The sequence below is a fragment of the Pinus tabuliformis genome, chromosome 9 (assembly GCF_031772625.1).
Source record: "Pinus tabuliformis cultivar Carrire ecotype Pingquan chromosome 9, CPIR1, whole genome shotgun sequence".
Classification (NCBI taxonomy): Eukaryota; Viridiplantae; Streptophyta; class Pinopsida; order Pinales; family Pinaceae; genus Pinus; species Pinus tabuliformis.
Genome location: NC_142307.1, coordinates 106,793,681 through 106,937,859, shown reverse-complemented (window position 1 = coordinate 106,937,859; position 144,179 = coordinate 106,793,681). Strand labels below are relative to the sequence as shown.

Below are 144,179 nucleotides of genomic sequence, written 5' to 3'. Positions count from 1 at the left end.
GCAGCAGCAATCCCTCCTATCATCCCAGCATCGACAACAGGTACATCAGCCACAGATGCTTCAGCAACAGCAGCAATAACAGCGCCAGACTCTAGCATGAGCATGGAAGAACTCATGAAAGCAGTAAAAAAGCTAGAAGTCCAAATGTCAAAGCTGAAGGAGGCCAAAGAAAAGTTGGCCAAGCTAGAGGTAAGCTATGACAAATCCAAGATAACAATGGCAGAGAAAACCAGAGAGATAAAGGCATTGGAGAATAAGGTGAAATCCTTGAAGAAAGATCTCACTCTTCATAAACCTCTAGCAGACATTAAAACAATTTTGTGGACCAAAATTGGCCAGTCTATCACTGACCAATGGCAATCAATTCAGATGATACATGAGCAATTAGAATTGATAGAAATAGCCCAAGCAGAGATTCAAAATGCCAGGGCATCATTGGGAAACATGCCTGAGCAGGCCAATAGACTCATTCAATTTTTGAATACTCATACCAAAGAACAACTAGCAACTCTTGATATCAGAGATAGAACAGGTACCATTTTGATAGTTAAAAAGGTACTAACCCAGAGGAATTTTGTTCAAAATCTGGAAAGAAAATGTCAAGAAATGCAGGTAGAAATAAATGCTTTTACAGAAAAGTTTACAGCCTTGCAGCAAATGGGTTTACCCAGTTTGTTAACTAGAAATCAGAGGCAATTAACACATGAACAGTATGCTCACAGGGTGAATACATATGTTGCCAACCAGATCACTGCATCATCAAGCACTTCAGAAGACATAGGACCTCCCACTGGACAAAGCTTATATGACAAATTGGAAAATCTGTTCTATATTGAACATGAAATAAATCATCTTTTTGAAGTCCAGCCCAACTTCTACAGGTATACTGAAGCTGATGAAACACTAATAAAAATACAAAGACATCAGTTGCCAACAGACCAATGGTGGCAGGAAATGTTAGAGGTTTTACCAAGGTAATTTTGGTTCTTTTTCTTTTTTGATCATCTACATATCAGCAAATTCAAATGCACGGGCCACCTGTCAGAAAATGAAAACAATATAAGGAGGAAATCAGGTTGGGACCGCAGCTCATTAATGTGAGACCATGCACAGATAAAGGGCCGGGACAGCAACACAGGAACGCAGAATGAAGAGACAGCTACCAGCCGACTCACTCAGTTCAAAAAGTCAAATATATCTGACAAACTAAACAGCCAGCACACCAACATTTACTTCTGCTTTCATTTCTCTCATTTACTTTTCCTATAGAGTAGGTGGAGGAAGTTATTGCTTGATATATTATCTACACGATATTTTGTATCTCCTTTTTGTATAAATACCTCCCCATGAGATGTATTCATGGTTGGTGATTTCTTCTCTGGACTGCACTATAACTCTGAGAAATTTTAATACAAAGGTTGTTGAAGTTTAATGCTACTGGACCATCTGAATGTGGATTTGATGTTCTGGGACCTGCTACAGAATTCATGTGTCTTTCTATGGATCAATAAGTTGTTCTAAACCGTGTTTTATGTTTTCTGTATTTGCAAATTTCATATATGTTTCACAATCTTAGTAACAGGGAAAAAGAATAGCCCGGGATTTGTTTAAATATACTCTGTGTTCAATCTCTGTTGTTAATTATGTTTTCTTCAGAATTAGCATAAACAGGAATTCTTAGCTGCTCCTGTTTCCACTGATTCTTTCACTTTGGATATTGCCAAGGAATTCTTTACTGCTCCTTGATAATATTCATGCACTTTCCCTCTGCCAACATGATGAAGGATTCTTAACTACCCTTCACCCACTGGCTTACATTCCATCAATTTCCAGATTTTAAAATTGTTCCAAGATCGATTATCTTGCTCTGTGGTATTTCCCTTTATCAAAGAAAACACACTCAGCAGTTCATCCTCATAGACTCCATTTTCCCAATGGAATAAACTATTTTAGACTTACATCCCAGCTCCGTTTAAGATCACCATCCAACAAACTTAAACAAAACTCTGTACATCATAACTAGCCTAAAATACCTCAAAACAAAGCTAAACTATAAAGAGAGAGCCCTCTCTGGTTGCAGATTGGGTAGAATCTACAGCTAAAAGACTGGTTAGTGGTTACCTCGGTCATATTCCCTCCTTAGAGTTTTCCTGGGGAACAACCTGAGTGATAACTGTCTTCACATCCATGTGTTCTACCTCAAAATCAAAAGCAGCAGCAACAAATAAAAGTAATCTAATAGAAGTTACCTTGGCAACAAGAGAAAAATATCACCAAAATCAATTCCTGACACCTGGGAATAACCTTTTGCTACCAACCGAGCTTTGTATTTCTCCACCTTTCCTTCTGCATTTGTCTTCTTCTTGAACACCCATTTGATGTCAATGGGTTTCCTTCCAGCCGGCAACTCCACCAGATCCCAAGCCTCATTTTTGTGCAAAGATGCCATTTCATCAACCATGGCCTCTTTCTAGAGTTTGCCATCCTCTGAATCTACTACTTCCTTCACATTTCTGGGATCATCGTCAGTAATAGATAAAGCAAAATTTGAACAGAAAGAAAATGGACTATACCTTTCTGGCTACCTTCTTTCTCGAATTGATCTTCTCACACCCGGACTTTGTGGCTCTTCATCTTTTGATTCCTCCTCTACTCTAGAGTCTGATTCTTCCTCCTTAAGCTCAAACTCTATCTTCTCAGGTTCCTTTGGTTGGACTTCATGTTTAATAACATCTTTTACCTCTCTGAACACCACATCTCGGTTGTACACAACCTTCCGTGTGACTGGGTTCCAAAGCTTATAACCCTTTAAACCATCTGTCACACAGAATAAGTCGATCTTGCGGACAAGATAGACCTTCCTAGAATCTAAAGAAGACCTAATGACAAGCAAACCAACCAGACACTATCTTTCTCTAAATATGCTTTAATAAACAATAGCAAACAAGTGTTTTTAGGGCCTACCTTAGGTCCAATGCAATTTTGTGGATGCCCTCGCTCCTTTGATCCAAATGAGCTCCTTTTCGCAAATCTGCAAACACAAACAAGGCAAACAAATTAAATAGCACCTGAAAAGCCAATTGCATAAAACATATTTAACATGAAAGTCAAGGAGTCCATGAAACAAATAACATAAGATACTTGTTGAGAAAAATGAGTTTGATTGTATTAATTCAAAAGAAGAAGAACTTTACAACCTTTGCCTTGATGCTGTACAAGCTCCTCCCAGGGTCCAGCAAGAAGTCTCCTCTACTTTGACAAGTTTCACTCACTACCCAATGAAGCCAAAAAGATGTGTGATCTCTCCTCTTAAGCTTCAACTAGGAAGTCTTGATTTCACCAGCATTTACCCTCAAAAATGTTCAGCCTCTAACCTCCCCAGCAACCAGCCCAATGCCTGTATTTATAGTGCAATGGAGGGAGGTTACTAGGTCCTCCTTCAAAGGGATAAAGTCCTACTTCAAAGGGATAGCTCCTCTCATCAAGGGATTAGCTCCTTCTCTTTTGGGATGCATGAACCACCTCAGAGCGAACAATCCACGTCAAAATTCCTTCTAGAAACCTCTAGAATTAACCCAAAGTGAGTTTTTTAAGATAAAACTTGCGCCTTTTGACTTTCACAGGGGTCCGCACCTACACCGTTAGGGACAGAGCGGGAAGGTCCACAGTTTTTGTACACAGAAGGTACGGGACCGTACGTGACCATGAGAGAAAGTGTGGAACCAGAGTTACATTGATTTTTAATGTCTTTCTCTCATTTACAAAGCTTGATTTGAAGAACTGAGGTCTGAGACTTGCTTAGGAGGACAGTACAAGTGATGATAGACCCATACTGACTGCAAATAATCATGGTGACGATATTTTTGTGTAACAGATTGCCCCCTAAAGTGCGAACTCTGTAGTAGATGAGGATTTCTTATCATTTAAGAAGAGTGAAGTACTTTATCATTTCGAGGATCATCTTGTGGAGAACCCGGTTGGAACCTATAAAAACATTCAATGAAAGATATATATATGAGATCATATCATGGATGAGGTAGGCATTCCGATGCTCATATCAAAACTGACTAGAAAAACTAACTACTGCTCTGATACAGGAATGATCTTGTAAAACATCACAAGTATAGACTCATGTGGACACATTATGGACGCAGCCATCTGTTTATAAATAGTCCATTATATAATGAATACAAAATTCCTCGCAACCTGGATTGTGGAAACTAGATCAGGGTCTTCATTTCTACTTTCCCGAAATAGTACGATTCTATCCATGCGAATGAATGTGTTGATGTCGAACATGGTAGAAACCACTGGATTACCAGTCAATGATGTAAACTGTTAACAAGTGTGAGAGAAACCACCAATGATGTCAATGGCTCTCAAAGTACCCAGTACAATCCATGAGATGCGAATAAATGTGTTGATGTCGAACATGTCACGGAATCCTTTGATCGAAAGTCAATGATGTAAACTGTCGTCAAAGGCGAGAAACCTGCCATTGAGGCATGCAGACTTCAAGGTACTGACGATTCCTAGATCATCTTTCTAGATAATGAGTTGATGTCGATAGAAAGCGATCCGTCGTGGGCAAGCCCACAACGCGAAATCATAGATCAAGTTGAAGAAATTTAGTTTCAAGGACTGACTCAGGGATGGTCAAGATGGATGACAGATATTTTGTAGATGAATGGCTTATTGGCAGTGACCTCTTGAACACATAACGACACGACAGATGGCTTGGTGACGATTGACCCAAAATTAATACCCAGAAACCGGCTGAAGACTTTCAATGTGGTTTGATCAACTGTTAGGCAAAGGATTTCCCAACCCAGGTGAATGAAAGTGTCATGTTCAAGAGTGGTTACAAAGTATGACAAACAGGCTCGTTTTTCTCTCTTTCCCCCACCATTTCTGGCAAGTACCTCTTTATTTTTGACAAGCTTGGGGAGGATAACATTTGCTTGATTATAAGCTCATCCTTCGGATGACTCCAACTTAGTTTAAATTCGAACCCTAAGAAGGAGTGGTTCATTCCTGTTTGTAATTGAACAGGTCCTTTACTGTGAAATTTTAACGAGTCCAGTATAGGAGAAACTCGGCATTTTTCAATTTTATAGAGTCTGAAAAAACTTAAGAAGATTCCAGGGTTGACCTTTTTCGTAAATTTGTGTCTCCCAAGACCGAAAAAGTATAAAATAATACTTGAAAGAACCGCTTGATCTTTTACAACCAAGGAGTACTTTTCGTCATTAGTGCCCTTGATCCGAAAAAGTAAAAAAGCGATCAACGACACGTCGTTTTATAACCAATATTGAATTTGAAACGAAAAAAATCCGGCAATCTTTTCATGTTTTTACGGTTGGAAAAGAGCTGTAAGTGGACCGTCTTTTAATTCTGTTTTAACGAGTTTAAAAGAAACACTCGACAATCTTTTCATGTTTCAGGAGTCAGAAAAGAGCTTAAAGGTGACTCTAAAGTTTCACTTTTTCGTAAGTTTTAACGAGTTCGAAAAAATGATAAAAATATACTCATGGTTTTCACTTTTTCATAAGTTTTAATGAGTTCGAAAAAATGATAAAAATGTACTCATATGGCTGACTTTCAATTTAATTTACGAGCAGGAAAAGATGGAAAGAACTCGGCATTTTCATTTGTTTTACGAGAATGAATGATAGCAAAATAATCTCTGGATTTTCATGAGTTTAACGAGTCTTGAAAATAACTGAAATTGACTCGAGATAGGTTTCATTTTTACAAAAGCTTGAAACAGAGAAAAACTATGCTTCAAAGTAGTTTCATTTTTACACAAGCTTGAAACGGAGAGAAAATTGTGCTTGATGCCCCCTAAGCATAACTGCTAGAGCGCATGCCCCCCAGCTTCATATCATTCAACTAGGTGGATGAAATGAAGGTTTAGTTACAAGATCATTTGAAAGACTCGACCTAAAACTGTAAGAAATGCAAAAAACTGAAACAACTAACCTAAATATACAACTTAACATTTATGAGATCTAGTCAAACCCTTGACTCAATTAGAGGAGGATTTGTTTCATTTTTTAATGAGCTTGACACAGGAAAAGAACTATGCTCAGATTCGGTTTCATGTTTACGCAAGCTTGAAACGAAAAACTATGCTTGTTATAAGTTCGCATGCCCCCAGCATAATGATGCAAATCGTTGTACATGCCCCCCAAGCTTCATTGCACTCAACCAGGTGGATGAAATGAAGGTTTACTTTCGAAATCTTGGAAAGACTCGTGGGAGTTGTTTCATTTTTTAGTGAGGTTGACACAGGAAAAGAACTATCCTCAAAACCCTTGTTTCATTATTTAAATGAGCTTGACACAAGATAAGGAACTATGCTCATAAAACCTTGATTCATTTTTTAACGAGCTTGACACAAGACAAGGAACTATGCTCTAAAATCCTTGATTCATTTTTTAACGAGATTGACACAAGACAAGGAACTATGCTCTACAATCTACCTATATAACCTACCCTTGTTTCATTTTTTAAAGAGCTTGACACAAGACAAGGAACTATGCTCAATACTCCTTGTTTCATTTTTTAACGAGCTTGACACAAGATAAGGAACTATGCTCCAGAAGTTCGCATGTCCCCAGCATAATGATGCAAAGCGAGGTACATGCCCCTCAAGCTTCATTGCATTCAACCAGGTGGATGGAATGAAGGTTTACTTTCAAGATTTAACTTGAAAAGGGAGTTTTTTCATTTTTTAAGGAGGTTGACACAAGAAAAGAACTATCCTCATACCTAATTCATTTTTTAACGAGGTTGACTCACTAACAGGAACTTTCCTTTGACCAACTGATTCATTTTTTAACGAGGTTGACACAGGAAAAGAACTATCCTCAGAACACCCTGTTTCATTTTTTAAGGAGGTTGACACAAGAACAAAACTATCCTCACTTCTCACTGATCATGGCTTCCAACTGGAAGAAAGACATGTCAATGGACACACCTTGATCATGGCTTCCAAGAGGTCTTCATCAGAAGGAAGAATAGTTCTCTGGAAGAAACAGATGTCAAGGGGCTCAAAAGGGATAAGAACATCGTGTTCAAGTAATCCCATAGAGTTTTCCATGTCAATTACCGGATCTAAATCAAAGGAAGATGAGCAAACAATGAGAGGCTCACTTACATCGGTAACTGAAAACATGGGACCAGTTGCCACATAATTAACCCGTGGCGGGGTAGATACCACTTGAGAATCAGGAACATTTAGGGCTGTCATATTTTTGGTAGTTGAAACAAGACTAGGGAACGAAAGTTGGTCTACAGTCACAATATTTCCATTATGAGGGAAAGACATCACACGAAAGAGTGTCGATATGACAGCTTTCATTGCATAAACATAGTCTCACCCAAGGAGTAAATTGAAATCCAAGGGACCTCAAACTACCATAAGATCAATATAAACAGTTTTACCTTCCAAGGTAATAGAAAACTTAGGAAGGATCCCTAAAGGTTCACTAATGGTTCTGTTAAAATCTTTCAGATTCTGCGTAATAGGTGCAAGCTGAGGGGAACCCAAAGATTTCCAAGCAGTTGAGAATAAGATACTAACAGAAGCACCTTCATCTACCTGTGTGCGGTGCATGTCCCTACCACCAACATTGACAATGATTTGGAAAGGGATGGAGGAAGGAAGACAAGGTTCTGTCAGTCTATTCCAATCAAAGGAAAAGACCTCATTACTTGGAGGGGGTTCTGTAGAAACAGGTGAAATGCCCCCCGGCGTAGAAGAATTTGATGTAACAAAAAGAACCTGAGCGGTATGAAGTTCACTCTCTAAAGGGAAAGTGGGATTGACCGAATGTGAAATTGAATCAACCACTTGATCAACTAATGGATCATCAACCTGAGTGACATGAGTTTCACTCTCCAATGGAAGAGTGTGATCGACTGTACTTGAAATTAGATCAATCACTCCGTCAGTTGACGGTAGGTTGGGAGAAAGTTTACGGTAACCAGTTGGAAATTCTTACTGTGGAACAGTAAGGTTTTCCAACAATTTTGAGGCTTCATCCATGTGAGGGAAAATGTGATTTTGATGACTCCCTTTGCATAACTTACAAGGAAACCTAACTTTACCCTTTTTCCCAGGAACCTGACTATCACTGGTTGATGGATCAATGGAAAGTTGATGAGATTTTCTGACCATACTTCCAAGACCTTTGGAATACCAGGACAATTGACAAGGAAGTGGCACAAAACCTGCAAGGGTATTTGGGTTTACGATGCATGTCGGAGTTTTCCTCAACACAACTAACACTTACAGTCGTGGTTGATTGGTTGACTTCTTTCTTATCTTGCTTCTTCTTCTTCTTCTTCTTCTTCCCTTTCTTCTTCTTCTTAGCCACCTGGTTACTAGCATCAAGGCTTTTACCAAGCGAAGAGGAAGAAATGGAGGAAGAAAAATTAGGCGAAGAAGGTAAAGGGTCAACAGAAGGTTGGTGATGTTGAGATGGTGAACTCTGTTGAGGTGAAGCATTCAGTTGAGGTGGAACAATTGGAGTATTTGGGGCCAACGAAGTTGAAAATAACCATATCGGTAAACCTATTGTAAATCCAGGTAATGACAAAGTAGCCATATAAGGAGGACCAACATTTCCAAAATAAGGAAAGGTACTAGGATTCTCATTAAGAGGGGTTCCTTGGTCGGTAAATTTTGGAACAGTTGCCTTTATATTCAACTTCAATGAATTTTATTAACAATTTAAAACTAAAATTCACAATTCACACCTAACAATTAAAATTCACAATTCACACCTATGGTCTCTAAAAGTAAAAACAAAGAAATTAACATGCACTATCAAATCTAGGAGTCAAACCACACACAAACAGTAACTTTACGTATTGAAAACACTAGTTGTTGATGAAATCCAACGTCGCAGAGTTCAATACAGAAATGGCAATTGGAACAGTTACCCCGGCAACCTGCTTAATGAATAGACTGGCACAAGTTCCTCCACTTAACCGTCTCGAGTAAAGAGAACCCCCTAGAAAATCCAAGTGAGTCTAGCCGACGTCTGCTCCAGGTACAGTGGGATCTTCCCACCACTATCACCTTAGGAAGAATCCTAAAGAATATGGCCACTAAGGTTACCAACTAAAACAAATATACCTAGGGGAACAGTCTACGATCCGATACGCACGCAAGGGCAGAGTAGCAAGCTCAATCCCCTTGAAGGCTCCTTGACATAATCCAAGGTTTACCAACAAGTGACCCCAGGCTCCTCGACAATGGTTAATCCGAGGTTTACCGTTTTTAATACGTGAATATCTGGCATCGTTCCCAATGAGGAAGGATTGATTCCCACACTGGTTCGGACACGATCTCGTGCTTCTCCTTTAAGAGGAGCTTTCCTATAGCATAAATGCAAAAATTGGATTTCTTCCCTACCACAAGATACAGCTACTTGTTTGTTTTACTGTCTTGGAGAGTTAACTAAAACCTATTCCAAGACACTAGCCTAAGCTAAATTGGTGGAAAGAGCCCTAAAAATGTAAAAATTACTAGATGAATTTTAATTAAGCGTTGTGTTATTTAAGCTATTATTACTCAAAGGGGGTAAATGGATACGAAACCAATGGTGTTATGACCCAACTCAAAAATGAATGCAATCGAATATGATAATGTAATCTTTTCAATTCGATGAATCCTAACTAAAGTAAGGAGAGAGTTTCCATTCAATCCAACAATGCAAAAAATTGATCACTAAGAGAAAATATAACAAATTCTCTAATGCACTAATTTCATCAAGAAAAATTAATGCAAATCAATTCCCAAACAGTTTTTATTTTTATTTTTGTGTGTTTAAAACAAGAATAAAAATATGTAAATTCAAATCAAAGAAAGTTGATCTAAATCTACGATTGATTTTTCAAAATGTAAACTATGCAATTGTAATCTATGCACAATTCATTTGAAAAGTATGCAAATGTAATCTATGCACTTTTTTCATTCATGTTCTGAAAATGAGAATTCTAATTATGAAAATGTGATCTATGCAAGAGAATTCTCAAACACAAGATGGTTCTAATGTAATCTAAGAACCAATCAAGTGCAAGTCAAGAGAATCGGGTGAGAGTTCCAAAGATCAAAAATAAAAACACTCAAAGGCGATTAACACTCGTACACAATTTAGCACCCCCCCGGCGAATGAGGGGGAAATCTTTTTGCAAAAACAAAAGAAAAAAGATGCAAAATTGTGAAAAGACTGAGACAAACCTCCAAGTAATGACCAAAGGAAATCAAATTAAGAATTTCTCAAAAAAGAGACTCAAAACACCCAATTGATAAAATATTAAAACAGGAATGCCATTGGAATTAACCTCAGAAAAGCTTCTGACAGGTTATATGCAGGTCTGGGCAGGGGATAATAACATCTAAACAAAACTAAGCTGACTAACAGAGAAAATCTTAGGTTTTCCAAAATTTTGACAGGGACCGCAGGCCCACAGTTAACACAGGTGCGGTCCCGCTCTGTGCTAAAAGCAAAGGTGCTGATAGGTACGCACTGTGTCAAAAGGATAGGGTGCGGTCCTCTCCCAAAGCTATGAAAAACGAAAAATAACCATGAATCTCCAAACTCTACCCAATTTTACACACAACAAACCAAAAACAGAAACAAAAACACAGTTTCTCAGGTCAAAGTAAAAACAAGGAAAACAATCAAGTCCCCAGCGGAGTCGCCATTTTGTCACACGGAATAAGTCGATCTTGCGGACAAGATAGACCTTCCTAGAATCTAAAGAAGACCTACTGACAAGCAAACCAACCAGACATTATCTTTCTCTAAATATGCTTTAATAAACAATAGCAAACAAGTGCTTTTAGGGCCTACCTTAGGTCCAACGCAAGTTTGTGGATGCCCTCGCTCCTTTGATCCAAATGAGCTCCTTTTCGTGAATCTGCAAACACAAACAAGGCAAACAAATTAAATAGCACCTGAAAAGCCAATTTCATAAAACATATTTAACATGAAAGTCAAGGAGTCCATGAAACAAATAACATAAGATACTTATTGAGAAAAATGAGTTTGATTGTATTAATTCAAAAGAAGAAGAACTTTACAACCTTTGCCTTGACGCTGTACAAGCTCCTCCCAGGGTCCAGCAAGAAGTCTCCTCTACTTTGACAAGTTTCACTCACTCCCCAATGAAGCCAAAAATATGTGTGATCTCTCCTCTTAAGCTTCAACTAGAAAGCCTTGATTTCACCATCATTTACCCTCAAAAATGTTCAGCTTCTAACCTCCCCAGCAACCAGCCCAATGCCTGTATTTATAGTGCAATGGAGGGAGGTTACTAGGTCCTCCTTCAAAGGGATAAAGTCCTCCTTCAAAGGGATAGCTCCTCTCATCAAGGGATTAGCTCCTTCTCTTTTGGGATGCATGAACCACCTCAGAGCGAACAATCCACGTCAAAATTCCTTCTGGAAACCTCTAGAATTAACCCAAAGTGAGTTTTTTAAGATAAAACTTGCGCCTTTTTACTTTCACAGGGGTCCGCACCTACACCGTTAGGGACGGAGTGGGCAGGTCCGCAGTTTTTGTACACAGAAGGTGCAGGACCGCAGGTGACCATGTGAGAAAGTGCGGAACCAGAGTTACATTGATTTTTAATGTCTTTCTCTCATTTCCAAAGATTGATTTGAAGAACTGAGGTCTGAGACTTGCTTAGGAGGACAGTACAAGTGATGATAGACCCATACTGACTGCAAATAATCATGGTGACGATATTTTTGTGTAACACCATCCTTATACCCAATAAAGATGCACTTTTCAGATTTACTATCCAACTTGGTTCGTTTCTCCTTTGGAACATGTACATATGCATCACATCCAAATACCCTCAAATGTGAAAGAGAGGGTTTCTTACCAGTCCATACCTCTTTTGGAGTCTTATCCTCCAACGCTGATGAAGGTGACCTGTAGACCAGGTAACATGCAGTATCCACCGCCTCTGCCCAGAATTCCTGTCCTAACCTGGCACCACTGAGCATGATTCTTGCCTTTTCCATAAACGTCTTATTCATTCTTTCTGCAACTCCATTTTGCTGAGGTGTATATGGAGTAGTATTCTGTCATGCTATACCACACTTCTTACAGAATTCTTCAAATTCCTTGTTGCAACACTCTGCACCATTATCTGTCCTCAACACCTTTATCTTCTTCTCTGTCTGATTTTCCACGAGAGCCTTAAATTCTTTAAACCTGCCAAAGGCTTCTGATTTCCTCTTAAGGAAATATATCCATGTATTCCTTGAGAAGTCATCTATAAATGATACATAGTACACAGATTTACCCAGTGATGGAACCTTCACAGGTCCAAACACATCACTGTGCACAAGTTCTAATATATGTTTCGCCCTCTTACTACCAGAGGGGAAACTCACCTGATTCTACTTCCCATATACACAATTTTCACAAAAATCAAAATCCAGAGAGCTATTAATCATACCTTCTACCATACCTTTACCATGAAGTATTTGAAGGCCCTTCTCTCCAATATGTCTAGGCCTTTGATGCCACAACATGGTCTTCTCTCCAGAGACCACTAGATTTTCTGCTCCACTTTCAGGAACCATAGAACTGTTGCACCCATTAATAACAGTGCTACCTTGAATCTTGTACAAAGTTCCAATTCGAACTCCCCACATCAATACCAGTGCTCCCCGAACCATTTTGCAGGTATCCTTCTCGAACATTGTTTTTACACCTGAATCATCCACCTTGCTTACAGAAATCATATTTTTGGCCAATGCGGGAATATGCAGAACACTCGGAAGTGTTCTAACCCTTCCACCTTGCAACTTCAACTTTACTTTTCCACGACCAATGATTCTAGCCTTCCTATCATCCCCTAAGAAGACATCACCACCATCATATTTCTCATACTCGAAGAACCACTATCTATGGGGAGTGAAGTGAAAGGATTCACCTGAGTCAATCAACCATGCCTCATGATCTACATGTGTACTGGAAGAAGCCAAGTACACATCCCCACCTTCATCTGAGGTGGTTTTCGCCGCTGCAGAAGGAGCATCATCAGATCCCTTTCCTTTATCAAAAGCTTTAGATTTACAGTCCCTTTTCTAGTGCCCTTCCTTTCCGCATTTCCAGCACACCACCTTTATAGGTCTTCCTGATGATTTAGATCTCCCTCTAGATTTAGATCTCCCACTCGATGACTTATTTTTGTTTCTGTTCTGGGACCATCCTCATACAGACAAGGCATCACCATCCTAGCACTCCATATTTTTCTGTCTCATCTACTCCGTCAGCAAATATGAGACTATTTCATCAAACTGCAAGGCAGTTGCATTGCTACCTATTGCAATAACCAGACTATCCCATGAATCTGGTAGAGAACACAACAAACTGATGCACTTATCTTCATCTAAAATTTTAATATCAACAGATGCTAACTGACTTACCACAATATTAAATGCGTTCAGATGCTCTATCACCGAGTCTCCATCTTTCATCCTCAGATTATATAGATTTTTCCACGGGAACAGTTTATTCATCAGAGACTTAGATTGGTACAAAGTCCCTAACTTGTCCCATAAAGCCTTCTCCGTAGCTTCCCCTGATACATTCAGCAATACTGAATTTGAGACACACAATTGTATTGTGCTCTTTGCCTTCCAATCCAACTTCTTCCATTCTTCATCGAACACTCCCGTTGGTTTAGTACCCGGATCTACTGTGATCCACTGATCTTTATCCACCAACAGATCCTCCATCTTGAGTTTCCACAACTCAAAACTCTGACCATTAAATTTCTCGATCTCTATCTTTCCACTGCTTGCCATCTTCTTTCACCACCAGAATCGATCTCGCAGATCTCCCACTGAACAGGGTCTACCACAAGCCCGAGTGAAACCCCTTAGCAACAAAGGCGTCCCCTTGAAGCCAAAACTGCTTTGATACCAAATGTAGGTTTTAACCCCGTACAAAAATTACCTGCATATGAATTCTAAAACATAGAAAATAAACAATGCGAGAGAATAACACATATACACAGATATTTTCCCCTGGATCCCAAAACCGGGGCTACCAGCTTGATTTTTCATTATGTTCTTTTCAATGTTATAATACATATTTTTACATGCCGAAGCATCCAATACCATGGACCGAAAACCATCGCATCTAATACCATGGACCGAAAACCATCGCGTCCAAAAAACATGTGCAAAAATCATGCAAAAAACCATAGGTGGGTCTGCCCAACCTAACATAGGGTCCAAAACCAAAATTTTCCGGTGTGCTGCCCCGAACCCCATAAAGTGGGGTTACAGGTACACCTCAAACCCCCTGTGACCCCCCCCACTACACAATCGGCGCAACGAAGGGGGGCTTCGCCCCCCCTCTAATCCACTGGTTAACAACGTGGGCTAGTCGTGGAAAGAATATAACACAACCCAACACCGTGAGGTCCCTTCCCGTACAGGGAAGCCGAGAAATCTTGTGAATAAGCTCTACCATGATGGGAATAGACTCTTTTAGCCACAATTACCCATCGTGCACCAGGAAAAGCAGTTGCCTAATGACAAATATCATGATTGGTGCCCGATGAAAGTGTGGAATCCATACTAGGTGGAGTAGCCCAGCCTCCTCCACACCGCGCAACCATTTCTGCAGCTCTAGTGCTGTAACTGAGCCCTCCTTGCTCTGTTTCATGAGTTTACTAGTCTCCAAATGTGGGAACTTTTTGCTATCCGCGAGGTCCCAATCTTCAAATTTCATCGTGGACACGCGGCCCAGAACCGAACCTTCAAATAAAATTCCATCTGGGAGGAGCGGGGTTTGGAGTGCACTCTTAACGGCATCCAAATCCTTGGGTACTTTTGCTTTCCCTCTCCGCGAAGGGACATACTTGGGTAGTTTTGCTGCAGCGCACACTGGCTGAATGTCTTCCTCCATTTCTTCATTCACCTCGATCTCTTCTACAAAAGCCTAGAGATCCTCCTCATCATCATCTGTCTCAAGATTAACAGTCTTGCCCTTGTCTTCCATAGACAGTTTACCAAACCGTGGATTATGCAGAGACATGCGGACTGGTCTTGCTGCCTGTGGATCCTTTTTGGGCCTTGGCATCTGGGGCGATTTTGGAATTTTCAGTGCATCCCCCACCGGCAGCGTAGGGCTCTGCGCAGCTTCCTCGGTTGTTGACATTATTGTATTCAGGAAGTCCTGCATCTCCTTCGGCAATGTCTCAAACACTGAACTTTCTCTCAAAGCCTCCAAATTCGTAAGGTCCATACCCACTTGATAGCGCAATAATTGAATTCTCAAAACGCCAAAGGTTGTTCGCTGGATAGCCACCTGTTATTTATAGGCATTTTTTAATTCAAATTTAACCGTTCCCCCCACATTCAGCCCATTAATGCTAGATTGGCGGCAAATCGTCCCAAATCTAGTTCTGACTTCGTGTCTTAATTGCCCGCTGCCCGCTCCTCGTTGTCTTAAATTGAACATCTTGTAATGAACAATGACACCAACGGTGACTTCCCAGCCTACCCATGCGGCAACGCAGCCCCCTATGCGCGGGCGCGACCCCTGTGACATACTGATCCTACGCGCAACCTCCTTATCGCGTAGTTCCCATACAGACTCTTTTATAGTCCCGCGCTCTCTTTCAACTGCTTGGAGCACTGAGACTGTGCTTCCTACGGATAGTTAGGTGGTCGCACCACCTGTGCAAGGCTTCAATTCACCTTCCAGCCTAGTCTGCAAGCACTCCTCAATTACCCTCGCGACAGTCAGCGCCGCACATTCTTCCTTATGTGGTGCGCTCCCCTGGTTACTTTGTTTGGTAAGGTGCAGTCACAGCCATGGTAGCAGAGCCACAAATTCTCAGCGGCAATCTTCTAATGCAGTAGTATGGCTGCCCATATCTTGTCCTGTCATTCTTAGTTTATCGACGCGACATGCTTGCGTGATTTCGTTTTCCAGTTTGTTGATCTCTGCGTCCATTAACATGCTTTTCTTCCTCAGTCGTACTCGATCTTCTTCGAGTTCGCAAAGTTTAAGGTTCCCTCGCCGAATGGCTTCCTGTAACTACATAATTCCTTCATCTGGGTCCTCGCGTACTGTCCCACCTATGAGAGCTATTGCATGAGGATTCCTTTCTTCCAAAATTATGGTCTCAACTCTGCTCTTCAGCTTCAGAATCATCTCTGCGCTCAGGTTTTTTCACATGGCCCTATAGGCCCATCAAACCGCTGGCACGCGCAGGTCCCAGTCAATTTGTCTTTCCTGGTGAACCCTGTTCAGGACTCCACATACCTTCTTGAATGCTTCTATGTGGAACATTTGTGTTGTGTATTGCCTCTCCTGCTGTTTTTCCCTATTTCGATTTTTGATCCTGAATTTGGGGTGTGCTCGGGTGGGCTGCACAGCATACGTCTGTACCCATCGACACAGGTGAACGCGTAAGTTGCTCCGTCCTTGCCACCTGACTCTCATTCGAGGCTGGGGGCTTCCAAACTGTAGGTGCATCCTCCTTCTACATCTGCGTCAGTCCTCAAAGTTCTCTTGATGTGTACCCCACCATCATGTGGGTGTTGCGCGCAGTGCCCATTTCAACACATCAAACCGTTGTTGTTCCGGTACTGCGCTTTCAAATTTACTCAGGAATTCATCCACCTCTGTCAATCCATCATATGTTGGCAGCTCTCTTGCCTCTGTTGTCACGCAATGCAGTGATCTAACCATCATGTTGCAATTCAGCATCATTACTTCGTGCAACCGATTCTGCCATCGCTCTACTTCCTCGTCTGAATCCGAAGTGCAGGAGATTTTGTGCTCCCACAAGATCCTCCCATTTGCAGTCGGATTCACCCAATCCTGGTCTTGTGCAGTTATCTTGTAAATACAATCAAGATCATTGTCGCTATCGTCGTCGCACACTGGTTCAGTGTAGCGCGCTCCTTCAGCTGGGTCTAGTGGGACTACTACGCGTAATGACTTTTTCTCGAAGATCATCTTGTGCTTCTTCAGGTTGATGACTCTGTTCATATCGGTGGCCCAGTTGATTCCTAACAACGTGGGATAGGGATTGTTTTCATCGACAATCTCTATTACTTCGAAATCTATTTGTGTGCTCGCGCCTTCAATATCAACTGTTACCCCTTGCAACCTTCCCATGGGAAAAATATTTTGTTGGTTCGCCATTCGTAATTGAATAGGGGACCACTGTAACGCGGGCCTGCCCATACGTTCCCATGTTTGCTTCGGTAATACATTCGCGTCCAAACCCAAATCTAGGATTACTTGATCCATTTCATATTCCCCAATCTGTGCAGTCAACCTCATTTCTCTTCCAGTGCGCAATGCATGCTTCCCCAATTTCTGGACGATGCGCGGTTCCCCTGACCCCGCGCACCTAGTGATCAGTTCCTGTAGTCCTTTAACCACCTTGTTGTCGCGCAGCAGTTTCATGCATGTCTCTAAAAAGGTAGTAAGCATTGAAGGATCCATTCCTGGCTCTGGTTGATCCTTACTACCTGAAGTGGAGGCCTCCGCGAAGCTCTTCTTAGCTTACATGAATGTCTCCTTTGCACATTCTAAATAAAACTTGGATTCATTTGCAGGAACCTTGCGAACCCACATACTTTCCTATGGCTTCTTTCCCTTATCCTCTCCCGTGGTCGCACCACTTTTTAGCATCGTGTTTACATTTGGGTCCTCTTCGCGCGGTTCAGAGCTCATCATTTGTATATTCTGAGTCGGGGAAGGCTAGAATACCCCTTTTTCGTGCATCTTTGTGATCAACGTAGGACATTCTATTGTTTCATGATCAAACTGAACACAATACGTACAGGATATCCTTGTCGGGTTGGTACAGTCGTGGGCATAGTTCCCTGGTCCTCCGCAATTGTAACAAATTAATTGTCTGTGGCCCCTTCCTGGTCCCATTCCTCCTCATCCTCAACCTCGCCCCTAAAATCCAATGCGCGCCATCCCCGCATCTGGGTCAAGGGCTCGCATTTCGGTCTACATCCTATAGGCTGGGGTCCAATCCATCATTAGCTCATAACTGCGACAAGTGCGCTCATCGTGGCCTACCGACCTGCAAAAATTACAAAACAATTGTTGGGGTGTCTGTGTATATTTCTGCAGCAAATGACAATTTTCCGTCATGTGTTTTCCTCCTATCTGACAGATCGCGCACCATAAAGCGTGTTTCACGCTCAACCCTACCTGCGCCTCCGGTCTCAACAGCATTGGCCCTTCTCCTGCCAAGTAGTTCGCGAACACTGGACAGTGATCCTTGTCATGACTATGGGCTTTGCATTTTATGCACCATACTTCTTGTGCGCCTCTGGCTGCGGTGCCCTATTCTGCTTCAAGCTTTGCATTTCCAAACACAGATTCTGTAGTTGCACGTGGATTTGTTGAACTCCCAACCCAGGGTCTTGTATCGAGGTCTCATGTAATCTCATCGCCATTTCCAACGCTTCGGACGGCGTAGAAAGTTTATGTTGTGACAGCGCTATCCTCAAGTGTGGTGTCAGAGATGCTACAAACCATGTGCGATATTGTGCATCCATTAGCGTCATATTGACCTTGCGGATCGTACTCTTCAGCCTTTGGTCCAGATCCCAGGGAGTCTCGCCTGGAAGCATCGTGATCTCTTTAAACCTAATGATTGATTGTGTCTCTAATTTTGGCCTCCTAAATTCTTTGTTCAACGCATTCTGGATCTCTGCTATCCCTATGTTTGGGTGGTCGTTAGAGTGCTTGATGTACCACGTTAATGCGCGATCCTGCAGCATGCTCACCAATGTAGCCTTCTTAATATTGTCGTCTGTGACACCTTGTGCTTCCCATACTACTCTTACCACGAACCAGAATTGGTCTGGATCCTCATTCCCTACTCCTCTGAACACTGGTAGTTTGATTGCGCTCGCCATACTGAACTTTGGAGGTGAAGTGGGTGGAGATGGAGGTGAGGGAGGTGAAGCGGGTGGTGGTGTGGGTGGAGGTGGTAATCGCGGAATCCGTTGCCTTATCAAATTGACCACGCTTCTCGGAGAAACCTTCGCGAGCTCATCCTTGCTTTCCCGCAAGGGTGAAATTAAGGGACTGTTTTCTAATTCTTTACTACTTCTGCTTCTGTAGATCTTTCTGCTCCGCGTAGTCTCAAACATTAATTTATTCGCATAACCCACTTTTCACATAATAGCATCTTAATCCAGATTTTCAAAGATTTAATATACTTACCTCGCAGTCCCTTGAGAATACGTCGCTCTGCCTCGTTGTAACTAAAGGTCGTGTCCACCGTGAACTTAGTAATAAATCCTCCTATTATTCGGTCAAGCCAGTGGTCCACAGCTTGCGTTATCTTATCCTCTGAGGCTTCTAGTCTGCACACCAACTCCGGGTTCCACACTATTGGTTGGTTGAGCCTACACCTTCCCTGGCTGTCGGCTAACCTCGCAATCCAATCGTAAAGCTCAGACAGAAAGGATGAAAATAAAATCTCGTGGATTTTTGTATACACGAAGCGCTCCAACCACTTTTTCTCAGATGCTTGCGGGATTCTATTTTCCTGTGTCACGAACTCCTGAATCTTCTTATCCAACCACTCTTCAATTTCCTTCTTTGTTGGGTTCCAGTGGCACGACATCGAACATCCCTTATGCAAATCCCAGTCCCAGCAATGGAACCATTTGTTGGCTTAGTGGGGCCTGACCCAGGTTCGGAAGTGATTTAGCCAAGCAAATCCCGGTACTACTGGCCCTTTCGGCAATAGTCCGCAGAGCGCAGACTGAGGTCTCACCCAAAGTAGTATGGGAGGGTGTTAGAACCAGGTTTCCACACCCTGGGGATGTCTGATATGTGGTGATTGGTACGCGGTCCAACCTTCACACTTACTGTGCTACGCGCACCTGCGGGCACCTCGCACCCTGTGATACTGTCTTCGCGCAGTTCTAGTCACAGTGCGACCTAGGTTATTTACCCATGTCTTCCTTAATTAGTCTCTGTTAGCTGATTACTTCAATTAAATTTACATACAAGCATTCATACGAGTATTCATCCAGTGCGCGCAGTAAATAAACAGAGTAACAGCAATGTATAACATCAAAATAAGGATTCAAGAACAGATGCACAGAATAGTCTTCTTTATTAACTTTCAGTTCCAAATACAGACCCGACTCCGCCCTGTGCACTCAGCTGCAGGGGTCCGCGCATTCAGCTGCGGCCTCTGCGCACTCAACTGCAAAGCTTCTTCCTACTACTACAACCCAATATACTTCAACTTTCCCCCTATTCTTTAACCATGCCTTCGCATCTATCTATTACTCGCTTGCCAGAAAAAAACTATTTTTACACTTAGAGCCTCGCTCTATTTATACAATCCCATGGTCCGCGAACCATGGGTAGGCCGACACAACTTTACATTATTTTACAATTCTTAGGGCGGACAACCCTATGACTCATCCTAGACTTTCTCGCTTCGTGCCCACACTTCGCGAAGTCTTACAATACAATTCACCAAAACTCGGGCTTTAAGCCCCAAAACGTGCTGCAGGGGATCCCATTCCCAACAACTAGTAAAAATATCAGCCAGTACAAGATCTAGGGGGTTGTAGCTCCCTTCTAGTAGAAGCTGGAGAACGAGAGAAGGTTGCAGCCATCTGCAGGGTGTCTGTGTACTGGTATGATTTTGTGCCAGTACAAGATTGTAAACGGCTTTTTTATATTAAAAAGAAGACAGAGACAATAGCAGCAAGTGGTTTTCTCCTACATTGGGTTTCCACCTTAAATCTTGGTGTTCATGTGTGTTTCTTATGTGTGATGGTTTATTTATTATAGAACATGGTTAATGTTTATCTAATGGATAATAAAGTACTAATGCACTAGCTGAAGACAAACATGTGATGGATTAACTAAATTGTAAGTTCACTAGATATAGACCAATTGTCTTAAGAACAGTCGCGTGCCCACGCAGATTCGATTCAGTAAAGTCATGTATAGAAATATGAATATGAGATGTAAAAAGTTATTGATTTGTAAATACTAATTCAACCCCACACCCGCCCCTCTCTCAATATTTTTGCTAACAATTGGTATGAGAGCAGGTCCTTTGGTAGAAGCTTAGTCACTTGAAGGAGATCCATCGAGACAATGGGAAAGAAGAAAAAGAAGAAAACAACTCAAAGAAACAATGACAGTGTTAGAGACGATTGGGTATTAGGTGGAAGCAAATATTCAAATTCAGAATCACCTCATAATGAAGATGAACAAGCAAAAAATTATCAGGTACTGGTTCTTTGTCCTCTAGTGATCCCTTTCTCTTTTATATTGAATATAGTGAATGTGTGAGAAATCAAATGAAAGCAAAAGTTAAAAGGCTCACATATAAAGTTAGAGATCAACAAGATCTGTTTGATAAAAGGGAATGTTCCTATAAAGAAGAGATTACCAGGTAAAAAACTCAGTTGGAGGAAGGAAACAAAATAAGGAAGAAATACAAGGAAAAGAAGATCAATGTCAAAGGTTGCAGGATGAAGTAACATCATTGAGAAATGAAGAGAATGGAAATGATACAACAACCAAGGAACTTAAAGAAAGAACTAGTTTCTGTGAAGGTCTTGAAGCTGAGGTTGTCTCTCTAAAAGAAGATCTTGAAAATTCAAATAAGCAAAATGAAGAACTGCTTCAAGCATTTGAAGAACAAGAAAATGAGATTCTCAAATTAATACAAGTGGAAGAAGGAAGAAAATTTTAAGAAATCATGAAGAAGCAGTATCTGGAAAAGGAAGAGCAATATCAAGTTGAGGTACATATCTTAAAAGGTAAATCAGAAGAAAAGGTTAAATTGTTACGATTTCAATATAGTACTAAGATTTTGGATAATATTCTTAGTAGTAAAAGGTCTTCTACCATCAAACATGATCTTAGTTTTCATGAAATTGTTAAAGGTGAATCTAGCTCACAAACTGAGGCAAGGAACTCTAATGCAAAATCTGAAATGTTCAACAAGGAGATAAGAGGTCAATCCCATCAACAACCAAGGAAAGAAAATCTTCAAAGAAAACCATTTACTCCTAACTATGGAAGTGTTAATCGATTCTTTCTTCTGATTAATAATGTTGAATGTTTTAGATGTCATAATTGTAGGAATTTACAGGGTAAGTTCCTCAGAAAGAATACCAAAAGGACACCGCTCACAACCAGATCGCAGATCAATACACCAGTATTTTTGACGTGGTTAAAACCCTCAAATTGCAAGGAGGGAAACAGTCCACGGCCTATCCCAACGTGGGTACTACAGGCAATTTATTAATCAAAGAATGAAAATTTACATAAGCTTCTCTCATGCACGGATTACTCGAACAATGACCCTCCATGCGCTTTAAATAGAACTCATGGACCAATCGGGTGTCAAGCCACGGATCAAGTGTCGGTAATACCGAGGTGAGAGTGAACCGTCGGATCACTACATATCGTGACCGTCGGATTGTAAGTTACAAAATGTACAACGGTAAAGAAACACACTTTACCTAACTCTAACCTAACTCTATACTAGACCAAGTTGAACTTAACTATATCCTATGTGTCGGAATATCCTAACATCCCCCCTTAAGAACAACTTGGGATAGGATTGAAGGATTTACAAATATGACACAATAGGAGAAGGAAGGAGGCACTAGAGCCTATCCCCCCTTAGTGACAACTTCCTGAACTCCAAGCATATATCGAAGTTTAGTGAACTTCGCCTCTGTGAGAGCCTTTGTGAAGATGTCTGCAACCTGATCATCTGTTGGACAATATTGCACTTCAAGAACATGGTCATGAATGAGCTTTCTGATGAAGTGCATGTGTAGTTCAATGTGTTTGCTGCGCTGATGCTGGACTGGATCTTTGCATAGCTGAATGGCACTTTGATTATCACACCAAAGTGTGGTTGGATGCTGCTGCTCAAAGCCAAACTCTGATAGGATCTGACGAAGCCACAAGGCTTCCTTACTAGCTTCCACGGCACCACGATACTCTGCTTCTGCTGACGAAAGAGAAATGGCAGCCTGTTTCTTACAAGCCCATGTAATAGGTCCTGAACCAAGAGTGAAGACATAACCGGCAGTAGACTTCCGATCATCAGGGTCACCAGCCCAATCAGAATCAGTGAAACCAACTAAAAGAGGAGCTGCTTTGGCACTGTAATGAATCCCAAACTGTACTGTACCTCGAACATAACGAAGTATTCTTTTAGCTGCTTTCCAATGACTTTCACGGGGGTTTTGCATAAAACGAGCAACAAGGCCAACAGCAAAGGAAAGATCAGGACGAGTATGGGTTAAATACAAGAGTTTTCCGACAAGTTGACGGTATAAGGTAGCATCAACTTCAGGAGAAGTACAAGAGACTGAAAGTTTGACTCCAGACTGAAAGGGAGAAGGGGCTGGCTTACAGTCTTCCATGTGAAAATGACGAAGAATATCACAAGCATACTTGGACTGGGAAAGGAAAATACCCTCCTGGGATTGCAAGACTTGAAGACCGAGAAAATAGTGTAAGTGTCCTAAGTCTGTCATTTCAAATTTCTTTTAAGGCTGGACTTCACATGGTTTATAAGGTTGGGATCACTACCAGTAAGAATAAGATCATCAACATAAAGAACAAGGATGATAAGAGAGTTGCCCACTTTCTTGGTGTAGACAGTATTGTCAGAATGACACCTAGAAAAGCCAGATTCTAAAAGAAAGCTATCCATTTTGGCATACCAAGCCCGAGGAGCTTGCTTGAGGCCATAAAGGGATTTCTTAAGTCGACAAACAAGGCTGGAGTCTGTTTGTATGAAGCCAATGGGTTGTTCCATATAGATTTCTTCCTGCAAGTCCCCATGCAAGAAGGCAGATTTAACATCCATCTGATGGACTTCCCATTTTAAAGAGGCAGCAAGGGAAAGAACAAGGCGGATAGAGTTCATTTTGGCAACAGGGGAGAAGGTTTCAGTGTAGTCAATGCCTTCAACCTGTGAAAAGCCCTTAGCAACGAGACGAGCTTTATGTTTATCAACTTTCCCATCTGGTCCATACTTGGTTCTGTAAACCCATTTACATCTAACAAGTTTGCGTCCCTTTGGTAGAGGAACAAGATCCCATGTATCATTTGTCATCAATGAATGATATTCTTCATTCATAGCTGCTTCCCAATGTGGATGGCCTGAAGCTTCTGCAAAAGTGTCAGGATCATGATTTACTGGAGCTTGAGCCAGTAAAGAAGAGGCTCTTTCAAACTGAGAACGTGTACGTCGCTGATCTGTAGGATCACCGGCAAGATCACCTGCTGCATCCCGAGTAGCACGGACCCATCTTGGAAGTTGAGGATCCTGAGAAGGTGGGGGAGGATTATCATCCTCGCTTTCATCATCTGAAGAAGAAATGTTTTCAAAAGTAGAAGAGATAGGAAGAGGTGGCACATCCGCCGGACTAGGCTCGCAGGCCGATTTATTTTCATCAAATTTTACATCTCTTCTAATGATAACATTTTTGGACTTAAATGGAATAAGTCTATAACCTTTTACATCTTCAGAATATCCAACAAAAGTACATTTCTCACTCTTAGGTTCTAAAGCTTTATGCTTTTCATCTGGAATATGGGCCCATGCTTCACTTCCAAACACACGAAAGTGACTTACATCTGGTTTAATGGAACTCCAAGCTTCTTCTGGAGTGATATTCTCTAGAACCTTAGTAGGAGTGCGATTGATTATATAATTTGCACAATTAATTGCTTCGGCCCAAAAACTAAGACTGAGTCCTTTAGATTGCAGCATACAATTAGCCATTTCCTTTAAGGTGCGATTTTTCCTTTCAGCTACACCATTTTGTTGTGGAGTGTATGGAACAGTATGTTGCATTTGAATTCCATTTTCGGTGCAAAAGTTGATGAATGTGTTTTTAACATATTCTCCACCATTATCAGTTCTTAGCTTAAGAATTTGATGTCCAGATTGTTTTTCAACAAAGGCTTTGAAGGCCAAAAAGGTGTTAAATACTTCGCTCTTGAGTTTTAAGAAGTATACCCAAGTGCGTCTGGAGAAATCATCAATGAAAGTTAAGAAGTACTTGCAGCCAGAGAATGAAGCAACAGGAAGAGGACCACATAAATCACTGTGCACAAGCTGTAAAGGGGCTGAGGCGTGCCAAGAGGCACGTTTGTCAAAACTGTCCCGATGATGTTTTCCGAGTACACATCCGGAACAAACACCATCTCTGCAAGATACCATAGGAAGACCTGTCACCATATTTTCTTTACATAGATGCTGAAGGGAGCGATAGTTTAAGTGACCAAATCGCTCATGCCAAAGTTTGCTCACTTCATCATTATGAGCAACAAATACTGAGGGAAGATTTGATGACCCAAAGTTGTGAAACTTATACAACCTTTTGGAATCATCAGCAAGACCAGTAGCTAGAATCTGTTTAGGATCTTTTAGATCCTTGATTACAACATCATGAGGTGAAAATTCAACAATTTTACCTTCACCTGAATGAGTTATCTGATAGACAGATAGAAGGTTGCAGGATAAGGTTGGAACACATAATACATCATTAAACTGACCATTGTCTAGATGAACAGTTCCAGTCCCTACAACATTAAGAGATCTATCATCACCAACATATATATTTTTGGTGTTACAATCATTTAAAGAAGAAAACATGGCTTGGTTTTTGGCCATGTGACAAGAGGCTCCAGAATCAATGAGCCACTCATGAGAATGAGAAGAAGAAGAAGATACATTTAATGCATAACCAGACTGAGATGATTGACAATGACATGCAGAAAGTGCCATTCCGGAAGTTGAAGTTGAAGTAGGCTCCACATGGATGTTATGTTTCTTCATTGCGGCTTCCAAGGCTTCCATCTTCTTAAAGCATTTAGATTCTAAGTGGCCATCTCGATTACAAAAGTTACAATGTCTATCAGTCTTCTTCCATTTGTTTTTATTGGTCTTATCATTTTGCTGAAATGATCTTTCATTTTGAGGCTGAGATGGTTTAGGACCATTCTTTTGAGGATATGACTTCTTAGGATTCTTTGAATTTGGTTGCTGTTGGGCGGCTAACGCTTTCGTGGAAGAGTTTCCAAGATTAAGAAGACCAAGGTGTAAGAGTTTTTCTTGTTCTCTTATTAAGGAATCACAAAAGGAGTCAAAGGAAGGGGCCTTGTAGTCTTTTCCTTGACAAATGAAAGCTTCCCTTGTAGAATGGAAAGTGGAAACAAATACAGAGTAGGCTGGTCCCAACTTAGTAAGGATGGAATAAATAAGGTTACCATCTTCTTTCTTAACTTTAACACCTTCCAAGAGATATCTAAGGGTCTTGAATTTGGACAAGAAATCTTCAATGCAAGAAAAATTATTAGGATCCAAAGTAAGCAACTCATTTTCAAGTTGATGGGCTCTAATTTCATTTTTAATCCCAAAAACTTTAGCGAGTTTTTCTAATGCTTCATGAGGAGTCTCAAGTTCTGCAATGTGGAATCTAAGATCAGGAGAAATAGACATCCCTATCAAACCACGTGCTTGATCTTGTCTATTTTCCCATTTTGCAACCTTGTCTTCATCTTTTGGTTTCTTCTCTTGGTCTGTGGCTATTCTGAAGAGACCTTTACTTCTAAGTAAATCTTCCATGTAGGCTACCCATTGGAAGTAGTTAGTGTTGTCAAGAATGACTTGGCATGGACTTTCCATTTTTTTAAAAAAACTGAAGCTGAAGATGCTGAAAGTAAGTTTTCCAATGGATAGATCTCGAAAAAATAGGCGGTTTTAAAAAAAACGGCTCTGAAAAAGGCTTCCGGATGAAGAAGTTATGGCTTTTTGAAAAAAAATTGTTGAAGTTGCCGGCAAAGTGCGCGAATGAAAAAATCCGCCCCCACAAAATGGAGACTTGAACCCAAGACCTCTACTCTCTTAAAATAGCTTTGAACCAATTGATCTATACAAAAAATTTGAGAGAGAGAGAGAGAGAGAGAGGGGGGGGCCTTGGTTTGCGTGCTTGCCTTGAGAAAGCTCTTTTCCCCTACAAAACACAAAACCCAACACGAATATGCAAAGAAAAACGAACCTTGCGGCTCGAAGTTAGCTTTAGCCAAAAAATTAGAAATTTAAAAAAAAAATCTCAAAGTTAGCTTTAGCCGAAAAACTAAATATTTTTCTCAATGTTTCTGATTTTCCGAGATCACACTAAGGTGCAGGGAAAAGAGCATACGCATGAGAAAAATCCTTCCTTTCTGTTTCTGATTTTCCCAGATCGCACAGAGTCGCAGGGCAAAGAGCATACGCAGAAATGAAAGGTATAGATCCGGTTAAAAAAAAAGGCTAAATAAACTGAGACCGAAATAAGCAGAGAGAAAATAACAGTAAACTGCAAAAAAAAACACTGTATACCTCCCGATCTGAAAAATGACGCAGCTAGGGCTACCGGAAACCTTTTCGCGTGAAACGAAAGGGGTTCCTCACTGGAACAGATGCTCCGAACGCAACAGAGCTATCCTCTCGGCCTGAAAGCAGTCAGAAACAGCAGATCTAGGAAACGACAGCCGCATGCAGTTCTACCGGCTTCAGATTTGGATCACCAACGGACGCGGCCCTCAAATAGCTCTGATACCATGTAGGAATTTACAAGGTAAGTTCCTCAGAAAGAATACCAAAAGGACACCGCTCACAACCAGATCGCAGATCAATACACCAGTATTTTTGACGTGGTTAAAACCCTCAAAGTGCAAGGAGGGAAACAGTCCACGGCCTGTCCCAACGTGGGTACTACAGGCAATTTATTAATCAAAGAATGAGAATTTACATAAGCTTCTCTCATGAACGGATTACTCGAACAATGACCCTCCATGCGCTTTAAATAGAACTCATGGACCAATCGGGTGTCAAGCCACGGATCAAGTGTCGGTAATACCGAGGTGAGAGTGAACCGTCGGATCACTACATATCGTGACCGTCGGATTGTAAGTTACAAAATGTACAACGGTAAAGAAACACACTTTACCTAACTCTATACTAGACCAAGTTGAACTTAACTATATCCTATGTGTCGGAATATCCTAACAATAATTTTGGAGATGTTGCATCCAGATGCAAAAGTAGAATGGTTCAAGCTAATAACCATCTCACAGAAAGATCATCAACTTTCAGGTATTTTAAGGGATATTGTTTTTCTTGTAATATGTTTGGTCACAAAGCCATTAACTGCTATAGAAGGAATATGAAGCATATAAGATGTTATGCTTGTAACAAGTTTGGGCATGTAGCAAAAGAATGCAAGAACAAGTCTATGGATCACCATAGACAATATGGTAAGAAATCAAATAAGTACATTTATATCAGAAAATATGAAAAAGATGAATCCACCAAGAATCAAGAAAAGGAAAATCAAATAAGGTGTGATATTTCTCTCTGCTCATTCGAAGAAAAAGATGTTCTCATCACATGACAGGAGACAAGAGAAAAGTGGAGTCTCTGATGAAGAACCATCATTGTAATGATATTCTTGGAGCTGATGTTTTAGCAAAAGTTATAGGACCAGATATAGTCAGGATAGACTCAAGAGAAACTGAAAGTATGAAATTTAAGTGTTCCAATTTTCAAACGCATATATTATGAAGACAAGTCGCGTATATATGCGATTTAGAAACTACACAGTCGCGTATATGTTGAATTGATGAAAAAAGCAGTGGGACAGACTCAGAAAAAGGGTTTGGTGTGGTTCGGAAAATTATCAATTGTCTTCTCTGTTTTGATGGTTGATGATTACAGTATATGGATGTTATTTAGAAGTGCTTTTGACGCTCATAAGTTGTTGATGACTTGATTTATAACTATTTGATGATGATGCCTTGATGATTCTTACTGATATATGCAATAATCAGATCTGACAGTGAATAGTTGGCACAGGTTCAAGGGGAGAATATGGTATGCTTCTAATAATGCATTGTTGGCATTATGTTTAGAAGTCTTTTGTACATAATGACTCTTATCAATGATGAGGATGCTTATGTTGTTGAAGTGTTTAAATTATACATCATGCTATGTTGCGGTCATGGATGAAGTCTCAGATGGTACTTATATTGCTTGGGCCACATAATTGTTCAAATCAGATTTATGGATGATTCAGATGATTCATTTGATGATGCATATAGTACATATGTTATGTTTCTTACATTGTGATCTTCATAAGTTAAAGGAGACGAACAAAGCTTGAGTACACAACTTCATTATTTGATGATGATAATTGTCACTCATTTATTTTATGCGTCTATCATCATGCCTTCAAAGATGCATAAATTTCATATGGTGTAGGATTCCTATGGTATTTGGCTCCCACATGGTATATTGGTTGAGGATTATTGATCTTGATGATATCAAGAAAGTTTGACTATGAGGTCACGATTTGCTTTTCTCATTGATGAGAAGCTAGATACACATTATGCAAGATACATGGATGATTTCTTAAGTTGCATATTGGTAAATATTGTTAGTTGGCCAAGAGAATGGTGTTATTACAGGTGTCAGGAATGCATACCTATTTGAAGACATGACTTACTTAGTCACATAATGATGATGACTTCTTACTTTATGATGATAGGCTTGATACTCACATATGTTGATTATCATGGTTGATACTAATCAGATGTGGGATGTTAGAAAACTCCCTAGTGATGATACATGGTTGTTATATTGAAGGTTCTTGTGGAAAGATCATGCAATTCTTGCTACGATGATGATGTTATGGTCATAGATGATGACTATGGTCATAGATGATGACTATGGTAGTTTCACATGTATGTGAATGGTTTTTTATTACTGCTTGGAGATATGACATATGCTTAGTTGATTCATGGAAGGCTATGTTAAAGCTTCTTCTACTAAGGAAACAGAGCAAGTTGATCTTGATAAGATCAAGAAGATGAGTTGATATCTATATGCGGCATACGTAGTCACAGGTTGATGATATTAAAGGTACATTATCTTGTCTTGCGAACTGATGATGGACACATACAGGTTGTTGTTCTAGATGTTGTTGACAGATGCTTATGGTGTAGATCATATATGTTGTACGATAGTTGCTGATAATTGTCATGGTATTGTTTAGATCTTTGGTATTTGTTCTAAATGTCAAACTCATGTAAAGACCTATGATGTAATAATTGTCATATTCAGTGATGTATGGAATTTTGAGATCATGTCAAATATGTACTCCCTCTTGGTTGAGTGGTTGATTCCTTTGGTGTATCCCCACTTGCTGGGTGATTGATGTATGTATGAGTCATTGGTGATAGGAAGGTTATACTCACCTAGTTGAGTTATAGAGTTATGTTATTCTTTCAAAAATATTTTTGCAGACTCTGCATATGCTCAAGGGGAGCATGGATGATATAGTGCATATCAGCATGTACTAAGGGGGAGTTTGATTAGAGAATTCAGCATGTGCCTAGGGGGAGCATGATTAGTGTTCATATTCAACAATTCAGATATGGAAATCTTCCTTTAACATTGGTCAACCCTTTGCCCTTGATGTCAAAGGGGGAGAGTAGTTTGGTGTTTGTAGAGTAGCTTGATGGTTTGAAAAGCTTAGCGTGTGTCTTTATGTTATTTACAAGTTGTAGTGACCAAACACCAAATTGGTTGCCATCAAGTCCAAAAGGGGAGATTGTTGGCAATATGATGCATGTGTTGTCCTTGATGGAAACTCACTTGTATATGGTAACTAGATGAATCTACAGGACAGATCAGAGGTGACAGAATGATGGAACACAGAGATATCAGAGGTGACAGAATGATGGAACAGAATAATGGTTAAAGGTTTGATAGAGGAATATTGTGGTAGTGTTGTCCGTGATAGACAACCTATTTGATGAATGGACTACTTGATAAAGGTATAAATAGGATGTGATATAATGAATGGAAATTGTGTTTACAGATGTGAAAAATGCAGGGTAGTTCAGAGGAATCAGTTCAGAAGTGATGTATGATGGCACTCACATCGTAACATGTAACAGAGTAATGGCATAGGAGAATAGGATGATGGAACATAGGATTAAAAATCAGAATCAAGAAATTGAAGAAAAAGAAAGTTTTAAGTTGTATTAAGTTGTATATGTTGTTTCACCTATACCAAGTAGCGTATACAAGCGAGTACACAGAACAAAATGAGTTTATACGTATGCACGCACTCTCACAGGAAGAAAAATGAGTATGGGATGGAAAATTAAGGTTAAAGAATACCAAGGGTCCATACCATGGTATCAGCCCACAATATTGAGAAAAATAACGGTTACTTGATTCCGTCTAAGAATACCACAGGTTCTAAGTGTTGTTCTAGTCCTAGATATTGAAAATGGCTAAAACTATATAAGGAGGTGAAGATTAAAGTGTGAAGTACTGCAAGTAATGAATATATTATGAAGAGTTAGATCAAAAGAAAATATGCATGTTATGGGTTTCTTATGCTTTCCTTGATCTAGACTAAGTATGCACCTGAGTGTTTGATGATGGATGAGATCTAATGATGGATCGGGATCATAAGACCTTAAATGACTTATCATTATGTGATCTGGTAATAGATAGGCTAGATCTGAGTGCTAAGAATAGTTTTGTCCTTTAAATGCTAAGATATGGGTATATCTGAAGTCTGAAATAGCTTCAAAGTTATAATTTATTATTTACAGATCTATACGTTGGTTCGCCTTGATGAAAGCCCATATACACGCTAGTTCGGCTCTTCCAAGTAGCGTATGAAGAAGAAAAGTTTGTTGTTCAGAGATGACTGATCTATCTAATCAATGTTGTTGTTTTACTATTGTTTGTCAATGATGTCTTCTTTGGATCTGAAATTAAAACTGATTGTATAAGGAGATTGAGTCTGGTTGATTGATTGATTGAGTTAGAAGGGCGATCTTTACTGCTATCTATTTGGAACTCTATAATATGACAGTAGATATTCAGAATTTCTTTGGGCAATACAGTTTATGGTTCATAAGTTTTATGATTAAGTATCTTTAGAGGTATACGAAGGTTGGGTTACAGAAGTGGCATATACATGCAGGTTGGCTTCATTGAAATAGCGTATACACTCTGACATATGATTTTTGAGGTTACAATTGTTTCTGGTTGTTGATGCAGTGTTCTGAGTTTAGATCTGTGTACTGGTTACAGTGATTTCTCTGTTCCAGTGGATTGGTTGGATTTTGATTAAGTGTCAGTTGATTGAGTTTTAAGTGATTGATTGATTCAGTTGTGGTTAATTCAAACATTGATGATTGGGTGATTCAGTTATGTCAGAGGTTTCAGAGATTGATGATTGGGTTTCAATTATGTCAGATATTGATGATCGGGTTTCAATGATTGGTTGATGCAGATGTATTTGATGGTTGTATTGCAGTGGTGATTGATTTTGAGCTTCAATGCTACTGATGGGTCCAATATGAAAATTTGATAAAATGTGGCCAAGATATTGTGTTGTTGTGTACCATGAGTATCAAGTCTGAAAAATTATGAAACGTGGTCCCTGGAGCAAAAATGAAGGTCGTAGCCTTCCGTAGGCCAGTGCCTACGTACTGTTAAACATATCAGCCACTACAAGAGATAGGGGGTTGGATCTCCCTTGCAGTAGCAGCTGGAGAACGAGCGAAGGTAGTAGCCTTCTGTAGGTCGGCGCCTACGTACTAGTAAACATATCAGTCAGTACAAGAGCTAGGAGGTGGTAGCTCCCTTCCAATAGAAGCTGGAGAACGGGAGCAGGTTGTAGCCTTCTGGAAGTGGGTGCCTGCGTATTCGTATGAGTCTGTACTAGTACAAGATTGTAAACATCTTTTTTATATTAAAAAGAAGACAGAGACAATAGCAGCAAGTGGTTTTCTCCCACATTGGGTTTCCACCTTAAATCTTGGTGTTCATGTGTGTTGCTTATGTGTGATGGTTTATTTATTAAAGCACATGGTTAATGTTTATCTCATGTTTAAGAAAGCACTAATGCACTAGTTGAAGACAAAAATGTGATGGATTAACTGAATTGTAAGTTCACTAGATATATGCTAATTGTCTTAAGAACAATCGCGTGCACACGCAAGTTCTGTTTAGTAAAGTCGCGTATAGAAATATGAATATGAGATGTAAGAAGTTATTTATTTGTAAATACTAATTCACGGCTCCTCGCCCACCTACCCCCTCCCCTCTCAGTACTTTTCCCAACAATTGATATCAGAGCAAGTTTTTTGGTTGAAGCTTGATCGCTTGAAGGAGATCCGCCGAGACAATGGGAAAGAAGAAAAAGAAGAAAGCAACTGAAAAGAAGAAGACATCTCAAAGAAACAGTGACAGTGTTAGAGACAATTGGGTATTAGGTGGAAGCAAATATTCAGATTCAGAATCACCACAGAATGAAGATGAACAAGCAAAATAATTATCAGGTATTGATTCTTTGTCCTCTGGTGATCCCTTCCTCTATTATATTGAAGATAGTGAATGTGTGAGAAATATAATGAAGGAAAAAGTTAAAAGGCTCACAAATAAAGTTAGAGATAAACAAGATATGTTTGATAAAAGGAAATGTTCCTACAAAGAAGAGATTACCAGGTTAAAAACTTTTTTGAAGAAGGAAACAAAATAAGGAAGCAGTATAAGGAAAAGCAAGATTAAAGTCAAAGGTTGTAGGATGAAGTAACATCATTGAGAAATGAAGTGAATGAAAATGATAAAACAACCAAGGAAATTAAAAAAAGAGCCAATTACTGTGAAGGTCTTGAAGCTGAGGTTGTCTCTCTAAAAGAAGATCTTGAAAATTCAAACAAGCACAATGAAGAACTACTTCAATCATTCGAAGAACAAGAAAATGAGATTCTCAAATTAAGACAAGAAGTGGAAGAAGGAATAAAAGTTGAAGAAATCATGAAGAAGCAGTATTTGGAAAAGGAAGAGAAATATCAGGTTGAGATAAATATATTAAAAGGCAAATTAGAACAAAAGGATAAATTGTTATGATTTCAAGATAGTACTAAGATTTTGGATAATATTCTTAGTAGTAAAAGGTCTCCTACCATAAAATCTGGTCTTGGTTTTCATGACTCTGTTATAGGTGAATCTAGCTCACAAATTTAGGCAAGGAACTCCAATCCAAAATCTAGAATGCTCAACAAGAAGATAAGTGGTCAACCCCATCAACAACCAAGGAAAGAAATTCTTCACAAAAAGTCTTCAAAGAAAATCATTTACTCCTAACTATGGAAGTGTTAATCGATTATTTCCTCTGATAAATAATGTTGAATGTTTTAGATGTCATAATTTTGGACATGTTGTAGCCAGATACAGAAGTAGAATGGTTCAAGCTAATAACCATCTCACAAACAGATCATCAGCTTCTAGATACTTTAAGGGAAATTGTTTTTCTTGCAATATATTTGGTCGCAAAGCCATTGAATGCTATAGAAGGAATATGAAACATATAAGATTTTATGCTTCTAACAAGTTTTGGCATGTAGAAAAAAATGCAGGAAAAAATCTATGGATCATCGTAGACAATATGGTAAGAAATCAAATAAGTACATTTATATCAGAAAATCTAAAAAAGATGAATCCACCAAGAATCAAAAAAAGGAAGATCAGATAAGGTGTGATCTTGCTCTCTACTCATTGGAAGACAAAGATGTTCTCATCACATGACTAGAGAGGAGAAAAATGGAGTGTCTGATGAAGAACCATCATGGTAATGATATTCTTGGAATTGATGTTTCAGCAAAAGTTCTAGGACCAGATATAGTCAGAATAGACTCAGGAAAAACTGAAAGTATGAAATTTCAGTGTTCCAATTTTCAAATGCAGATATTATGAAGACAAGTCATGTATATACGTGAGTTAGAAACTGCACCATCGTGTATATGTTGGTTTGATGAAAAAGTAGTGGGACAGACTCAGAAAAAGGGTCTGATGTGGTTTAGACAATTATCAATTGTCTTCTCCGTTTTGATGGTTGATGATTACAGTATATGGATGTTATTTAGAAGTGCTTTTTACCCTCATAATTTGTTGATAACTTGATGTATAACTAGTTGATGATGATGCCTTGATGATTCTTACTGATATATGCAATAATCAAATCTGACAGTGAACAGTTGGCACAGGTTCAGGGGAGAATATGGTATGCTTCTAATAGTGCATTGTTGGCATTATGTTTAGAAGTCTTTTATACATAATGATTCTTATGAGTGATGAGGATGTTTATGTTGAAGTGTTTAAATGATACATCATGCTATGTTGTGGTCATGGATGAAGTCTCAGATGGTACTTATATTTCTTGGGCCACATAATTGTTCAGATCAGATTTATGTATGATTTGAATGATTCATTTGATGATGCATATAGTACATATGTTATGTTTCTTACATGGTGATCTTCATAAGTTAAAGGAGAAGAACAAAGCTTGAGTAAACAACTCATTATTTGATGATGATCACTCTCACTCATTTATTTTATGCTACTATCATCATGCCTTCAAAGATGCATAAATTTCATATGGTGTAGGATTCCTATGGTTATTGGCTCCCACATGGTATATTGGTTGAGGATTATTGATCTTGATGTTATCAAGAAAGTTTGACAATGAGGTCATGATTTTCTTTACTCATTGATGAGAAGCTAGATACACATTATGTTGGATACATGGATGATTACTTAAGTTGCATATTGGTAAATATTGTTGGTTTTCCAAGAGAATGGTGTTATTGCAGGTCTCATGAAGACATAGCTATTTGAAGACATGGATATCCGGAGACATGGCTTACTTAGTCACATAATGATGATGACTTATTGCTTTATGATGATAGGTTTGATACTCACATATGTTGGTTATCATGGTTGATGCTTATCAGATGTGGGATGTTAGAAAACTCCCTAGTAATGATACATGGTTGATATGCTGAGGGTTCTTGTGGAAAGATCGTGCAATTCTTACTACGATGATGATGTTATGGTCATAGATGATGACTATGATAATTTCACATGTATGTGAATGGTTTTGTATTACTGCTTGGAGATATGACATATGCTTAGTTGATTCATGGAAGGCTATGTTAAAGCTTTTTCTACTATGGAAACGGAGCAAGTTGATCTTGATAAGATCCAAAGGATGAGTTTTTAACTATATGTGGCATACTTAGTCACAGTTTAATGATATTAAATGTACATTGTCTTATCTTGCGAACTGAAGATGGACACATACAGGTTGTTGTTCTGGATGTTGCTGACAGATGCTTATGGTGTAGATCATATATGGTGTATGATAGTTGTTGATAACTATCAAGTTATTGTTTAGATCTTTCGTATTTGTTATAAATGTCAAACTCATGTAAAGACCTATGATGTAATAATTGTCATATTTAGTCATGTATGGACTTTTGAGATCATGTCAAATATGCAATCCCACTTGGTTGAGTGGTTGAGTCATTTAGTGTATCCCCACTTGGTTGGGTGATTGATGTATATATGAGTCATTGGTGATATGAAGGTCATACTCGCATAGTTGAGTTATAAAGTCATTTTATTCTTTCAAAAATATTCTGCAGAATTTGCATATGCTCAGGGGGAGCATGGACGATATAATGCATCTCAGCATGTACTAAGGGGGAGTTTGATTAGATAGTTCAGCATGTGCCTAGGGGGAGCATGATCAGTGTTCATATTCAATAGTTCAGATATGGAAATCTTCATTTAACATTTGTCAACCCTTTGCCCTTGATGCCAAAAGGGGAGAGTAGTTTGGTTTTTGGAGAGTAGCTTGATGTTTTGAAAAGCTTAGTGCTTGTCTTGATGTTATTTACAAGTTGTGGTGACCAAACACCAAAGTGGTTTCCATCAAGTCCAAAGGGGGATATTGTTGGCATTATGATGCATGTGTTGTCCTTGACGGAAACGCACTTGTATATGGTAACTAGATGAATCTACAGGAAAGATCAGAGGTGACAGAATGATGGAACACAGAGATATCAGAGGTGACAGAATGATGGAACGAAATAATGGTTAAAGGTTTGATACAAGAAGATTGTGTTAGTGTTGTCCTTGATAGACAAGCTATTTGATGAATGGACTACTTGATAAAGGTATAAACAAGATGTAACAAAATGAATAGCAATTGTGTTTACAGATGTAAAAAATGCAGGGCAGTTTAGAGGAATCAGTTCAGAAGTGATGTATGATGGCACTCACGTCGTAACAGGTAATAGAGTAATAGCATGAAAGAACGGGATGATGGAACAATGGATTACAGATCAGAATCAAGCAATTGAATTAAAAGAAAGTTTTAAGTTGTATTAAGTTGTATACGTTGTTTCACCTAGTCCAAGTAGCGTATACAAGCTGGTACACATAACAAAAGGAGCATATACGTATGCACACACTCTCACAAGAAGAAAAGCATGTATCGGATGCAAAATTAAAGTTAAAGAATACCAAGGGTCCATACCATGGTATTAACCCACAATATTGAGCAGAATAATGGTTACTTGATCCCGTCTAAGAATACCACAGGTTCTGAGTGTTGTTCTGATCTAAGGTATTGAAAAAGACTAAAACTATATAAGGAGGTGAAGATCAAAGTGTGAAGTAGTGCAAGTAATGAATATCTTATGAAGAGTTAGATCAAAAGAAAATATACATGTTATGGGTTTCTGATGCTTTGTTTGATTTGGACTAAGTATGCACCTGAGGGTTTGAACGATGTAAACTTTGAAACGGGAACTCTGGCCAAAAAACGCCATAAAAACATCAAAAACAGTGCTAAAAACGAAAAGTGTTGATGTTGGAATAACACCTCTTTTTTCTAGGGTAAATTTTCAACATGTTTTAAAAATGGTGGTAAAAACCAAATTTTTTTGCAAAAATTGTCCAAAAAGCACCATCAAAACGAAAAAGTGTTGATGTTCAAATAACACTTTTTTTTTCAATGGTAAATTGTGTGCAAAAAACGCCCTCAATACGGAAAGTGTTGAGGCTTGGATAACACTTTTTTTTCAAGGGTAAAATTTCAACATATCGAAATAATTGCGTAAAAGATTTTATCATGACCCCAAAAAACATTAAAATTTCAAAAGAATAATGAAAATATAAAATTAAATTAAAAAACAAAAAAAAATTAACAAAACATAAATTAAAATATATACTAAAAGAAAAAAAATCAAATATATAAAAAAGGACAAAAAAAAACTCAAACATCAAAAAAAAATCAATCATAAAAATGTTAAAAAAAAAAACAAAATTAACCTATAAAATATAAAAATTAAAAAAACTAAAAAAAACCTTACAAATTATAAACAAATAAATAATAAAAAAACATATATATATATATATATATATATATATAGTAAAAAAAAATGGAAAAACAAAAAACAAAAAACTATAAAATTAAGTAAATGAAAATAAATGAAAATTAAAAACAAACTAGATTTTTAAAAAATAGAAAATTAATCAAAAAAAATAATTAAAAACTATTAAAATTAAGATTAAAAACTAAAAAAAAAACAAAACAAAAAACAAAAATATACTCAACAAAAAAAACAGTTAAAAATAAATATATATATATGTGTGTGTGTGTGTGTGTGTTTTTTCAAATTAAAAACAACAAAAAAAAACAATAAACAAAAAACATTTAAATTTAAAACAAAATATATTTTTTTATTTAAAAAAAAATAAAAACATTTAAAAATTTTATTAAAAAAAACAATTTAAAAAACAATATTTTTTATTTAAAACAAAATAAATAAATTATTAAGCCCGGCCAAGTTGCAGCGCGGGTGAAAAAAAAAAAAAAAAAAATTAATTAAACAAAAAAAAATGTTTTAAAAAAAAGTTCAAAAATTTTAATTTTTAATTTTTTTGTTGAATTGAGGCTTTTGTGATCCATAACAGTTTTAAGAAGGGTTTCAGCGTAAATCACATGTAGAAAACCTTTGTCGACACGTTTCGAACCAACCAATGTGGTTCATCGTCAAGACAAGTTGAAGAGTCAGATCATGGCTGCATATTAAATTGGGAAAGCAGATCTTCCAAACGGCTAGGTGCGACCATCAACGGCTAGATTATATAATAATATTATAATGTTAATCATGGGTTAATAAGTCAAAAGGTAATAACTCATAGTAATAATATAATATTATAATCATATTAAATAATTTTCTTCTTAATAATTAATTTATATATTATAATATATTTAGGCCGATAGGCCTTCCTTTGAAAGAGACTTTCGTCGTCTTTTTGTTTCTAACGTTGACACCTGGCGTCACATTCAGCGGGGATACAATCGTCTGACATCTATGCGCTGAGTTTATGGCACAATGCTCGGAGTTTACGAGATGCATGCCCGCTGGTTTCGCGCTTAGCGCCATCACATGGCACACCACGCGGGTTCTGTCATTAATTCTCTTCCTGGCAGGACGTCCGGTCACAGTTTTTCCCCTTGGTTCGCCCGCCCAGATCGATGGTAAGAAGCCTCTGCTGCGATCTGACGGTGGATTAGCTGCTGGGCACTTTACCCTACTCCGGTTAGCTTGGAGAAGACCTCTTTCGCCGAGCAGTCTCTCCAGGAAACCTGCTCTGATGTTGATTCTCCCGTAAGCAGTCTCGTTTGGTTTTTCTATCGGGGTATAGCTTATGACATAGGGGTATTCTCTATCAAGCGATTTCATCTGCTACAGGTGGAGAGGAAACTGTGGAAGCAGTACAGAGAGTCCTTCGACAGGCCCTGAAGAAACTCCCATCCCAAGATCCTGCCCCCGACAGTATTCCTCCTAACATTGAAATAAGATACTGCATCAGCCGTGCTCGGTATTTACAAAAGAGCAAGGGGGACACTCATTTGGCAGTAGATCATCTTATTCTTGGAGTGCTAAAAAACTCCCAGGTTTCAGATTGCTTTACAGAGGCAGGTGTGAGGATAGAGAGTGAAATCCGAAGTGGAGAAGCTCAGAGGAGAGGGCAAAAAGGTAGATACTGCGTCTGGTGATACTAATTTTCAAGCCTTGAAAACATATGGCCGCGATTTGGTTGAAGATGCTGGGAAGCTTGATCCTGTCATTGGTAGAGATGAAGAAATTCTGAGAGTAGTTATAATTTTGTCTCGGAGGACCAAGAACAATCATGTGCTCATTGGAGAGCCTGGTGTTGGAAAGACTGCTGTGGTGGAAGGGCTGGCACAAAGAATTGTTCGAGGGGATGTGCCAAGGTAAGCTCTTTTGCAAGCACACAAATATATATTGTTTGCAAATTTTGGTTGTAGGTTGCCTTCCCCAAATTTGGGGACTTTTGTGGGTCCGCACTGGTACAGTGTGTTGGGCAGGATTATCTACAGAATGTAACCTTGGTAGAGCTGCTAATTCATTTTGTTTTTCAAATGGTTTTAAACAGCAATTTGCTAGAAGTGAGATTGATAGCCTTGGATATGGGAGCTCTAGTGGCTGGTGCCAATTACAGAGGCGAATTCGAAGAGCGACTTAAATCTGTATTGAAAGAGGTAGAAGAAGCTCAAGGAAAACTTATTCTCTTTATTGACGAAATACATTTGGTTCTGGGTGCCGGTAAGAGAAACCTATCTTGGTTACCTACGATTCAATTTTTAGATCTAGCAAATATTATATATGTTATTAGCCTTGATTGATTAAAGGTCCTTTTAAGTGATTGGTTTTAAGCTTCGGTTGTGAAGTAATCGTGTCGAATTGAATTTTGTTTTGTTTCCAGGGCGTACTGAGGGATCAATGGATGCTGCCAATTTGTTTAAACCGATGCTTGCTCGGGGCCAACTTAAGGTGCATTGGAGCAACTACTCTGGAAGAGTACCAGAAGTATGTGGAGAAAGATGCTGCGTTTGAGCGACGATTCCAGCAAAGTGAGTGCTTAGTCGGGTTATTAGACGTATTAATATGGCTGTTCACACGTTTCTGGTGGTTTTAATAAATTTGTTGCTATTGATATTATGGGGCAGGTTTATGTAGCTGAACCTCGTGTGACAGACACTATTAGTATCCTTCGTGGTTTAAAATAAAAGTGTGAAGGTCATCATGGTGTGAGAATATTGGACAGAGCACTTGTAGTTGTTGCCTAGTTATCAAGTAGATATATCACTGGTAAGTATATATATCACCGGTAAGTTGATACCTGGCTATTATGGGTGGAATAAGTTGCAATATGTGTGAATTATCCCAAAAGTAGTGTTTATTACTTGATCATTTGGGGTATTATGTTCTGCTCTTAATTCTTGAGAGATCAAGAACTCCTCTGAGGCGTTTTGAAAATCATTATAATCCGTTTGTCTGAACAGGGCGACATCTTCCAGACAAAGCAATTGATCTTGTGGATGAAGCATGTGCAAATGTAAGAGTTCAACTGGATAGTCAACCTGAAGAAATCGACACCCTTGAAAGGAAAAGGATTCAACTAGAAGTTGAGTTGCATGCCCTTGAAAAGGAGAAAGATAAAGCCAGTAAAGCTCGTTTGGCTGAGGTTTGTACTTGAGATAACCTTATTGCATTTTCTTGGCTGTCTTTCTGATCAGTGATCAGTCTGTAGGCATTTTTATTATGATGGGGATTCTCTGATGTAAAGATGTCTATTGAAAATTCTTTGTATGTTGGGGGGTGTTCACTGTTGTTTGACATAGTGAAAATTGTTGGTCGGTAAGAACCGTTAGTATCATAACCTTTAAATAACTCATTTTCTTTTCTGATTCTTATAGGTTCACAAGGAGCTTGATGATTTTAGAGATAAGTTGCAACCGTTGAAAATGAAATACCAAAAAGAAAAAGAGAGAGTAGATGAAATCTGGGGACTGAAGCAAGAATGTGAGAAATTGCAGATTGCTTGGGAAAAAGCAAAGCGTAGGAAGGTTGTGGCGCAAGCTGCAAAACTATACAGGGCCCTTAAAGAAACAAAGACTGAAACTTCTAGAAAAGAAGCTATGGGAAAAAATCTCATGTTAACAGAGAGTGTGGGACCTGATCAGATTGCAGAGGTACGTTGAACGAAGTATCTATACATACCTTCCATTGAATATGATTGACAGAATTTATGTTGGCAACCCAATGAGAGCTATAGTGTCTGATGTTCATGATACATAACTATGTGATGAATGCAGGTTGTGAGTCGCTGGACTGGTAGCCCTGTTACAAGACTTGGTCAGAATGAAAACGAGCGACTGATAGGTCTGGCAGACAGGTTGCATGAAAGAGTTGTTGGACAAGATGAGGCGGTTCAAGCGGTTGCCAAAGCTGTGTTAAGATCGCGGGCTGGACTTGGAAGACCTCAACAGCCGACTGGATCTTTCCTATTCTTGGGGCCCACTGGAGTTGGAAAAACGGAACTTGCAAAGGCTCTTGCAACTCAATTGTTTGATGATGAAAATCAGCTAGTCTGTATTGATATGTTTGAATATATGGAGCAACATTCAGTTGCAAGGCTCATAGGTGCTCCTCCTAGGTATGTGAACAGCTAGATGTTTCTAATTGACATTAGTTGATAGCCAGACACTCAATTGGTTGACAGCAAGACGCCTTTTTTTGTATAGTTGTATTTATATTTTTGCTCGATTTGTTGTTGTAATGTACTAAAATGATTTGATGTTGTAATGGCAGTTATGTGGGTTATGAAGAAGGGGGGCAACTGACAGAAGCAGTAAGGAGAAGACCCTATAGTGTTGTTCTTTTTTATGAAGTTGAGAAAGCACACACTTCAGTCTTCAACACTTTGCTTCAAATGCTTGATGATGGTAGACTTACGGATGGACAAGGTCGCACTGTTAGTTTCTCAAACAGAGTCATTATCATGACATCCAACCTTGGAGCAGAGCACTTGCTTGCTGCATTGTCTGGCCACACAACAGTAAAAACCCAAGAGAGAATGTCATGCAAGAAGTATGCACACGCATTCCTGGACTCTGTGTATGCATCTTTTTCATATAATTTTATCACGAAGTTGGCTGCGGTGCTTTGACATGCCTTTGAATATTGTTGCAGGTTAGAAGACATTTCAGGCCAGAGTTATTGAATAGACTTGATGAGATAGTTGTATTTGATCCTCTTTCTCATGATGAGCTCAAGAAAGTTGCTAGACTACAGATGAAAGATGTAGCAATTCGTCTTGCAGAGAGAGGCGTTGCTTTAGGGGTTACAGATGACGCTCTGGATCTTGTTCTTCAGAAAGCCTATGATCCTGTAAGTATCACCTTGTTTCTTTTTTATTCAGTCTAACTTGCCAGGGGATGTGCCCCCGACCCTAATAAACTTGACACTGCATCTCCTTGACGAGTCGCTTCTCCCTTTCCCTATTGCAGGGGACATGACCCACTCCTTGGAAACATGTCTCCACATCATAGGAGATGTTGTGGGAGGGTTCCCTGACTAAATTCGACTTACCTCCCTTTGAAACAATCTAGAATTGTGATTTATATGTTCTATTCTGATGCCTGGTATTTTTCATTCATAATGTTTGCTCGGTGTTCTTCATGTACAGTGATTTTATTCAAGGTCTGATTTCTATTTTCCATGCACTGTCATATAAACCTGTGTGGAAAGTTATTCTAGGAGTTTGATGTTTTGCAGAGTTTTGGTCGTGGTGGCCAACAGTGAATATTAAAAGAGCAGGACTTTTCAGTTTACAATTTCATTTTCTCAGATTTTCAATTCTCTCAATTTTCGCTTTCAGTTTCAGATTTTCCGATTTTCAATTTCGATGCTCTTCATTTCGATTTCACATAATGTTCTTCATCCAAACTTTCACATAATTAGTGAAAGAATCCTATTGCTATAAATTCCAGGCATTTTTAATTATTCATACATCAAAAAAAATATAAATGTGTATCTTGATGTTCCCTCCTAACATGATTTTAAAAAGTGGGTACTCAGCTTTGTATATTGCCCTTCGGGAAGCCTATCATCCTGGAAGTAAAACAATCTCTTTGTTTCAGTTTCTTATTCAGAGTCTGTTTTGCCAGATGATGTGTTCCCGAGCCCAGTAGTCATGTTTTTGCATTTCCCTTTCCTGGGGATGCTTCTCCCTGTTCCGTGGGACTTGATCCATATTCCAGAAACGTCTCCCCATCCCGGGTGATACAACCCGTGTTCGCTAGTGGGAAGGTGCCTCTGACCAAATTTGATGTACCTCACCTTGAAACAATCTGAAATTATTATATTGTCTGATTTGATGCTTAGAATTTTCATTATGAAGGGTCTAACTGGAGTCCTTCATGCCCAATGATCAGATTTTTTGTCTTATTTGCATTTTCAATTGGCTGTCATATATTTTGCATGAACCTGTCTAGGGAGTAATTTTAGTCTGATATTTTTGCTGGCATTTGGTGGTGGTGGACAACGGTTGATCTTTAAGAGCTGTGAACTCTTCAGTTTACAGAGTTGCTTTCTGAGATTTTCAATTTTCACATTCAGTTTCGGATTTTCTAATTTTCACATGATTTTCTTCCTTCTGTATGGATCCCATCGATATAAATTTCAGTTCTGTTCTTTAAATTTTAACATTTTCCCCTCGCACTTGAACTTTAAAAATGGGGTGCTGCCTGTCTCTGCGTAAAGGGATGTTTTTGGTGTGTTTGCCGATTAATATAAATTAATGCATTGTTTACTTGTTAATGCTAGTGAAGCAGGCAGGATCATTATTAGCTTTTGTGGTTTACGGGCAATTTAGGTCAAAATTTGTGAGTAAAATGCAAGACCTCGTTGGGGATTCTCATTTAAAACCTCTAAATGGATAACGTTGTAACGTGGTACTTGCAGGTTTATCGTTGGAAAGCAAAGTTGTCACTCAGCTATCTTGGATGCTCATCAGTGGGGAGATTGATGGGAACAGTACAGTATACATTGATGCAGTGCCTGAGCAGCAGACATTATCTTATCGCGTGGACAGGAATGGAGGAATCGTTAACCAAAACACTGGTGCAAAATCGGATATCTTGATAGAAATTCCGAATTCTGCCTATTTTAATGCTGATGCATCCCAGGCAGTAAAGAAAATGAGAATTGAAGAAATAGACGATGATGAGCCAATGGAAGATTAGACGGTGAATGATGGCATCTTCTAGGAACTTTCAGCTTATTTTTTGTGATGATGCTAGTATAACTTGAGTTTGAGTGCCTTGTAATGTGTTTTTGAGTGGGATTAAGCTAAATGGCAATGCTTAAAAGGTTTCGATGTAAACTTATTGCTATATGTTAATAAAGAATCGTATTTTTCCTTCTCAACCAATTGTAAGGGAGCACTCTCTTTTTTGCTGTTAATAACATTATTAGGGTGTGTGTTCAAAGTTTCAAAGCAGTTGAAAGGTTGCTGCATATGATGACTTCTACAAAAATTAGACCATGTTGAATCCTTCCATCATCTGCAACTGCTTTTTCTGCAAACTTGTTTCATCCAGTTTGCAAAAAAGAGTTTCAGGATCTGTACTCCATGGGTTAATATAATTAATTTTGAAAGGCGTGGATGTGTGTAGTTTTTTGTGAGCTTCCGCCTTCCTCTCAAATGGAGAACTCTAGTCTACCATAAATTCTATTATAGAACAGAATGTGTAGTGTTTTTTATTTATTTATAAAATGTATAATTTTAATATTTTAATTCATGAAATGTATATTTTACAATTTTGATGGATTAGGTTTAATGTTTGGAGTGTTGTGAATTATAAGTGGATCGAGATTATTCAAGTTTTTGGGTTGGTTATTTTTATGAATATCTCTGTGTGTCGCTCGTCATCTTTGTTCGGTGTCTTTTTTGCCGGGTTAAGGATGAAAATTTTCGAAGATTATTAAGTTTCATTTGTTTTCTTTGTTGGGTTTTAGGTCAAAGGATTTCTTTGAGATGTACGTATTCATTAAATTACACATTTACCTGATTCAGTTATATTCATTAAATTATATTGACCTCATTTAGTTATATTATATTCATTAATTCATATAACCCCGATTGTGGGAAATACAACCTACCACGTGGCACCCATGTGGTTATCCATGCCATTGCCATGCCATAAGTCAGCCGCTGACCCAACCCTACCTTAATTAGGCTATCGGCATAATTAAGCATCAACTTCTTCGTCAACACTTTTACCCTGCTCCCATCGATCACGTGAGGCACTTTCAACCACTTTTACCCTGCTCCGATCGATCAGGTGAGGCACTTTCAACCGTTGATTTGAAGTGTGTTTTTTGTTGCTGATTTTTAGGCCGATAGGTTTTGATATTTGGCTACTGCGCTGCATGCATGCCCTTACTTCAACTGCAAGTACCGTTGGAAAATCCCTAAAAAGAAGAAAGATTGTCGAATGATCACGAGAATTGGTATGATTTAGCTGGTTTAGCGAAGAATGGAGGCTATAAAGCTGGGAAACGAAACAAAAATTTTAGAAGGTTAATGAGAAAAAAATAATAATAGTTGTTCCTTTAAAGGAGAAAATTGGTAAAGATGCTAGGCTATGCATGAGCGATAGAGTGAAGAGCAACAACGGCAGCAACACATGTTCCTTGTCCCAAGTCATGGTATTGTTGGCGATTCTTCCAGTGTTAAGTTTTTCTCTAAGGTAATCTTATGCTCTAACTTTATGATCTAACCGACCTTTTGTATTTTAATTGCGTGAATTGATTTGAAAATAAATCAAACTTATAAAACAGATTACAAGGGTTGCATATTCAATAATAAGAACAAGTTTACTGTGTAGAAATGGAGGGTATATGTTTTTATACCGGAGTTTTCATTATATTATTTATATATAGGTGTTAGATCAAGTATCCTAGAGCGGCGCTTTGTTTTTTTCCCTCTAGATTCGTTTTTGTTAGGTTTCAGAAGGAGCTTTCCCTGAAAACCTAATCTTCTTTGCCAATCAATGCCAGCGGATTTTTCTGTGTTTCGGGAAGAAAGATTTTCGCGGATCAAAGTAGTATCTCACGGATTCGCAATTTAAGATCCTCTAGTCTATGGGGTGGTGGTATAATGTCAATCCAAGTTCAAATTCCACTGGTACAAAAGTTGCATCCAAGACCAGTTGAAAGTCATGGCGACCTTGACATGTAAAGATGCAGCGCATCAAATCGGAAGCGGTTCTTTTTGCAGGCAGGCCTCAACTATTTGTTTCTAAAAATGACATGTTATAATGGATTCATCGGTCGGTTCAGGGGGATTTCTATGCAGGTTGATTGTTTGGTGGGTGGTGCTGGGTTATTGGTCAGCAAGGAGACATATGTTGTGTTGTGCGTGGAGGGATAGCAAGGAGACATGTGTTGTGGGTGGAGGGATATCTCTGAGCGCCTAATGTTTGGATAGGATTGACAGAATAGGAATAAATTAGAAGGATGATGAATTTGCTATTGGGTAGTTATAGGAGGGTGAGAAAATGGCCCTATTATGTCGACATTTTTAGCTAGAAATTGAGAGTTGAGATTAAGGATGATTTGTGTAACAAATTTCGTGTTAATGAATGCCTGGTATTACCCACAAAGCAAGTTGACTCTTGATTGATATCAATCACCGTGTTGTATGGAATTTCTGGTTTGTGCTTGATTTATGGAACTTTTCTTTTGTAGAGATACATTTGATCAGCCTCTTTTTCTGTGGTGTTGTGCCATTTGTTCATCATATTTGGGTTTCTTTGCACACTAGATTTATCCAATATTCTGTATCTGGCAGTTGGCGACATACTTTTAGAGTATTGCCATATGAATTAGGTTATCTTTCGCACTCCCAATGTATGTAGTGAGTTTGAGGGTCCATGTTTTTAGATGGGGTTTTGTTGCGCTTTGGTAATAGCCTCTAATAATACTTCTTCTGGTGCTATCAGGAATGCCTGATTACATATTTGTACGACTTAAACTGCTCTAAAGTGATTCAAGATCACTGTGAAGCCTTGGAAGTATTCCGAGAGTCTACTTTAAAAAGGTCTGAATACAAAATTCTGAAACGCTGATATGCTTTGATACTGCATTTGGTGAGAGACACTACACAAATAGCAGATGTATTATTTGAGATAATTTTTATTAATGTTCAGCAAATGATCAAAAACTCATTGGAATGAAAAGAGTACATGCAGTGTAGGTATAGTGTGGGAGTGTGAAGGGCCTGAAGGTCCTAGATCAATACTGAAAATGAAAATAGTTAAAGAACTATGTGGGAAGGAATGATGAAATATGTGGGAATCCTGGAATCAATCCACAACCCTACGAGCAAATCCAATAGAAATTCTCTACCTCATAATCTGAGGAAGGCACCCTATAGAAAATATCTCTTTTACTATTGATGAGCTCAGTAGATGATTAGTTATCACACGGTGGTAGAGTTAGAGCTTTATACATAGGTCAGAGTTTGTTTTATATAATTATGGATTTTCTTGTATGTGAAAACTTGTATTTTCCCCTTTATTGGGAAAATTGAGAAAACGGAAAGATTGACTAATATTTATTAGTTTTATAGCTTCTCTTCATTTGCATGTTATTTCATTTATTGATGCCAGGTCGTTGGTCCCTAAAGAAATCAGATACTGGATGTTGTAAAAGTTCTTCTTTACAAGTGAAACATATCTTGCAGATATTGGATAATTGTTTTTGTTTATTTTTTCTTTTCCCTCCAACTTGCATTTCAGAACATCTTTTTCCCACTTTTTCCATTTGATATAATTGTTATTTGGAGCTAATTTCCAATTTTAAAGCAGTCCAGGATTACTCTACATTGGTGAACAAAGTTAAATTGAAGGTTTAAAATTTAAATGGATTTGTTGTGCCAAGGTCCCATTCTTGTTGAATTCTCCGGAAGGGGAGTGTCTTTTGTTTTAATGATCGGAATCTTGGTTGACTTTTGAGATTAAGTTATTTGACAGTGACATGGATTTAAATAAAGAGATATAAGGGGAGGTGCAAATTTTGTGAATGATTTCTTCCTCAGCACTATTTTGTAGGATGGCTTGTTTATGTAAAAGTTTTCGCCTGATTAGCCAGTAATCAAATATATAATTTCAATGATAGCAGTTTGCAAAAAAATTCAATGATACAATTTGTTGTTTTAAAATGCCCAAGCAGTGCGTTATAACCTTTACTCACGCACTTAAAAATTTGGAATTGGTTTGATCTTGATCCTCTCAATGATTAAAGTATTTTGTCTGATCTCAGAGTAGTTCTTTCAATTTGGTTGGTTGTATATTTATTATTTTGAAAGACGTACTTCTTTCGGGACTATTCCTTATAGCAGGCAACAATTAGCTTATGAAACTAACCCAATGCCTAATCCTATATTCATCTAGGACTGTACATGTCTTTGAAATTATCACAATTTAATAATCTTATCGGCCTCTCTTTCTTTTTTTGTTATATGAGGGGGGTGTCGAGGCTTCAAAACTTCTCGGGATTCAATCAAAGATCGACTACAGAGCTGACACATTCGAGGTGCTCGTGATTCGTGAGCAGAATCATGAGAAGAGTATTTTTGGTTTCAACGGTGATGTTGTAATGTACTCTATACATATCTCTAACTTTGATATATTTGTGAGCTTATAATATGTTACAATGTTATCTTTTTTATCCTTTTCATCTAAATGTGTATTTACATTAAGAATGTTTTGGATTTATTAACATAGCAAATCATAAGTTTCCATAAATTAAAAATGAAAATTTGTGTGGACAACTTTCTTTCTTCTTGGTAGAGTATTTGGATTTTTCTCTATGTATGTGCATAATTCTTTCCAAAGGCAATTTGTTTGTGTAATTGGCTTGCTTTTCGCTCCCTAAGTATTCAATCTGGTTGGGTAGAGAATCATTGTCAAATGGTAGGGGATGGTCATGGTGGTTCTTGCCTTGGTCACTAGAAAGCTTCGTAGATGCTTGGCCATCTATAGAGGTTTCTTAATTTTGGGTAATTAACTTACTCTAATATGAAATAAGACATTCAATGTGTTCTGTGTAATATAAATATAAACAAAACATCTAAAGAAAAGTAATTGCACAATGATCTAGTCCAAGAAAACAAGGTTTTCCACAAACCAATTAAGACTTTCAACCTTTTCAGCTTATTTTCTTATATCGAACATTTGTGTAGGGTTTCAACCAATTAACATTTCATTGAGTATATATTTACAAATCAAGGATTTTGGGATCAAATCCCACAAAGCAATTCTATACCTACTCTTCAAATTCCTTCAAGCTTTTGAAAGTAAAACCAATGAATTATCAATATAATTTTACAATAATAAAAGAAATTAGAAGGCCTTTAGCCAGCTCAAATTGCTCATCTGTTAGGCTTGAATCAACATCTCTTCTAGAGAAATTCAACAATTCTAATTTAATAATCCTATCGGCCTATTTTTGTACCTTTTGGGACAATTGCTAATATATATTTGAATCTTATTTATTTTATTTTATTTTATTTATATATTTTTATTTGGTTATTAAATTAATTTATTTAATCATTTAAATCCAATAGGGATAAGATATCCTCAATCTAGGTCAAGTAAAGGGGGGTTTTATAATAATATTGATTTAATATAACTAATAATCGAATGGAATTAATAAATTATTATTGAATATTAGTTAAAAAAATTGGATTTATTAAGGTAAGGGTAAAAGCTTAATATCAAAATTACAAGTAAAGTCATCTAATGGATCTAGGGATGTTAGTACAAGCCAGGATTGATAATATTAAGCCAGGATTGCCAAGGTTGCGCAATTCCATCACCGTAAATTCAAGGAAGCTATTGAAATTGAAAGAAGGCCAAACAATCTCAATAGAGATAATGGCTGGAAGACCAGTAGTTGTTGGATCCCTACCCTTTCTTCCTAGTCATGCCTTCCCCTTCCCCCGCCTCCCCCTTTTTTTGACATTTTCTAGGTTTCCCCGTATTTCCCCGTATTATCCCGTATCCTTCTCCTTTGAGCCATGACTTTTCTATCCTCCCGTATCCTTCTCCTTTGAGCCATGACTTTTCTATCCTCCTAGGGTTTCTCCTAGGGTTAATTTATTTTATTAATTGTCTTGTTCTTGACCTTCTTGTATTTAGAATTTGTCTCTCGTTCTAATATTTTTATTACTAATACCATAACAATAATATCTTAATATTATCAATCCTGGCTTGTACTAACATCCCTAGATCCATTAGATGGCTTTACTTATAATTTTGGTATTAAGCTTTTACCCTTACCTTAATAAATCCAAAAAAATTAACTAATATTCAATAATAATTTATTAATTCCATTCGATTATTAGTTATATTAAATCAATATTATTATAAAACCCCCTTACTTGACCTAGATTGAGTATATCTTATCCCTATTGGATTTAAATGATTAAATAAATTAAAAAGAATTAAATTAATTAATTTAATAACCAAATAAAAATATATAAATAAAATAAAATAGAATAAGATTCAAATATATAATATATTATAATATATAAATTAATTATTAAGAAAATTATTTACTATGATTATAATATTATATTATTACTATGAGTTATTACCTTTTGACTTATTAACCCATGATTAACATTATAATATTATTATATAATCTAGCCATTTTTATATAGCCGTTGATGGTCACACCTAGCCGTTTGGAAGATCTACTCTCCCTATTTAATATGCAGCCATGATCTGACTCTTCAACTTGTCCTGACGATGAACCACACTGGTTGGTTTGAAACGCGTCGACAAAGGTTTTCTACATGTGATTTACGCCGAAACCCTTCTTAAAACTTTTAATTTTTTTTGTTTTTAAATAAAAGCACTAGGGCTTAATAAAAAAATCAAAAATACATATTTCTTTTTAAACTTTAAATGTTTTTTTATTTTTTATTTTTTTTAATTTGAAAAGATATATATATTTTTAAAATTTTCTTTTTTTAATTTAAGTTTTTTTTTGTTTTTTTAGTTTTTTTAAATGTTTTTAATATTAATTTTACTAGTTTTTTTTTTATTTTTTTTAAATCTAGTTTGTTTTTAATTTTTATTTTTCTTTTCTAGTTTTTGTTAATGTTTTTTAATGTTTTTTTTTTTTTCCAAATTCGTTTATGGTTTATGAGATAAAAAAAATTTAACATTTTTTTTGTCTTTATATATATATTTTTATATTTGTTTTTTTTAAGTAATCAACATTTAAAAAAATAAAAATAAAACAACTTGAAAATTCGTTAATTAATCATAATTTAAAAAAAAAATGGACATAATAAATTTTAAAGTGTGAAAAATAAGTCCTCTAAAAAAAGGTATGTTGCATCAACATGTTTCAAAATCAAGATAAAAATCACTAACATTTAAAAACAAATATTTATATTTGATACATAAGAATATTTAAAGTGTCAAAAATATGCTCCACCACTTTTCAAAATTGGATCATGTTTTTACTATCCCTACGAAACGGATAATCATATTGGTTATTTAAAGTGCCAAAAACTATACTCTAAAATAAATATTTGTGTTCTGCATCGCCCCTTTTCAAAATCGGATCACTTTTTTGCTATCTCCACGAAATGGTTAACAGTGTGAGTTCTCGTTTCAAAGTTTATGTTGTTTTTTATAATAGATGATATCTAATGATGGATCGGGATCATAAGACCTTAAATGACTTATCATTATGTGATTTGATAATGGATCAATTAGATCTGAGTGCTAACAAATGTTTTGTCCTTTAAATGTTATGATATGGGTATATTTGAAGCTTGAAATAGATGTGAAGTTATAAGTTATTATTTGCAAATCTATATGTTGGTTCGCCTTGGTGAAGGCGCGTTTACACGCTAGTTCGACTCTTCCAAGTAGCATATGCAGAAGAAAATTTCGTTGTTCAGAGATGACTGATCTATCTGATCAATGTTGTTGTTTTACTTTTGTTTGTCAATGATATCTTCTTTGGATCTGAAAGTAAAACTGATTGTATAAGGAGACGAGTCTATTTGATTGATTGATTGAGTTAGAAGGGTGAATTTTGCTTCTATCTATTTAGAACTTTGTAATATCACAGTAGATCTTCAGAATGTCTTTGGGCAGTACAGTTTATGGTTTAGAAGTTTTATGATTAAGTATCTTTAGAGGTATACGAAGGTTGGGTTACAGAAAGTGGCGTATACATGCAGGTTGACTTCATTGAAGTAGCGTATACATTCTAACATATGATTTTTTAGGTCACAGTTGGTTCTGGTTGTTGATGCAGTGTTCTAAGTTCAGATCTGTGTACTACAATGATTTGTATGTTCCAGTTGATTGGTTTAATTTTGATTAAGTGTCAGTGGATTGAGTTTCAGTGGTTGATTGATTCAATTGTGGTTGATTCAGCAATTGATGATTGGGTGATTAAGTTATGTCAAAGGTTTCAATGATTGATTGATTTAGAAATTGATGATTGGGTTTCAATTATATCAGAAATTGATGATTGAGTTTCGGTGATTGGTTGATGCAGATGTATGTGATGGTTGTATTGCAATGGTGATTGCTTTTGAGCTTTAATGTCACTGGTGGGTCCAATATGAAAATTTGATTAAACGTGGCCTACATATTGTGTTGTTGTGTACCAGGGATATCCAGTCTGAAAATTTATGAAACATGGTCCCTAGAAGAATAAAGGTGGTAGCCTTTTGTAGGTTGGCGCCTACGCACTGGTAAACATATCAGTCAATACAAGAGCTAGGGGGTTGGAGCTCTCTTCCAATAGAACCTGGAGAACAAGCGAAGGTAGTAGCCTTCTCTAAGTCAGCGCCTACGTACTGGTAAACATATCAACCAGTACAAGAGCTAGGGGGTTGTAGCTCCCTACTAGTAGAAGCTAGAGAAAAAGAGAAGGTTGTAGCCTTCTAGAGGTGGGTGTCTGCGTATTGGTATGACACTGCGCCAGTACAAGATTGTAAACAACTTTTTTATATTAAAAGGAAAACAGAGACAGCAACAGCAAGTGGTTTTCTCCCGCATTGGGTTTCCACCTTAAATCTTGGTGTTCATGTGTGTTGCTTATGTGTGATGGGTTATTTATTACAGCACATGGTTAATGTTTATCTAATGGTTAATAAAGTACTAGTGCACTAGCAGAAGACAAACATGTGTTGGATTAACTGAATTGTAAATTCACTGGATATACGCTAATTGTCTTAAAAACAGTCGTGTGCACACGCAAGTTCGCTTCAGTAAAGTCGAGTATAGAAATTTGAATATGAAATGTTAAAAGTTATTGATTTGTAAACACTAATTCATGCCCCTCGCTCCCCTCGCTCTTAGTATTTTTCCAACAGAGAGATAGAAGCGAGGGAGAGGGAGAGAAGGGGAAGAGAGAGAGAGAGCGAGGAGAGGAGGGAGGGATAGATAGATAGATTGGAGAAAGAGAGTGCATGTTTTGGGAGTGATATAAAGAGACAAAGGGAGAAGGATATATAGATGAAAAGTGAGGAGAGGGAAGAAGAGAGATGAAGAGAGGGAGGGAGGGAGAGACAGAGAAATTGATAGATTTGGAGTGACAGGACGTGTGTGTTTGGGGGTTGAGATAGAGAGACAAATAAGGAGAGATGGAGGGAGATATAGATATAGATTGAGGTGGGGCATTGAGGGAATAATATTTGTTGCACTAGATGCATTGATTTCAATGTAGATGGTGATTTCTAATCATATTTGATTGTTTGCACTAGATGCATTGGTTTTAGTGTAGATGTTGATTTCTAATGATATTTGATTTCTTGCACTAGATATATTGATTTCAATGTAGATAATTTCTAATCGTATTTGATTACTTGCACCGAATGCATTGATTTTAGTGTACATGGTGATTTCTAATCCGATTTGATTGCTTGCACTAAATGCATTGATTTCAATGTAGATGTCGATTTCTATTAGTATTTGATTGTTTGCACTAGATGCATTGATTCAATGTAGATGATTTCTAATCCTATTTGATTGTTTGCACTAAATGCATTGGTTTCAGTGTAAATGGTGATTTCTAATCCTATTTGATTGATTGCACTAGATGCATTGATTTTAGTGTAGATGTTGCTTTATAATCCTATTTGCTTACTTGCACTAGATGCATTGATTTCAGTGTAGATGTTGGTTTATAATCATATTTGCTTACTTGCACTAGATGCATTGATTTGAGTTTAAATGTTGATTTCTAATACTATTTGATTGTTTCCATTAGATGCATTGATTTCAATGTAAATGTTGTTTTATAATCTTATTTGGTTGATTGCATTAGATAGATTGATTTCAGTGTAGATGTTGATTTATGATTTGATGTAATTAGATGTATGATGGTACATTAATTTTAAGGTGATTGGATGAACATTGTGCATTGATTTCAGTGTAAGCACAAAAAATTATTGACAATGTACATTTGATTTTTGTGTTATAGTAATTCAACCTATTAATGTTGGAGAGAAAGAGAGACAATGTATGATGTTTACTAGAATAGTTCAAGCTAAAGATTTAAATGGTTTACGATTTGATATGTCTTCTTCATATAATCGATATGAAAAGATGACAAAAGTAACAAGGGTGACAATAAAAATAGTAGAAGAAAATAGTTTGCGATTAATCACAATGAAGACTATTTGTAATTGACTATATTCTTATTATTCACATTTTCTATCATTCAACACTATTACATTGTCACTTTGCATTCAAAATTTTTATTTTATCATTAAAGTTATTAACAATATTTATCATCTCAACAAACTGAGGTAACTATGCAAATTTGAAATTAAAATGACCAAATTAATCTGGGACATATTTAGCACATTTAAAATTATTATATTAATATTAGATGAATTTCCATATTATTGATAGAATTAATCATATGTTCATTAGATTTTATTTGGCCGCACACGACTAAAACCATCCTAGATACATCTTAACTTTGAATCTATCAAGTGCCGAGAGGGATCAAATCTCTCGAGGTGCAAACATTTCCTCAAGTTTTGCACTCAAAAAAGAGGTTTTCACCTAGAGATATTTGATCCCTCTCGACGCTTGATAGATCTGGAGTTAAAATGGATCTAGACTAATTTTATATTAAACAAAAGTTTATTACTTTTCTAAAGTTTTTGTGATGTCATCACGTATCATAGCACACCACATGACGTTATTTTACATATTGAGGACAATTACTAGTTTATATTTAGGAGCAATTTAATGAGTGGACTCCTTTATTTACTAACTAATCCATTCTAGCAAGGTTTTGGCGAAAAATGATGGTTTTTGTCATAGGCTCACTTTACTCATGGTTTCGTGTATCATAGCACACCACAAAATCTTATTATTATGATGTTACTTTGCACATTTCAAGACAATTACCAATTTATATTTAGGAGCAATCTAATGAGTGAACTACTTTATTTACTAACTAATCCATTCTAGCAAGGTTTTGGCCAAAAAAGATGGTTTTAGTCATAAGGTCACTTTACTCATGGTTTTAGTTGTAATTTCACACTGTGTCAAGGGTTATAAGAGTTTCCATATACAATGAATTTTTAAAAATTGCCGAATGTACTAAAAATTTAAATTATAAATTTTCATTTATTGCAAAAAAAATAATTATAAATAACATTATATCAAATATATATTAAAGTTGTAAAATTAAATTTATAATTTTCTTGAAAAAAATATGAAAAGATGTTATAAAAAAATATTTATTATAAAAGAGCAATTACTAAATTATAAAATTAAGAAATTTAAAATTATTGTATGAAAAGAATGTGAATTAATTAATAACTACACCACAAAAATATAAGACTTGGGGAATAAAATAACATCTCCCAATGAATGAAAAAGGATGAGTAAAAGAAGAATGAAAAAACAAAACAAAGAGAAATTTTAATTAATTGGGGAAAATGTCTAGTACGTAAATTTAAAATGGTTGTGACCAGCAATAAGGTTGTTAAAGGAAATTACAAAGCATCAAATAAGAAGTTAAAAATTTGAATTGCAACTAATATGAAATATTGGGGGGTCCATAGAAATGCATAATTTTTAACACTAAAATCCACAATTCTAGTAACAAAACTTGGATAGAAAAGAATCCACTTCGAGAGGAAGAGGAAGTCATGCCACGAAAGGATTAGGACCTAAGAAACCAGATTCGTTGCCCAAGCTTCACATGTCTCGAATTGTGCGAATCATACACGATTTGGTGGGACACGTGTCCTCTGGATCGTGTTTGAGCGTGTCTCGATGGGACGTGATCATGTCCCGATTCGAGGACATGTGTCATGCTTTTTTGACCTTCCTGCAGCCATAAAAAGCCAATTTGGGCCAACCATTCTATCTTCACAATACTCATTCTCTCTTGTTGTAGGTTAGTTGTGGGTGTGTAAGAGTGAAGAGCAAAGGGTGTGGGAGCATTTTGGAGGCGATTCAAACAAGAAGTAAATGCTTTTTCTCTCTAATTTTTTTGCATTTTTATTATAACAGTTTGCATTAGCATTTGTTTTACAAATTTGTGCATTTTTTCTTTATTATTTACAGCATTCATGGCTCAATCAAAGGGCAACATGGAAAGGGTAAAAGAAGAGGAAGAATGTCCCCATTGGAGATGACCCTCCTCTTCCAATTTCATCAAGGTCTGCAAGTGTTCTTTTTATTGCAAGTGGAGCTACAACAAAAACTTCAAATGTTGAGGGAAAACAGTAGTCTGAAGATAACAAATATCCCTTGTGGAGATATGTCACAAGAGAGCACAGGCCAGGGAGCAAGATGAAGGGAGGATGCAATGTTACTTGGAAATGCAACTATTGCAAAAATCATTTCATGAGCACATATTACCATGTGAAAGCTCATTTGTTGGCTTTACCAAGTTGTGTTATTGCAAAATGTCCACAAGCGTCTTTAGCTAAGAGGAAGAAAATGGAAAGAGGCCAATGTTGGTATTGCAAAGGTGGTTACAACATCTAAAAAAACAAGAATGAAGAACCCCTTCCATTCTCGAGGAAAAGCAACAACAAAATTCCATTTGAGAGCTCTAGTGGGGGGCAAGCAGCGAAAAGAAAGGCAATGACATTTCGTCCAATGGACAAGAGCTTGATCTCACCATCGCATTTTTTTCTATCGGAACTTCATATCCTTTAATGTTGCACGTTGACCTTTATTTATTGAGATGTGTCGAACTCTAACTTAATGGGCTCCATCAAGGTATGTGTCTCATGGGTCAGAAAAGCTTAGAACCACATTGTTGACGAAGGCAAAAAAAGAGGTGGAAAAAATGCTTGAGCCTATTAAATCAGCATGGCAAACATCCGGGGTTAGCATTGTTTCTGATGGATGGACAAATCCAGCACAGCACCCACTAATCAACGTCATTGTGTCTTCCGTGAATGGTCCAGTGATCTTGAAATCCATGCACTTGGAAAATACAAGGATGCACAATATATGGGTGAGTTGTTTATTAAAGTTATTGAAGATGTAGGTGTTGATTCTTGTGTGTAAATCATTACAGATAATACCCCTGTTTGCAAGGTTGTTGGCATGATTGTGGAAGCTAAATATCCACAAGTATTTTGGACACCTTGCATTGTCCATTCATTGAATTTAGCACTTAAATCTATTGCTTTTGATGTGCTTCGGATTGGAAGCATTATTGAGGAAGCACGACATATCCGCAACTTCGTAGAAAACATACAAATGCCCTCGCTATCTACAAGGAGTACACCAATATATTATTGATGAAAATTGTGAATACACGGTTTGCCTCTTCATTCATCATGTTGAAGAGGTTGAGGGAGGTCAACACTGCACTTAGGGCCATGGTTATTTTATGATTTTGGTCTTTCTGGAGAAAGACAAATCAAGCAGCCTCAAAAAGAGTGAAGGGCACAATGTTAGTTGATGCTTGGTGGGAGAGGGTAGATCTACTTATTCTGATCATGGACCATATCATTTCTTTACTTCGGTTTGCAAATACAGACCAACCCATCCTAGGAGAGGTTTATGAGAGATGGGATTCCATGATTGAGTCTTTGAGGAGCATTATTTTACAGAGTGAGTGCCTAGAGTATAAGACATCATCAGAGGCCTTCTTCACCACCATATAGGATATTCTTGTCAGCGAATGGGACAAGAATTGCACACCTTTCCATGGTTTGGCTCACTCATTGAAACCCAAAATACTACAGCCATGAGTGGTTGAATGGTGGACCTTCCCGCAAATTCCCTGCTCACATGGATGGGGAAATTTCACAAGGGAGGAAAGATGCATTGAGGCGAGATTTTCAGGATACATAATCCCTTGATGAGGTGGAGGATGTCTTTGCAGAGTTTTCCACTGGCACAGGTCGATTTGCATGATATCATGTGATTAAAGACCAGGGTTTAAGAAGCCCTATTCTTAGTGGGCAACTCATGGGGCACCAAGCCCTCCTCTACAGCAATTAGCCATGAGGCTCCTCTCTCAGGCGACTTCATCCTCTTGTTGCGAGAGGAATTGGAGCACATATGGGAATTTGTATAGTGTCAAGAAGAGCAGGCTTGAGCAGTCCAGGACAAAGACAATGATGTGTGTGCACACCAACCTTCGTTTTATTTACAAACAAAGAGATGAGTAGTTGAAGGGAAAGACAAAGACGTGGGATGTCTTTCCAGATGATATGGGTTTGGATAGCAATGTTGAGTTGGCATTGACCAACTTGAATCTTAATGAGCCAGCGTTAAAACTTGTCACTTTTGATGATGGTGATAATGTAAAGGGGTCATCCTCCACACCAGAAGATGTAGAGATGACATTGGATACAGAGGAGGAGGACGCAGCAGAGGAGAGCAGTGGTGACCATGATGATGAGTACAATGATGTTGATTTTGATGAGGAGGATTGATGACTCATAAGCTACCTACTACCTTGAGGCTTGTAGTTGTTTTGTATTTGCTATTTCTATTTGCCATTGGCATTGCTACTACCTATGTAACACATTTTGATTTTGATGACTTAATGAGCAAACTACAGTGTTTTGTCTTTCTCCTATTGGATCATTGATGAATATTGAATATGTATTGTCACAATTGTATTTGTAATTTTGTATGCATAATGTTACTTTATAAAACTCACATCTAGATGAAGATCTATGTTTGAATCAATGAATTTGTATCATGAATTTGTGTAAGAAATATCTAATTTTTAATATATATATATATATATATAACGTGTCATGTTCCGGGGGGTCAACGTGTCCATGTCCAACACTCGAATCCTCATGTCCCGTGTCCCCGTGTCATGTGACTTAGATTAGGACAAGGTGGGACAAGGAAGGCATGGCACAGAATGATGTGGAAGAGGTAAACAAGTTACTGAAAAATTACGGAGAATACACAGTTACGGAGGAAAAAGGGGATGAAAAAGTTGTTCTTTAGAGTGAGAAAGAGGGTTGTCAGTATATAGGTTTTGACCGTTCAACTCATATGACATCTCCAGGAGAATAAGTCACTAGTTTAGATGATTAGCTATTGAAGTATTCTGTATTCTGACATTTGGAGATGATAAATCTCTTTACGGGTAAAACGGAAAGTTGTGGTCACTTCTGGAATCAATGAGAATAATTTTCTTTTAGCAGCAGTAAAAGAAAATTATGACTACAGGTTAAAGAAGACTTTGTAAAGTCTCAAATAAGCCTCTGGAGTATAGTACTTTAAAATTAATAAATATTTAGCAGCTCCAAGACTTCTGAAAATTGCCTCAGAGACCAATTTGTGCATACTGAAGTCAGGACAGGACATTCTTGTTGTAGCATTTATTGACACTGGAAACAGTCCACAATTGTTTCAAAACTTGGAAGTCATACATGATTGCAAGATTTGCAATGACAGCTAGGCAAATCGCACTATTTTCTCGGCATTAAATGTGGCAGAGAGATGATAGCTTCTTTATGACACAGGCTGAGTATACTGTGGATATTTTGGAAAGGTTCAAAAAGATGAGTTGAAAGCCAACTAGCACTACTTTTGAAGGCATGTTGAAGTTGCTCAGAAATGAAGATTCCAAGGTGGTTGATCAGAATTTATATCATCAATTGGTCAGATGTTTGATCTACCTGACTACAAAGCCAAATATTGCCTTTGCGATCAACATGTTTCTAGACTTGTGGCAAGACCCTTGGTTTCTAGAAGAGTTTCCTCCAATCCAAAACATTAAACCCAATCAAATAATATGAAGGCATCGCAGGAATCCATCAAAACTCCATAGGCACCATACTGCAATCCATCCATTGTGATGAAAATCATGAGTGTAACACTCACACAATATGAGAGGAGACATTGGGCTCCACTGATGCCTTGTTTAGACACACATTTACATATGCCCAAGCCTCAATGATTTCAAACTTCAATATTTGACAGCCAAAGTTGTGAAGAAATACTTCAAAAACCATTAATCCATTCCACTCTATCCAGAAATACTTTCCTAACCCTCTGCTTCATAGGAGATGCAGATATATTGCACTTTCATTTTTGTGCATTCCACCCTCTAGCTTCCACACTTGCAAAATGTTCTCATGGCAACAATAAACAACCATCGCAATCTAGGAAAGAATCCACTGGCACAAGGATATTTCTTCTGAGTTCAAATATGATGGCTGCCTTTTAATGGTGTGATCGACAGAAACAGTAAACTGCCTCTACAGCACAGCGTATTGTGTCAAATATAAACAATGGCCATTTTTCTTTAAAAATCAAATAAGAAATTACAATTATAATTGGTCTCAGTTGGAAACAGCCAACTTCCAAGAGAACCCTTTGTCAAGGGCTCCCAGCCACTCATTTTTGCCATAAGAAACCTACAAAGTAATAGGGGAAATGATGGGCATTTTTCTTTAAAAATCAAATAAGAAATTACAATTATAATTGCTCTTCCTTGGAAACAGCCAATTTCCAGGAGAACCATTTCTCAAGGGCTCCCTGCTGCTCATCTTTTCTGTAAGAAACCTACCAAGTAATATGGGGATTGGTTTCTTTCAAAAGCATATAATTTTCAGAGAGAATAATGTACATATGCCATCTCAGTCATTTCCCTGCTTATTCAGTCGCAATCTCATTAAAATTGCCGGGTAAAAATAAAGCTGAAGCTTTACAGACTTACCCCACTCTCAAGTAATGGCCTGCTTCAGATGAATTATATGAAATAAGGGTTGCCATCTAAATGTCTTTGTGATGAACATGTGTCAGCCAAGATGAAAATGAATCTTCCTTCTCATTTTAACTATATCTTCCACTTTCAATGCAATTGATTGACGCCGCCTTCAGATGAAACTTATGTATAAAGGCTGGCATCTGAATTCAGAGTTTGTGTGCACTGAATAAAAGACATTTTAAGAAGGAAACATCATTTTCCTTTTAATCATATGGACTATCTCCACTAGGTTCATCCTTAACTACCTCCAATACCAGGAGTATTTTCACTAGTACACCTCCCCACCCTGGGCCATTCACAAGAAATGCACCTTTTAACTACCGATCCCTCCTCGTATCCTTCTGATCCCTAATATAACATCAACTAAAGCTCAGCAGGCTCTTGATGATTTCTTTCTTCACAACTCAAGAGAAACTCAAATACCACAGAATTTTTTGATATCCTTGTGCCACAAGTTATCCTCAAAGGAGAAATACTACCTGGCACACCTGTTACTTGCATGCAAATGCTCCATGATGCCCAAGGCATTACATGCCACATTTGGCTACCCCCTTGGATTTTTAAAACATCATATTTCTCCAATTTTCTCTCCTAGCAGAAACTCATTCATCAACTACGGCCTTTGCCTTTTATCATTCACTCAATCATTCAGCAACCTGTCAAATCATTTTATTAACCAACCTTCATTCTTTTTTGTTTTTTTAACAGGGTAAGTTGTGCCCCTGATCATGGCAGCGCTTCGAATAATATGCCAAAAAGGGATATCCCTGACCAATTCCATGTTGATATTGTCTCTGGTTTTGCTTTAATTTATCCCCAATGTAAACTGATACCAATATTCCAGCTTGAACAAAACAAGATGCTTGCCAAACACCTAATGATTCAGTAGTTCATATTTCTGACATCTAGGACAACGCCATCAAGTTGAGCTACTTGTGCCTTTCAGGAAAGCTAAATACCTGTGGGGAATGTAATCATCACAGTTACACCATGAGAATATCCAGATGTCTTCTCTCCAGTTCCCACCATCTATCCAAGTTAATCTTTAATAGTCATAGAACCATCTTTCACTTCTACAAAAATTGTTACACCCAATTGACTTCTGAGTTCAAGTAACACTGAAATGATGCTCAGGAGTTGATCCCCTCAGTGCCTATTCTAGAAGAAAGACAACACCAATCTTCTCCAAGTTCAAGAATTATGCAGCTAGAAATTACACAAATTTATGGATATCCAACTTACACATTAACTAGTCTAATAAATGGAGCAGTAGACAGTTTGCAACGAAGCAGGAAAAGTTTGATCACTCAGGTTAATCGAATCCAACTGAATGGTCAATATCAATGCTAACAGCTGATACAAATCAAATTTTAAGTCGAAAACACATATGCCAATTTAATGCCAATGGAGGAGCTGATTATTCAAGAATAATGAACTTCAATATCCTCAATCTATCACAAATACCAGAATTAAAATTCAATAATAATGAACTTGAACTTACAAAATCCTTAATTTAGCACTCAGGAGCTCAGGTTCAAGAGTACCCTTTAGTGTAGGTGTAGCAGTATGTTATAAGCTTACTACAAGATGTACAAAAACATATTTAATGGAGGTTTTCACCTTCAACTACACATCCACTCTTGATGTGAAAAATATAAATAGGAAATATAAAAGTAAACTCAAACATCTATTTCTGTAGGAACCCTTTGGAACACTAAACTATTAAGTCAATTGAGAAAATTAATGAACGTGATATATGGTACAACACTTTTTCACAAAACAAACAACACGATGGCAAGAAGAGGAAGCCCATTGGCACCAGCGCAGTTACCAGAACCATTTGTCACAAGCATCAACAGCCTTGACATTACTTGCCACCAAGGGCATCTGCCCATATAGAAACACAAAATCATTTAAGCATCGTGTTCGTCGTTCACTGTGTCCTTTCAAGCTACTAATGCCAGTTGAACCAATCTCAAATATTTTACCTGCAAAAAAAAGAAGCATATACAATGAACTCCCTTGCTTTTCCTACATCTTACGAATTGTACAAGAATGTTCTTTGAATGTAGATTTCTACAAGATGCAGAACAAGAAACAGTAACAAACCTACATTTAATTTTTTTTTATCTTTTGAATTTGAGAGATGTCAAATGTGCATCATAATATTAAACAACAGATAAAAGGTATAAACAATGTTCCACCAAGTTTCAGGGGGTACGTGTGGGAGCAACCCTAAATTTTAGGGGAATTAAGAGGGGGGGGGGTGCGAACGTAGTGATGATTCAAATTCAAATTCAATAATGAAATTGTTAATTTTGGTATGTTCTATGCTTGGAGCAATTTACTTCAATTTTTCATATTAGCCCAATGACAATATTCAGATTAGCAATCACATCAGCATTATAGCAAAGTGCAGATAGAACATAAACATAAACAGTAGAAGACAAGCAAAGACAAAAGGACACAAGATGTGGCACCAACCAGGGACAAACCCCAATGTGAGGAAACCCTTGATCAATTCTTCATATATTCTTCAATAGTTCAACAGAGAGAAAGAGATAAGAGTACAATAATTTGAAGTCAATACTTGCCAAATAGGAGATCAAAGATCTTCTCCATGAAGATGACACGATGAGGTTGGAATTCTGACACCAAGGACTAAAGATATACAGCAGATGATAGGCCTAGAACAGCTCAACCAATCACCCAGATTACTGAGGCTTTCCTTCCATAAGACTCCTTCCTTTGCTGCTTCACTGATCATGACAAGGCTGCTCATCTGGCATCTTATATATGCTGCAAGGACTGGTGCATATCTTGGCAAACCTGGTCACTGGTCAGGGCACAAACTTTGTGCTACAGCACCCTAAACACACCCCACAGTCCACCTATCGATTGTGGTTAGCCTTCATACAGTCCCTCCAACTATACCTGCATTCTAGGGCTGCTAACCTTCTGAATGCAGCTCCTAAAAGGCCTCCAACTGCTATCTATGGCCTGCGGCCTAGCCCAGCAGTGGACTGTAACTTTGGTCCTTCAATCAGTGTCCCAATCAGCCCTTAAACAGCAGTCCCTAGCTCCTCCTTTAAGCGACTTCTACTGCCCTGCAAATCAAGCTCAAGAACAACCTTATCATGCCCAAACAGCCTTGAATTAGACCACGCTGTCACCTACAGCAATGTGGCTTTAACACAGATCCTTCACGCTGTTGTAGTACTCCTTTTGCTGCGGCTAGGTCCACACTTCTTGCTGCGTCTTAGGGTCCCTTTCAAGCTGTGTTTAGGGCTCCTCAAACTGTGTCTTCAGGCCTTCTTATGCTGCGGATTAGGGCCTCACAAACTGCGGCTAGGTGAGCTGTGTATAAGGCCTTTTCATGACAGCGAATAGGAGGCTCTCTAGACTGCGTATGTGTCTCTCTTGACAGCGGATTAGGGCTGCTGATTAGGCCTCCTGTTGCTGCGGAATTAAGCCTGCAGTTAGGGCACTAGGCCAACTTCCAGACTGCGGTTATGCCTTCTTTGTGACTGTGGCTAGGGCATGGCTAGATCCCCTTCAACTGTGGCTAGGTGTCTCTCACTTCAACTGCGTCTAGGCCATCTTGACTTGCTGCATATAGAACCGATCCTTCACTGCGTCTAGGGCTTCTCCCTCTTGATCTTTCTAGCCACCAAACCCAAACGAGTGGACAGAGATCTTAGGAGAAGCATGTGTGCAAAAATGACTTGAAGACCTCTTCTATTTATAATGCAACGTTGAGGATAAGTTGGGGTAATTTGGTTGCTGGCCGACCTTGACAAATTGTCAAATAATACAAATAAATTCATATCTCCATAAATACATGTTGGAATCGGATGATCTTTAGATCAATCCTACACCTCTTGGTGAGAGGAATCCAAGAAAAATATCAGCTGCCATAAATAAGATGACCCACATGGAGTTTAGCCCTAGTTGCCAATATTAACACTCCCTCTCAACTAGGGATAACTCCATCTGCTAATCCATCTGTCAATCCGTACTATCTCTGCCATCAATGCAGTTCCCTACATTGCTCTGCTCTGCTAAACTATGAAGAAGAAGTGATCAAGAATGTATCATACAATTCTCTACTGACCCAAAGTCAATCCCATATAAAAAGAGTGTCTCATACCACCCTTACTCATCCGAAATCAGTTTCAAATAGAGTGTCTCATACCACTCTTACTAATCCGAAATCAATTCCAAATAAAAAGAGTGTCTCATACCACTCTTACCGACCCAAAGTCAGTTCCAAATGTTCCCAGATCAATATCATCCTAGCATAGAGAGTACGGTAGTACACGATGCATCCATCGATAGTATTATGGTCCCTATCCTCATTTCCCTGCTCATTGGCCAGATGAGAGGTACTTCCCATGAGTCCCAGACTGCATGGGTAGGATGTCTCAGCAGGAGAAGGATGAACCACTCATCCTGCCTACATGTCACCATGGGGTATCCTAGGGGAAGGCTAAACCACTACCCCTATGATTGTGTCTCAACAGGAAAAGGATGAACCACTCATCCTACCTACATAGCAAACCACTGGGGGAAGGTTGAACCACTCACCCTATGGTTGCTCATCGCTCCAAGAAGTACCCCATGCCCCTCGGAGCTCCCAGAGCTCAATATCCATATCATACAAGACCCTCAGGAGAGGGTCTCTCAACGACTCCTAATCGTTCTCGGAAAGTCAAGAATTTGACCTTTCCCGGGGGCTTCATCTGAATATCGGCGACCTGCACATCAGTCCCAATGTTATGGAGCCTTATTGCTCCTCATTGTACCATATCCCAGATAAAGTGGTACCTGATGTCTGTGTGTTGGGAGAGATCATGAAATACAGGATTCTCTGATAATCAAATCCCATTCTGGTTGTCACAGAGGATCACGGTGGTATCCAGCATGTGTCCAAACAACTCACTGAAGAGCTTCCCCAACCAGAAAACTTCACACGAGACCATACTCGCAGCTATGTATCCGGCCTCAACAGTGCTCAAAGAAATTGACTTCTGTGTCCTGCTCATCGAGGATATCGAAGCAGAACCCAAAGAGAACCAGCACTCAGAAGTGCTTTTTCGATCCACCATACTGCCTGCCCAATCAGTATCAGAATAACCAAGCAGCCTCAGAACTCCGGCAATGAATCTCAGTCCATGAGTGATTGTGCCCCGAAGATATCTCAGAAGATTCTTGGCACCAATCCAATGTGAGTGATGAGGCTCAGCCATATGTTGGCTCAACATACTAACTACAAAATATATATCCAGAAGGGAGTCCATCGAGAACATCAATGCTACTATGAGTTGACGAAACTCAGAGGCATTTCCCAAATCAAGTCCGGCAGCACTACCGCATAACTTCTTAAAGTTAAGCTCCATCGGGCTAATCACAGGGTTGCAATCCACCATTTCAAATTCAGAATCCAACTCCCTCTTATGTTCGTAAATGAGAGGGTCGGTACCTATCAAAAAGAGGTCGTTGTCACAAGGTACCAGTGTGAGAGGTCTATCATCCACAACCTTGAAGCAATGGTTAGGATCGGCTTCACTCTTTGTGAATCTCAACTTCATCAAATAGTTATCAATCCTCTCCTACCAAGCCCCGGGTGCTTGCTCCAAACTATAGAGAGCTTTCTTCAACCTGCATACATGAGATTCCCGATCATGAATCTCAAACCCCTCGGATTGTTCCACATCTGTGGTCTTGCTATTACATGAGGGGAATGGTCCCCTTGTAAGATTTCCTTCGATACATCTCAGACATGTACCCTCATTCTCTTCTTTGAATTCAAGCATCCCTATCACCATCTGTCTCACATCAGGTAGGGCCTTACAATGAAGATGGGCAGACCTTCGGTGCCATTGAAGAGATGTGTCACACGACATGGTCCCCAATGGACTTCCTACAACTTGATACAAAGTGCCAACCCTGAACCCAAGAGTAAAAGCATCTTTAAAATTCTTTTTCCAAACACGTACCTTTCCATCGATGAATGCCACCTTGTAACCTTTGTCTTCCATTGCCAAAATGGACACCAGGTTCTTCTTGAGATCAGGTACATAAAGAACTTCTTGTAAATGAATCGAGTTACCCTGATCCAATTGAAGAGTAACATTCCCTACACCCTTTACGGGATAGGTGGCATCGTCTCCAAGAATAATCTCCAAGTTTGTTTCCTTCTCTATCAGATTAGAGAGAGCTTCCTTGTATCTGGTGAAGTGCCTTGAGGCACCACTATCAATAAGCCAATTTCCTAAAGAGTCCGGAGGAGAGGTAGTGGAGAGGGCCGATATAAGATAATACTCCTTTTATGTTGATTTGGGGTAGCATCAGATGTGCTCTAGCCATGAAAATTGGTGGAGAGGCTAAGGCACATGAGATCTCCAATACCCATAAAGGGTTTGGGTAGATTCTAAATAGTTTGGGAGATATTAAAATAATTAATATTTTTAATGGAGTCTCTAAGTCTAAACTTAGGGAAATTAAAATATTAATGTGAATTAATATAAAATTGTGTTAGAATGGTCCAAAAGTCATGGATCAAGCCACATCTAATCTTAGTCGTTGATTAGGGACTTAATCTCGGTCGTTGATCTGTCAACGAGAAAAGTATAATAGGAGGCTTGAGGGTCACTTGGAGAACACACCAAGAGATCAAGATTTCGACTTTTTGGGGCGGGTTTGCTGAGAAAGTTGAGATAGTGATCTGGAGTTGCAACGGAGGGGCAGTGAATACAGAAGCAGAGAGGCAGAGATAGTGCCAGGAGGATCAACACAGCTGCCAGGAAAGCTGACGTAGAGGGCAGAAGCCGGAATTGCCAAGAACAATGGGAACTACCCAAACTGCTGGGAACGCTGACGCAGAGGGCAGAAGCCGAAACTGGTGGGAACAGCCGGAACTGCCAAGAAAGTTGGCACAGAGGGCAGAAGCCGGAACTGTCGGGAAAGCTGACTCGGAGGGCAAAAGAAGGAACAACCAGAACTGTAGGGAATTACTGGAACTACCGGGAAAGCTAATGGAGAGGACAACTGCCGGAACAGTCGGAACTGTCGGGAACTACCGAAACTGCTGGGAAAGCTGACACAGAGGGCAGAAGAGGCTTCCACAGTGCCTAGAGACTGATGTCAGGGTTTTTTGTGGGGCAGATTGGAGCTGAGGAGCTGCCAGAGTGTTTATCCAAGGTTTTAGCCGAGCATCTGTCTCTGAAGGAGAGGTACTACTGCCGAGATTTTTCTCTATTGGGTGAGTCGGATTTGGCACCCAGATTGTATTCTAAAACTACAAACCCTCAAATAGTTGCACCGGTTTTCCCGCATTGGGTTTTTCCAGGGACATTCGTCCAAAAATAACAGTGTCATTTGTGTGCTTGTTTCTGTTTCCTTCAGTTGATGATCTGTAATGTGTTGAGCATGTGCATGTGTTTATTTTCAATATTTACATGGTAAGGAATAAATCAGAAAGTACATGGAGGGTTTCTAACTGTTAGACTTAGAAACTTCAACATGGTATCACAGCGTGGTTGCAGATAACAGGAGAACTGAGAACATCAACAGAGCAAAACAACAGCAGCAGAAAACAGTTGTCCTTAGTGACAAAAGATGTTCCTAGCAGCAAAGCAGCAAGGGAGGGGTGACACAGTGCCTGCGTCATCAAGTTCGAGCCAAGAAGAGGTTGTGCAAAGGCTGAGAGAGGCAAAGACAAGCTCACATAGAGCCACACAGAGGCCAGGAGGGCTAACGCAGTTGGTTGAAGAATCTAGTTTGTCGTGGGACTGCACAGAGCCTAGGAGCTCTCACCTTCAGGCAGCTGGGGTTTAGGAGGCTGTGGGTAAGTTGCAAGAGTGGAGCTGGTGGGGTACTGTTGTCAAAACAGTACCTAACAAGGCAAGGCCAAGGAGGAGGGAGTTGCTACCGACGGTTTCTAGCCGAGAAATCCGGATCAGTGGTGCGGCTGCACATACGATCAGAGTGGGGGGCATCTCGACATGGGCAAAAGGATTTCCAGGAGGGAAATCGAGACTCAAAGGGAGTCCAGAAGAGAACTTCCAGACATGAAGTAGAGAGACTCAACAGGGGTCGAACCGAGAACTTCTAGACGGGAAGTAGAGAGACTCAGCAAGAGTTGAATCGAGAACTTCTAGACGGGAAGTAGAGAGACTCAGCGAGAGTCGAACAAAAAACTTCCAGACGGGAAGTGGAGAGACTCAGCAGGAGTCGAACCGAGAATTTCCAAGCGAGAAGTAGAGAGACTCGGAGGAGTCGACAGAGGAGACAGATGATGACTGTGCCATGAGTGCTCATGTGCCACTTCAGAAGAAGTGGGGAGACATCAAGTTGTAGTCAGGAGGACCACAGGCGATGAGGGGCAGGATCCTCGAGGTACCCAACCTCTTGGATTAGACCTTACTACGGGAGCCCCGAAGAGGAGTAGCAGGATTGGTGGATGTCGGTAGAGATGGATGCGGATGGAGCGACAGAGGGAGCTACAGTGCAAGATTCCCAAGACAGCGCGAGGCTAGCAGGCTGCAACAGTGCGAGAGGCACGAGAGTGTTGCACCAGTGCAGGATGGCACAGAGAGGTGTGCAACAGTGCGAAATGCATGGAGTTGTTGCAGCAGCGCAGAAGTCAGAGAGAGAGAGCACTTGTAAGTGAGAGAGGGAGCTTCAGCATCAGGAGTGTTTCTAGCCTAACGAAGATGTCAAAGTTGGCAGATCAATTACTTACTTCTCAGTAACTAAGTTGCAGTGCAGCAGTTAGCAGTGGTAGGGATATGGGTAGCACGATGCACCATGATGAGAAGGGTTGCAGTGCAGATGCAGTAGTGGCAGTGTCAGGGCCATGGGCAACAGCGCTAATGCAGAGGGAGTTGCAGTACGGATGTAGCAGTAGCAACGGCAAGGCCATGGGTAGCAATACAGGATGCAACAGTGCAGAGGATGTTGGGCAGCAGACCTAGCATCAACACAGGGACCGATGTTGGATGATCAGAGTGATGCTCAATGAGGAGTATTACTAGAGCACAATCCTTGCTAAGAGGGAGTGTTGATTTGGGGTAGCATCAGATGTGCTCTAGCCACGAAAATTGGTAGAGAGGCTAAGGCACATGAGATCTCCAATACCCAGAAAGGGTTTGGGCAAATTCTAAACATTTTGGGAGATATTAAAATAATTAATATTTTTAATGGAGTCCCTAAGTCTAAACTTAGGGAAATTAAAATATTAATGTGAATTAATATAAAACTGTGTTAGAATGCCCAAAAGTCATGGATCAAGCCACATATAATCTTCGCTGTTGATTAGGGACTTAATCTCGGCCATCGATTTGTCAACAAGAAAAGTATAAAAGGAGGCTTGAGGGTCACTTGGAGAACACACCAAGAGATCAAGATTTCGACTTTCTCGAGCTGGGTTTGCTGAGAAAGTTGGGAGAGTGATCTGGAGTTGTAGCTGAGGGGCAGTGAATACAGAAACAGAGAGGCAGAGATAGTGCCGGACGGATCAGCGGCTAGGAAAGCTGAAGCAGAGGGCAGAAGCCAGAACTGTCGGGAATAGCCGGAACTGCCGAGAAAGATGACGCAGAGGGCAGAAGTCGGAACTGCCGGGAACGCTGACACAGAGGGCAGAAGCCAGAACTGTCGGGAATAGCGGAACTGTCGGGAACTACCGAAACTGCCGGGAAAGCTGACATAGAGGGCAAAAGAGGCTGCCACAGTCCCTAGAGGCTGACGCTGGGGTTTCTCGTGGGGCAGATTGGAGTTGAAGAGCTGCCGGAGTGTTTGTCCGGGGTTTCAGCTCGAGCATCTGTCTCCGAAATGAGGTACTACTGCCGAGATTTTTCTCTATTGGGTGAGCCGGATTTGGCACCCACATTGTATTCTGAAACTGCTTAACAAATCAAACCCTCAAATAGCTGCATCGGTTTTCCCACATTGCGTTTCTCCGAGGACATTAGTCCAAAAATAATGGTGTCATTTGTGTGCTTGTTTTTGTTTCCTTCAATTGATGATCTGTAATGTGTTGAGCATGTACTTGTGTTTATTTTCAATATTTACATGGCAAATAACTTGTTAATTAATCAGAACAAGTAGGAAGGAATAAATCAGAAAGTACATGGAGGGTTTCTAATTGTTAGACTTAGAAACTTCAACATCTTGCTTATCAGAAACAACATTTGATTCTTCATACCTAGAGTTCCTTGCTTTCTTGGAGTGTCGACCATTTCCTTGATGCCCTGCATTCCTTTTTCCTTTTGCCCCCGGAATGATTGTGATCATCATCATGTGATGTGTCCCTTATATTTGGACACTCCCTTGCATAGTGGCCAAACTTATTGCAAGCAAAGCATTTGCCTTTCCTTCCTCCCTTAGATCCAGCCTTTCCATTGAAATGACCTTTAGACCCTGCATAATTTCTCCTTTTGGCATGAGTGGAGAAAGCAGTAGGGTTGCCTCTATTAGAAGGCATTTCTTGCTCCACCATCCTAGTTTCTTCTTGAATGCATCTCGACATCAATTCTTCAAACCCTGGAATTCAATCATTATTGAGAATAGTGGTTCTAAATATATACCACTCAGGTGGGAGCCCTCCAAGAGTAGTGATAGTAAGTTCCCTGTCAGATATGATTTCTCCAATCGATAGAAGATCATTCTTGATCTCGGTGATCCTTAAGAAGTAGGATTGAATATCCTCGTCCTTGCCCTTCTTAATATCCTTCAACTTATTTTTGAGGAACAAAATTTGATTTGCATCACTAACCTTGAACATGCTTACCAATCTATCGTAGATCTCCTTGGAGGTGTTTAGATCGGAGATGTAGGCCACCAGACGCTTGTCAATGGAATCTCTGATAATCTTCTTCGCTTTGACTTCACCCTTGGTGTACTTGTTCTTTGTAGCAGCTGGTGCATTTGATGGAGGCTCAGGGATTTTACCCTTCACATAATCCAACACTTCTTGTTCTTCCAATGTCAGATCAAGAGACATCTTCCATCCGTGATAGTCAGACTTTTCACGGAGCTTGTCTTCAGCCGGGAAGTGGGATGAGGAACCCATTGAGCCTTTTGTCCTTTTCAACTGTCTTCAATGATTGCTCTTTCACACTTGCTTGGGCTTTGTCTTCACCTCGGCTCTGGTACCATGTTAATTTTGGTATGTTCTATGCTTAGAGGAATTTACTTCAATTTTTCATATTAGCCCAATGACAATACTCAGATTAGCAATCACATCAGCATTATAGTAAAGTGCAGATAGAACATAACATAAACAATAGAAGACAAGCCAAGACAAAAGGACACATGATGTGGCACAAGCCAGGGACAAACCCCAATGTGAGGAAACCCTTGATCAATTCTTCATATATTCTTCAATAGTTCAACAGAGAGAAAGAGAGAGAGTATAATGATTTGAAGTCAATACTTGACTTACCAAATAGGAGATCAAAGATTTTCTCCATGAAGATGACACGATGAGGTTGGAATTCTGACACCAAGGACTGAACATATACAGTAGATGATAGGCCTAGAACAGCACAACCAATAACCCAAATTATTGAGGCTTTCCTTCCATAAGACTCTCCTTCCTTTGTTGCTTCACTGATCATGACAAGGCTGCTCAACTAGCATCTTATATATGTTGCAAGGACTGGTGCATATCTTGGCAAACATGGTCACTAGTTAGGGCACAAACTCTATGTGCTACAGCACCCTAAACACACCCCACAGTCCACCTATTGACTGTGGTTAGCCTTCATACAGTCCCTCCAACTATACGCTACCTTATAGGCTGCTAACCTTCTAAACACAGCTCCTAAAAGGCCTCCAACTGCTGGCTATGGCCTGCAGCCTAGCCCAGCAGTGGACTGTAACTTTGGTCCTTCAATTAGTGTCCCAATCAGCGCTTAAATAGCAGTCCCTAGCTCCTCCTTTAAGCGACTTCTACTGCCCTACAAATCGAGCTCAAGAACAACCTTATCACGCTCAAACAACCTTGAATTAGACCACGCTGTCACCTATAGCAATGTGGCTTTTAACACAAACCCTTCATGTTGTTGTAGTACTCCTTTTTGCTGCGACTAGGTCCACATTTTTTGTTGCGTCTTAGGGTCCCTTTCAAGTTGTGTTTAGGGCTCCTCAAACTTTGTCTTTAGGCCTTCTTATGCTGCATATTAGGGACTCACAAACTGCGGCTAGGTGAGTTGTGTATAAGGCCTTTTCATGACAATGAATAGGAGCCTCTCCAGACTACGTATGTGTTTCTCTTGACAGCTAATTAGGGCTGCTCATTAGGCCTCCTGTTGCTGCGGAATTAAGCCTACAATTAGGGCACTAGGCCACCTTCTAGAATACGGTTATCCCTTCTTTGTGACTGCAGCTAGGGCATGGCTAGATCCCCTTCAACTGCGGCTAGGTGTCTCTCCCTTCAACTGCGTCTAGGGCACTTTTACTTGCTGCGTATAGAACCCTTCCTTCACTACGTCTAGGGCTTCTCCCTCTTGATCTCTATAGCCACCAAACCCAAACGAGTGGAGAGAGATCTTAGGAGAAGTGTGTGTGCAAAAATGACTTGAAGACCTCTTCTATTTATAATGCAACTATGAGGATAAGTTGGGGTAATTTGGTTGTTGGCCGACCTTGACAAATTGTCAAATAATACAAATAAATTCATATCTTTATAAATACATGTTGGAATCAGATGATCTTTAGATTAATCCTACACCTCTCAATGAGAGGAATCCAAGCAAAATATCAGCTGTCATAAATAAGATGACCCGCAAGGAGTTTGGCCCTAGTTGCCAATTTTGACAGAAATGTATTGATTCATACATCATAAATGATTCAATGCAACAGAAATATTAAAATATTGTACACATTGATTTAAATCCATCATTCATCATTCTAGAATCTACATTGATTTAAATTCATCATTCATTATTCTAGAATATGACAAGTACTAAGCAAAATAGTAGATACTAAATTCTAAGGTCTAAAGACTGGAATAGTAAATTGAAATTACTTGAACTCGAAAATAGTAAAAGTGACGAATCAAAGACTCAGTCTGAGGGCATTAGTATCTAGAGTCAAGACTCAAAATAAAATTGAAAATAAACAACAAATAATCAGCCAATGTTATCAAAACTAGACCAGTCATCAAACCATTCAACCCCAAACCCGGGAACTGGAAAAAAAAGGACCAAAATAACAGTCGACCCCAAACCGGTAACTGGAAGAAAAAAAAGTACCAAAATAGTAGTCGACCAAAAAATACATAAATATTCAATTTTTGAAAAAAAAAGTATGGAGATATTCATGTGCATCCATGTGAATCCAAACCATAAACACAAATATGCAAAGTTTCTCAAAAATATAACAAGGGTGTATATAACCAAAATAGCATCCAGTGTGTCCCAGGGAGGCAACTCAGTTGGTGATCGAAGTAATGTGATAGCTGTAAAAACTGAGAGATCCAACGTTCAAATCCGCTCGGTTGTGACCCGGTTTATAGAGAGGAGGGTAGGCCGTAGACCCCCAGAGGTTTACTAGTAGTTACGTGTCAGGCGGACTGTTGGGTTCCTCTATGATACCAAAAAAAAAAACATAGAATGCAATCCATCTTTGAACAAACAATTCATCGACAAAATGGCCTCTATATTCCAAAAAAAAACATGCTACAACAAATCCCTACATATCATCAAAATCATTGCCTATATTGAGATCTTCATCATCAATATCAGCCTCTAAGCATTAAAACAAGATAAAAAAAGCTTTACATGTCAAATCGAGATTTTGTTCGAGTGATGGGAAGATTCTTTTTACGAGGGCCATGATAGAAGTTCAGCAATCAATGCCAGCAACATCAAGGTATTGTTGACAGTGTTGGACCCGCCAACATTCAGGGGATCCCCCTGGTATGAAGTCCCAACTAGACCTCACACTGTTTGGTGTAGGAGTCCCATCCGGTACGATGGTCCAGATGCCATTATTTTAGAGATTTGCCTTAGCTCTTGTCGTTCAGCACATGAGAGTGTTATGCTTGTAACTTCAAGAAAGCGAGGTGAGTATGCCTGGAAAGTGCGTAATGTAAATTTGTGTCCGGGTTTCTTACTCTAAGGGAGAGGGTAAAAGTGAGCCTCTAGATGAGAGGTAGTAGTACCACCTAGGGAGAGACACAAAAACAACAAGGGTCTGTCCAGCATCCAACGGAATAGTCCACAACGGATGCAACAGTCGTTAAAACCAAAGTACAAGGGAAAACACGTACACCATCCAGCAAAGTAGTCCACACGGGGGTGACGGTCGTTATAACCAAGAAAACACAAGGATGATCTGTCTAATGTCCGACAGAGTAGCCCACACGGGCGAGACAATAGTGATAAACAATGTAACAAATCTTCAACAATGTAAGTACTAAAATCACCGAAGTAGTTCAACTATCTTAATACAGGTTAAGCAAACATGCATTACAAACGTTTAAAGAATAGTCTTACAAACGGATACAAAACATGCATGAAAAATAGTCTTACAAACGGATAAAAAACATGCGTGAAAGTGTGCTGGCCTGAGACAGGCTTTTGAATTAAGCAAAAGTTCCAAGACACATTTGTACACCATACATCACTAGCCCCAGTAGTGGGACATTGCAGCCACTCCTCGCTCCTCAAAGAACAGACTACGAACTCTCAAGGCTATGTGGGAGGAGCCAAGGTGAAAAGTGTTATGCTTAAACAATGAGGGGGTATATATAGCCAAGGGGGATAAATGACCCTTGTGACTCTTCAACTTCCCTCATGACTGTTTGACTTCCTATGACTTTTCAACTGATGTGACTCTTCAACTTCATATGTGCGTCTCTTGGACTTTCACATTACATTACATTTGATTACAACAAGTATGGCCCATCGTAGTGATGTGGCCGAGACAACTCATGACACAACTCGACATGACACTACTGACTGGTTGACTGTGGTGTCTGTGTCGAGTTGCTATGATGCTGAGTGATGGGTGTACTCCTAGTGTAACATGTCCTCACCTCCGCATGGCTAAGTATGCGAAGTCTTCGATGGTCTTGGTATTGCTTGATGGTGCTCATGTATGTGTCCCTTTCGCTTGCTGCTCGATGTGCTTCGTGAGTCCATTCAACTGCGAGCAAGTCTTCTAGCATGCGCTCCTTTTTCATCTCGTTCGTCGTCGTGCCATGTTTCATCAATGTACCTATTCCTGCAATCACTCATGACGAGACGACATCAAATCCAAAAATCTCCTAGTCTAACATGATGCATTGTTTTCCGTTTCGGTGCAAGTGACCAGGAGAGGGACAAGGCACTGAAACTGCGCAGAGCATAGCTCAGGCCGGGATACAAGGCTCCGGAGCACTGTCGAGAAAAACTGCGCAGATGTCACTTGGAGGCAGATTTGCGCAATCCGAGACAGCAGTGATAGCTACAAGGTAAAACCCATCCAGGAGGCAGAATTGCGTAGTTCCTGGGACGAAGACAAGGCAGGGTGTCGGGAGGAACTGCAGGGCAAATTCTGCGCAATTTTCAAGATGAGGACTGGGCAGGTCATCCGGGGATCCAGCTGGGAATCTGTGCAGTTTCTTTGAGGAAGACAGAGCGGGCAGCAGGAGGCACTGGCAAACATTTCTACAGAGTTTCTCAAAGCAAGGTTGGATCGCGCTACAAGGATTTGCTACTCATAATTGCACATTTATGAGAGATAGTGTCGGACAAGCAGTTTCTGCGCAGTTTCGAGCCGAGTGTAGAGCGGGGCAGCAGGGAGATTGCTAGTCAAAATTGCGCAATTTTCAGAGGGAGAGCAGGACATGCCAGCAGGGGACTTGCCAATCAGATCTACGCAATTCTCAGAGGGAGAGCAAAGCAAGTCAACAAGGGGGCCTGCCAGTGAAATCTGTGCAATTCTTTGTAACAGTGCAATGATAGGCAGCAGAGGCCCGACTCACATGATTGTGCAGTTCCTGCAGACAATGCAAGGCAGGAAATTGGGCAACTTTTGTGCAGTTTTGGGAAACATTGCAGCCCCAGGTCGTAGTGTAGTTCAGGTTTTCCGGCAGACCAGAGGAAGGCTTGATGAGAGATGTTGCGGGAAGCGCAAAGTGGATCAGACTTGGGGACATCTTCTACGTAGTTCTGGGAGACATTCGGTTGGCTCACTTCCAGGATTGCACAGTGCAGGCTACCCCGGAGGACAGCCTCAAGCTCTACATAGTTTTGGGTAGCAGAGTAGGGTCACTGAGAGCTGAGACTGCGCAGTGCAGTTCAGTGGACGTCCGGCTGAAGGAGGGTTGTCTGGTCCACAAATTTTCAGGAAAAATGGCTAAGTGTGAGAGCAAGTGAACTTGTGCATACATGACATTGTGATCACACACTTATCATGACTCGACAACAAGACTCCTCAAACCAACGAGACAAACATGTGCTCAGTGAGACTGCCTTAGAGGTTAAGAGCGACAAGTGCGACACTTGAGATAGATATCTGAACGACCGTGACGACACTTGCGCGACAGTGTGTGCAACTTTGTGTGTGAGTACGACCAATGTTCACAGAGCAAAAACAACTCATGCACACAAAGACAAACCTTCAAAATCGCTAGAACAAACTCGTAAGCTTGACATAGCAATCAACATGCCAAAAGACGACCGGTGGTCGGTCAAGCAAAAAGGGCGTAAAAACTCAACAAGAGCTCATGGAATGAGCTCGAGTGTTTGCAACCATCAGGTAAAAAACCAAGGAAGGCTCCGAAATTTGGATGCAGGCCAAAATTTTAGAGGCTGTTGCAGCCGCTACAACACTTGGCGACACACTGGTTGAATACCAGCTTCTTTGTTTCAGTTCATTTTCAGCACAGGGCCTTGGCCTTTTAGGGAGTATTGATTCGTTGTGCAGGTTACTTTGGCTTCCCCACTTACCCCATGGACAGACATGGTTCACCTTGTACCAACTCAGTCAAACACAACAAAATTTTCAACTAGATCACAGTGTTTCAAAATCGGGAAGGGTAGTTTGGTTCGCGAGCTTAAGATTTTCAGAGTATAAGCTTTTATCTCTAGTGTTTCTCCATTGCCAGTAGGTCTAGACAGTACCCTGACGGAGTCAAGCAGGAACACAAGCATTGCTCCACTACCAGCGAGCCTGGGCAGTACCCCAGTGGAATTGCCTACTTCACCTCTCTGCACAGGAAGCCTTTCTCTTCTTTCGCCTTTGTAAAAAAAAATTGAAAGAGGACTTTGCATAGGCACTTATTTATTTTGGGCGGAAGAGGGATCTCGACTTATTGAGAGCAAAAGAGGTTGTTCCTTCAAAGAAGCATGTAAGACCTTTGATTTAGGTTTGCTCATTTAGATTTTTCCCCTTCTTCGTTTCTACAAGTTGGATAAGCTTGAACACACAAATTTGAAAATTGAGTACAGGCATGGGGTTTCCCAATTTGGACACAAGTTCATGGTTTGACCAGAGCTTCCCTTACAAACGGATCATATTTTCCATCAAGACTTCATCAGCCAAAAGTTACAACCAAGCACAGAGAAGACGGACACAAGACTGGCCAAGCGCTACAGTGTCACAAGACTCTTTAACTTCAACCACATACTTATTCAAAATCCAGTACACAGTGTAGGACACTTATTTACAAAATGAAAATGACAAGACAATCAAAACAAAGCAAAGCAAAACGAAGCAAAACAGCATAGTAGAACAACAGAACAAAAATAAGCATGTTATGTACATAGGGCAGGGCGCGGCCCCAAATCATTGAAAATAATATTTTAAATCTTGGCCATTGACAGGAAGGTTAAAAATCCTCCCGTTAAGTAATTATAGACGATACGTGTGTTGGCCAAGTTTTTCGTAGACCGTGAAAGGACCAATCCACATGGAATGAAGCTTTGTGTGTTTGCCTTTGTCTTTGTGGGGTTTATCCCACTTCAAGACTAAGTCACCCAAAAGCGAAGTTGATGTTCCCTGCAGACTTTCAATCGAACCATCTCTTGATACGGTTCTAGTGGAGTGAAATTTTTTCTTTTGCTTTCATCCGTTCTTCCTGTAACTTGTGTAGTGTGTCCATCCTACATTGAACCAATAGACACGGCTTGCCTCAGGATTCTTGGGATAACTGGAGAGCAGGCAAGTATATATTTGGTGGGAGGATGGCTTCTTTTCTATATACAAGGAAGTATGGAGATGTGTTCAGAGAGGGCTTGGGTGTAACTCGATCAGCCCAAAGTGCATTCACCAGAGCGGAATGCCAGTTTCGTTGCTCAGAGTAAATGGTCTTTTTTATGATGTGAATGAGATTCTTGTTTGTAGATTCAACAAGACCATTTCCCTACGGGTAGTAGTTAGTTGAATGTTTAAGCACAATACCATATTGCAATGCAAAATCATAAAGTTTCAACGAAGAGAAGTAAGTTGCATTGTCAAAAACAAGTGATACAGGAATGCCAAACCTCGAAATGATGTTCTACTGAAGGAAGCTGATGACTTCCTGGTCATTCACTTGTTTAAGCAGAACTGCTTCTGTCCACCGCGTGAAGTAATCTGTAGCAGTCAGGATGTAGCAGTGTTGCTTTGATGAATGTGGGAAGATTTCCCGAATGATGTCTAAGCCACAATGTTGGAATGGTTCACTGCAACAGGCTATAGCGGGGCTGCTCACCTTCGAGTTCTGTCGGTGCATCGCTGACAAACCGGGCACTTGCGAGCATAAGTGTGTGCATCTTTAAACAATGTGGGCCAGTAGAAACCAGCTCTCATGAATTTATGCACAGTTGTGTTACTCGCAAAGTGACCTCCGGCTGGTCCGTCATGCAAATCAGGTAACATTCGCTCTGAATCTTGTGCCTCTAGACACCTGAGCAAAATTCCATCATTGTGCTTTTTGTAAAGCACTTCGTGCACCAACTAGTAAGGTAAGGCTTTAAGTCGAAGTGCCCTCTTCTGCCGCATGGAAAAGTGAGAGGGCATGGTGTCGTGCTCAAGGTACTGGCGCACTTCTTCGTACCAATAGTTATCGTGCGAAGTGGGTGGTGCTCGCTCTACATTGTACATGTTGATTTATTGCTCCCAACCGGCGAGCTCTTCTTCTTCCACTTGTGCGTGTACCGCTTTTGCTGCAAGTCTGCATAGACCGTGACCCTTAACAGTGTGAACTGGCTTGAAATCAAGATCATACTCTTGCAATCCTGTCATCCAGTTCACACGTATTTCACCCAGCGCTTGTTGAACAAGTAGTGATCTGACTGTTGGGTGTGGCACAAAGACTATGCAATGATGTTTCAGCAAGTAGGGTTTGAAGTGTTTCATCGCCTTGTATACATCTTATGCTTGTTTATCCACGACAGAACAGTTGAGCTTGGGTCCATGCATGATCGCGCTCATGAAGGAGATGGGACGTTCATTGTTCAACTCATCCTTTTGAGTGAGCACTGCAATGAGTGAATTTTCGAAAGCAAAAGTATAAAGCAAGAAATCTTATTGAAATCAAGGTTGTATAATGCAGGTGCATCTGCTATTGCCTGCCTGATACGGGTGAACGCATCCTTTTCCTTCTTTCCCAAACCGTAAACTGCATAATTCTTGATAATCTCTTGTATATGTTTAACAATCTATGCATAATCCGAGATGAACTTCCGGAGGAAGTTGATTTTCCCCAAGAAGGACTGCATTGCTTTCTTGTTCACTGGGTGAGGAATCTGCGTAATAGTCCGAACTTGGTCTAGATCAACCTTGATCCCACTCTTGGCGATGATATGCCCAAGGAGGTTCCCCTCAGATACTGCAAATATGCTCTTCTTGGGATTCAAGGATATCTCGTATTTTCGACATCACTCAAAGATCCTCTTAAGATGGCATAGGTGGTCCAACCGTTTTCTGGAAAACACTGTCATATCATCAAGGTAAACCACCACGCTCTGTCTAATGAGCCCACGGAAGGCGATGTCCATAGCGCATTGAAAAGTTGTGCCTACATTTACCAACCCAAACGGCATTCTTCGATAAGCGAACGTACCCCACTTGGTACAGAATGTAGTTTTAAGTCTGTCAGGTTCTGCTACTAGAACCTGGTTATATCCGGAAAAACCGTCAAGGAGAGAAAACATTTATGCTCCAGATACTGTCTGCAAGATGTGCTCCATAGACAGCACAGGTAATTGTCTTTGTTCGAGGCCCAATTCAGATTTCGGAAATCTATGCACAAGTGGATCTCCTCGGACTTCTTCCTAACAAGAACTAAGTTTGAAACCCAAGTAGAATGACGAACCTTGTAAATGATCTGAGCATCCAACAACTTAGTCAATTCTTTCTGTATGAGGGGTTCAAGTGACGGATGGACTTTTTTGAGCTTCTACTAAAATGGCTTGACCCCTTCTTTGATCGGAATGATGTGTTGGATTATTCGCGTGTCATATGTTTTCAAGTCATCATATGTCCACGCGAATACATCACAGTACTGTCTGAACAAACAGACAAAGGCTTACCACTCTTCCAGTGTGCAACATGTACCGAGATTCACGGCGGATCTTTGTTTGTTCCCAAGTTAATCTGTTCGTGCATCAGTGTGGAACTATGGGTTTTATTGTTCCCGTGCCCTTAAAGCGGTTCTACAAGTCATATAGCTTCTCGAGTGAAACCACACCCTTGGGGATGAGGTTACCTTTATTGTCATCAGTGTGTCTTGCAAAGACTGCTCATGCATGTCTTCGTCTATCGTTGCGTCCTTGAAGACATCAGCGTTGGCCATGAAATGCAGTATTTGTTCATCATCATCAAAAACACGCAAATTAGTGATGTTGTCAAGGATAGATGGCTTATACAAAATTTCAATAGCAAATCTATCCCTAAGAGATTCTGCAAGTCATATAGCTTCTCGAGTGAAACCACACCCTTGGGGATGAGGTTACCTTTACTGTCATTAGTTGTGTCTTTCAAAAACTGCTCGTGCACGTCTTTGTCTATTGTTGCGTCCTTGAAGACATCAGCGTTGGCCATGAAATGCAGTATCTGTTCATCATCATCAAAAACACGCAAATTAGTGATGTTGTCAGGGATAGATGGCTTATACAAAATTTCAATAGCAAATATATCCCTAAGCGATGTCACCCTAGCAGCTGCATTGCATATTCTTGGTACAGAGCTGATATTAAAAGCTTGAAAATTAGAGATAAGTCGACATGCATCTTGTTGGTATCTCTTAAGATGAGGTGAGACACAGTGTATGGTGTTACGTACCTGTCGTACCACAATCTCTGAATCACCTACCACTTTCAGTATAGCAATGTTGAGGTTGAGGGCTTTCTATAAACCCAAGATGAGTGCTTCATATTTGGCAGTATTATTCGTGCACTCAAACTCCAAGCAGCTCAAGACTAAGTGTTTCCTTTGCCTTGGGTCTGTCAGACCAGGAGGTAACTCCTCAAATGTAGTCATATTATTCATTCAGGTTGTTCATTATTATATACAAGAGGGAGTGACTATTCAGTTCATCTACAATGACTCTCCATTTTCTCTATTATTTATTTACACTAATTACAGTGGTTCACCCAATCCCTATGATTAGGTGTCAACATTCCCCCCCTTAATCTGAAGGGATGTTGGTGAGTCCAAGCATCATTCTGAATCTTTCAAGCTTTTCTCTTCCAAGCACTTTGGTGAAGATGTCTGCAATCTGCTCATTAGTGGAACAATGGCAAAGATGGATTATTTTGGCCTCAACATGATGTCGAATGAGATGATATTTTGTATTGATGTGCTTCGTTCGATCATGGAACTTTGGGTTCTTGGCCAACTTTATTGTCAAGGTATTGTCAATCATGAGTGGAGTCGATTGTACTTGTTTTACCTGCAAATCTTCCAGAATTTTCCTGAGCCACACAATTTCTTTTGTTGCCTCAACTGCTGCCACATATTCTGCCTCTGTTGTGGAATCTGCTAGAACTGATTGTTTGTGTGATTTCCAGGAGACAGCGCATGATCCAAGACTCATAGCATAACCCGATGTAGATACCCCATTTTTTGTCTCCATCGAACTCTGAATCAGAGTATCCAATCAAGCTGAAGTCGCCCACCTGTGTATACTTGATTCCAAAGTCTTGAGTTCCCTTCAAGTACTTTAGAACTATTTTTGCAGCGGACCAATGTCCCTCACAAGGCTTATGCATAAACCTGGAGAGGATTCCAACAGCAAATGAAATGTCTAGTCTGGTAGTAGTTAGGTAGTTGAGACTTCCTACAAGCTGTCTATACTTTGTTGCATCATCAAATTCTTTTCCTGCAATGGATGTGAGCTTTAAGTTTTGTTTCATTGGAGTAGTCAGAGGATTGCATTCAATCATGCCAAACCTATTCAACAGATCTCCAATGTACTTCTTTTGAGAAAGGAATATGGACGTCGAATGTTGAGTTACTTCAATACCAAGATAGTAATGAACATAGCCCAAATCAGTGATTTTGAAACCTTTCCTCAATTCCTTCTTTATGGATGCAATGTAGCTCTCATTATTCCCTGTCATCAAAAGATCATCTACATATGCCACAAGATATACAACTGTTTTGCCAACCTTCTTAACAAACAAAGTTGCATCATCAAGATCATAATGTTTGAAATTGAGCTGCAAAAGATGCTCAGTTAGTTTTTCATACCAGGCTCGTGGTGCTTGTTTGAGGCCATACAAGGATTTCACAAGTTTGCATACCTTATGTTCATGTCCTTTTACAACAAATCCTTCAGGTTGGAACATAAAAACATTCTCTTTTAGATCTCCATTCAAGAAAGCAGTTTTTACATCCATTTGATGGAATTTCCAACCATTATGAGCTGCTAGGGCAAAGAGTGTCCGGATGGTAGCCCATTTTGCTGTGGGGGCAAAAGTCTCCTCATAATCGACCTCTTCCTTCTGTGCAAAACCTTTTGCCACAAGCCTAGCTTTGTGCTCGTCAAGTGAGCCATCAGCTTTATACTTGTTCTTGTAGACCCACTTGCAGCCAATTGGTTTGGTTCCCAATGGAGGATCAACCAACTTCCAAGTGCCATTCTTTATCAAGGCATCATATTCCTTTTGCATTGCTTCTTTCCATCCATCATGAGAAGCAGCTTCTTTGAAGGAAGTTGGTTCAAAATCTGTAGACAAATTCAATTCACAATCATAAGAAACATCCATATCAACAGGTGAATCAGAGTCATCTACATCACCTACATTTTGCCAGGTTGAATTTCTAGTTCCTATCTTTCCAACCTCATCAGGATAAACACTTTCAAGTGTCTTTGTCAACCACTTTGGGGGACCTTTCTAAGATGGTCCAGGTTGCTCTGTTGATTGAGTTGGGACTGAATCAAGATTGAGTCTTTGTTGATCTAGATTGTCATTAATGTCAATATGGCAATATTCTAGGATACTAAATGATGATATGAAGCCAAGGAGAAGCAGAGCAGATCCGTGAAGAAATAGGAGCAAGAAGCCAAGAAGCAAAGCCATCATGAAGTCAAAGCGTAAGAGGAAGCAGTTTATCGGAAGCCATCATGAAGTCAAAGCATAAGAGGAAGAGGTCATTGGAAGCCACGAGAAGCAAAGAGGAACACATCGGCAGAGGTGCATAAACAGTGTTATCAGAGGAGTTAACATATCGGAGGAGTATTGCAAAATATCATAGCAGAGAATATTGGAAGTCATAGGAGCTATCAGAGTAGAGAATATCAGAGCAGAGCAGAGCTATCAAAGCAGAGCAGAGCAGATCAAAGCAGAGAAGAGCTATCGGAGCAAGTAAAGAAGAAAACAAAGAGCACAGCTATCGGAAGAGCGGGGGTAGGAGTGTACGTCTGTTTTGATCGTGGCTGAAGGCCCGCACTAAATCCTAGCCATCGATCAAGGAAGTCAACCCTTAGATCACGGTCAAACTGCGGGGGTTAAGGCCGGCTTTAATCCATGTGCCAGTCGAAGTCCCGCAAACCTCCGATTGCGATATGTAATACGGACCCGACTGCACCACTATGACATAACTTAATGCAATATCGCATCCGCCCGTTGGAACTTTCATATCACAATTCATAAATGGATGTCACATTAATAACTGCAATTGTGATATTATTGTGGACCTGCTACACCATTATAACATGATTTAATAGTATATCGCATCCGCATTGGAAGTTATGTATCACAAAGGAATGCCACTTGAAAACTACGATTGCGATAGCATTGCGGACCCTCTGCACCATTATAGCATGGCTTAACTAAATATCGCATCCGTTGAATCGCAAAGTTCAAAAGGGTTGACACCGCCGGACCACTGATTGCAATAAGTCTTGTGAACCCGACCACCGATTGCGATCTAAGTTGTGGACCCGATTGAGTTATCAAAAGAAGCTTATTGGAATATCGCATCCGTCGGAAAGAGGGGCATCGGCAATGTTATATCGTGAAGCCAAGGGTTGCGATTGTGGGAGTTTCTGAAAGTTGCGATTTCGAATTGAGGTAGTGACATGGCATGTGGGACCTCCTTGTTGGTATAGCCTCTCCTATGAAATCCTCCGTAAATATTGAGTCTATTGTACAAATATTTAAAAGGGCCTCTCTGATATAATTTTAATATGCAACACTTTTGTAATTCAGCCTCTCTTCCGAATGAACGTGCCCTTTGAGTATTGGTGAACTCGAAGAGACAGAGGAAGCCGAAGAGCGAGCGCAGAGGAAGCTGAAGATCAAGCGAGCAAAAAGCAACCAAAGGTTAGGGGTATCAGGGATATATAACAGAGAACAAGGAAAGTTTATAGGTCGGTGTACTGTAAAAAACAGAGGAAGCCAAAAGTCTGGAAAACATGAAGAAGAAGGAGGACAAAAGTAAGTCGTAGGTCCAGCAGGGTTGGGAGCAGAGAATTACTACCAAACAGATCCAGACAATTTACAGCACAGGGTTGGAGCCCTTGGGGTTGGTGCCTCAGAACTGGAAGGATTGGTGTCCTGGGAGTTGGTGCTCCTAAATCCAAGGTTGGTGCCTTCACAAGACAAGGTTGGTGCTCTGGAGATTGGAGCCTCACAAAAATTCCAAGTTGGTGCTTGGGAACTGGTTGAAGCCCTATATACATTGTACTTGTTTTATTGCAAAGATTATATTAATAAAAGCATTTATTCCTGTTATTTATTTTTGTGTTCTAAATATAAATGATTTAACTGATAAAAATAACAATTGAAAAGAAACATTGATTCACCACCCCTCTCAGTATTTCCAACAGTCTCCCATGTTGGAATTTCATGCGGGGGAGAGAGTGCTTCAGAAGAAGATTCCACGGGTTGATCTAGTATAGGAATCCCCCCTTCAAGATGTGGAATCTGATTATCAAATTCTTGAAATGATTTTGCATTTGTGAATCTATCCAAGCGATCAAGTTGCCACTCAACAACATTATCAGTTTTGGATGATTCAAGAAAGATTACATCTCTAGATACAACAAACTTTTTATTGACTTCATCATAGAGACGGTATGCTTTGGAGGTGTTTGAATACCCCGAGAAGATACACTTACGACTTCTTGCACCAAGTTTGTTTCTATGTACCTTTGGTAACAAGGCATAACATGTGGAACCAAATACCCTGAGATGATTTACCGAAGAATGTGCCCATACCACATTTCATAAGGAGCCTTGTTTCTAATAGCATTAGATGGACATTTATTCTTTACATATACAGCACATAGAACTGCATCAGCCAAAAACATCATTTTTACATTTTTGAAAAACATCATGGAGTGCACCATATTTAAGATTGCCCTATTCATTCTTTCAGCTACTTTGTTCTGTTGGGGATTATAAGGCACAGTGGTTTGATGTTTGATCCCATGTCGGTGAAGATAGTTTTCAAATTCATTTGAAGTGTATTCTTTTCCATTATCAGTGCGAATAGAGCCAATATGAGATTATGCATCATTTTCAATCTATGTATGAAAGTTCTTGAATGTTTGAAAAGCATCAGATTTGTTCTTCAATAAATAAACCCAACACATTCTGGTGTAGTCATCAATAAATGTCATCATTAATTTATTTCCATTTGCAGAAGGAACAGGGATTAGACCACATAAATCTGAAGGAATGAGTTTAAGTTTTCTATGTGCTCTGGAATGTGAATCATGAAAAGACTGTTTGCTATGCTTTCCTAGAATGCAAGCATCACTTTGCTTAAGTTTCCCAGGAATTGTAGGCAAACCAGTAACACCATTTTTCTTCAACGAGCGGAGGTTGTCATAGTTCAAGTGTCCAAATCTAGCATGTCATAATAAACTTGATGGAAACGTACCTTCTTCATAACGAGAATTGTATGAGAAATTTTGTGCACGAGCAGAGGTACCCTGCAACTTGAGAAGCCTTTCTTCTTCTATCCCCGTCATGACAAGTGAGTGGTTTGATGCTTTTCTCACCTCAAGCTTGCCATCAAACATATGAATGGAGTGTCCTTGTTGGCAGATGTGGACCAAGGACAACAAGTTTCTCCTCAACTGTGAGAGATATAAAACATGGTGCATAGGAAAGTCTGGAAGACCAGGCAATTTAAGCTTGATTGTACCAAGCCCTGATGGCTTGAGTTTTGATTTGTCTGCAAAGTATACTACTCCATCAACATTGTCAGTAAATTCTTCAAAAAAATCTCTTCTAAAAGTCATATGACAAGTTGCTCCTGAATCAAGCAACCAATCATTTTTCCAAGAAGCAAGTGAAGCATTAAATAAGTCTTCATTTACTCCAATATTACAGTGTGCCACAACATAGTGAGCGGATTCAGGTGCTATACCTTTCTCTTTGTCATTAGTTTTACCTTTGGGTTGGTTTCTTTCATGCTCAATTCTATCCCAAGGCAACTTGCATGTGGATGCATCATGTGATCCATCTCTTTTGCAGCGTATGCAATGCAAATCTGACTTTTCTCCTTGAGAGTGTCTGCCCCCCTACCTCTGAAATTTCTTCCTCTTCCTCTTCGACCACCTCTTCCTCTCGAAGAATCTTGAGCAAGATTCTTCTCTCTATGTGCAAGGCACACAGCCTCTTCAAAAGACTGAGGAGCTGTCTTCTTCCCAAAAGCTCTCTCTTTCAGCAATTTTTTTCACAAGGGAGTCAAAGGTAATATCTTTGAGGTTTCCATTTGCTTGCAATGACTCAAGATAATTTGAGTAAGTGAGATAAAGTGCCTTGAGAAAAGCTATCAGAGGAATGTCCAGTTCAACATCAGCGACTTTGATATCATGCATAATAGATTTTACTTCTCATGAAAGAGCAAGAGGATCATCATTTTGTAATTCAAGGGTGAACAATTTAATCATGAGTTGAACAACTTCAAGTGCAGAGTGTGAGTCATGGAGTTCCTTCAGTTTTTGTAAGGCTTCAAAAGCATTTGAAAATGGCGAAATATGGCGACTCACCTCTTCATTCACTGATGTTGCAATCAATGCATAAGCCTTGTTGTTCTTATTTTCCCAAATGGCGAATTCTTTGTCTGAGGTAGGCTGTTCTGGCTCTTTGTCTCAGTTTCCAACACACACTCCTTTCCACAACTCATCAAAAATGAGAGTGTGTTTGATTTTCCGAGACCACTCAGGATAGTTCTCCTTCCCATTGAAAACCACTCCCACAACAGATATCAATGGGTGCATTTTAAAAATATGTATTGTGTAAAAAAAAATCGCTCTTCTGCTAAAAATAAAAAAATGATGCAGGAGGTTGACGAAAATGAGGTGGTAGTTTGTAATTCAACTACTGGTTAACTTTGTAACCAATCACCTACGCTTAAATCCAGTTTTGTACGTGGATTTCCCCCCTGAGGGTCCCGCTTATCTGACCAATGACTATCGGTCCCTCGTTGACTTCTCCATTTATCAAGTGCTTCAATTCGCGTCGTTGATCTCACTTCTCCAGATCCAACGGACATCGCGTCGTCTACTCACTAACTAACCTGACGATCTCCACCGTCGATGTGACCCGTCCAATCGAACGGCTATTGCGCAATCTCGCGTGAAATCTTGCATGACCGATATCAAGTCGAGAGCGCACGAGAAAAGTGGTTTTCCCGTGCTACGTGTCGCCCGCTAAGGTTAATCGCATGAATTTTAGGAATACCATTTACAGCCTTTAGGGCGCGCGAGATACCGCTTCCCACTTATCAATACCACCCACGTGCTTAATTCATACTTTTAATAAAGGCGCTTAAGGAAAGGTTTAAACTCAATATTAACGCTTAACACTAATTGACTGTGATTTATAAATAAAATGTATGAACAGAGAAAAATACCCGATTAGGGTCCAGAACGCCAATACACAGTCATAAGAGAATTTCATTCATCGCACCCGTGTTTAACACTATGAAACCAAGAGAGTGATGAAACCATGAGAGGTATATCGGTAGGCAGCATGCATGCAGGTGTGGGAGTGATACCTCAACTGCACTTGTGGAGTAGTTGCCTCACATAACTAGCCGAACGTCTGCAACAATTGCTAGAGAGGGGCAGCAGTTGCGAGAGAGGGGAAAACCTGCAAAACGGTTATCAAATTCTTGAGAGAGGCAAACCTGTCGAGTGTTTGCAAGAGGTCAGTTCTGCAAAATATGCAGAAAGGAGTTACAAAACAGAGAGGGAAGCCAAAAATGGCGTTGGCTTTGATACCATGTCAGACCAGGAGGTAACTCCTCAAATGTAATCATATTATTCATTTGGGTTGTTCATTATTATATACAAGAGGTAGTGACTGTTCAGTTCATCTCCCGATGACTCTCCATTTTCTCTATTATTTATTTACACTAATCACAGTTGTTCACCCAATCCCTATGATTAGGTGTCAACAGGGTCAATCAAAACACCCCGACTCCAGAGCCATCATGTGTTTTGGATCCATTAAAATACAAGGTCCACAAGTCATCTATACAAGGACCGCTTGCAAGTGCTAGTATTGCTAACACTACTGCCACTACTATTACAAAGTACTATACAAGTTGCATTTCCACCAATTGGGCAAGGAAGGAGACCCAACTGTGTATCTAGTGGGGTGGGGCTCAGTTATGCGAGATAACACCCCAGCTGCGTTTCCAGAAAGCAATTGCTGAACAAAAGTTCTACAAAAGCCAACGGTTCATTCTGACCATCCAAGCTAGTAACATTATCTTTCATATATCTCTCCAACAACACCCAAATCTGGTTGTTTTTGCCCTGGTACGGAAGCCATAAGTGTGACCAATGTGTAGCAAAATATCCTTGCAACTTACTGGATCAGTATTTGTTGAGCAATAAGCCATATGCTTCAGGGATATCCATGGTCACAATGTTAATGCACTGGTGAACTCGTCCATCGAACATTAGCCGGATGATCACGTTCTGGAGTTCACCGATGGCTGGTAAACATGTTCAGTCAAGTTGGATGATCTGCGCAATTGTACTGCTCCATTGCACATTGATTTGTTTAGCAATGGAGAGTGGCATGAAATTGACTGATGCGCCAGAGTCAACCAAACAGTTGTGGACATTGAAGTTAAATATTTCAAATGATAACAAAAATGGTGGGCAGAGCGAGTTCGCTTCTTCCATACGAAGCGCGTTGAGCACAGATGCGAGTGATCCGCAAGACTTGCTTGGTCCCTTGTTGGAAGAGGCAACATTGTCTGTGGAGGTTTGCCCCAGTGCGCGCAAAAGAATATCCCGTTGACCCATGAGCTTGGTTAACTCGTACAGAGAAATGTTTGCACGGGTCTTCTTCATATCTTCAACAATATTGTAATCCAAAGCGGAAAGACTCACAAAGTTGTTCGGGGTAATACTTGTATTTGTACTGTCCGTTGGAGTGTTTTGGAGTTTGTTTCTCACAGACGTATCTTTCATTATAGCTGTCTTCCCGAACTTGCTTTGTGTTTTCTGTGTTGAGGATGCCAATGGATCAACTGTTCTGAGCAATTCTTTAAATTTTTCTTTCGGTAACTCAATCACAGCAGGAGCACCGATTGTTCTGTTTTGGGGGCTCCTTCTCGATGGTTGTTTTCTTCTGGGCAGCACTAAGACATTGATACATGTTAACTACGTGCCCAGAGCTCGGAGCTTCATCAGATGCAGCATTCTCTTCTTCATCTTCATCTTCTGGTTGAACTTGCTCAATAGCTTTAAAATGATCATTCATCCTTGAAGCCATAGTGCTCATAAATTGGTTCCATTCTGGACAAGACTTCTCTAAATGTCGTTCTTCGTGGATCACGTAGAAGTTATCCTTCACAAACTGGTCCACTTGGAACACAACATTAGTGCTCTACGCAGATCTAGCCAAGTGACTACTGCTGCTACCTGATGTCACATTCTTCCTCTGCGCCAATCTGGGAGGTTTATTGCTCACTGTTGTCTCAGTTGTTCGTTGCTTGAGTTTTGCTACTTCGGTTGTCAAGGACTTGAGGAGACGAGTAAGGGTCTCAATTTCACTTGTTTCTTTTTCCTTTACCTTACTCACAGCAGTCTGAGACCTCCTGCCCGTTTCTTTGGATTCCTTAGCTGGTTCATCATCTACAATGACTCCAATCGCGCGCAAGTCTTTCTCCACATCAATTGCTTCTTGGCAATTTTTTGAAAGTGTTGGTTTCACAACTCGCTTGATGAACTGCGCAATGTTGGTCAACAATGTGGACGTGTAGTAGTCAACTGTGATGGAGTCATGAGGTTTAGTGTCTGCAGTGAACTTGTTCAGGATACAGTTAAACCTCTGGTTAAAATCTTTCACTTTTTCTTTCTTCTCCATCTTGAGACTACCCAACTCTTTCAACAACATGGCGGGGGTTTTGTCCTCAGCAAATTTCTCAAGGAAAATTCTCTTGAACATCCCCCAGTTCTGAATGGAGTTGACAGGAAGGCTATGGTACCATACAGTTGCTCTACCATCCAAGGTACATGGAAACAGTCTACATGCAACATCGTCATAACGTACCTCGAGTGTCTGCAGATGTAGGTAGAACGTGTCTAGATGGTCTTCTGCCTTCACTGCTTTGTCAGGGTCATACTTCGTTAACAGCTTCTCCACATGTCTTGGCATCTTATGCAAGGCACCCTGGAGTGCCAATGGGCCCTCTGTCATCCATTCCAGATTTTGATTAGCCATATTGTCCTCTTCTTCTTCCTCCTCTTCTTTTGAATCGGACGGTTCAACCTCTAACTCTGTTGGTTCCTCTCCGCTGCCTCCGCTGGAACTGAAGCCCAAGAATAAGTTGTTAACTTCTTCTCCTTCTAGGAAAATAAGAGGTTCCTCTTCATTCTCAATAGCTTCTGCCAAATCTTCAATAGTGGCGAGGATTACTTCTTCAACAAACGAGACTACCACTCCTGTGAGTGTAGTCTTTTGCTTCCTCTACGAAGAGGGAGGAGTGTGTACTCTTGGAATCAGCCCCCCAGCTTTAGCAAACTGACGAGTGATGGCACAGACAGCACAGAGGTGATGATATGAAATTAATTGTTCAGATCTGGGAGGTGACGAGTAACTAACTTCAGAGTTGCATGTGGGAGAGAGGGAGTTCGTGTTACTGCCTTGACCAGATGACGGATACGTGGGGTTGAGAAGACATTCAGCCATAAACTACTGGCGGCCCTCTTAGCGCCAGAAATGTTGACAGTGTTGGACCCACCAACATTTAGGGGATCCCCTCGGTATGAAGTCCCAACTAGACCTCACACCGTTTGGTGTAGGAGTCCCATCTGGTACGATGGTCCGATTGCCAATATCTTACAAATTTTCCTTAGCTCTTGCTATTCAGCACATGAGAGTGTTATGCTTGTAACTTCAAGAAACCGAGGTGAGTATACCTAATGAGTGCGTAATGTAACTTTGTGTTCAGGTTCTCTCACTATAAGGGAGCGGGTAAAAGTGAGCCTCTAGATGAGAGGGAGTAGTACCACCCAAGGAGAGACACACGAAAACAACAAGGGTCTATCCAGCATCTAGCAAAATAATCCATAGCTAATGCGGCAGTCGTTAAAACCAAAGTACAAGGGAAAACACGTAAACCGTACAGCAGAGTAGTCCACATGGGGGTGACGATCATTATAACCAAGAAAACACAAGGATGGTTTGTCTAATGTCCGTCGGAGTAGTCCAAATGGGGGTGACAATCGTTATAACTAAGAAAACACAAGGATGGTTTGTCTAATGTCCGTCGGAGTAGTCCACACAGGCGAGAGAGCAGTGATAAACAAAACAACACATCTTCAACAATGTAAGTACTAAAATAACCGAAGTAGTTCAATTATCTTAACACAGGTTAAGCAAACATGCATTACAAACGTTTAAAGAATAGTCTTACAAACGGATACAAAACATGCATGAAAACGTGCTAGCCTGAGACGGGCTTCTAAATTAAGCAAAAGTTCCAAGACACATATGTACACCATACATCACTAGCCCCAGTAGTGAGACATTGGAGCCACTCCTCGCTCCTCAAGGAATAGACTAAGAACTCTCAAGGCTATGTGGGAGGAGCCAAGGTGAAAAGTCCTTTGCTCATACAATGAGGGGGTATATATAGCCAAGGGGGATAACTGACCCTTGTGACTCTTCAACTTCCCTCATGACTGTTTGACTTCCTATGACTTTTCAACTGATGTGACTCTTCAACTTCATATGTGCGTCTCTTGGACTTTCACATTACATTACATTTGATTACAACAAGTATGGCCCATCGTAGTGATGTGGTCGAGACTCGAGACAACTCATGACACAACTCGACATGACACCACTAACTGTGGTGTCCGTGTCGAGCTGCTATCTTGCTGAGTGATGGGTGTGCTCTCGGTGTAACATGTCTTCACCCCCGCATGGCTAAGTGTGTGGAGTCTTCGATGGTCTTGGTCTTGCTTGATGGTGCTCGTGTATGTGCCCCTTTCGCTTGTTGCTCGATGTGCTTTATGCGTTCGTTCAACTGCGAGCAAGTCTTCTAACATGCGCTCCTTCTTCATCTCGTTCGTCGTCGCACCATGTTTCATCAATGTACCTGTTCCTGCAATCACTCATGACGAGATGACATCAAATCCAAAAATCTCTTAGTCTAACATGATGCATTGTTTTCTGTTTTGGTGCAAGAGACCGGGAGAGGAACAAGGCACTAAAACTGCAGAAAGCACAGTGTAGGTTGAGATGCGAGGCTCTAGAGCACTGTCAGGAAAAACTGCGTAGATGTCACTTGGAAGCAGATTTGCACAATCTGGGACAGCAGTGACAGCTACAAGGTAAAACCCAGTTGGGAGTCAGAATTGTGCAGTTCCTAGGAGGAAGGACAAAGCAGGGTATCGGGAGGAACTGCTGGGAAATTCTGCGCAGTTTTCAAGATGAGGACTGGGCAGGTCATCTAAGGGTCCAGCTGGGAATCTGCATAGTTTCTCCGAGGAAGACAGAGCGAGCAGCAAGAGGCACTGGCAGACATTTATGCGTAGTTTCTCAAAGAAAGGTTGGATCAGGCTGCGGGGAGCTGCTGGTCATAACTACGCATTTCTGAGAGACAATGTCAGACAGGCAGTTTCTACGCAGTTTCAAGATGAGTGCAGAGCGGGGCATCAAGGAGATTGTCAGTCAAAACTGCATAATTTTTAGAGGGAGAGCAAGACAAGCTAGCAAGGGACCTGCCAATCAGATCTACGCAATTCTCAGAGGGAGAGCAGGGCAAGTCAGCAAGGGGGGTTGCTAGTCAAATCTGTGCAATTCCTTGGAACAGTGCAATGATAGGCAACAGAGGCCCGACTCACATGATTGCGCAGTTTTTGCAGACAGTGCAGGGTAGGCAGTTAGGCAACTTCTGCGAAGTTTTGGGGAGCAGTGCAGTTCAAGTTTTCCAGTAGACCAGAGGGAGGCTTGATGAGTGATGTTGCGGAAAGCGCGAAGTGGATCGGACTTGGGGACAGCTTCTGCACAGTTCTAGGAGACAATCGGTCGGCTCACTTCCAAGATTGCGCAGTGCATGCTGCCACGGAGGACAGCCTCACGCTCTACGCAGTTCTAGGCAACAAAGCAGGATCACTAAGAGCTGAGATTGCGCAATGCAGCTCAGTCGAGGTCCGGCTGAAGGAGGGTTGTCCAATCGACAAATTTTAAGGAAAAAATGGTTAAGTGTGAGAGCAAGTGAACTTGTACATACATGACATTGTGATCACGCACTTATCATGACTCGACGATAGGACTCCTCAAACCAACGAGACAAACATGTGCTCAGTGAGATTGCCTTAGAGGTTAAGAGCGACAAGTGCGACACTTGAGATAGATCTTTGAACGACCGTGACGACACTTGCGCAACAGTGCGTGCAACTTTGTGTGTGAGTACGATCGATGTTCACAGAGCGAAAACAACTCATGCACACAAAGACAAACCTTCAAAATTGCCAGAACAAACTCACAAGCATGACATAGAAATCAACATGTCAAAAGACAACCAATGGTCGGTCAAGCAAAAAGGGCGTAAAGACTCAACAAGAGCTCATGGAATGAGCCCAAGTGTTTGCAACCATCAGGGAAACAACCAAGGAAGGCTCTGAAATTTGGATACAAGCCAAAATTTTGGAGGGTGTTGCAACCATTATAACAGGTACATAGAGGGTTTGGTGCTCTTGATTAAATGCTACTTCCATACCTTCACACATAATAGAATCCAACGGAAACGGTGCAAGCCCCCCAATCCTGAAAACTGTAACTCTGTTGGATTTTGAGTGGGATTTAAAATTCTACTTTCTCCATATGAAATCCAGTGAGGCTGGATACAATGTTGCACGAAGCGGGGACGAAACGGGGACGTTTTTTGGAAGCGGGGACGCAGAAGCGTCATTTCCCAAAAATCTAGGAAGCAAAGCATCTCGGAAACATCTACTATATATATAAAAAAATTATATTTTTTTGCATTTATATTAAAAAAACATCCAAAATACCAAATTAGTTGTAGAAGATAAGGAAGCGTGCATATTTTTACATAAATCAAGATAGATATAGCATCCATTGTACATTAATGATTAATTATTCGAGCATCAACCATCTAGAATCTAGATTCTTCTCCTTTTGTCTAGCCTTTGCCTCTACCTTGATTGTCTAGGGATATTAATCAACATTGCCCAATTTTGATCAAACAACCTAATCCAAGACTTAAAATATGGTAGAAAAAACTTAACATGCTTGATCGATGATTTTGACTTGATTGAAAGGTAATTTTTTGCTAAGGGCGTAACAAGGGAGTTCAACAATTAACACCACCAACACTAGAGTACATATAAGGCTTGGTGCTCTTGACTAAATGCTAATCACATACCTTCATACTTGATATAATCTAATGAAATGCCACAATCCCATTGATCCTGAATTCCTGAAAACTGTTAAGTCTGCTGAATTTTGAATAGGATATGAAATTCTATTTTCTCCATATGAAGTCCAATGAGGCTGGAACCACTCTCAAACATCCTGAGTCATTTCATGGTAATGTTAAAAATTTAAGTAAAAGTGGCATTCTCCTTTATTTTTCATTTTCATCCTTTTACTTTAAGAATTTAACATTACCATGAGGGAGCATCTAGGAAGCATTAAGGAAGAGCACGTTGGGAGCGTCCGAGAAGCCTCAATCCAACTTAAGTCAAAAAAAAATAATAATAAATATTTAGAACCCTATGAAACCCTATGGAACCGCCTATCTCCCTTCAAATCTGCTTGGGAACCGTGCCCGATCCGCCATGGATCCAAGGATCCGTCATCGGATCGGGCTGGCACGGTTCCGAATTTCCAGGAACTGTCTTCGCCAGCCCAATCCGCGGTTCCAAAATTCCAAACCGTGGATCCGACGACAGATCCCCCACGAATCTGTATGGGTCGTGAATCCTAGTTTGGATCCTTGGGGGGGGGGGGGATGTTTCGTGCAACACTGGGTTGGAAACACTCTCAAACATCTTGAAACAATTAATGCTAATACTAAGAGGATGAAAATGAAAGATAAAGGAGAATGTCACTTTTATTAACAATTTAACATTACCATTAATTACATAGAGCATTAAAATGGCCCTAAGGTTGAATACTAGGTTCCCTACTTAGAAATTGATGTTTTAGGGAAAAATTCAAGGGGGACACCCACAAGCACCATTTTTGGGGAGTCGCATCCCCACATTTGGAAATGTTTCCCCCTACGTTTCCACAAAAAGGGGATATGGGGAAACATTTCCCCAGGCGTTCCCTCGTCCTAGTAGCATGGGAAACATGGGGACGTGCCCCCCACCCTGTAGGACGAATCTCGTGGAACACTAAATATGATACCAAAATAAAATTAGAAGCTCACAAATTTGAATGTGCTCCAATGTTTGAAAAAGATGGAATTTATAAAGCATTAGACAATCACAAGCATATAGCAGTGATTAGTGTTTAAACCCCACTATTGACTAAAATTATGAACCAACAAAAAAGTAAACCCAAACCACTATTGTCTGCAACCTTATTTTTAAACAATGTAATTCATGATTAATTAAAAATAGTTCGAAAGGAAAGTTGTACTAAAGTTGGTTATATTTTATTTTTAAACAATGTAATTCATGATTAGTTAAAAATAGTTCGAAAGGAAAGTTGTACTAAAGTTGGTTGTATTTCGGTTTCTGTTCACCTGAAGAGAAGATTATGTTGTTTCAATTTTCAAATACTCCCTAATTTCAGTTATCCTTTTCGAATGATTCAACAGCTCAAATAGGTAGGACCTGCCCTCTCAAGAGGGCAGGCAATGTTGACCCAATGATTAGCCCCACTCTTGAGTTGCCATCAACTTCCTTAAAAGTGGGTTATTTAGGGCATGCAATCATGTCACTAGGCCATAATATGCAATACTCATAAACAGTCGAAAAGAAACTCCCAAGCCATGGTGACACCATGTGTACTTAATGAGCACAGGGTAGCATCCTACATTGCAACAATAGCTCTAACATGCAATTTCAAAGTGATCATGGACATGGCAGCAAATGTCCAAATAAAACTTACTCAAAAAGTTTGAAAGGAGGAGAATGTTTTTTCTTTGATGTGATTGATGATTGAATTCTCCATGCAATTGCTCAGAAACTTATATCATTCACACGCTACTTCACAAGTCATCACCTACCAATGTCTTTCCACAACTATTACCATGCAAAGAACTCCATGGTTGGAAGATCATCTCCATCAAATGTTTCTTACCTCATTGGAAAATTTCAATCCATATTTGATAATAAAATAGATACAATAATTTTATTGATGTCCAACAAATGACCACAAAAGTAGGTCAATGGGACTAAAAGCTACAACTAGTGTGAATACATGTGGAAATGCAAAAGCAGCTCCTAGGTAATGTTGAAAGAAAAATAAATAAAGTCGAAAAGAAATACATCCTAGATAAGTGTCTAGCTACGCTAATCACTAGGTCTAACTAAAACTTATGTCACATGGTTCGGGTTGGAGTTCGAGTTCGGCAATGATTAGGTTCAGTTCGAGTTCGTATTTTTTGATGAGGTTCGCCATTAGGTTCGTTTATATATATATATATATATTAAGTTTAAAATGAAATATAGGAGGAAATAGTAAGATATCAACATCGATAAACATAAAAATGCTAACATGATATATATACATATATTAAGTTTTAAATGAAATATAGGACAAAATAGTAAGATATCAACATCGATAAACATAAAAGATGCTAACACAAACATAGAAAATTGCAAAGTAGATTACAAGCTTGAGTTGTGACATGGGGTTATGAGTTTTGATCTTTGGACTTGGTCAATGACTATGAGGTTTCACAAGGTTCGTCGAACCTCAAAAAAATTTAAGGTTCGCCAAAATTCGAACCTCAAGGTTGAAGTTCGACGAATCTTGTGACATAGACTAAAACCAAACCCAAAAGAGATATAATAGTATCATAGGCCTAGTGATACGAAGAGTCTGAAACTCAATATCTTGATGTTCATCAAGGAAAAGACAAAAATGGGGATGATGTCTAGGTCTCTTGGTCTTGAGGTGACCAAGGTGTTGGCTCAATCTCTGAGTGGTCAAGCACTAGAGTAGAATCTGGTTGTGTGATCCTAAGGACATAGGGAGCGAGGGATCCTTGCTATCCTACAATCCTGGAAATTTTTCCCATAATTGAAATATCCCAAAAATTTCAATCCATATTTGAGACATGCTAGTAAATAATGAAACGATATTTTAAATACTAAATAGTGTGTACTTACTACTCGCAAACTTGTTTTATACATTCCTAAGAGTGCTCATTTGAATTCCCAAAAAATTTCCTAACTTACCAAGAGTTTAAGCATGCACATGTTACGCATAATGCACTTTCATGTACAATTGAGAACATCTAAACTTTAAGCCCAACAAAAGAGTTCCTATTAAAGTTGATATGTTCAAAGAACTCAAAATTTTAATGAAGTTCTAATTTTCCAATGCCAGATTTGATTTAATATCCCCAGCAATTTATTTTACACCCAAAAAATTATATTAACCCCAGTAAATTAATACACTAGTATTTAACTTAAATAATTGCAACGGAAACTTGAATGAAAATCAGGCACAAAAACACAGCAAAATTCACCCTCCAAATTCTCCTTTCACTTTTCTATTACTCAGAAAACTTAGGGATCTCTTAACAAGGAAAATGACCCTTAGAGAATACACAGAAAATACAACACAATAGAACATGGATTTTCAGTCCCATGGAAATTTCACCATCCTAGAGAATTCGAACACTGGAAAAACTCAACCCTGAAAAAACTTAGCTTCTCCACCTGCAAATTGGCCTCTTCTCCCTTGCTATATACCTCTTGTGCACTAGAGGAAATATTCCCCCTACCATTGCGCAACCTTGGCTGGAAAATCTCAACCCCTCACAAATTTTGACCAGCTCCAAATCTTGCCTCCTCTCTCCAAAAACTTGGTTCCTCTGAATCCTTCTCCAAATATCTCCTCACTGCACAACTTTCTCTTCTCTTCAATCTAGAGTCTTGGGTCTTTCACTCCCTTGAGAAAATCACTCTCCCAAGAACTCGATGTGTCATTCACCTCTTCCTTAGGCCTCTTTTATAATTTCTCATTGAGATAGATCCAATGTTGTAGCAATCGTTTTCGGGATAGTATCAGCGAGGGAAAAAAATCAGGAAAAATCGGAAAAAATCGTAAAAATCAAGAAAAAAAAATCATAAAAACCAAGAAATAATCCGGAAAAAATCATAACATACAAAAAAATTCTTTTTTTTTGAATTTTTTTAATATCTAAAGCATCTACAACATAAAATAAATACATTAACAGATAAATATGATAAAAGAACTAATATATAAGATGTGTAATATCATTTCTAGTGCTACATCACACATAACAGTGAATCATGTCCTGAATAGTCAGTCCTGACTCCTGAGTCCCAACTCAGCCTCAAAATATCAACAAAAAATATAATAATGTATCTCATATCATGAGTCATAATGTCATATACAATGAAATGAACCAAATAACTAATACCATTGATTTCCTCTGCCCCTCTTGCAAGAAAATGCAATAGCTTTCCCTCTAGATGTAGATGTCAATGGAGTTGGCAGTGGACTCTTCTGTGCTCTAGAAGCTGAAGAACTAAGAGCTACAGGGGGTAGACCACGTCCTCTACTAGTGAAAGGGGTAGCCTGGGTAGGTTGTGTCACCTCCTCCTCTTGTTGCTCCTCCTCCTCCTCATCAAAAAATCGGCCAAAAAAAAAAAAATTAATCGAGATTTTCCCAAAAATCACGATTTCTTGTAAAAAACGCGATTATTTCAAGTTATCGCAACTTTTTGAGGATTAATATATATATATATATAGATAAAATAAAATAAATAAATAAATAACGTAAAAATCAAGCAATAAATCGCCAAACTCAAAAAATAGCGATTTTCCGATATTATCGCGATAATATCGCAATTTTCGGAACACTGGATAGATCTCAAACCCTAGATCTCTTAAGTGATGAAAGGGTAGGATTAGATCCTAAGCCTCACTTGAGATCAACGATAGAGATTAGAGCTAACTCACTAAAGTAAATTAATTTAATTTTCATTAGAAAACCTTATCCAATAGCCAACATTAATTAACAAATTAATCAATGTGCTTTTCCTGAGTTAGATTTAGGAAAGAGATCATAAAAGTCACTTACTCAACATGAGCAAGTACCTAAAGAGGCATTTGGACATCTTCTGCATGCTTGACACCTTGACAACTAGCCTATGCAAAAGCACTTGTTTCATCTATCATCATCAGCACTCCCTCCCAAAGAGGAAGGTATTCTGCACCACTCCCATCTTATCTCCAGGGGAGAAGCTCCGACATCACGTTAATTTTCCAATGTCAAATCTGATTTAATACCTCTAGCAATTTATTTTAAAACCAAAAAGTTATATTCACCCCAGTAAATTAATTCATGAAAAATGTTGAATAAAGAAACATTGATATTTAACTTAAATAATTGCAACAGAAATTTGAATAAAAAACAGTAAAAAAACAACAAAATTCACCCTCCAAATTCTCCTCCACTTTTCAATTACTCAAGAAAATTAGGGCTCTCTTAATAGGGAAAATGACCCTCAGAGAATAGATAAAAAATACAATAGAACTTGGATTTTTGGCCTGTTGGAAATTTTGGCCTCCTAAAGAATTTGGCCCACTAGAAAAACTCAACTTCTCCACCTACAAATCGGCCTCTTCTTCCTTGCCAAGTACAACCCCCTTGCGCACTAGAGAAGATTCACCTTCTACACTTGCACAAACCTAGCTGGAAAATCTCAACCCCTTACAAACTTCAACCTCCTCCAAATCTCAACCTCCTCTCTCCACAATCTTGGCTTCCTCTTAATCCTTCTCCAGAAATCTCGTTGTTGCACACCTTTCTATTCTCTCCATTCTTATCTCTGACTCCCTTGAGAAAACTGCTCTTAGAAGAACTCGATGTATCTTCAACTTATTAAAAAATGTAACTAGTTTCGGCCCTCATAATTGTCAATGTACTCAAATCTTTATGTGTATTTTATGTTACAAGAAAAAAAGAAATAAAAATATTATTTTAGAACATGGGTTTCATGCTCCATTTTGATGGTCATCTAGGTAAAGCATGTTCTTCATGCTTCTAGGGTTTGTCATGTTAAAAGAATATTTTTCTTGAGTCAAAAGAGTCTTTATCATTTATATAAGACCTTTTCGAGCAAGTTGTAACATGTAAAAGATATTGATTTTCAGTCTAGAAAGTCCTTGAAAACCCCAAAGCACAAGTTGGCCCAGGAAATGACAAGTCGACCTAAAGAAGGGAATTCAACCTTGTGGAAAGGCTATAAATACAGATAGCTTCGACCTCATTTCATCATCTATTCAATCTCTCTCATCAAGAAGTTCGATCTGAAGCTAGCAACATCAAGGAAGCAAGTGTGAAAGTCTAGAAGGCAAGAAGAAAAAAAAAAGTTTGTTTTTGGGTCTTTCTCTCACACATGTGAAGGTTAGGGTTTTTGCAGCTTCAAGGAAGCTGCTAAAAATTGCAGGTCCGAATTGCAAGAGGCCAAATCGCAGATCCAAGTTGTTGGAAGGCCAAATACTCTGGTTTGACTTTGGAGACCTTGCCTTGACTAAAGAAAGTCTTCTTGAAGAAGCGATATGTACCGAAATTAGGTTTTCTACTAAGTTGCAGGAAACGCTCGCACGGGAGGAGTTTCCATACGAAAACGGAAACGAAACGCGGAAACACGTACGGTATGGCCCAGAAACGCGTTTCTGGTCGTACTGGCACGTTTCCCAAGGTGGAAACGTGGCCAGTATGGCCAGAAACGCGTTTCTAGGCCGTACGACGCCATTTCCACATCCAACTTGACTTTTTTTTTAATTAATTTGTCTCCTAATTTTTAATTAGGTTTTTATAATGCCTTCTAGTTGCTTCTAGATGCCTGTCTAAAGTTATAAAAGTGAACTTTTGCCTTAGTGTTGATATGCGGTTCATCAGGAAGTTTGAGGCATATGCAATTCATGGTAATGTTAAATTCTTAAAGTAAAAGTGATATTCTCCTTTATTTTTCATTTTCATCCTTTTACTTAAATTTTTAACATTACCATGAAATGACTCAGGATGTTTGAGAGTGGTTTCGCCCTCATTGGATTTCATATGGAGAAAGTAGAATTTTAGATCTCACTCAAAATCCAGCAGACTTATCTGTTTTTCAGGATTTCAAGATTGGGGGGATTGCAATGTTTCCATTGGATTTTATCATGTACTAGGGTATGGAACTTGTATTTAATCAAGAGAACCAATCCCTCTATCTAGGGGAGACTCCCAATAATCAAGAGCATGTAGGGTATTAGGGTATGAAACTTGTATTTAATCAAGAGCACTAAGGTCGTTCGACTATGTAGGAGGAGACTCCCAATCAAGCACGACACAAGAAATTAGATATTTCTCGTGGCTGATTTTGGATATTTCTATTTTCATTATGTGACCATTCATGAGTAAATGTGATGTAAATTTAGAGACTTATAGTTTATGCATTGACAATTGACAATTTTATCATGATGTAATAAATTAGAATGTATCATATATGCTTTATGATTGCACATATTTCTTAAATGTCCTAATATATATATATATATATATATATATATATATATATATATATATATAGATATATTCGCATTTCCCCGTTTCCAAAACTTGGGGGGGTCACGTTTCGTACCCGTGCCCGTTTCGGAAACTACCCATTTCCCCGTTTCGTGCAACCTTCGTTTTCTACAACTGCTATAGGGTTGAAGTTGCAGATCGAAGTTGAAGCAGGAAATTGGTTGAAACAGGGATTAATGTTGTTGTCTTGGTTGATCTCTGACCTAATTGGAAGGGGCTTCTTAGAGGGCTGACTTGGTGCTTGGAGGAGGACTTGGTCCAGGGTTTAGGTCTTGGTTTTTCTCATTTTAAGAAAATTATATAAGAAGAGAAGAGAATTTTTGGGTTTCCCCTTTGAGGGGTTTTGCCTTGGCTTGCAGCCTAATTTTTGTGTCCATTGTTTGTATTATTTTTGCACATGATAATTGTTTGATGAAGAAGATCTAATAAAGAAACACAAGAAGATAAATAAAGGAACACAAGAAGATCTAATAAAGAAACACAAGAAGATAAATAAAGCTCACAAGCAATTATTAAGATTAAGGAGAAATTGATTTAATAGCTGCCCTATTGCATTCTCCAACACAACTCTCCCTTTGGCTTGTCTCATTGCACTAGATCTCCTAAGTGATAAATGGCTAGGATTAAATCTTAAGCTTCACTTGAAATCAACAATAGAGATTAGATCTAACTCAACAAAGTAAATTAATTTACTTTTCATTAGAAAACCTTATCCTAATAGCCAACATTAATTAATAAATTAATCAACGTTCTTTTTTGAAGTTAAACTAATGAAAGCGATCATAAAAGCCATATACTCAACATGAGCAAGTACCTAAAGAGGCATTTGTACATCTTTTACATGCTTGACACCTAGCCTATGCAGAAGCACCTATCTGTGGTGTCATCATCAACATGGAGTGTTGAGATTACATGGCTAATCTTCACTTAGGCCACATGGAAATCTACTATTTGGGGTTGGGCCCACTTTTAGATGCCTAATCAATTTATTATACTTTATTGTATTTTGTCTATTTTGGGTAAAGTCGTCCTAATCTCCTTGGGATCAGTGCCTAAACCCTAATACCATCACCCTAATCATTCTAAATCATTCATTCAAGTTGTTTAATTGATAAAGCCTAACGGCAAGTTACTTATGGCATTGATCTTCACTCTTAATTGCTTGTGTTTGGACAATGATCTTCACTCCTTTGTGTCATTTATATTTCTAGCACATGATATGGACTCATCTCTATCATGACAAATGTTAAAGTCTATTATATTTAAATCTACAATCCCTTTATGATCCCAACATGGTATCACAGTTGGTGTGAACTCTTCCTCATATATTCAACATTGTTTTCAGGACTATTTCAGGGCTGAAACTATAGTTTCCCATCTTTTTCTACAACAACATCAGTATTTTAGTGATTTCTGCCCTATTTTCATTGACACAATTTCCTTGTTGTTGGTTGGCTTCCTTGTTGTTCATTTGCTTTTTTTAGCAGATTTAGGAGGCTATCCTACATATCCATCCCTCTTTTAGGTAGTGCACCCATTTTTCTTTTGTCATCCAGTTTATTGCAATTTTTCAAAGGAAGCACTTGTATTATAAATGGTAAATGGTTGTTTCCCCAGCTTAACATGTCCCACCATTGTTGGCCCAAAAGTCACACTGAGAGGGGGGTGGGAATCAGTGTCAAGTAAATTTTATAACTTTTCAATCTCAATTAACCGTAAATTCATTTAGCAATGAACATAAGCATCATATCATCATTTATCACAATGCATCATCACATAAGCAGCATAACTAGAAACAACACAAGAAGGCATCACATCACAAGGAGACACGAACTTTTAGGTGGTAACCCAAATGGGAGAAAACCACCAACTCTTCTTCTACTTTGCCTTCAATTCCTTACATCAATTTGCAAGCTCCAACCTGCTAGAGGCAACTAACCCCAAAAAAGGTAGTTACCACTTGTGGTAATCTACAACCTGATTGAAGCACCAACCTCGGAAGATGCAAGTAGTTGCTCACTGTAGGCTACAACCCTGATTGATGCTCCAACCTTAGTGGAGGCACCAACCTCCTTCTTCAATTTCCTTGTGGACCTCCATTTCATCTCATTTTCAAATTAGATCCATTATTATCATATATCATTGAATTTTACATACAAGGAGATTGTCACAATTCGCAATCACAACCTATAAACATTGTCACGGCCATAAATACTGCCATTGTTCCGATCATTGTCTCTACCACACAACTTGCAACCATTGCACTATTATACAATCTGCAACCATTGTACTTGCATCATAACAACATATCAATCATCCCTGTTAGTTGTCATGTTGCTACCATATTCTGCTTCAATCGGATATTCAATCTGGTGACCGAGCATGCAAACCCCTTCTTGGAACTAGTTAACTGCATATATCCAAAGTACCTGCAGCATACTCCTAGACCCTCAAAATGAACATAAGGGATTTTGAGCATCAAAAGAGCCACAAACCCCTCTAGTTGCATTCATCTTTGAACCCTAATCGCTCAGCTTCTTCCAGAATCAAATTTGGATCAACATTGACCCCACAAAATCCAAAATAATTATATAAAACCTTATATTCATTTAAATTTTCTACAAACAACGCTTTTCTAGGCACTTTTCAACACCGGATTTCGGTTCAGGCCACCAAAAGTTGTAAACTATGCAACAGAATGGTTGAACATATATATAATAAAGCTTATCAACATGTTCTCCATCGTGGGTCAAACATGTGACCACACAAGCACAATGCACACGCCTTACCAACTCTGCTCTGTCATGTGACTTGTTAAGCCATCGTTCACCCTTCATAACATTCAGTATGCAGTCACAAAAACTGGGTTGGGGACATGACCACCCCCTCATGCCAAGTCAACACCAACGCAACCAATCACCTCCTGCCAATCGAGCCAGTGCTTGCGACCAAGCAATAGTTCAGATGTTCTACTTTATGATGTGTCATCAACCTGCATATGTATATCTAGCCTTGTGGTTGTAACATAGACGAGACTTCCCACTAGTTGCCTAAAATTCAACCCCATCGAGACAGATGTAAATGAACATTTAAAATTTGCCACCCTTTGTTTGTCTAACAAACCTTTGGCATACTTAGTTTGTTAAGAAAAGATATATGTGTTAATGTGCTAAATTTCTAGACCTAAACACTGTTGTAGGAGGCCTAAATCTATCCTATCAAAAGCAAAACATATCTCAAAATCTATGGATCCAGTTAACTGAAGTGCATCACTTTCACCAAATATATTACAGTATCTATTATACCTTTAACATATCTCAAAATCCCTTTTGCTCCTATCCAATGTTCTACTTTAGGATGTGTCATGAACCTGTATATGTAGATGTATCCTTGTGGTTGTAAGATAGATGAGACTTCCCACTAGTTGCCTAAAAATCAACTCATTTGTTGATTTTGAGTCAGCTTTAGCAAAAAAGTTTCAGCCTAAGTTGCCAGGAAACGCGGGTTTGGGTATGGGTACAGGTACGTCACTTTTTCAAATAGAGTACATGGGTTTGTCGAGGGTATATACTATATTATAATATATATGAAATTTGAATTATGAAATTCAAATTATGAATTTTCAATTTTGAAATCTTCCAATTTACAACAAGAAAAATAAAACATTGAACATTCACATTGAAATTTCAAATTTAATATCAAACAGAGAGATATGAATAATGATAATAGATATATATTATCTGTACAGGACTTCGTTGTCATGTTACATTCGAAATTTGTCATAAGGCATTTCCACACATGAAATAGAAAATTCCAAAAAAAAAGTGAAATTGAACAATGAACAAGTCTCAAGATAACTAATTTGGCTTCCTCAAGCCATGTCATCACTCATCAGCATCCATGTCATCATGATCAACATCACTAAGCTCATCAGTCAACAAGCTCTCTAGGGAGGGATCACTCTCATTTGGAGGCTCCTACTCATCCATAGCAACTGGAGGTAGCTCAATAAGACTATCTGGTTGTATCTCCTCATCCACACATGCAGCGTCATTTGTGTATTGGTCCCATCTCTTGAAAGGACCCTCCTTGTACCCTGGGTTTTTCCAAGATATGAGACGAAGTGTGCTATGAATGTAGACTAAGTAACTCTGTGACTGACTAAGTAGACTAACTAACTAAATATCTTTGTCACTGACTAAGTAAGTGTACCCTCTGCATATCCGTTTTCATTGAACCACGCACCCTTTTACGGGGTGCCGAGTACCTATCACGAAGAAAGAACCCATTTTTAATTTTCAGAGTATCGAGTTTTCCATACCTGAACCAATTTTTGGTGCTTAGGTGCACGAATCGGGTATGGGTACAAGAACCCCACCACTAGGTTTGAGTACCCCGCTTCACAAGGTTCATCCCTTTCTCCACAGGTGTAAATGAATTTATACAATCTGCCATCCTATATTGTTTAACAAGCCTAACATCTAGAGAAGGAGGAGTTTAAAGGGAAGCGGCAACAGCAACAAGTAGCAATGCCTGTAGAAACTCAGATGAATGAGTTTGTTGTCAAGTTCGAGAAGGATTTCTTGATGATATATTTCCTCTATATGAGTGTAATTTCAAGGGATGCACAGTATGTGGCATCTTCACATATGACATCAGCGTTGTTGTTGCCTAAGATGTACACCTAAGTGTGGGAAAAGTTTCCAACCCCACAAGTTATAGTCTTTATGGCGTAATGCTTAGAGTAGGGGTTTTCAACTATTCCCTACTCACTCCGTTTAAGCTCTCTCCTAGGTTAGCTATGGGAGGTTGTCCCTAAAGGATAGAAAACTTATTGGAACAACAAGTTCTGGGAGATCTAAGGCAAGGCAATAGATAACTTGAATTAGATTAATTAGCAAGTAAGATTATTCTTGAGCAATGCAGATATTATGAGATGGATTAATTGGATAAATATGACACTCAACACAATATAAAAGTGAAAGACCAATGCCTCATGACAATGCTCAAAGATAAATTACAATACTTGCAAATAAAGAAATGATAGTTTCAAGTTACAAGATAGGCAGTGCTGCAAGAGAAGGTTAGTACAAGAGATCAAGAGATTAAGAGCAACTAGAAATATGAGCAATAAGATTTGAGATAAACTTGCAAGGATATATAGAGCTTGTACTTTACGTAAAGATGCTTAGGATGTTCAAAAGAGTCAAAGACAATAATAAAATTGACAAGTACAAGGATGTAGAGTAAAGCTTGCAAGTAAATATATTAGCTCAAAATTCCAATTAAAATAACCAATTGAAATACAAAATATGAGAATGCATGCAAGACTTAATCTATGTGAGATGCAAGGTCTTGGTTGATTTTAATTTATATGCCTAAACTAAGGCTGAATGTCTTCTCCTCAATTGTCAAAACTTGTCTTAGAACAAGGTTGTTGGAAGGAGTGTTGGGGAAGGAGTCTATGGCCAACCCAAGGCTTCTAGCAACCCAAGTGTCTTCGTTCCTACAAGGGACTAGACCACAAGAGAACTACAAGGTCACTTGTTTTAATCGTTGTTTAAGGGTCAAGCTTCTTAAATTGAATAGTGGAGAAGGTTGTCCTAAACTTTCTATCAACCAAGCTTATGCTTGGAGGTAAATTTTAAAGATGCAAGTCTAGATCTAAAATGCAAATGCAAATGCTTCAATGAGATTCAATTGCAACAAGATGCTTCAATAAAGGAAATGCCAATCCACTTATAATCAAGATTTATAATGAGTATTTATAACACAAGATTATAATTATCTTATGACAATGATTTATGAATCAAATTAAGATTACTTAATGAAACGAGAGAAATGAAAGAGATGACAAATTAGATCTAGATGTTAATATAATAACCCAAATGCCTTTAGTTAATAGTGCTCCTTAAGATGTTCTTCACTTATATTATACTATGACAGGTGAAGCAAGTGAGAATTATATAATGAAAGCACAAGTGAATGACGGCATAGGAGTTTGCTAATAAGAAGATAGAAAAACTACTTTAAATAAATGAGCTTAAGACCAAAAATTTCTCAAGTGCAAGTAGATCAAATAGCCCATGTGACAAGAGCAAGAAGATATGCAACTCAAGAGATTAGATCTAGGATATGATGACAATGAAACTCTAGCTAATCGAAAGGGCACAAGAAAAACAGTTAGGAATCAAATCTAATACTAATGAAAAAAGAAAACTAAGCTAAGAACAAGAGAGATCCTCCCTTTTAAATAAGGAGGGATACCATGGGAAAATCCCAAGCTCCCTTAGGCAACAAGATTTATTATTATTATTACAAGAGGAGACCCTTTAGACAGAGAGAAGGGCTCTTGAAACCTTGAGGAGAGTTACAAGTGAAAATTCCTTACAACAACAAAAAATTCACTCCTCAAGCTATAATGAAATAGAAAGGCAAATAACAATGGGATCCTCCTCAAACCTGACTAAAGAAATGCTTCCAAATAAATCATTTCAAACCCTTAGAGGCCTAGGGCCTTCACAAAATAGAAGAATGACCTTGAAAGCTCACGGCCAAGATGAAGAAGAGGCCTAAAATGCTCACGACCTTGCAAGGGAAAATGGCTAAAGATTTTAATTAAATTTTATAATTTATTTTAACAATTTGTTAAGCCTAAACCCTTAAAAAAAAAATTGCTATCCCTCAAGGTAGAAGAGTTTGGATCTAAGAATGAAGGACGACCTTCCTTGAGCCCTCGACTAAGAGAGAAAGGACCTCCAAAGCCTACAACTTTCTCCAAAGAATAACCTCAAAAGACTAATCTCCAAACAATTAAATCCTTGTCAAAACTTTGATGGACAAACCCTTCAAAACAAATCGATTTTCTCTGCAAAAAAAAATTCAAGGGTTAAGTATTTGACACCAAAAGAAAAATCAAACCCTAAAGGTTTGCGGCTAGATAAATTAGTGCCAACAAAAGGGTTGCGGCTAGCCCAGAGATCATTAATAAGATTTATAAGCTACAAAAACCCAAGTTTCAAAATTTAAATCCTTTTTTAAGAGGCTAGAGAGGCCTCTATGTTTGTGGCCTGAAAAGAGAGGATTTAAATGATAGACAGACCTCAGAAAGACTTCAATGCATTCAAAACCCTGGTCGTCTAGATAAGATGAGGGTTTGGCCTTCAAGAAATTTGATTTCTCTTTGATCTTTGAAACTAAATCCACTGGCAAAATAAATCCAAACCATGACCCTAGTCTTTCTCTTCAAATCTGCAAGGAAACAAAGAATAAAAACCCCAAATCTATATGTACAAGATGAACAAAATTATATACAAAGGTTAGAAGAAAAATATATACAAGATCTATTTACAAATTTACAATAGATACTTCAAGGAATATGAGTTCCTTGATTAGCAAATAATGGCTCTTAATAGCAAATATATTCAATTAAAGTGCAATATATAGAAAAAGTAGATGAGATAAATAGATTTTAGATGAGCAATGTCCAAGAAACCCATTTGTTAGATATGTCTTTGAAACCAAACAAGGTAGGCTCTTCAATTTCTATGTCTTGGTTGGTCCAACCAAAGACGTCCCCTAACACCCAAGATCTAAATCACTAACTGATCTATACACACTTAAGATTAAATTGTTAGATCACGCGAAGTTAGATAACACAATAAACCAAAATATCTAGAGATCCCTACTAGATCAATTAAAGTTAGAATGCTTCTCTAAACTTAAAAACTAATGCAACATACTTGTGCAAATAGTTAATCCACATTTGGCTAGTGAAATAACAATAATTAAATTTAGACCTAGTAGAGCATTAAGAACAATATTCAAAAAGAATTTACCATAGAAAACAGAAGCGTAACACCACCATTAATTAACCCCAAAGACTTCTTTATTATTCCAGAAAAGTATTACAAACAAGTAGAGCTTCGCTTGACTTAGAGCTCGGTTACAATTTTTTGTAAACCTAGTAGAGCATTAAGAACAATATTCAAAAAGAATCTACCATAGAAAATAGAAGCAGAACACCACCATTAATTAACCCCAAAGACTTCTTTATTATTCCAGAAAAGTATTACAGACCAGTAGAGCTTCGCTTGACTTAGAGCTCGATTACAACTTTTTTCTATTACAATGAGGAGCAAGAGCTTCCTTATATAGAAAATGTGAGAAAATGAGACCCCGTCAACTGGAAAAATGTCTGGCTTGACTTGATCCATGGCTAGATGCCTCCAAAAATTTTGAACACTTGATTTGTTGGCACAAATCCAAAGGAAAAATTCATTGGCCTTAATGGATGAGTTGGATGGACCATATGTTGACTTTGGAGTGGTTATGGACTACTGGAATATCTTCAAAAACATTTTCCTCGAAATTTTCTCATTCAAACTAACCCCCTGGACCAAAAAAATCGAGTTCCTTGAAATATTATTTTTTGGCTCAATGGATTTCTTGTGGGACTTTTTCTGCCTTGGAAATGGGACTTTTCTCACTTTTTGATTTGATTCCTTTTTTGGGAAAGTCCTCATCAATTTTTAATTACTTTTACACTTGGAGAGAATTTTATTCTCTCATTTTAATTTTTTTTACCAATTTCCAAATAATTATTTTGCCATTTTTCCCATAAAATAAAAATAATGACTCTAGAGGGGTTTGGACATATTTTTCACCCTCAAAGTGTGTTTGGATAGAAAGTTTCGGAGTTCAGGTATAATTTTAAGTACTCATACCCCATATAAATTCTATAGACAACACTTTTTTACATCTTTACATCAAATATTACATAGAAATCCCATTCAGAAGGGGAATTTCAACAATTAAAAAAAATGACCTTTAGACAACCAAATTCTGTGAGACTTTAGACATGATCTAGCATGATAATTTACATTGAATCTATCCACTAGGACTCACCTAAGACTTTACCATCAAGCCCCACTCTAGCTTTGGGGTATATTCAGAAGAAAAACTCAACTAATTATTAACAGTTGAAAAACACAAATAATTAGTTGAGGAAAAAAAAAACTACTTAAAGTGAAACTCTAAAAAAATCTTAAGCTACCTAGATGTTTTGCATGGCTTCATAAACATACTAGAATCATTTTTACATAATGGCCCACAAGGCTGTAGAATTTGGATTACATTAAAGACCAAAAGTTGCATGATGGTGATGAAGTCTGAAAAAAATTTGACTGCTCTAAAATGTACTATGCTCATGGGGTAGTTGACACTTGAGTGGTCAACAAGTGCAACAATTGTTTTCTAGTCTGAAGAAGCAAGATTGAGGAGTACACGTTGAGCTTGATGATGATGCCAAGGAGTCAATAGCAGGGGTTGGTACTATTCCCTTCCAACTAGACTTAGGTAATTTTTTAGATTTTGACAACGTCGTGTTTGTTTTAGATCTTAGGTAGATTTGCTTTCAATTTCAGTCATGGAGGATACGGGCTTTGTAATGGAGTTCAAGAACTAACAAGTCGGAAATCCTCATTAGGCTGAAAAAATTATAGCCTAGATACAACTCAAGTAATAGGGGTTAGAGAAGGTAACTATATAGGTTTCATGGTGAACCTGTTTAAGATTTGGTGCATAACAGTGATAGCTTGTGTGAGTTGTGGCATCATAGGGTGTTGCCTATGCTGAGGGAGATAGTCATAGGTTTTCCAAAGTTCTATATTCAACAATATAGTCTATGCAGACGATGCATGCTCGGCAAGCATGCCAAGGACGCTTTCCTTCGCAAAGATAATGTGTTAATATGCTAAACTTCTAGACCTAAATATTAATGTAGGAGACCTAGATCTATCATATCAAAAGAAGAACGCAATTCAGATTATACATTAGTAATTTCTCTGACCTCACTAGCTCTAATGTTGATATCATCCTACATGTATCAACAATATTGTTGTATCACCTTCCTCGCTTTGGACGTAGATATTGAAATCAGAAATATTTCTTCTAAATCCAATATCTTGCAAATGTTTGTCAATTTTGATGTACCAAGCTCTTAGTGCTTATTTGAGACTTAACAGTGAATGGCAATTTGAAAGTATAATCTCCAATGTTCTAACAATGAATGACAATACAAAAGTATAAGGATTTAACAATGAATGATGATACAAAAGTATAATTTTCAATCTTCAGTACTAAATAACTTGTCATATTTTTTTCCACTCGACAAGCCTAGCTTTTTAAATATAGTTGACTCAAGAGTCAATAACTAGTTAGTGAGTTCATCGCTAACATAAGGAGCAATAGAAATACTAATACTAATATCTTTCCCTACAAGGGTCCCTTTGATTCTAAGTAGTAGCATTGAAATATATCTTTTTGAGGTTTTAGAAAATATTTATTTTTCCTCATTATTAGAATCCAATTTAATTTCGTCAAGATCCCCTTGTATATATCTTGATTCCACCAATTAAAAAAGAGGAAAATAAATACATGATTTATTAGGAACTTGATTCTAGAGTCCACTTTATAAATGTCTTTGAAATGTGTGTCGAATTTGTAAGGGAGCAACTCCCATTAGCTCAATGCTTGAGCTTTATATATAAATAATATATGGTACTTTTGATACCTTATAACTCCAGGATTTAACCCTTCAATTAATTTATGTATGGGTTCTAATCTTTCTTCAATACGAGAGGACTTTTTATTCCATTCTTAATGTCAATGGATTTGACTTGTTTCCAAAGCCCACATTAATTCCAACAAGGCAGATTATGATTCCTACATCTCCAGTGATGGCATGAAGAATTATTTTGGCCAATGGAAAATAGGATAGGGAAGTCAATAGAAGCTTCCAAATTAACACAAAATGGTAGAATGTCACCATACATCAAAATTTTATAGATTTGGAAAAATTCCATTCAATCATCAATAATATTAGAGGTGTTGATTTCTCATGGGATTAGATTCTAAACTACGAGTATGGAAACATTTTTCCATTGTAAAACTTGCCATGGGTCTGGATACCTCCAGCATCCATGTCCAACAAGTAAGGTGGAGGATAAGACTACTCCAGACCAGAAAGTTATATTAAGGCTCTCAACAGCTCTCGTCCTTCTTTTCTGTCCCAAAAACTTGCTCATCTAATCACAAATATCGGCCTCCCTAACCATGATTTTGTACCCATAGATCTGCAGCATAGTCATAGGATTAGGGTTTGTTCCATAAGGGTCTCGGCCCTATCTCCTGCACAAAAGCCAACATTCAAACAACAAACTTTTAGGACAGATCCTAAGGACTGAGTGACCACGGAATTAACCCTGAACTAGGGCACGAACCAGCGAATGAAGGCGTCCTCCAAATCCTGCCAAATCTGGCCTAAGCAAGGGCTCAAGCTTCAAATCTAAGCTTGTCTATAAATCTGGGCTTGATCGGCCTTTCTTCAACCATGAGATCGACATCTAAGCTCCACTTTGTCCCTCATCTAGGCATGTGGCTATCTTGAGGCACTTGCACTTCGTTCTTGAGAAAGACGCTTCCTTGGATCAGATCATGACCTCCCTTGTAACCTTTCTTGGCCTCTAAGCTCAGCCTCCATGTTAAAATTGGCAACTAGGGCCAAACTCCATGTGGATCATCTTATTAATGGCAACTGATAATTTTCGTGGATCCCTCTCATCGAGAGGTGTAAGATTGATCTAAAGGTCATCCGATTCCGATAAGTATTCATGGAGTTATGAATTTATTTGTGTTATAAGACAATTCATCAAGGTCGGCCAGCAACCAAATAAACCCCACTTGTGCTCAACGTTTTAGTATAAAAAGAGGTGGCTTGCAAGTCTTTTGTACACACAGTTCTTGTGATCTCTTCCTCTCCACTTGTCTTTGGGTTTGGGTGGGAGGAGAGATCCTAAGAGAAGTCGTAACTATGCCCTATGGAGAAGCCCTAATGTTGCCCTATGGAGAAGCCCTAACGCTACCCTATGGAGGAGGATTCATTGTTGTGTGTGATGCAGCACTGGAAATGATATTACAAATCTTATATATTAGTTCTTTTATCATATTTATGTGTCAATGCATTTATTTTATGTTGTAGACGATTTAGATATTAAAAGAATTGAAAAAAATGAATATTTTTGTATTTGCCAATTTTTTCCCGATTTTTACCAATTTTTCAGATTTTTTCCCACGTCGATTTAATCTCGATCGCAATGTTCGCAACATTGATACAAACCATGTTTCCTGTTGTTAGGCTTACTAGTACAACAAAGCATGCATCCTCTTATGAACCTAGCTACCTGATCTTACATCTTGGGCCAATACACATAGCTCTGCAAGTTAGCCACGGTCTTCCCTACAACAAAGGCCTTGCAACCTTGGAGGTGTGAGCCTCTCTAATCAGCTGCAAACACTCACCAACTTTAGGAACACATAGCTTATCCAGTCTGTAGAGTTACTCATCCTAGAGATGGTAGTCAATGATGTTGTCACCATCATGCACATGACTCTGACTCTGCAACTGCTAATACACCTCCTTGAAGTCCTCATATTCTAAATATGCCTCTCTGTATGCATCATGGATGAATGGCTCCATGTGCATAAGAGTCCCCAAAGTTGTAATCTTTGATGTGGGTGGCCTTGAAAGCATATCAGTGAACTTGTTTGTGCTGCCATTCTTATACTTGATCACCAAATGAAACTATTGTAAAAATCCCGTCCACTTGTAATGCCTGGTCTGTTGTAGCTTACTCTGGGACTGCAAGTACTGTAACAGCTGGTGATCTGTGTGGATTATTGTCTCCTTTCCCATCAAATAGTGCTTCCACTTCTTCATAGCTTGCACCATGGCATAGAGCTCCTTATCATAGGTAGGGTAGTTAATAACTACCCCATGAAATACTTCAAAATGGTAGCCAACGGGCCTTCCACCTTGCATCACGACAGCCCCCATAGCATACCCACTCACATCTGTCTCCACTTCAAAGGGCCGCCACAAGTTTGGTAATGCCAGAACTGGTGCTTGACTGATCTTCTTCTTTAACTCCTTGAAAGCCTTTTGCTGACCTTTTCCCCATTGGAAACTCTTGCCACTTGCTATTAAGGCGTGGAGCAGTGTTGCTACCGTTGAAAATGAGAGTGTGAATTTCCTCAAGCACTGTGTTGCCCCAATGAAACTCCTGACCTCGGAAACATTAGTCGGCACCGGCCATTTCATGATGGCCTCCATCTTGGAAGGATCTATCTTCAAATCTCCTCCACTGATCAATACCCCAGATACACCAAGGGCAATTGCGCAAACTCGCACTTCTTGAGATTTGCTAGCAGCTAGTGCTTCTTTAATGTTTCCAGCACCTGCGTCAAATGCAAAAAATGCTCCTCCCAAGTAGCACTATATACTAGTATATCATCCAAATAGACAATAACAAATGATTCTATAAAAGGGCACAGTATATCATTCATTAATCTCATTACACAGGCCAAATGGCATAACTAACCACTCATACAAACTTTGTCTGGTTTTGAAGGTTGTCTTCCATGTATCTTCTTCTTTAACTCAAACCTGGTAATATACAGACTTCAAAACCAGCTTGGTGAAATACTTTTCTTGTTGCAACTAGTCTAGGAGATCATCTATCCTGGAGAGAAGGTATTTGTTCTTGAGCATGATTTTATTCAATGCCCTCTAATCTATACAGATCCGCCAAGTCCCATCCTTCTTTGGCACATTGATGATGAGTGACCCACATGGTGATGTACTCGTTTGAATGACACCCTGTTCCAGCAGCTGCTACAATTGTTTCTTCACCTCACTTGCTTCTATAACAAACTACCTGTACAGCACAATATTTGGCAATGGGGAGTCTGGCAATAGTTAGATCTCGTGCTCCACTTCTCTCTTAGGTTGTAACCGTTTAGGCTTTCGGAACACATCCTTGTATGCCTGTAACAACTCCTCCAATTGTTAATTTTGTTTCTTAGTACACCCCTTCAGGGATGCCTTGCCTCTTATTGACTCCTCTTCAGACTGACTTTCTCTTTAAAATAATAAAACATACTTCTTGTTGGAACTGATCAATTTCTTGGCCTGGTTGGCACTTACTAGTGAAATTTTTTACTTGCCTTTGTGTGCGTTGATGATGAACGATTTTCCATCCTTGATGAGTCGGTACTAGTTAGCTCTCCTCATGAATATTGCATCACGCATGTACATGTATGGACTCCCAAACACGACTCCACATACATCAAGGGGAACCACATCCAAATCTACTTCATCAATAAAATCAGCACTGATAACAAATCTAATTTTGCACTGTTTTGTTACCTTCAACTCTGCATCCTTATTTACCCATCCCAGTGGATATGGGTTTGGATGATCACGAACTTCCAGCCCCAACTTCTTGACCAGCTCTATTGCAATGAGATTCGCCTGCGATCCTGAGTCAAACAGAGCATCAATCTTTGTCTTCTTGACCTGTATCTTTATATGGAAGAGTTTGGTCATTTCTTTCTCTTCCTGCTACTAAAGGCTACTCAAATTCACCTCCTTCTATATTGATGTACAAACAATCTTCTCATCGATGTCTAAGTTGCTTTCAACTTGGTTGCTCGAATCAGCGGCCATGAGCTTCTTTTTCTTATTATCTTTCTTCTTGTTCTTTGAGTTTAGCTCTGGATGCAACTTCCAGCACTTCTCTTCTGTATGGCCATCAATGTTCCAGTGGTTGCTAGGATCTTTGCACTGGTGTGTTGTGGCTGTCGTATTTTTATATTTTCCCTCTTTTTGCTTCTTCTTCCTCTCCTCAGAAGCTTCTTGTTGCTCCTTCTGCTTTGATCCACTTGCTTGCGCTCTTTTCAAGCCTATGTTCTCCAGGTATTGTGCTTGTACACAAGCCTCGTCCACCGATTTGGGCTTGAACAACATCACTTCTCATGCAGATGGCAGTGTAGACCCCCCAAATACTTGAGGCGTACATCTGAGTTCTTTGGAGAGATACCCAACATTATAGCCATCTTTCTGAATTTTGTGGTGTACTCCTGCACGCTTTGGCCCGAATTTTGCCTGTAGTAGTGCCATCGGATCCACTGGTCCTCCACGTACCCAATGGAATAAAACTAACTTAATGAGAATTTTGAAATCCTCCCCCTTAGTCACTGGAGGTTCTCCCTCCAACCTCAGGGTTTCCGTGTGGCTCTCCCACCAAGTCAATGCATGGCCCTCTAACTCAGCCACACAAATGAAATCTTTTGCCCTTCCTCGATCTAATGGACGCTGAAATAAACTTCCAGGTGCTACAACCAATGGTTCAGCTTCAGAGCGTCGATCTTGCCATGATACAACTTGATATCGACTTTTGCTTCCATTTTGAACAGGGATTGATTCAGGGCACTCGAATTGGGTTAATCTTTTTCAGTTTTTTTTTTTTCGGTTGGTTCTTTGTGTCTTCCTGATCTCTCGATCCCCCTTCTGATTTGTCCTCTGCATTCAAACCCCCATCTTCTCCAAATATCCCAAGCTTATTGCTTAGGGCCGCCATGAGGAGGTTTACATTGCGGTTTATATCCGCGACTTGTTGTTCGAGCCACGAAAACCTCACCTCTGCAGGATCACGAGGTTTGTTTACAAATTCGTCGCCTATGATTAGGGTTTTATGATTTTCAGCCTCGCCGATCTAGATCCTTTCAATCTCCATAAAATACACAAAGACACTTGCTCTGATACTAAATGATCCGTAAACTACCATGGATATTGCACTGGACAATTTGTCACAACAGATCTGATAATATTATATTAAAATCTAAGATTCTACACTATTACAGTTTTATTCAACTTTAAGATTAGTAGGTTTAACTATAATTAGTGCATGCATGTGAATATAAATTATGCATAAAAGTAGAGAACGACAAAATAAGCTCACACACACACACATAAGACACAAGAAATGCTCTCTGGGAAACCTTTTCGAAAGAAAACTCAGCTGGAAGGTGAGGTCGCTACGCTCTCTTTCTCTCTTTGGAAACATGGTTGCAAGTACAAAGAAGTAATGCCTGTGACTCATGGATTGCGCTACAATGCACAGATCCTCTCTGTGTGATCTATCATCTACCTTCTATCTCTCCTGGCTATCTTTGCTTAACTATGGAACAAAATGCTCTCGAAAGAATGGAATGCCTCTTCCTCCTAGTGGCCCAATTATAACACAGCCCGATAGCCTACTAGTGGTTAAGTTTGACAACATCAACCTTTAACTAGAGTTACAAAATAGACTCTTCTAGAGCCTTTTACATCACAAACACGTGGGTAGCCCATTTTCCATGAATAATAAGGGGTTGACGCGACATACTCCCGAACTATAGGTGTGAAAACATGAAGGTCAACTTCTAGGTGGCATAACTTTTGCATACGGACTCTAATTGACGCACTTCTTCGCCGTTGGAAAGGTCTTTGTGTGTAGAATAGCATGAACAGGTGTTACGCTAAAGCGCCAAATTTTCACCCCCAAAAAACGTCATTTGATGCCACAAAATGCTCCCGAAAGGTTTCAGACCCTGTTTCGCCAAATAAGGTGCCGCCGATAAAAACGATCCCGTGAGCTGATTCCTCCACTTTTTCCACTCCAAATGCATCAAGATGGATGACAAACAATATAATGATCCAATTCGGATCATGCACACATAAATTTGACACCCTTGTTTTAGCCAGGAAACCCAAATGAGAAAACCTGCTTTCAATGTTGTGGTCTTCTTATTGATTTTCTTTCAGCAAATAAATCTTTTAAAATTTAGTCTGCTGCTATTACAACCAGCAAATAGCCTCTAAGAAAGCTCTTGGCTTTCTTCTCACTAATCTCAGCTCCAAAAATTGTTCTCAGCTTGTCACTGCTCTCGGCCTTGAGAAATTGCTCTCAGCCCTGCCTCTTGATCTCAACCTTCACACAATCATTTCCTATTGAACCTAGTCTCGGCTTGCTCTTCAAATTCTTGATCTTTGCTCCTCAATCAATGTGTTATACCATCAACAAAGAATCATCAATCTTTGTGCCTTCATCCTTCTCTGCCTTAATAGACTTTCGATGCATGCAAGAGGCCAAGTTCGAATGGTTGTTCACACTAGTGCAATGAGTTGCTTTTCACAGTTAACTGAAGCAAGTCCCCCTTACACCTAGACGAGCTCTCAGTTAACTGGTTGGAGTTGTTTCTTGATTTTCTCTAGTTGTGAACCGAGTTAACTGAGGACTTAACTTGTCCCATCTTCACTTGTCTCTGAAGTCTTAACTCGTCCTAACTGAACTTGTCTCATCCCACTCATCTTGTAGTTTAACTGAAGAAGACTCCAACACACTCAAGCTCCAATACTACGCACGCAGTTTACCAGTGAACTGAAAATCAACTCATCGCAATTGAAGTCTATCTCATTATCTCGCATGCATGCTAGAGAAATACAGATCGAAGTCTTCACTGGCTAAGGCACAAAACAGAAGACCTTCTTCCTTCGCTACATTTTCAACAGTTTTAACACAGTGTGTGAAGATAAAAGAGAAAATTTTCTGCTGTAAAAAATTCTTGTAATAAAATTATTTCAAATATGTGATATGCTTGGAAAAGTGTGCCCTAAGAGCTGTACCTTATTGGCATTGTAGTACACTTATATATTATTTGTTCTGTCAGGCCGCAAGGTGATGTGGGTTAAAGAGAAGCATTTGTCGCCATAATTGAATAATTCAAGTCAGCCTTACAACTGAAAATTCATGGGGATTAGATCCAGGAAACCTCAAGTAAATGAGGTATATTTTCAGATTGCATTAATTACCCCAATTCAAAAAAAATTAATAATAACCAAACGACTTCTTGTCCCAATAAACCCACAAGACTACAAGGACTTGATCATTGCAATTTTCTGGATCCACATTACACAAAATAGTCAATTCAGTAGCCAAGACTTTGTTGATAGCTTAAATTTATCCATTAGCTAAAGTATGGTAAGGTAAGCTTGTGTCATGTTGGAACATAATTCTAGTAATAACATTTTATTTTTAATGCTCTCTTCACACAATGTTTGATCTTTGAGTATTTGTGATGATCAATGAACAACCAAACCTTGTAGTGATATTTTGATATATAGATTTAGAAGGTCGTACTAAGAGTACAGTCTTCAACAGTCTGTCAAGTTGTCTTCTAGCAGCAAGCTAGCAGTAAGCCAGAGTGCTTGCTATGAAGATGACCCAAGTTTGAAAACTGCATCTCACTGCATTTGATTAACATGCATCACTAGAGAATTTTCTCTTAAGTATCAAATTCCTAAAAGAATCCTAGTTCAACTTCTATGTGTAGTAAGGTTGAACCTATCTTCTTAATTCATCATAAAGTCAAGGAACAATTCCCACGCTAAAACAAGCTTTACGAGATATATGGTCTCTCTTCAACAAGCTCTTGATCTCCATAGTTTTGCAATTGTCAAATGAATATGTCAGCATCTGAGTTCTACACAAATGAAATTGAACTGCAATTGTAGTTCTCCACATCATGTCCCAAACTCATTCTCGACATTGTAAGTTGACCTTGACAATTTAACTTTGTTCATTGACTTCTAAGTTCTAATGGCTAAGACCACATTCCTTCAACATTTCAGTTAAAATGCACCTTGTTAACACCAATGGTTCAGTGTACTGGCAGCAATGGTTCAGTGTACCAGTTTGCACTTGGACAAGAAGGTTAGTGCACTTGTGCAGCACAAAGATTAAAATCTATTCTTGGGAAAAGAACTCTATTCTTGAGGAGGACACTTGGCCTATCCTCTGGGGTGGTGCCAAGGGAGGCGCAGCCTTTAGAAGTGATCCTTTCTCTGACAGAGTGCCAAAATCAATATTGATGCTATCGTGGGAAAAGATATTGCTTTACATTTTTATTTTTATTTTTGGGGTGGGGGGGTGGGACACACCAAATTTAAAACATGACTTCGAATTTGGAACCAAGGCTTCATCTATAAGAAGAGGACAAGCAAGCATTTCATTCCATTGGTGCATCTTCAGTCTTTCTTCCTTACACCATTCACTCTATCTTCTTTGTTTCATGTCTGAGTTTCTAGGCAGCATTCAACTGTTTTATAGATCAAATCTCCTGCGTGCTTCTTCTGTAAATTGCATCGCCAAAAATTGTGCAGAGACAAGGATTCTAAGTTATGATCCGGTTCCCTTGGCTCCTTTGGCTAGGCATGATTATGATCCGAAATCCTTCAAATCTTGCACTTAACAGCTCTGATTAAAGAAGAAAAGAAGTCATCCTTCTCTTTGGTCAATGATGACTACTTTGTGTAAGAATTCTTTTGTTTGATATCTCTCACATGTTATATAGATTCAAATTTGAGAGTCTTTTATCAGCAAAATTCAGTGCTATAGTTGCCTTTCTGATATTCTTTCTATTTCTTTCTTTCTTCTTTCACTACTGAAGCTCCGCAAGGCACAGGCCTCTTAAAAAAATGACTTAACCATCATTGAATTTTGAGTTTTAAAGCTGAATTCAAACAATTTATTCACAAGCTTTAAAGAATCTATTTTTCAGATTTGCAAATATTAGTTGCAGATCTGAAAATGGCTTGCTACTTTGAAGTATAAGATGCAGATTTTAAGAGATTCTATGAGCAAGATCCTATAGGGATACTTCCCTAGAATCAGCGAGTACTGATTCTAAAGCAAGAGGTGCACACATGAGACAGGGGCAGTGTTACTAAACTGTCCATTCAAAACTCGTTCAGGTTGATTTCTCAAAGGACAATTTCGATAAGAAACCTTTCAATCTTTTCCCCCTCAAGAAGAACAATTCAACAATACATGCATCTTCCAAATCAAACACTTTGAAATCAGCATAGATGTTTATCCCCGTCAAACTTGTTTCCACACTTTTTAAAATACCCAGAAGGTTGGCAAGATGTTTGTTGGCTACAGTTAGATAGTTCTTCTACCATGATGGAGCTAGCTTACCCATTCTTCCACCGTCATAGGGCTAGTCAACCCATTTTTCCACCATGATAGGGCTAGCAGACCCATTTGAATCAAAGTCTTTCAACATAATATTTACCGTAGGGAAAGTCCAATATACCTTGTGGTAGAAGGAATCCTTCAACTTCAAGGTCAACTTGTGGATCAAATTCAAAGATCACATCCCCAAAATCAGTGTTGCACACATCGCGATCGGGATTTAATCGGCGCCGGGAAAAAAGCGGAAAAAATCGTTAAAATCGGGAAAAAATCGGAAAAAAGCGGGAAAAAATCGTTTGGCACAAAAATATTCATTTTTTTTCATTTTTTTTCAATTTTTTTAATATCTAAACCATCTACAACATAAAATAAATACATTGACACATAAATATGATAAAAAAACTAATATATAAGATGTTTAATATCATTTCTAGCGCTAAAATCACACATAACATTGAATCATGTCCTGAATAGTAAGTCCCAACTCAGCCTCAAAATATCAACAAAAAATATGATAATGTATCTCATCATGTCATAATGTCATATACAATAAAATGAAAGTCTAATCCTATTGATTTCCTCTGCCCCTCTTGCGAGAAAATGCCACAGCTTTCCCTTTCCCTCTAGATGTAGATGCTGGTGCCCGTGCAGGTGGAAATGGCAGTGGAGTCTGATGTGATCTAGACGTTGAAGAACTAGAAGTAGGAGCTATAGGAGGTAGACCACGTCCTCTACTGGTGGCAGGGGTAGCCCGGGCAGGTGGTGTCACCTGGAAACATTACAATCTCCCAATCCTGAAATCCTGAAAAACTGATAAGTCTGCTGGATTTTAAATGAAATCTAAAATTCTACTTTCTCCATATGAAATCCAATGCAGTGTTTTACAACTCGGACTCGGACTCGGACTCGGCCGAGGATCGACTCCGACTCGGACTCGGACTCGGTAATGACTCGGCCGGCTCGATTTCAATGACTCGGTCGTTGTAAAAAATACATTAAATATTTATTTTTTTTATAAAAAAACATAATTTTAAATATTTTAAACATAATTTTAAAGATTTTCATTCAAGTTTCCAAACACACAACATTATAATATACATGGAAGACAACCATTCAATTCCATAATAACATACCCTGCATGGAGACTGAGTTATTGTGGGTGTTTGTGAGATACTGAGCTGTGACCTGGGCTGAGTTTGGTGCCTGTTCGCGGAACTGATATATTCAGTAAAAAGGGGCTAGATTTATCAGTTTTGGAGGTCCAGCTACAGCCAACCTTTGAGAGGACGTGTTGCTGATTAGAAGACTGTATCTCGGTGGAAGAAGGGCTGAGTTCACAACCATCTAGGAGCCATTATAATTTATACCTGAAGATGACAATCCTAAAACCACTCAACAAGTGACTGAGAAACTAAAGTTTGTATCACTGGAGCTACCCCAGGTTCCTCTTATACTGTGCACTGTAATTCTTCAAGAACTGTCCCCTAAATAAAGTTGTATGGTGAAGGGTCTTCTGAATCCATATTAAGAGGTGAGTCACATAAATGAACATTTCACACGGTTATATCCAGTAGATAGAAGGTTCAAAAATCAAATGCTGAATCAGGTTTCCCTAAAGCTGCCTGAATTAGTTTGCTGAAAGACTTTAAAGTTTAAAGAGCCATGCACTTGAGTATTTTTTTTATCAAATATCAGCAAAAACATGAATTTTTTTACCAAATATCAGCAAAAACATGAATTTTTTTTATTAAAATTGCTGCCCAGCCGTCCTTTCCATGACTCGGCCGAGTCAATACAAACCCGGCCGGGTTGACCGAGTCAGCAATGACTCGGCCGAGTCATTGGATGACTCGGCCGAGTCATTGCTGACTCGGTCAGCCGAGCCGGGTCATGGGCCGGGTCAACCTGTGGGCTAATGAAACGGTCAGAAACGGCCGTTTCCGTTTCAACCCGCCCGTTTTGTAAAACAATGATCCAATGAGGCTGGAACCACTCTCAAACATCCTGAGTCATTTCATGGTAATGTTAAAAATTTAAGTAAAAGGATGAAAATGAAGATTAAGGAGAATGTCACTTTTACTTTAAGAATTTAACATTACCATGAATAGCATATCCATACTAGGGCCTAGACTTGATCATTAAGCTACCCCACTCAAAAATTATTTGTTTCTTTCAAAAAACATTGCATGAAAAAACCCAAAAAAAGTTATAAAACTATGCTGTCCTGATCCCCCACGATTTTTTCGTTAAAAATCGCGCTTTTTTTGAAAAAAGCGCGATTTTTTCAGTAAAAATCGGCAAAAAAAAAGTAGGCGATTTTTTCGTATAAAAATCGCGATTTGATCGGCAAGATGAAAAAATCGCGATTTTCCGATAAAATCGCGATTTTAACAACACTGCCCAAAATAGGCCAATTTTTGCACAGGTTTTACTTGAATTTGATTTTCCTTCTCTTGTTGAGATAGATATGCTCCTTGTAATAGTTGTAGAGTGTTCAGAAGTTTGGATAGTGGATTCCCTTCTTTGAGGAGAACCACCAACTTTTGAATACTTCTGAATTTCTTCCACTCAATTGGAAAAGCAATCAAGTACAATAAGATAATCTCCTTATCGTCCCATATCATTAAACAGTGTGCCAACATCCTTAAAGAATTGCATTTGTTCCACTACATTTGGGTATTGGGTTTACATCTTTACCCTCCCAATTGTTCTTTGAGCAAAATTATTTGATCCAACATTGGCACCAATCCTCGCTCCATGTCTTGTAAGAACATTTGAATCGAGACGTACTTTTCAAACACTCAACCTTCTATCTTTGGGTACAATAACAAGCATATTAACATTTCTCTTTTTCCTAATTTTATGAAGAAGGGCAGGGAAATCTTCAATGCTTCACAAAATTATGATATTTCCAAATGTATCTTGTCCTTGACAAAAATATAGAAAGGCATACTTCCTAGACCACATCCTCTTCAGCAACCTTGTCCCACTTGTTGCTTGTCCTTCTCTTTGAAGTTAAAAGAATTATTCTCGCGCACACCATACTTTCCATTTCTTTAGATTCTTTGAACAACTTCAAGTGCCGTGAATACATTGCATTCACAAATTTTACAAGGAACCATCTCAAAAATTGGAAAATCTTAAGTGCAACCATAATTCATAAATCCTTATAGCTAGATTACTAAAAGTTCAATTGGCATCAAAATTAGTAAATGCTAATAAAAGCAGGAAGTTTGCACAGGAATGCATGGATCTCAGGTTCCCCATCCAAGCACGCTTAAATGTCACCTGCTTTAGTGTTTGTCCAAAATAGGTCAAGTTTTAAACTTTTGACTGAATGCCAATTCGACTCACCAGCTTAATCTCAGGATACTCAACAAATCCTGTGTTACAGAGGTCTACACATACAATAGAATAGAAGTATCATACAATAGCATACCAAGAGAAGTACCACATCCAAAATATCAAAACAAAAAAACTAGAAAAACTGGTATTTCATCACTCTGATTTCAAGGTTGTCATTCACCACTCTAATTTCAATCGGAGAATAATTGTGCATTTGTACAAAACCTTAAATCTCTTAAATCTCACATGTACTAGTGCCTTCTAGCTTAATTGGAAAAGATATATGTATTCCACATGACTGTCAACGTGAGACAGTTGAGGAAACTCGAGCACACAAAGCAAGAGACCACAAACTCCATTTTTATTCTCACAATCAAGAAAAATAAAAGAGCTAGAGATACTTCACAAGAAAAGGAATTCAATGATGTAATGTCACTCCTAACTAAACTAGAACCATCACAAAATATTGAGCAAGTCAATGAGAGGAGCACAACCTAAGTTTCCAGATCTGCCTATCTAGCATAATGGAAATGCAGGTCCAGATCCAAATCCGGCAGGATCTGCAATGGATCTAGCAAGAAATGCCTATGCATTTTGGATCCATTCAAGATCAGCCACTGAAAACATATCCCGCATTGCTGGAAACATCCGGCACAGAATCCTCCACGAAAAACCCCAATTAGACCCTAAAAAGGAAGGACACTAATCGGTGACAAATTGCTTCAAAAATGCAGTGGTGGGAGTGTCTTAGTTTAATAAAGTGGAATAGCATTACAGGAGGTGATAGACCCTCATCAAATGAACACAACTGTTCATCCCCATTTCCTAGCCATATCCGGATCTTAGCGTTTCAAAAATCTACTGGATCTGGATCCATATCCAAATCCTGGTAACTTGGGACACAACTGAAAAACAACAGAAGACAATAAAGGGGCAATGAGAAGTGAATTTATAGAAGCACTGTCACCTATTCTCATATAAGCAGTAATGCTTAATGGAATATGGTCGGAAGTATCATGCATGAGATTGCATTTCGACTCCTAAAACAATGCAATAGTAAGGAGCTGTCCATCCACAGTGGTGTGGTTGTTAAGACAGGTTCAAAGTTCAAACACCAGCAGGCATAGAACTTGGATCATGTGTATTATGAATTGGTTGAAACTTGAGTTGAACAGCCCTTACTTTAAAGTGAATTTACTGCAATAATGTAGAGTTGGGGTTCATAGCTAACCATGGATTTTTAAAAAAAGCACTTAACCTTAGCCGATAAAAGGAAAGAGTCAGAAGCATATAGTCCAATCATACACTTTCCAGAATCCAATCACATCAAAAGAGTACTAATTTATGCAGAGAGCTTTAATAGCTAACTTGAGGGCTCCTTATAATTCAAAGAACTTACAAAAAAACAAATGACACAAGGCAAAATGATGTACAAATATAATTTCATCAATGAGAAAGGCAAAGATTTGAATGCAAGAAAGAGTCAAACGCATTAATGTAATATCCTTGCTTACCTTTAACCCAGATAGGAGGAGCACCAGTTGTGTTTGCAACAAGGAAAGACATTGCAATATCTTCACAGTTCCTATTATATATAAACAGGTAAGTTAAAAAACAGCATGATCAATATGGAAATTTCTCTGTATTACAAACATGATAAGGGGAAAACATTGGAGTTCACATCTGACATAATAGGACACTCATAAGAGCATGTTTAAGGTACTAATGCAAGATATGGAACAAACCTTTCCTTGATTACATACTCCCGGATTGACGCTGGCATCTGATTAGTGTACATATCAAGATATTTTTTATGTAAAAATGCAGCCTTCGAAAGAACCATGCTATATGTGCCCATCCACCAGACAGACCACCAACCCCCATAAGTATAGCGTATTACATCATGGTTCTGCAGACATAAAAAGTGTATGAGGAACAAAAGGCGAAGGGAATTTTCACTCGAAGGACAAGCAGTAAAACTATATGCTTCAAAGAAACAGGATTAGAATCTTACTACCAGGAATCATACGACATTTAATTATTTAGAATTTTACACAGACTATTGGTTTATCTTCATTGCAACAATTCAAAGAATACTACAAACTTGTGGAAACGTGAAAGCAATTGGCTAAGAAAAAGCCTCTGCAGATTTACAAAACTCGGGACTCCAGAATTAAAAATATATTGTCAGATATCTTACAATAATAAGTATATCGAATTTTACAAGGACTATAACAGTTCAAATAATAGTGCACACTGCAAACCTGTGGAAACTTCAAAGTAATTACCAGAAAATTGGCCTTTTCAAATTGACAAATCTTAAGGTTCCAGTACAATCAAGCACAAGTTGCTTTGCTCTTCCAAGATCTCAGATATTAACGACTTCCACTGGCCTTCAATTTCTCAAAGCCTCAAGTCAATATGAGTTTCCAAAATCTTGGTGATTAACAACTCCCAATATTCAGGAACCTAATGTATGTATTCAAAATTCAAATGCCAGGATCTACAAAGGCACTCTTCCATTTCTTAAAAAGATAACACTAAAGACAGCCATCAATCATCTATTTTAATCTATCTCCACCGAAGGCATTTGCTTACTAGAAAAGCATGCTATAAGAGATCAATAAATGTTATAACTCTTGCAGAATTATAAAACTTGTAAAAACACCTTCTTCTGTGTCTTGAGTTATAAACTTATAACTAATCGCAAACAAAGAAGGAAGGAAAAATAAATAAAAGAAAGAAAGACAAACATGCCACCACAAGTAAGATGATCTTTAGTTTATCATTTACAAAGAGCGATGTTTACACATGAACACAAAATAGAACAAACAACATATCCCAGCCTTCATTAATACTCACAAATACAATGCAAAAGATCAAAATACCTATATGTTAAATGCCAACAATTGAGGGCCAGCTAAAATTCAGTTACTCAAAATTGTAATACTCATCAGCAACAATCAGTGCAGAAGTGGGCAGAGCATACCTTTGAATCAACCCAATGCATGCGAGGTACAAAACCAACCATGCTATCTGGAGCACTTTGCCATACACTGAATGCAAACTCCAAGGTGGAGCAAGGAAATATGACGTCATCATCAACCGAAAATATTGCATCTGTTCTTAGGCCTTCAATTGGCCTAAATCTATTATTTAGGTTGTCCACTTCATTGAGGTTGAACCTAAGGTCAGGTCTGTTCCTATTTTTAGATTTTAAGTGCACACTTCTTTTGAGATAGGCTTGAAGAGTAGCAGAGGGTGGTTCAATTTCACTCCAGACAACATGTATTGCGTCAACACTGCTGCAACCTGCATAGTGAGCAACGGATTGCTTCAGAAGATCATTCCGCCTCCACGTATTAATCAATACTGTATACATTTTCCTGCAAGAAGACAAAAAGTATGCCCAAATGCAATGTTGTTAGTCCACTATCTAAACATAACCATTTGAAAAATGTAATCCAGCATACATGCAACTAAAAACCAACTAACCAACTTCTGTAGCAAAGCTTGCATTTGAATTTTTTATACTACATTTTAGATTTTGCATTCAAGATTCCTACAACCTGGCCAAACACCTTCACTCTAGGCCAAGCACTTAACATATGAAAATACTTGTGTGGGAAATAAGCATGAGGATTTCCATATACACAAAGTCGCGATGGAACTAAACACAGAAATTACTTGTTTTATCAGAACATCTCTTACCATCTGAAGATCCCGGTATGGATAATCTTGGGCTTATAATTAGTATGAGTTGAACTCATTTGATAGATCAACCGATGTCTTACTTTCAATTTGGCTCGGCTTATTCCAAAGTCATTGGATCTTGATCCCAGAATTCAGCAAAAGCATATCTTTTAGTACTTTTGTCAAGTAGCCAATTGGCTTTGCATTGGAATTTCTGGTTTTCTGGATATCATCTGTATTTTATAAACTTCCGTAAAAGGTTATTTTAATTTTTAACATTTAAGTGAGCATAAGATTCTCAAGATGCTCTGCAAAGGATATCTAACAGCACATCCCAGAGCACTCACAAAACATTATGAAACTCTTGTTCAGATTATGCACAGCATAAAACATGAGACAGCGTTTGGTTCACCCAACCAATCTGGGCTACGTCCACCAAAGAGAGGTATCGGCTTATCAATTATTCAACAAGAGATTACAACAGCAGATTTCCTCTTCCTCACACCTCACATATACATTTGCCTCTACAGGCTTACAATTTATAGATGTAGAGAAGAAACTGAATAATAAATTCTATCACAACAAAATAGGATAGAATATCTCCTCATCAGGATTTGATGCAATCAGTTTAGGAACAAATCCTATTGTTGGCATTATCCATGAGATTTTAGCCAAATTAATATATACAAAATCTCAACAATCTCCACCTTGACAACAATTAGCCTGATACCTTGTTCCTATTTATTCTTTTCATTTTCTTTGCAAGCCAAGAGAAGCCAGACACCATCATAGCTTCTCTAATAAAATTGGTTTCGTGAACATGTCTGCACAGTTTTCCTTTGTATGCGCTTTTTCAAGAAAGACTCCCTGTTCAGTAATAACCTGTCTTACAAAATGGTACTTTATAGGTATATGCTTTGATTTACTATGATAGGCTGGATTTTTAGCCAAGTGAATTGCACTTTGACTATCACAAAATAACTTAATGTTGTCTTGTAACCTACCAAACTCACCAAACAAACCTTTCAACCAAACCGCTTCTTTGCAAGCATGTGAAGCAGCTATGTATTCTGCTTCTGTAGTGGATAAAGCAACAATGTTTTGTAGCTTTGACATCCAGCTAATAGCTCCACCTGCAAGAGTAAAGACATATCTTGATGTTGACCTTCTCTTATCCAAATCACCTGCAAAATCGGAATCAACATATCCGCAAACAAATTCACTACTTCTGTTATAAGTGATACAATAATCACTTGTGCCTCTCAGATACCGAAGCACCCATTTCACTGCTGACCAGTGTTCTTTCCCTGGATTTGCCATATACCTGCTGACAACCCCAACTGCATGTGAAATATCTGGTCGTGTACTAACCATCGCATACATCAAACAACCTACTACATTGGCATATGGAATTCGAGACATATATTCCTTTTCTTCATTTGTGTTAAGACATAAACTTGAAGAAGGCTTAAAATGGGAAGCTAAAGGGACTGAAACTGGCTTCACATTGTTCATACCAAACCTTAAGAGTATTTTCTCAATATACTTCTTTTGTGATAACCACAGCTTACCATTGCTCCTGTCTCTGAAAATATCCATGCCCAAAATCTGTCTTGCTGCTCCTAGATATTTCATATCAAACGTCCTAGCCATCTGAGCCTTTAACCTGTTGATCTCAGTTTACACTTCACGCACCATACAAAACCAGAGATTTGCACCAGCTCTACAAATAAATTTGCAGAGATTTGCACTTAATAGCTCCACTTCACGCAGAGATTTGCACCAGCTCACAGCACTCCTCTCCACACAGCATATACTCAGCAAGCAGGCAGCGTATACAACGCTCTGATACCAATTGTTCAGATTATGCACAGCAGAAAACTAAATAAATTCACACACAGCATAAAACATGAGACAGCATTTGGTTCACCCAACCAATCTGGGCTACGTCCACCAAACAGAGGTATCGGCTTATCAATTATTCAACAAGAGATTACAACAGCAGATTTCCTCCTCCTCACACCTCACATATACATTTGCCTCTACAGGCTTACAATTTATTGATGTAGAGAAGAAACTGAATAATAAATTCTATCACAACAAAATAGGATAGAATATCTCCTCATCAGGGTTTGATGCAATCAGTTTAGGAACAAATCCTATTGTTGGCATTATCCATGAGATTTTAGCCAAATTAATATATACAAAATCTCAACAACTCTGACAGGCCCCTGTGCCATGACGACTATCAGAATTTTTTAACTAAATCAATCATCACATCAGTTTTTTTCTTGTATCTTGATAATAATCATTCCCATTGACGAAGACAACGAATTTAAAGTTGATAAGTATATAGGTATCCCTAAGTGAGTACGATTCTTCATTTTGCTTCCTCCTGTAATATGGTTTGTGTAGTTGATTATATGCTTATATTCATTCCCTGTCTCAGTTTCTCTTAAACTCCCAATTCCCATTTTTCTGTTTGCTCTTCCTCTTGTAATGTTTTGTTTAGTAAATTGTAATATTTATTTCATACTTTGCACTTAATTCGCTATATGAATGCACTTGTTCAAAACAGAAAGATGATTTTTTGAAAAAAATAAGTACAGAAGCAATTAAAGTAAAAATGCAGGGGGTACAAGAAAATGGAAATCAATCAGAGTACAAAAATTATCAGAGAAGTAAGTCCACATAAATAAAAATAAATAAACCAAAAAACGTTATAAATACAGAAGAAATCAGAAAATTATGACATAGATGATTTCTGCAAAGTATATGAAATCCATATGACTCCAGACAAAAAGCATAAGAAAAATAACTAAATCCATAAAATTTATAAATTAACAAGAGAACAATCAAGTACATGTAAATATTAGAAATGACTGAAAAAACAAACAAATATGAATTATCGAAAAGCTTTGGAAAAAGAAAAACATAAGTACAATTTTTTTATCTAAGAAAATGAAACCCAGATAACTTCAAAAAATTCTAAAATGGACCATCTTGGATGAACAGAGAAAAAGGCCTAGAAAAACAAACGCAAGAAAACTCTGGGAATGTCTGATTAAGAAACAGACCCACATTATAAGAAGAAAGTGAAATAGCAATTCTTAAATAGAAAGAAATATTGTCGTTTGGGTCTAGCCTGTGTGGTTGTGGGCTGGAGTGTAATCCTCCACACCCAGGTTCTACTCCTCTGCGTGGCATGCTGAGTTCATAATAAATATATCAAACTTTCGTAAAAGGTTATTTTAATTTTTAACATTTAGGTGGGCATAAGATTCTCAAGATGCTTTGCATAGGATATCTAACAGCACACATCCCAGAGCACTCAAAAACATTATGAAACTCTGACGGGCCCCTGTGCCATGACGACTATCAGAAGTTTTTAACTAAATCAATCATAATCATCAGTTTTTATCCTGTATCTTGATAATAATCATTCTCATTGACCAAGACAACGAATTTAAAGTTGATAAGTATATAGGTATACCTAAGCGAGTTCCATTCTTCATTTTGCTTCCTCCTGCAATATGGTTTGTGTAGCAGATTATATGATTATATTCATTCCCTGTCTCAGTTTCTCTTAAACTCCCAATTCCCATTTCGCTGTTAGCTCTTCCTCTTGTAATGATTTGTTTAGTAAATTATAATATTTATTTCATTCTTTGCACTTAATTTGCTATATGAATGCACTTGTTCAAAACAGAAAGATGATTTTTTGAAAAAATAAGTACAGAAGTGATTAAAGTAAAAATGCAGGGGATACAAGAAAATGAAAATCAATCAGAGTACAAAAATTATCAGAGAGGTGAGTCCACATAAATAAAAATAAATAAACCAAAAAACATTATAAATACAGAAGAAATCAAAAAATTATGACATAGATGATTTCTGCGAAGTATATGAAATCCATATGACTCCAGACAAAAAACATAAGAAAAATAACTAAATCCATAATATTTATTAATTAACAAGAGAACAATCAAGTACATGTAAATATTAGAAATGACTTAAAAAACAAACAAATATGAATTATCGAAGAGCTTTGGAAAAAAAAACGTAAGTACAAATTTTTTATCTAAGAAAATGAAACCCAGATAACTTCAAAAAATTCTAAAATGGACCATCTTGGATGAACAGAGAAAAAAGCCTAGAAAAACAAACGCAAGAAAACTCTGGGAATGTCTGGTTAAAAAACAGACCCACATTATAAGAAGAAATTGAAATAGCAATTCTTAAATAGAAAGAAATATTATCGTTTGGGTCTAGCCTGTGTGGTTGTGGGCTGGAGTGTTATCCTCCACACCCAGGTTCTACTCCTGTGAGTGGCATGCTGAGTTCATAATAAATATATCATTGCAATGGCTTCGGGCTCTGCTGTTGATCTGGTCTTGTGCCCTGAAGAATCTAGGGTCTAGCCTAGGTACCATCCTCCGAATAAAGAAAAACGTCCTAGGGTTTCCCCCTACCTGGAAAAAAAAGAGAGAAATCCCTAAAATCTAGAAGGTACGCATAGAATCAAAATTATTTGCAGCTTTACAATGAAACTCCTGAAATATTTGGAAACCTAAAAAGATGTGTGTATGAGTCAGTATACTGTATGTACCTGTGTATCCATGCCTGTATGAGTGTAAGAATGCACCTGTGTATCTGTGTATGCATGTATACACAGGCATATAGTGAAAACAAAAATTAACAATTAATCCAGTAAAGAGGTCTACAGACTACCAATTTATCTAAATATGAGTATAGTTAGAACAAAGAATAAATCTCTAATGAAATGGGAAATGAAAAAGGAAACTAAAGTCAGCTTGTGACTGCGTCTGATGGGTTTCACACAGTGACCAATATTTCATTCCAAAAGGCTCCACCCAGAAACTTATGGTAACCGTGGCCCATTGAGGTAGCAATCAATCTAAGGGCAGTGGGAGTCGAGAACTTCCGTACACACATTACAGGTCCAAGCACACCTCCATGTTCTCCTTAAAACTGTGAAGTTAGGTGGCACCTGGAGGTAGGAATTAAACTTATGACACTGGGAGGTGATGCCCCATTGGCCATATTGCGGATCCACACGGCCATGTTATGAATCCAAGCCCACCTCCATGGGCGGTTAATGCCTTCCATTTATTACCCAATGCGCTCCGGACCAAGGTTCCACTCCAACGGACTTGAGATGAGGCATGGGGACCCCTGCAGGTATGGGTCGAATTTATAGCATTTGGGAATGAAGTCAAGTGCATATATTATGGACCTAAGCCCGAACCATGTTCTCCCTAAAGCCCATCATGGAACTATTGGCCAAAGTTTTATTTGCACAGTCTTTGTATCTGGAGCTAGGTGTCGAAATTAAGGCGTGGGAAGATAAGTCATTGGTGTTCATATTGACCATCCAAGCCAATCGACATTTCCTCTTTAAGGTCCGCCAAACTTTACAGTCAAGCGGGTTGTGGCAAAGAGGTCAATCGGCGATTTAATCCCCCAACCCAAGAAATGCTGCTGTGTTAATACCACCCATCATACGATACCTTGTAATCCTGCATTTTTAAATGAACCTCTACTGTCCGTCCTAAGCAGTGTATCTGCACAGATGAGGCCAGGTACAAGCCTGGGTGATGTCGAGGGAATAAATACACCTAGGTCGAGCCAAAGGTCAAGCCCAATTCCTCCACGACGGCTCATTAGGCATGAAACGAGAAAGAAAGAGGCTAACAATTAGCAAACCAATTTGAAAAGCGAACTAGCTTCAGGCAGAAAATTAGCAAGCCAATTTGAAAAACTGTCTGACTTCAAATTATGCTGTAAATCCTTGCAGAGGACATCCTTCAGTTAATAAAATTGAAATGGGTACCCAGAAAAATTAGAATAGTGTAGCCTTCAGCTACGGAGATCGAAATTGGTATTTCACTACCATACAAAAGATCGGTTATAAAGTACAGAAAATGAAAAGGGTATTTGATTGAATACCTGGATCTCGGCTGGGGAGACTGGTGATGCCATCCCATGAACGAGGCAGCTCGGCCAGCAATAACAATAAGCGTAAAAATAAGGCAAAAGGGCACCAATATCTTGATCTTAACTGACCCAATGTTAATTAGCAATTGTCTTAGCCTCTGAACCAGTAATCTGTTGTGGGAACCTCTCATTCCAGCTTTTTCCTTAGCAGGGGAATAAACCCCACTATTCATAGGGGCGCTGCCCACGCCCAATCCCATGCTACTCGACATGGCAATCCCATAATACTCTCACGGCAGCGAATTCATACCGGTAAACGAGATCTTCAAGAGGATAAACTATAAACCAAAAAGCAAGAAGCTTCAGGTCGAGGCTGTTGAGAATCGAACGCGCCAGCTCTTTGCTTACCCGATGTGTGCGTGATTTTTATTTCATTTCCAATTTGCGGGGGGAGCACACTGTTGTCTATCCTCCGGGTGCCTGCATCGGATGGTGGTGCTGGTCTGATTAATATCCTTTGCCCCCGTTTCCTTTCCTTTTGAATTTCTTTTGTGGCTATTTTTAAACAGTTTTTAATTGATTTGATTTATCAATCTAAATGGTTGGTAAGCCTTCTTGGTTTGGTTTGGTTAGCTACTAACGGACGGTTTCATGTTTCTTAAGAGCAGGGGATTGATTGATTGCTTGCCCTGTGTCACGCAAACAACCAACAACCTAATTATTTTGGTTTGTTATTAGCAGTTTTAGCCATTTTTTCCACACTGTCTCATTTGGTTAATTTGGAGTTTCATGCTCCCCATTGTAATTTTTCGATTTGGCTGGCCTTTGAAGTTTTGTGTTCTTTTCCCATTGTGAATGGAAATCGCAGAGATGAACGTCCGTGTATGTACGGCTTTTTCTTTTATATTTTTTTTAATATCATATATAAAACTGACTTATTTTATTAACAAAGGATACAATATATTTTTAAGAACTAAAAATTATAAATTCCAACCTCATCTAATATCAATAAATTCCAACTTCATTTGGAATAATATTTATTATTTTGTGAAATTATAAAATTAGTTGAATTTATTTTAGTTGGTTGGGATAAGTGGTTTTTTATTGAGGTTTAATTTTTAATTTTTTAATGATTATTAATGTCTATTAATATTGATATGATTTTTTGGACTTAAGAAATTATTGGGAATTTTTTAACATCTTATTCTTATGCTCTATAAAATAAAATATTAAAGGAAGTGTTTCAACATTACCATAATTTTATCGATTTAAAAAGTTATTCTTTAACATTTTATTTTATGCTCAAAAAATATTAAGAAAAGATTTTCAAGATCACCATAGCTTCGCTACTTACAAGATCAAAAAGATTGATAGGGTGACAATGTACTAAGAATATCTTATTCTTGCATACTAAAAAGTGAAGTACTTCATTAAAAGGGAAAAAATATTAAATTAATTAAATTAAAATATATTTCATAATCTCATTTTTATATTTAAATATAATGAAAATGAAAATTTAGAGATGATGGTTGGAATATTAGTCGAAGTTGGGTGCCTGTCCTCTCCTCCTAATTTGTTTATGTTTGCGGATTATTTTGTTTTTTAGTGTTTGACATTTCTATTCATGAAATTTTTTGTTTATATATAGGTATTTGCATTTAATGTTAATATTTTTTTATTTCTCAACTTTAAAAAAAAAAAATTGCCCTCCTTTTTTGTTACTTTGTTTTAATTTTAGTCTCATCTAATTATTATTTTTGTTATAGGATCTTGACTCATTAATAACTTCACTCCTCTTTATATATATATATATATATATTGGACTTTGTTCATATTTTTGGTTGAGTTGGATTGTTTGTTTCTTGTTAATGTTTACATTTTTCAGTTTTTCATATATATATATATAAGCTAGTCATTATAGGAATATTGTTCTTAATATTTAAGTTTATATAGATATATATAATTTAATCGTCCCATTTGATTGCTTTGTTTTAATTTTAGTCTCTAATTATTATTATTTTTATGGATCTTGATTCAGTTATCACGGCTTGACTCCTATTTATTTTTTTATTTTATTTTTTTTTAATTTATTTTTTACTTTGTTCCTTGTATTTGGTTTACTTGGATTGTTTGTTTCTTATTAATGTTTACTTTTTTCGATCTTTTTTAATTTTATCTCCCCATTTGATTGGTTTGTTTTAATTTTAGTCTCTAATTATTATTATTTTATAGGATCTCCTAGTTATTTTTTAATTTTTTTAATTTTTTTATTTTATTTTTTTATTTTTTAATTATTTTTTACTTTATTCCTTGTATTTGGTTTACTTGGATTGTTTGTTTTTTATTAATGTTTATGTTTTTCGATCTTTCTTAATTATATTATTAGTATTATTATTTTATTTTATTTTTTTATCTTAATTGTTATTATAAATTATAATATTATTATTCTTTTTTTTTTGCTAAGTAAGTCTAAACTATTATTCACAGTAAAAGAGTAAAATTACAACAAGCTGAGCATGGTGAACCAACTAGCCTGAGAGTAAGGCCGTTTGAGCCAGACATTGTCCAAAACTGAGAAATTGGACGAGATTTCCCACGCAGGGGATCCAGAAGAACACAAACAACATACAGACACAACAGAAACTAGAAATTGATCTCGACACAGTAACAGAGACAGAATTTGACACATTGAGCCAAAAAACCTTTTTAACTGGGCCGCAAAAACCGGTTGAGCAGCTGCAACGCTGGATTACTTGTCAGGTGACTCCTCCACGATCCTGCACCAACCCCCTTCATTCAGGTCCTGAGCTTGGGCCGCTGCATTATCATGCATTTCTGGAGGAGCAGGAGCCATAGGATTAACATTGACAGCGCTGGTCGGCGGAACCATCCCGAGCTGCATATCGACAGTTGGCCTTGGAGTATTGGGATCACCCACATCCTGTTCATCCTCTGTGAGTGGCATTGGAGCACTGGGATCGCCCTCATCTTGGGCTTCCTCTAGAAAGAGGACAGAGACATGAGCCGTGATCCGAGGGCGATTAAGGGAGCAATTGAAAGTAAAAATAGCAGAGCCAAAGGAGGGCGAATTCGAAGAGCCTGGAGAGCTTGGGTCGAGGAATTGACTGGGCCTCAGAATGCCCTCATTTCCACAACGAGGTCGAGGATCCTGACTCATGGCGACAGACCCCGAGGATGGGCGAGAAGGGTTGCCCCGTCCTGAGCCTCTGCGGCTGAGCATTCTCTGGCGGGGCCTCGGCATTGCAGAGGGAATACCACGAACAGCGGAGGGAATACCACGAACAGCAGAGGGAATGCCACGAACAGCAGAGGGAATACCACTAACAGCAGAGGGAATGCCACGAACAGCAGAGGGAATACCACGCGCAGAGAGCGCGCTGGTTTGCGTTTGTGAGCCCACCACCTCAGGTGTGGGCCGCTGATAAGAACCAGAGCTTGACCCCCATGAAACCCAAGCACCTGCAGAACCCGTAACCATCCAAAACAGCATGAAACACAATAGCATATAGCCATGGCTAAGGCCGGCTAATAAACAGTTCCCACCACCTCGATACTCTCCCGCCATAACTATGGCATTCATGGGAGCCGAAGACTGATATCCAACATCGCATGCGAATCGGGACGACATTTTAATGTTGGTTTCAAACATTCCTTTGCCCTTAATGACACCCACCTGCAGGCGCTTCTCCTCCCACATGGCCTTTTGTCCGATGATCATGGCTGGCAGGTGGCTTCACTGCTTCGCCCACCCCAGTCCCATCACACTAATTGCAATTCGAAACACCTGCATCCGGGGGAATATAATTATTCTTAAACTAGTCGTTAAATGAATATTATTTGATCTTAATAATCATTATTACAATATTAGTTTTCATAAACTAGCCGTTATATGATTTTTTGGTCTCTTCATCGCCCTCTATTTAAGCATGTGCCTTGATCTGCATCTTCACCTGTCCCCATGATGAACCACACTAGCTGGTTTAAAACAGGTCGGCAAAATTTTATCCTATGTGATTTCTACCAAAAAGACTCTTGTTAAAGAAAATGAAAATATCAAAGTCATTATAATTTTAGTAAATCAAAAATACAAATGCATTCATTACATAGAACTGTCATAAAAGAGAGACATGTAGCTAAGAGGTGTGTTTAAACAATTTACAATTGGTTCTTTTCTATTCATTTTAAATGATAAAAAATGGAAACTTGCTTAAATATAGTAAAAAACAATTTTAATGCATGCAAATTTAAATATTAGTTATTAACATTGTTTGAGTATATTAAATCTATTTTTACATTAAAAGCATTTAAACCAACAAAAATATAATAAAAAATTGCATCATGGAAATAAATGAGTTGTAAAACATTTATATATCTTAGAAATAATTAAACCCATATCGAGTGTACAGGGACATGATCGCAGTGTCACCACCTAGTGTAATAACTACACATGACGTGTCCCCTCAAAACTGAATTAAAATGTGATGTGGCTCACTCTGATATTCATTGTCGAAAAGTGGTGGACGACTAGGTCTTGAATGGCACAATGATGGTTAATCACACTCATATTATGGTTTATGTCAGATGCAATGACCATCATGCCCTCTCCATAACTTTTAATGATCTTCCACTCCCTTGCCACCATTTTCATTCGGTTCCTTTGATTTTATGGTTTCCCTTATTCACTCAATCGTTTCCTCTCTTAGTGTCTTTCGTTTCTATTCAAGATTAGTGCCTCTCTTTGCCACATCTTACAGTGAGTTAAGGGGGGCTATCTCCTTCTCTTTAGCAGCTTCTCCTTTTTCCCTTTCGGCATTAAATTATACTTCTTTCTAGTCTTCGACATTCTAGGGTGGTGTGCCTACAAACATGGTTCATCAGCAAACATGTGTCGACATGGGAGGTAACAACAAGAGGGGGTTGGAAACGTCACACACTCATCTTCATGTGGAGGCTTCAACACTGGTGTATGTTGAACAAATTCCTAACTCTATTCATAAGGAATTACAAGAGCTTGAGGCCGAATTGGCAATTGAAAAGGGTTGCACCTCAAATTCAGAGGTCATAATAAATATCTTCGACTGGGTTCCCGACCCGAGACATACTGGGGCAGTCATAACTAGTATCTCTTCACTATAGACCTCTACTGGAAGATTAAAATGTTGTTGGGGAAAGTTATTATGGACAAACATGAAGGAAAATAAGATAGCATACATATGTTAGACAAGGTGGTCCTAAATCAAAAGGATATGAGGGTTCATCTCAAGCACATAAAAAAGCAACTGCCTCCTAGTTCTGGGCCCAATGGAGGTAGCAAGAAACATTCCAGTCGCATAAAAGTGGGTGCCTTGCATTTTCCTTAGTTTTAGATTTTCAATTATATTGGTCTTTTTGTTTGGCTAGACATGATTATAAATTGATAAGCTTGTTTATTAGTCTCATTTCCAAAACTAACCAAGCTCGATTTATTTGATGTTTTATATTATAAAACACTAACAATTTATGATCTTTATGATCTTAATTTAATGTTTTTTTGTACTTTCTTTCTTTGGACTTTGACTTTAAAATTACATGAATAATTGAACCACCATGGTATAGTCAATGATATATAAGAAGAAGACGAGTTCAACAAAGACATTTCATGTAATTGAAGTGATAGTAGGGGCAATAAATCAAACCATATCTACTCTCAAATCAAAGCATATCCACTCTTTTGATCACGAATTTGACCACGAAAGCTTGAATCATATATGTATACCACATATATGAAATTGGTTAAATATGCGGCCTTCCTTAAAGGACTTTAAGAAATTGGTTAAATATGCGGCCTTCCTTAAAGGACTTTAAGGTTATAGCTTTGCTACTTCAAATATTTTCCAGATGCTTTATTTTATTTTATCTACTAAAAGCGTGATAAGCTTTAGAGACTCTTTAAATGTTTTTATCCCTTTTTTTTATGTGTGACTTTTGATACTTTGAACGTACTAGGTACTTTTTTCCTTTTAAGTGAGGTTTTTTAATAAATATTTTTTAATTAATAAATAAATATTTATTTGGTTAGTGAATATTTTTTATAATTTAATGATGATGATTAATTTTATTAAGATTAAAATGGTTTATGGAAATTTTAAAGATATATATTAAAGAGGTTGTTTAGAGTTTTTTAGTATTTTATTTTTATTCTCGAAAAGTATTAAGAGAAGTGTTTCAATATCACCATAGTTTTGTTAACTCAAAAGAACAAGAAAGTTGGTAGTGTAATAAATATTTTGAAATTTAAATCTAATGTAAAAACAAGTAAGACAATCTTAGAACAAGTGATTTTCGTTAGCAACTCTCTATTGTTGAAAAGGCGATAGACTCTTTCGTCCCATGGTGATTTAGGAATTGGCGAACTCTTAGTTTAACTATGAAGCTCAAAAGAATTTGTTCTTATTTTAGC

At 38.7% G+C, this 144,179-nt stretch overlaps 1 protein-coding gene and 1 pseudogene across 2 annotated transcripts; one reads left to right on the top strand and one right to left on the bottom strand.

The window, feature by feature from the left end:
- The first annotated feature begins 39,700 nt into the window (after positions 1 to 39,700).
- Positions 39,701 to 45,176, top strand: LOC149147301 (chaperone protein ClpB1-like; annotated as a pseudogene). Its single transcript, XR_016263176.1, has 11 exons — positions 39,701 to 40,267; positions 40,450 to 40,619; positions 40,780 to 40,938; positions 41,024 to 41,165; positions 41,360 to 41,541; positions 41,774 to 42,049; positions 42,173 to 42,513; positions 42,669 to 42,947; positions 43,050 to 43,277; positions 44,693 to 44,747; positions 44,823 to 45,176. The product of XR_016263176.1 is annotated as a chaperone protein ClpB1-like (transcript).
- Positions 45,177 to 63,593: 18,417 nt separating this feature from the next.
- LOC149147300 (glycosylinositol phosphorylceramide mannosyl transferase 1-like) lies at positions 63,594 to 138,260 on the bottom strand. The gene is made up of 5 exons (XM_089438786.1): positions 137,732 to 138,260; positions 131,058 to 131,454; positions 129,814 to 129,977; positions 129,583 to 129,653; positions 63,594 to 64,129 (listed from the first exon to the last, which is right to left on the bottom strand). The coding sequence occupies exons 1-5, from the start codon at positions 137,989 to 137,991 to the stop codon at positions 63,969 to 63,971; spliced, it is 1,053 nt and encodes a 350-aa protein (XP_089294912.1). The 5' UTR covers positions 137,992 to 138,260; the 3' UTR covers positions 63,594 to 63,968.
- Positions 138,261 to 144,179: the final 5,919 nt, after the last annotated feature.

Coding starts and splice junctions, on each gene's coding strand:
- LOC149147300 (XM_089438786.1), bottom strand. CDS start 137,991: ATGTCGAGTAGCATGGGATTGGGCGTGGGCAGCGCCCCTATGAATAGT. Junction 129,978..131,057: donor TGCATTGGGTTGATTCAAAG/GTATGCTCTGCC, acceptor TTATGTCTGCAG/AACCATGATGTAATACGCTA. Junction 129,654..129,813: donor GAGTATGTAATCAAGGAAAG/GTTTGTTCCATA, acceptor TATATATAATAG/GAACTGTGAAGATATTGCAA.